Below are 144,179 nucleotides of genomic sequence, written 5' to 3' on the forward strand. Positions count from 1 at the left end.
TAAGTGGATGGATTCATTTCACTGCAGTTGGAACTATTTTCTCAAAGGCAATTCTTTGTTAGCAACATGCATGCATGCAGATTTGAAGAAACGGAAAACGTTTCCTCACCAGAAGTTATGGTTCCAGGATGTGTAACTTGGCATATTTCTATGGATTTCATCAGAATAACTTTGTTTATAGTAACAATCAATTTCTACATAGTCAAAGCTATGAATGTTTTTGTATTTTACTTCTCGCTAGAATAATTACAGAGCAATGGATTTCTCATTCCCTCCTACAATGAAAGAATGGAGAATAGATTTTGTAAAAAAAAGTAGTATTTATTGATCTATGGAGAAAGATAGTACTGTAATAAGTCTAAATTCTCCTTCCCTTAACTGTGTTGCATATTCTCATCCCTACTGTTGAAGAATAACGCTGGAAGACAGGCTGGCACTGTTGTGGAGCAGAGCCTCCTTGGTAGTTGACCACATCAGTAATTTCCCCTCCCTGGGAGGATCATCTAGTGAGAAAGACCTGGTATGAATCCCTAACGCAACAAGGTGGGCAGGGAGGCCATGCACTGGGATAGGAATGAAAAGTGAAGCTCCCTGCTCCTCAGCTGACTGGCGTGGATCCCTTGAAGGTCCAGTTTTGATCCCTACTGTGGTGCACTGAGGAGGTTTTACCCTTCCTGTTCAGTGTGCCACAATGGGGATGAACCATCACTCATCAGATGATTCATGTAAATATGGGGGGGGGGTCTTCCCAATTGTTGTGTGTGAGGCACGGAGGTTAAAACTTCACCATCCAGCATACCACAATCGAGATGAAAGTCAGACCATCCCTGCCCTTCAACAGATCAACACTGCTGAAATGGGTAGGCACCGATTTCATCCTTGTTCCAGTCCATGGCAAATGCTGGGAAACAGATTGAGAGACCTAGCAACCAAACTAGGCCCACAGACCAAAGGGTCCTCCATCCCTGACCTAGTCCAATAGTCTGAACCATCTGACAAAAACTTTTTTGGAGTACTATAAGAAAAAAGTGTCAATGGTTTAATGTTAAAGGTTTGAGAATATTAATCCACGTTGTGTGCATAGTTACTCGCCTTAGGTTAATTCTTAATTGGTAAAAGGTGGGATATGAAAATCATGGGCAACCCAAAGATTACGGTATATTCTAACAGCTGTGCATCACTGAAGATAACACATTCATCAAATATCTTTTATTTTAGGGTATCAGTTAAAAACTGGTCCCTGCTACCTGGCAGCAAAGGTTATAGTCGAAAACCCTCATTTCAGAACATTCTTCCATAAAACTCCACTGAAGAAGCATCACTAATTTGCAATATATGATAGCCATCTTCAAATATTGAAAGGGCTGTCACATGGAAGATGGAGCAAGCGGTTTTCTCCTGCTCTGAAGGGTAGGACTCAATCCATTGGATTCAAGATACAAGAAAGGAGATTCCAACACCAGGAAGAACTTTCTGACAGTGACAGCACTTCAAGAGTGGAATGGACTCCCTTGGGCGGTGGTGGACTCTCCTTCCTAGGAGGTTTTTAAGCACAGGTTGGATGGCCATCTGTCATGGATGCTTTAGTTGAGATTCCTGCACTGCAGGGGGTTGGACTAGATGACTCTCAGAGTCCCCGCCAACTCTACAATTCTATGATTATTTATTCTTAATTACAGTGTTGGCAGGAAGCACTGTGTATTGTCAGCCTTAACTGACTCTGCTTTTAAATGAAGAAGTCATTGCAGTTGTTTATTTCCCCCCAAAGGTACAGTGGTAATAATAATAATAATTTATTATTTATACCCCGCCCATCTGGCTGGGCCTCCCCAGCCACTCTGGGCGGCTTCCATAGAAACCAAAAATACAGTAAAATATCACACGTTAAAAACTTCCCTGAACAGGGCTGCCTTAAGATGTCTTCTGAATGTCAGGTAGTTGTTTATCGCTTTGACATCTGCTGGAAGGGCGTTCCACAGGGCGGGCGCCACTACCGAGAAGGCCCTCTGCCTGGTTCCCTGTAGCTTTGCTTCTCGCAATGAGGGAACCGCCAGAAGGCCCTCGGCGCTGGACCTCAGCGTCCGGGCAGAACGATGGGGGTGGAGACGCTCCTTCAGGTATACTGGACCGAGGCCGTTTAGGGCTTTAAAGGTCAGCACCAACACTCAGGTACCTCAGGTTAAGTACTTAATTCATTCCAGAGGTCTGTTCTTAACCTGAAACTGTTCTTAACCTGAAGCACCAGCTAATGGGGCCTCCTTCTGCCGCCGTGCCACCGGAGCACGATTTCTGTTCTCATCCTGAAGCAACGTTCTTAACCCAAAGTACTATTTCTGGGTTAGTGAAGTCTGTAATATGAAGCGTATGTAACCCAAGGTACCACTATATACAAGCTTTGGTGGCATCATCACAGTGGTGATAATTTGTTTTTTTGGGGGGAGGGAAAACCTGGATTCAGCCCAAAGTATCCTATCCCATCCCAAGATAACTGATGCCATACTTCCTCTTGGAGGTGTGCAATATTTTGAGGACTATCAGTTTGAGGCATTAAATAGAAACGAGAGCCAATTAGATAAAAGGCAGAAGATGGCACTGCATCCTCTTTGTGTGGGCTACAAAACTGCTTCCCACAACTCTGTCTCGCAGACTCCTGGAACGATGGCTGTGGCTTCTGAGCCAATGCCACACAACTTACAGATATCAGGACACCACTGAATCCAGGCCCCAGCACCTTGTGTTTTTTTAAAAATAAAAAATCCAGTAGCAGACAAGCATCAACCTAGAGTGCAGCCCCCTCTCGTCCCTAAGCATCTTTGCCCAGTCCAGTGAGACTAACCACCTTACTTTGGGGATTTGTTCTGGCTGCCTTCTATGGGTTTAGGACTGCCATACGTCTGGACACTACTGGGATTTCAATGGCGCAATTGACATTGGAGGGAATTTCCCCAAAGTGGTGCTTTGTCCTGGAGTTCAGGAAAGTCAATCGAAAAATCATGTTTTTTTTCCACGTCTTTCCCTTTTCAAAAGCTCAATGATTTAGGTGGTTTCCTTTAAAAAAAAAAAAAGCGTCCAGCAATTTGGGGTCTTCCTAAGAAGTTTCGGGGTGCCCTGGTTTTTTACTTTTCGAAATCTGGCAACCCTAGAACCCAACTGGCATTCGATTTCTCGTGCTTTCTTCCCCAGAACTTTTAAGGTGGGTTTTTGCAACGGGTCCCCTTTCTATTGTCCCGAGGCTACCTATAAGCAGGAATAAAGAACCGCACGCCTTGCTTCCAGGGCCGGTTCCTTTCCGCCACCCGCCTCTGGCAAGCCAGCCGCGCAACCTCGAGCCTGCTCCGTGGGCGAGAGCCAGCCGGGCGCGAGCGAGTCGGTAGCGCCGCAGCCGCTGCCGCGACTCCTCCAATCGCTGGCCAGGTCCCTGCCCCAAGGGGGCGGGCAGAGTCTTTGATGTCGGGGGTCCCGGGGTGGCCGGAGAGTCCGCGAAGCTGGCACCCTTCCCTCCTTGCGCGGCAGGAAAGAGCCAGGCGGCGGCGGCGGCAGCAGCTCTGGAGGGAGCGAACGTGGAGGGGAGGCGGCGGCAGCGGCGGCAGCAAGAGGCAGCGGCAGCAGCAGCAGCAGCAGCAGCAGCAGCAGGGCGCGCCGAGCCGGCAGCGTCGCCTTTCGCGAAGAAGTCCCAGGCGAGCGGGGACGCCGGGGCGGAGAGGAAGAGGCGGCGGCGGCGGAGGAGTAAGAGGAGACGCGGCGGCGGCGGGCGCAGCGCGGGCGCCGCGGGAACATGAGGGAGCCGCGCCGTCCGAGGTCGGCCCAGCCGGCGAGCGGCTGCAGTAGCTGCCGCGGCCGCCGCTGAGGCAGCAAGGAGCAGCGCCTGAGGCGTTTGAGGCAGGCGGAACCATGCGGGGTCCGGAGGGGTTGGCGCGGCTGCTGTACCTCGCCGCCCTGCTCGCCGCCACGACGTGGGAAGCCCGCCTGCACCCCAAGCAAGGTAAAAGAGCCGGCCGGTTCGAAGAGCGCGCCCGCCCGCCCGGGCTCGGGCACCCGCGCGAAAAGCCCCGGCCACTCGCCTCACGCCCCTCTCCGCCAGCAGCCGCTTTCTAGGAAGCCGAGGTTTTGGCGCTGCGCTGGCGGAGGAGGAGGGAGGGCGGCGTGAGGCGAGCGCGCGTGCGCAAGGAGCCTCGCACGTGCTCGAAGAGCGCGCGGCGCGCGCTGAGGCGAAGGCAGAGCCCGGGGTTCGCGGCTGGGACTGGGCGCTGGTCTCTTTCAGGTGCATTGGCGCCTGGAAGGCTTTTTTCTCCCCGTCCTCGTACATGGTTACACTGTGGCAGATAGGCCAGAGCAAATAACATTTCAGACACCCATAAGAAAGACATTTGTCCTGGGTTGTGTTTGGAGATAGTTATTCAGTGGGCAAAGAGGAGCAGTGCCTGTTTCCGCTGGCCTTCTGTTATTCTTGCATGGAAGTCGGATTTATAAGCTCCTGGGGAAATAACATTTTCTCAGTTTCATATCATAGGATGTGTTTTGGAATATGCCAGACTTTCAGTGTTAAGTTTTACTCAGGGTCAGCCCACTGAATTAGCATGATTAACTTAGGCTCGTTAATTTTTAGTATGTGTACTCTGAGCAAATTTTAATCAGTTAGCACCCAATGAATGCTAGAAAGAGCCCTGAGATTTTGGACTGGTTTTATTCATCTGGTGACTTAACACCATCATTATTCAAGTTTTAAAATGGTGTGTAGGAGCGTAGCCAGAAAATAGCCTGTACTGTATTGTTAGGAAGGTCAGGTATGAGTGAAGCAAAAGCCATTGTTTTTGCCCTTTGTATATTGATGATGCATGTATTGCACCATTGTTAGTTTCTACATCTTTTTCAAACCATGACGACCGAAAGATTGAGTCAGAGAATTGGGCCAACTTAGCTTATTGCTGGTAGGGACGCAGGTGGCGCTGTGGGTTAAAGCCTCAGCGCCTAGGGCTTGCCGATCGAAAGGTCGGCAGTTCGAATCCCTGCGGCGGGGTGCGCTCCCGCTGCTCGGTCCCAGCGCCTGCCAACCTAGCAGTTCGAAAGCACCTCCGGGTGCAAGTAGATAAATAGGGACCGCTTACCAGCGGGAAGGTAAATGGCGTTTCCGTGTGCGGCTCTGGCTCTGGCCAGAGCAGCGATGTCACGCTGGCCACGTGACCCGGAAGTGTCTCCGGACAGCGCTGGCCCCTGGCCTCTTAAGTGAGATGGGCGCACAACCCCAGAGTCTGTCAAGACTGGCCCGTACGGGCAGGGGTACCTTTACCTTTACCTTTACTAGCTTATTGCTGTCTGCACCAGGCATGGCCAAACTTGGCCCTCCAGCTGTTTTGGGACTACAACTCCCATCATCCCTAGCTAACAGGACCAGTGGTCAGGGATGATAGGAATTGTAGTACCAAAACAGCTGGAGGGCCAAGTTTGGCCATGCCTGGTCTACACTGACTGGCAATGGATTGCCAAAGTGCTTTACCAGGGCTTTTACCCCAATCCTATCTGGAGTTGGTGCATGTGCAGATTATTTGCTCAACCTCTCTGCTTTCAAAATGGCAGATTGTATTGCACTGGTTTCCCCAAAGAATAGGAAGTCTAGCCTTGTCTCTTCTGGTAGGCAGTAGCCTGTGATGGAGCCCATGCCTGTATCAGGAATCTGCACCGTATTCAAAGTGTGTACCTTTGCTGTTTTGTTGCAGAGACTTTGGTGAAACATCTGCCGTCCTATGAAATAGTGACACCCACGCGGGTGAATGAATTTGGAGAAACTTTTCCTTATACTCACCACTTCAAAAGGAGGAAAAGGAGCATGGAGACAGGTGTGGAACCCATCCCTTTCAGGACTCACTACCGTCTCAGTGCCTATGGACAGGTTTTCCAGCTGAATCTGAGTGCTGACACCAGCTTCATCGCTCCTCACTATATTGAAGTACATGTGGGGGCCACTGAAAGGCAGCCCCCCTCAGATTTGCGCCACTGCTTCTACCGTGGGCATGTTAATGCACAGGAAATGCACACAGCAATCTTCAGCATTTGTGGTGGCTTGGTAAGTACTGTGTTTCTTTCATTCAGGTTTGTTCTGTCTGAATGGGAGAGTGGACTTGTTGGACAGCTGGCTGTTGAAGTGGAGATTTTATGGGTTGCTGACCATAAAGGAAAGAGATTCTGAAGTGCTGTTGGCTTCAAACAGAGATGATACTCTTTGGGATACATATATGGCGCTTATATATAATATCTACATTTACCTTAATGGCATTCTGTCTGATATCATGAACTTTGTAAAATGCAACAAAACTGTGTTGCGGTTTGGGATTCTGGCAGTCTCTTTTCTCTGTCCAAAGTACAGTATGATGCTGGAATTCAGTAGAGTATACCTTTTCCAGTGGCACTATATAGGGTTGCCATATGGCCTTTTTAAACAGCGTCTGGGCGGAAATCGGTTAAATGTTGGAAATCGCATAAATGTAGGAAGTGTAGATTTTGGTTAATTTCATTAAAAACAGCTGAAAAACTTGTGTTTTGTTTTGTGAGATTTTGCAAACTCAGAAGGGATTATAAAGAACCGTTGCAACATACACAGTGTGTCACTTCATTTCAAGTTTTGTCCGCCCTACTCACTAGGGAAAGTGCTCCCCACCACTAGCAAATTGCAAGGCTTTATTCACGTATTTTTTTTTACAGATTGGAAATTAAGGCTGAGAAGTGATGTATCCAAGACCATGCAACAGCCTGTGCTAGGGCTTGGAAGCAGAACTCTCAGGTCCCATGTGCTATCTGCTATCTAAAAAGTTACTGTGTTGCCTATGGGTGTGATATTTGAGCACTTTCTACAGCCAGCTAGCCCTTCTGAGCCTAGATTCGTGTCAAAAAAATGGATTCATCATCTGCTGCTGGAATAACTCAGGTCTTTTGAATTTCAGCCCATGTTTCATATTTCCAGCTATGACTTAATTTATGTCCAGATCTACTTTTAGCAATGTCAACAGATTAACTAACATTTTAAGTTCTTTTTAAGGAAGTTGTTTGAGATCTGAGCTATGGAAGACTGAAACTCTTTGAGTGCTGGAATCTTGAAAAGAATGGGGGAATCTAGCTATTGCACTTTTGTACACTTTTTGACATAAGGCTTTACTGGTACATGGATGAATGGAGTTAAATAGACTATATTCTGCAAGCCATTTAAACCTACAAAGGCATTTCCACTGTGAGTTCCAGCTGTGTTTCGCTGCGATGGTACTTAAGGCGAACAGAGGGTTATGGAAAGGTCCATTGAGCATGTGTCCATTGAGGTCCATTTAGCATATGCCATTGAGCATGTATAAATGTCCTGTGAGTCCAGTTTTTGGCCACAGGAGGGCTGATGAGAGGGGATGGGTCAGTGGCAAGAAATCCCCATGCATGAAAAGTGATGGGGTAAATGCAAAGGGTGAATGGATTGTATCCTGTGTAATTTCTGTTGAAATGATTAGCTTTCTAGTGTTTTAACTGTTCCCTGAGAACCATTTGGCTCTTTTATTGAAAGCTATTTATATTATTTCAGGGACGGGGGTGGCGCTGTGGTCCAAACCACAGAGCCTAGGGCTTGCTGATTGGAAGGTCGGCAGTTCAAATCCCCACGACAGGTTGAGCTTCTGTTGTTCAGCCCCAGCTCCTGCCCACCTAGTAGTTCGAAAGCACGTCAAGTGCAAGTAGATAAATAGGTACTGCTCTGGTGGGAAGGTAAATGGCATTTCCGTGCATTGCTCTGGTTCGCCAGAAGCTGCTTAGTCATGCTGGCCACATGACCCGGAAGCTGTCTGTGGACAAACTCCGGCTCCCTCGGCCTATAGAGCGAGATGAGTGCACAACCCCAGAGTCGTCCGTGACTGGACCTAACAGTCAGGGGTACCTTTACCTTTACCTTTGTTTATATTATTTACAAAAAACCCCTTTATTTATTATTGGTATTAATCACATTAGGATTTCATTTTATTTACTATTATTTCCTAGGAAGTAGAATTGATGGTGCAATTGGTGCTTAATCTTTACACATGTTTCAGTAGTTGTTCTAGTATCTCTTCCGGCCCTTTGCTGAAGTGCATTTATGGCTCAAAGTGTGTTGAGATTTATGATCTAGAGTTATGCATATTTAAGATGTGAAAATTTGTGGCTTGCCGTTTTGGTTTGTTTCCTGAGGACTATTCCAGCCCCTATTTCTCAATTTCGTTTTGGCAAACCTGCATACTATATTTGTTATAATTTAACAGTGTTGTATCTTCTAGCTTCACTGTTGCCTATTATCAGTCAACAAAAAGAGATTTCATAGAAACATAGAATTAATAGTTGGAGGGGACCTGGAGAGTCATTTAGTCCAATCCTCTGCAGTGCAGGAATCTCAGCTAAAGAATCCATTACTTCCAGCACATTTCTGAGCACAATCCAAAGTGTTGCAGCTGACTTAAAGCCCCAAAGGGCTTCGGCCCTGTATACCTGAAGGAGCATCCCCACCCCCCATCATTCAGCCTGGATATTGAGATCCAGCTCCGGGGGCTTTCTGGCAGTTCCGTCATTGTGGAAAGTGAGATTACAGGGAACCAGACAGAGGACCTTCTTGGTAGTTTTGCCCACTCTGTGGAAATAAACAACTACAGTGGTACCTCAGGTTAAGTACTTAATTCGTTCTGGAGGTCCATACTTAACCTGAAACTGTTCTTAACCTGAAGCACCACTTTAGCTAATGGGGCCTCCTGCTGCCACTGCACTGCTGGAGCACGATTTCTGTTCTCATCGTGAAGCACTATTTCTGGGTTAGTGGAGTCTGTAACCTGAAGCGTATGTAACGTGAAGCGTATATAACCTGAGGTACCACTGTATCTGACTTCTAGAAAACATCTGAAAGCAGCCCTGTTTAGGGAATTTTTAATGTTTGATGTTTTCTGTACTTTTATGATTTGTTGTAAGCCTCCCAGAGTGGCTGGGACAAATAACATAATCATTACCATTATCATTTCATTTTGGGTGAAGAGAGAGGCAGCTCCGCCTTCTTTCTGTCACCCAATAGCATTTCTCCATCTTCTTCACTCAAGGGACCTATTGCTTACTTGTTCTTCCTCTTTCTTTGAACGTAGTCAAAGAAGCCCTTTTTATTTGACAAATCTGGGTCTGCTACACAGAAAATCTATAATTATCAACCTACTTGTAACCTCCCTTCCATGCTTCTTAATACAGAAGTTGAGAAATCGGGGTGGGAGAAATGCTAAAGGGTTGGTAATGGTCTCTACCCATGACAGACACCCCCCTCACCCTTGTTCTTCTTTCACAAGGCAGCAGAAAGCTTCTCAGCATACTTTAAAGCTGCAAGAAAAACCTAGGACACAGGTGTGGTCCTTGGCAGCCAGGACTCTAACTCTGGCTATGTGGAATCAAACTGTATCTTTATTGCCTATTCCCACCCCAGGGCCAGAGGTGATGTGATTTGTAGTCTAGCCACACATTTCCCACATTTGCTCTAAAGGCCTCTCAATCTACTGGTACCCTCCAGGCAAAGGTAGTCTTGAATTGGCTCAGCACTTAATATCTAATGTTTAGTGGAAATGGTCCAAGCTTTTGAATGATCTAACTTTGGGGCGGGGAATATGTATCTTTTTCTACCCTATCTCTCTTCCTGTGAGTTCCTCGTGAGTACCCATGTTTATGCTTTTGTTACCTAATGAGTGTTCTGCATTCTGTTTTCATTCTACACCATATGAGGAAGTATTTCCAAACCAGACAAACCAGGATTGCAAGAGCGCCAAACCATAGTTTGATATTAAATCCAAACCAATCCATGTCTTCAGCATTTGTAAATCATTCAAAATATCAATAACCAAGTGTGTCATTATCAAGTGGCATCATTTTTTTGGAGTTATGGGGATGCAATCTTATTTTGTAGAAGGCTAGTTATATTAATATCAATAATTATATAATAAGCAGTGTGAAAATGATTCCAGATGAAAAAATCTTTCCTCGTTTTGTGCCAAACTCTGATACATTAGAGAACAGTTCCTTTCATTGCGTGGACAGGCGGAGTCCCCAGATCCCGAGTGGTCCCCCCCGTCATGTGGAATAACGACTCTAGACAACGTGCTATGGGATTAAATTGGCCACAACTTTATTAAATTTCAAATGTGGGTAGACCTTGGCTCAGGCATTGGGCGTTCTCCCTCCCTAGTCCCCAGCCGGGGACCTAGGGAGCATCAGGGTTATCCAGTGTGTGTGTGGGGGATGGGCCGGCTCTGGAGAACATATGTTCAAGCAGAGATAGCCGCCCCCGTTACGCCGCCGCAGGGGAGAGCAATGACGACCTTTCGGCGTACGGCCAAAGCCTCCCTTCAAAAACCCCTTTAACGGGGAACCCTGGTATCGCCGCCGCAAAGAGGAAGATGGACTAAAGGATTCCGCCCAAGGCCTGATACCGCCAAAGTTGTGACGTTTTGCTACGGGAAAGGCGAAACCTGCCAATGCAGGGAAATTCCTTTCCGGCCCTTTAACAGCGACCTTATCGTAGCAGCGCCCGCATACCTGTGGAGAAAGGTTAACCTGCAAAACCTATGAAGAAAAGATAACCTGCAAAAGAAAGCATTAACTGAGGGTGGGTAGGGTGGGAGAAGCTCTGGAGCCAAGTGAGGATTAACAATTAAGATCCACCCTCTATTGTGTGGGCAGGTAATCCCTCCCCCTACCTGGCCTGGTTTCCCTGGCAACGCTTCCCCCAGGTGGGATTGGACAACTCGCTGGGGTAGGCGGGGACCTCCAGGTATCCCACCTGAGGGAAGGCAAAGCCTATGCTGATGGGGCCACTCCAGATCCAGGGCTGCACGCGTCCCCGCAAAGGGCGCCCCCCGTTTTAAGTGGGGAGCGGTCATTATTGCAATTGAAGTATGAGAAGTTCCTTTGATTGATTTGATGACAATTATGTCACACACTTTCACATATTTGTGAGGAACTGCAATGGATCATTGCTGTAAATGTCAGAGGAAGAAAAAAATAGGACTTAAAAAAGCCTACAAGAAATTTACAAGCTAAGATTTCAAACATATACTGAATGTGCATGCAATTTGCCTGAATATAATCAGATATATAGTTACTTGAGTAGAGTATATTATCATAATTCTGCATTTGTCCAAGCCTGTTTAAATAAACAGAGTTTATAGCAGTGGCAGGACTGAAGGTCTAGGTGCAGTGACTACAGTCCTTCATTCAAATATATGTACTCAACACTGAAATAAATGAGATACATTCATTACTGTTCACTGCAGATTCCAGTGTGCAATATTACACGTACTTATCTGGGAGTGGGCCCCTTTTAACAAAAAGTCATTTACTTCTGAGTAGTCATGTTTAGGGGTGTACTATTAAGAGGGCACTTCTACAAGCACTGCTTCAGATATGACAAAATTCCTGTGTGGAAAGCACATCTAATGAAAATCTATGTGTAGGTTGCCAGTTGTAAACATACCATAGTACAGTGGTGCCCCGCAAGACGAACGCCTCGCAAGATGGAAAACCCGCTAGACGAAAGGGTTTTCCGTTTTGGAGGCGCTTCGTAAAACGAATTTCCCTATGGGCTTCCTTCGCAAGACGAAAGCCCATAGGGAAATCTCCGGGACAGCGGGGAAGCGCAGCGCGTCTTCCCCACTGTCCTCGGACCTCCTCCGAAGGCTGGCGGCGGGAGGAGGTCTCTCCGCCCCACCGGCAGCCTTCGGAAGGCTGCTCCGAAGGCTGGCGGTGGGGTGGAGAGCCCTCCTCCCGCCGCCAGCCTTGGGATGGCGGTGGGGCGGAGAGACCTCCTCCTGACACCAGCCTTCGGATGGCTGTCCTGAAGACTTGCGGTGGGAGGAGGGTTTTCCTTCCCACCGCCAACTTTCAGAATGCTGTTCTGAATGTTGGCGTGGGGAGGAAAAACCCTCCTCCCACCGCAAGCCCCGGGAACAGAGGAGAAGCGCTGCGCGCCTTCCCCTCTGTTCCCGTACCTGTCCTGAAGGCTTGCGGTGGGGAGAAAAGCCCTTCTCCGCACCGCCAGCCTGGCAAGCGGTCTCCATAGGAACGCATTAATTGATTTTCAATGCATTCCTATGGGAAACCGTGCTTCGCAAGACGAAAAACTCGCAAGAAGAAAAAACTTGCGGAACGAATTAATTTTGTCTTGCGAGGCACCACTGTATATAACATTTTCTTCATAGAATCATAGAATAGTTGGAAGGGACCCCAAGGGTCATCAAGTCCAACCCTCTGTATTGCAGGAATCTCAGCTACAGCATCCATGACAGATGGCCATCCAACCTCTGCTTAGAAACCTCCAAGGAAGGAGAGACCACAACCTCCTGAAGGAGACCATTCCACTGTTGAACAGCTTACATGGAAGTGTTTTTGCTGTGTGCGCACGTACACACAAACACACTGAAGGGGTCCTAAGCATATGATAAGTACTTCTTGAATAAATGCTGTGGGCTAACTAGAAACATTTCTTAAAGATGTGATTCAGTCATGCAATGTGCATACGTTCTGGCATGCAGATGTTAGAAGGGAATGATTGAGAAGGGGAGCTAAGGGAAAAAATGGAAATATGTATCAGTGCTGTAACCAAAGGACACAGGAGTTGTGTGCAATGGCATGAGTGTCTGATCATTTGCAGGCAGGCAGACATAATTTAGAATTCATTCTAGACGCCACAAGCTAACTACATTTTTCTAAGTTCTATATTTTTTTTTACTTTCACTTCATTGGTCAGTTTTAGCTTCCTACAGAAATGGGCAACCAGATCTGCTGAGAATTTCAGTGGCTGCAGGTGGATCAAAATGGCCTCTTAAACATAGTCCAGAGAGGAAACAAAGAGGTAAAATATATTAATTCTTATTAAACTTAGTTGTCACCAAAGTCTGTTAAGAAATGCAGGGTGAAGTATATAATTGACCACAATGCAGTCTTTCTTCAATAGGACAGTCACTATTTAGAGGGGAGGGGGGAGAGTCCTTTCCTAATGTAAAAGGCCTGGCTTCTTGGAGAATCTGGTGTTACTCTTGGCAGACACAATAAATTTGGTGAATCATCTTACCTGTAATTAAACCAGTTTTATGGTCAAATATTACCTCACTTTTCCATAGTTCCAGATGTTGTGGATCTAATTCTGCTATATGTGGTTAAGATATCAGCTTTCCATCTCTAAATGGTCCTAGGGTATTGCTAGTTGCTTGAAAGATACAGGGCACAGACCTGTAGACACAAATCTGCAGTGGCGTAGCGTGGGTTGTCAGCACCCGGGGCAAGGCAAGTAATTTGCGCCCCCTAACTCGTGGCTTTGCGCCCCCTAACCCTAACCCCCAGATGTTGCGCTCGGTGCGGCCGGCCCCCCCTGCACCCCCACGCTACGCCACTGCAAATCTGCGTAATATCTGCATATGCCAAGTTATATCTGTGTATGCAAATGTATAATTTAAATGTTACAGAAGGCAAACTCACTAATTTTCGATCAGGATAATCCCTATATATTCAGTTAATTCATAGTAAGTTCATTTGCATCCCACCCTAGTTCACCTGAAATCCGTTCATCTTTTAATTCATTTACCCAAAACTAATTTCCTCACAGGTCCTGCTCCAAATAACTCTTAATTCCATTTGACCAATGCTTCTCCATCACTCCCAAATCATCTAGGAAAAGCCATCTTAAATGTATTCCCCCCAATTTATCTCCTCCAAAATTCATTATCCGCCCAGAAACACTTGGTTCACTCATTATGGGTCCACCCTTACTTGATCTATATAGGTCTGGGTCTCATTTGTGTCATCATGATATACTCTGCGAACCTTAAGGAAGGGTTACTGCACGGCGAATGGTCCATTTTGTTATATAGGGTCAAAATGACTATAGTGCTGCTACTACCACCGCTGCTGCTGCTAAATAATTATTTGATACTCATAGTCTGCTAGGTGCCTGTGGTCTGTAAGATCATGTTCTAAACATAGAAATGACACAGCCCTACTGAAAATGCCTTTAGACATTCTAGTAGGTGGAAAATGTGGTATTAGAATCAGGTGGAATAGTATTTGTGGCACGCCCAAGTCAAAAATTGGATATTTCTCCTGCAGGAGCTGTTATTCTGTTCAGTTTTGACAAAACAGTATGAGCTATTTCTTTATTTCTTTATTAAACAACCTTCATGAAAAGCAGTGAGCATACAATCTTCAGCATTAATGAGAGTCTGATGACTGAGTTACTTTTCTACAATAAAACACATTTCCAGTGATGTGGCTTCATACTTTAAAATCTAGGAGGTGCCACTTTAGTTAAAGATTCAATATTTATTGTTTGCGAGGTCTGCTAGGAGGTTTGGCTCTGTGGTGTCATTGTAGTTTTCCATTACAGAAAATGTTAGGGCTCAAGATTTATGTCTAACTGGTGTTTGTGATACCATAGGCCAGGATCACATTGTTAGTAATCATTGCAATTTTCAGTTGAGTCCATAATTTTGAATTAGAAAATTTTCCTAAGTAAATTTGCATATAGTAATTTGTATTGTAGATTTTCCGTTTTCATTGGAAAAAGTTCTGAGACCCTAGAAGTTTATTTATTTCAGCATGTTTGTTTTACTTGTATTTCATAAATAAAGCTAACTACTTGGTAACTAACCATATTGCATAATATTTATTTGCAATTCGTACCCATTCATTGTTACTGAGGAACTTCAAAAATGAAGAATTTACCTTGGAAAAATAAAGCATTGGGAAATTTTCTGCTACACAACTGAGTGTTGTTCTCTCCCCCCCCCCCCCAAGTATTAGCAGTTATTTTATGGTAATGTGTTATCCTTATCTACAGAAAAAAGTCAGTCACAGGTATTCTTTTTCTCATTTAATACAAATATGGAGTTCATCACTGGAGTAATTCCCACCAGTGCCTTTATTCTTATTAAGTGGGTTTTTGTCCATGAAAGCTTATACCCCAATAAAGCTGTTAGTCTTTAAGACACCATAAAACTCTTTGCTGTTTTTGCTAGAACACAATTATTGCTCTAGAATTAAGAATTTTACAAACATTTTCACACTAATCTTTACTGCATGGTATGTTTTGCTTGAATCCATTTGTTTATTTTGTTTCAGTTTTGAATCGGTGGGCTGTGCATCAGAATTTTATAACCGCTTGATTGTAAAAACCCTCAAAGTATTAAGAATTGCTTTAAAAACTATTTGTGAAGTTGCTTTCAACTTCACAACTTTTGTTGTTGAAGCTGTTAGCCACAATAGTATTAGATAATGCACACTATAATGTAACAAGCTACATATTTTCACTTTATACGGTACAATTAGTGTTGGAGTTATGTGAGACTTCATTAAAGTAGTAGTAGTTGTAGACAGAAAGCTGCTGTAACAAACTAGTTGATGTAAGAATTTTACATGAATATATGTGGGTAACAACTTGCTTGTCATTTAGTATTTGAGTTAGTGATTGCGCCTAACTGGTGCTTACATATAGAACCAATTATATAGTAATAGTTTAGGGATATACTCAGTAAATAGTGTAATTATATGTCCCTAGGTGGCACTGAACTTTGCGGTATCTGAGCGGACTCAGGAATTTCCTGTTGCTGTTTTGATATTGTTGAGGAGAGATGATACATTTCTTATGTAGCTTATTGACTGGTCTAAGCCTTACATGACATGCATTGCAAGGCAGTAAGAATACCAGTATTACTGGGCATAATGGGAACTAGTTTAACCAGTGAAGCTCTTGGCAATAAGTTGTGAAGTGTCTGGGGATGGGGCTTCTCTGTGTGACCTGGGAATATATGCATGACAAGATATGTGCAATTTGACTGATGTGATTAAATGAGTCATCAAGAAAGCAAGAAGTGGAAGAAAGACTTATCAAATAAATTTAGTTCTTTATTTAAGAGTTTTGTGTACCACCCTTTGGCAGTAGCCCCAGTGCGGTAAATGGTGTCAAAAGTCACCAAGATGTCAAAGAGGATCAACATTTTTATTGCCTCTTCCTCTCCCAGCACAGGTCACTAAGCAGTTTGAGTACCCCAAACCAGACTTGAAACCAGATTGAAAATCATTTTCATCCAAGCTGAAGCTGCCCTATCATTACCTTTTGGGTGTAGGTGAAAGTGGCTTTGGGGAAATGACCTCATGGGTCTATTAGGGTCCCATGCCCAGCTACATTTGGCTCATAGACAAGAAGTTCGCCACCCCTTCCCTAGGCAAACAAGTAAAACTGTCCTGAAATGTGACATTCTTCTTCCAAGGAGTGTTGTTCTGCCATTTTGTATTCTCCTGTTTTAAGTCTTGTTTATTTAAGATAGCCTTCAGCAACTGTTCCCCTTTTGGTAATATTTAAAGAGCTCACATTCATTCCATTCATAGAATTTTGAACTGATTATATTAACAGATAGTAAAGTTAGAAGGGTAACAGTATTACTGCATACATGAGTACATGCACAAAATTTCACACACATTTCGCAAAAGCATAATGGCTTGGAAAGCCCTGGTATATATGCATTAATCCTATTATGTGACCTGGTTAGTAAAACTTGCTTTGCTGTCCAATGCTAAATGTTTCTTAACCCAAATTTTAGGCTAGTGGCTAGGTCCAGAACATGATCCAGGGTAAAATCTACACATTGTTCTTTTTGTGCCTGCCATGTTTCAGTTGATTGCCTCCATGTTTCCTTTTGTGTATGTGTTTAATATTGTTTTTGTTAAGCAATGAGCACAGGTTATTGTTTTCAGAGTCAGCACACCTTATTGCCAAACTGTAAAATGTTTTCAACACACCATTTTTCTATCTCTTTAACTTGGAGACTGAGAAGATCCTTCCAACATGCCTTCTATCATTTAGTATGCACAAATGAAAGGGCTTTTGTCCTCTTCATGCATGTACAATTCCTATTGAAGTAAAAGAGGTTTAAACTTGTAGATGGAAAGGCAGAATTTGACCTCATGGCTATGTAGTGGGCTTTAAAGCAGCCTTTGATAGAGTTGTGGTCTGTTGCTCTACAAAGGAGTATTTGACTTGATTCAACTGATGATTTATCCTGGAGTGCTAAGCTTGTTTGTTATGTGCTTTTGTTTACAGCACATTGCATTCACCGTTTTATCACATAGTGCAGTGATATTAAAATTCTATTTGAAGTGAATGCATTTAAGAAATGCAGCCTCCCTGCCCCATCATGTATAATTCTTTATAAACAGCAGGGGTAAGAAACCCTTGGTCCTCTCTCAATAGGCAAATTGAGACCTTCGCTCACTTGCCATGTGGGTTCTTGCAAGGTCACCATAGCCTTTATTAATCTGATCCTGCCTTTTCTCTCTCCGCTGATTCCCATGCATGTCCTAGTAGGCTGTGTCAGTCAGGAATGGGAGTTTCTGGGGGACATGAACAAAGCTTGGTTTATTAATGTTTTCTGATGGGAGAACCTGGCTGCATAAGCAGCTGTGTGGGCCAGAGTGTATTGAGCCATAATTCACCAAAATCCAAAACCTATTTAAAAGAGTTACTGCTAAAAACAGATAGAAAAAAGATATCTCTTTTTTGTATGGGGAAGAGGAATGCAGGAGTCTTTGTTTTGCCTCATTCTAGGAAGAAAAAGAGGCAACTTGTCTATTTTGTTCCATTCTTAAATTATAACTTACAGATAGATCAGTCAATAAAGTAGGCATCTCCACCTTGCCTTTGTGCATACCTGGGATTTTTATTTTGAAAATAGCAAGATAGTTTGTGCAAGTGTATGTTTATTTGTGCGTGTGCTAGTGCAGAAGTGTGTAACCATCTTTCTACAAGTGGTCTTTAGCCATTCGAAGATGTTTTTCCTGTCTTCATATAATCCATAATACTGTAAAGCCATTTCAAAATTAGTGTCAGGTTTTTTGGTCATTATGTCTGAATTGGGATGTCATAGTTCCCCTGCTGCAGACTTGCCAGTTGTGTGTGTGTGTGTGTGTGTGTGTGTGTGTATGCCATCTTGAGCAAACACTCTTTGCCTCTGTAGATGATGACAAAACACTTATCTGAAATAGCTGTTCATGTCTTCATCATGTTTAGAGTTACATGGCCTTGGAACTTGTTTATGTTTTTTTTTTTTTTTATAATAATTTTTATTAATTTCCACACATATAATAAAGAACAATATAAAACAGTATCACATCATACTCATCGGTTCTTACCCTTCTTTCTTTGACTTCCCCATACCTCCCCATCCCTGCATCCTTGTTTAATAATTCTTTAGCAACCCTTAAGTCCATTGTCTTAGTTCCCTTTCGTAAAAGTTTCTTAAGTTTTTTTGTTTACTGCTGCAATTCTTTACTTCTTACCCCCTGACATCCTAACATTCCTCAATTTTGCAATTATTTTTAAGATATATTTTGAAGTTCTTCCAGTCCTCTTCCATTGTCTCTTTCCCCTGGTCCCGGATTCTGCCCGTCATCTCGGCCAGTCCCATAAAGTCAATCACCTTTGTTTGCCATTCTTCCAGAGTAGGTAGTTCTTGCGTCTTCCAATACTTTGCCAGTAGAATTCTTGCTGCTGTAGTGGCATACATAAAGAAAGTCCTATCCTTCCTTGACACCGCTTGGCCCACCATGCCCAAGAGGAAAGCCTCTGGTTTCTTAGGAAAAGTCCACTTAAGGACCTTCTTAATTTCATTATAGATCATTTCCCAGAAAGCTTTAACCTTTGGGCAGGTCCACCAAAGGTGGTAGAAAGTGCCTTCAGTCTCATTACATTTCCAACACTTATTATTAGGCAAATGATAAATTTTTGCAAGCTTGACTGGGGTCATGTACCACCGGTAGATCATTTTCATAATATTTTCTCTTAATGCATTACATGCAGTAAATTTAATACCGGTGGTCCATAACTGTTCCCAGTCAGCAAACATAATATCATGACCGATATCTTGTGCCCATTTAATCATAGCTGATTTCACCGTTTCATCCTGTGTATTCCATTTTAGCAGCAAGTTATACATTTTTGATAAGTTCTTAGTACTGGGTTCCAACAATTCTGTTTCTAATTTTGACTTCTCTTTCTGGAATCCTATTTTCCTGTCCTGTTTAAACGTCTCATTTATTTGATGGTAATGCAACCAATCTCGGACCTTAGGCTTTAGTTTCTCATAACTCTGAAGTTTCACCCTTTCACCATCGTATTCTAAGATCTCATGATATTTTGGCCATTTAGAATCCATATTAAGCTTTTTTACTTCCCTAGCTTCCATTGGTGACACCCACCTAGGGGTTTTACTTTCCAGCAAATCTTTGTATCTAATCCAAACGTTATACAATGCTTTCCTTACAATATGGTTTTTAAAGCTTTTATACACCTTTACCTTGTCGTACCATAAGTATGCATGCCAACCAAAACTATTATCGTACCCTTCCAGATCCAAAATGTCAGTATTCTCAAGAAGTAGCCAGTGTTTCAACCAGCAGAAAGCTGCTGATTCATAATAAAGTCTTAAGTCCGGCAGGGCAAACCCCCCTCTATCCTTTGCGTCAGTTAAAATCTTAAATTTAATTCTGGGCTTTTTGCCCTGCCAGACAAATTTTGATATATCTTTCTGCCACTTCTTGAAGCATTCCATCTTGTCCACAATCTGCAACGTCTGGAATAAAAACAACATTCTAGGCAGTACATTCATCTTAATAGTAGCGATTCGGCCTAGCAAGGAAAGTTTCAGCCTTGACCATATTTCCAGATCTTTTTTAACTTCTGACCAACATTTTTCATAATTGTCCTTAAATAAGTTCACATTCTTGGATGTTAAGTTTACCCCCAGGTATTTTACCCTTTTTGTTATCTCCAAGCCTGTTTCATTCTGAAAACTCTCTCTTTCTTCCATTGTTAAATTTTTTTCCAACACTTTCGTTTTTTGTCTATTCAATTTAAAACCTGCTACTCGACCAAATATATCAATTAATTCTAATACTCTTTTAGTACTAGTATCTGGCTGTTGCAAAGTCAATACTAGATCATCTGCAAATGCTCTTAATTTATAATGTCTAACTCCGACCTGAACTCCTTTAACCAACTGGTCCTTTCTAATCATGTTTAACAATACCTCCAGGACTGATATAAAAAGCAAAGGGGATATTGGGCAACCCTGTCGTGTACCTTTTTCTATAGATATTTCTTCTGTTACCACATTATTTACAATTAATTTGGCCTTTTGTTGAGAATATATTGCACCTATACCGTTTTCAAAACCTTGGCCTACCCCCATCCCTTGGAGATTCTTTTTCATAAAAGTCCAACAAATGTTGTCAAAGGCTTTCTCCGCATCCACAAAAATCAAAACTGCTTTCCTATTAATGTCAACATCCAGCAGCTCCAAAATATCTATAATGTTTCTCACATTGTCTGACATATGTCTACCTGGGAGAAAGCCTGTTTGGTCCTTATGAATCTCTTCTGCTAAAACTCTTTTCAATCTTTTTGCCAAAATGTCTGCAAAAATTTTGTAATCCACATTGAGTAAAGATATAGGGCGGTAGTTTTTAACCTGGTTCTTCTCAGTCTCTGTTTTCGGTATAAGTGAGATGAAAGCCTCTTTCCACGATTCAGGTGCCTTTTTCCCCTTCAAAATTTCATTGCAAACTTCCTTCAATGGTTGTGTCAGCCATTCTTTCAACATTTTGTAGTATTTGGCCGTCAGGCCATCTGGTCCTGGTGATTTTCCCAATTTCATATTTTGAATGGCACCCTCTATTTCTTGTTCTGTTATTTCCTCATTTAAGATCCTTTTACTTTGTTCTGAGATTTTTGGTAAACCGTATTTTCTGATGAATTCTTCTATTTCTTGCTCGTTGATTGGCCCTTGTGCGTACAATTTCTTGAAAAAGCTTTGAAAACAATTGTTGATCTCATTGGGTTTATGGATAATTTCCCCATCCATTTCTAAACTTGTTACAGTGTTCATTTTCTGCCTTTTTTTCAATTGCCATGACAGAAGTTTCCCACATTTATCCGCTGATTCAAAAGTTCTTTGTCTCATTTGCCTTATCTTCCATTCTATTTGTTGGTTCATAAGCTCCATGTACTGCATCTGATAGAACTTTATTTCTCTCAAAATCTCATGGGATTTAGGTTTAGACCTCAACTTCTTCTCTCCTTCTTTTATTTTTTCTAAAATTTTTTCCTTCTTCTCATTTTGTTGCTTCCTCTTAATAGAATTTTGTTGAATTAGGAAACCTCGCATCACGGCTTTACTTGCGTCCCAAATTATTCTTTTTTCCACATCTGTTTTCCTGTTGATCTCAAAGTAATCTTTTAATGTTTTAAGGGCCTTCTTGTGGATCTCTTCATCCTTAAATAGGGTGTCATTCATTCTCCATGGAACTTGTTTATGTTCACTGGTTATAATGTTTTAATTGTAGAAATGCCATGCTGAATTTACTGGATGGCCAAAACTAACATATTATTTATTGCAAGCATTTATAGTCTGTTCTTCACCCAATGTTTCCAGGGGGGAAAATACAAATACAATAATACAACAACAAGATAAACAAAAATCAACATCATCAAGAAACAATTGATAGTAAACATCTGCGATAAAACCGCAGCAACAAAATCAGAAATCAGGACAGTGTGACAGAAGGTGCTATCGGTACCTAATGCACTTTATCCCTCCTGAAAGGCCTGAAAGGTGTATTTTCACCTGTCAGCAAAGAAAGAGTGAAGTCAGAGCACGATGCACCTCAGAGGGGTGACCTCATTCTATCAGCACCGAACCATCATCTTGGACTCAGCTACATTAGTCGAAAAACAGCATTTCAAATGTGTTATAAGTATGCAACACCAGTTGACACTGTAGAGCACAAAACTTTTCTATGTAATTTTACATAGTGGGTTTTTTTTTTTTTTCTTTTGTTATAACGATTTAAATTATAGCTTATTTATAGTGGTTTCCGCCCCCCGCCCCCCCGTGTGTAGATCCATCCCTCATTGAAGTACATATTTTCAAAGGAAAACCTTTACCTATAAGTTCATACACTTGGATTTATAACCTTCAAAAATGCTTCCTGATTCTCTGGATGCATTAATTTTCCAGTTCTTGCTTCCAGAATAAGATTTCATTTACTGGACAACCCTTTATTCAGCTTTATATTTTTTGTTCAATAATCCTGATCAGAGACCACCAGACTCTCTAACATCCTCTTCAAGCTTGCTCTGGCTGAAGATTTGTTATTGTTAATCAGCCCCATCTTCCTCTCACCTGGGGCTCATTATACAGTGACTGACAATTCCCCAAGAACCATCTTTCAATTACTTACAGCTGTCCTTGGAGGCCCAAGTCTAGGCAGGGCAGCCTGCCATAGCTACTTTTCTGAGTTTTGTTTCACATAAATCTCACAGTATTACAAAATGAGCAGCCAGCAATTGCTGTTACATAAACTGCAGTTTTCCAAGTTCTTGGAAGAATTAAGGCTGAAGAACTGGACTCAGTGGGATATCCTCTTGCTTGGGAAAATAACAGGAAAGTCAAAAAGTGGAAGCAGCAAGAAGGCAAGAGAAGAAGCCTTGCTGGATATAAGCAAAGAAGTAAACAGGACGCTTCCATACCATCAAATGAAATAATTTTCTCTGCTGATGAAAATAAAAGAACAAATACCTGATGTCCAAGATGGAAATGATGGACGTTATGAATTGACTTTAGGAAAACCAAGTAAACCTTCCACTTCTAATAAAAAGGCAGAGTACAACATCATTAGAAATACATAATGTTGCTATGCAGAGCATCGGATTGGGTGTTAGCCTGCGTGCCACAGCTGCTATCACCACAACCACCTTTATGGATGCTGGCTTGATCACTGAGAGGACAAGAGACTTGGAGTTTATCACAATAAAGTCAAGGGACCCCAATAAAAAGTTATGTAGTCTCTGGATCAGGAATTGGATTATCTTTGTCAGAAGGGTGAAATTGACTGCATCTCCTCTGATGGTCATGAAGATACAACTAAAGTTATGCTGAAAGCAGACAATTCACAATGGCAGTTCCCCAGTTACCCAGCATCAGAAAAGTATTATTCTGTGTACAGTGAGCCAGGTGAAATATATCTCTACTACTTCACTCTGGAAAAAGGCTCAAAGAGAGAAAAAACAGCTGATGTTATTGCTAATTATCTTGTAGATGTCATGAAGATGAAGGGCATTGGTAAGAGCCTTCAGGCCATTGAAAGTGATTATACAAATGCTAACACTGGCTGGGAGCATGTTACCATGCAGTGGGTACAGGTCAAGATTGGTCGCAAGATTGCACCAATGACTTACCCTTGCAACACTTGATCACAACACTTGATGGGAACACCTTATCTAACAACAAGTGGACAGGTAACATTGGCAAGATACTAGACACTTCTACATAACTTGAAATTGAGCTTTCATTCACAAAACTCTCAATTGGAGAGCCTCTTACTTCACTGATTGACAATGTTGTAAAGGATCTATCTACTGATCAAGCATACAGGTATCAGATCACACATGCAATAAGGATAGGAAAACTTCCCACAGATCTGGCCCTTCTTGAAATTGGTTGAATGAGCCATTCAAGGTGGTTAACAACAGCAAACAAGCTTTCTTGCATATGAGTTTCAAAACATGGCCTTAAAGGCAAAACCCTCAACAACTTAAGACTGATACTGGAATACGTGGTTTGCCTGGTTCAACATCAAAGTAAAATATTATTTGGTGGAAGGCCCACACCACATTGTGTTTCAGCTGCTGCAATTTAGCCTGCAAAACCAGACTGTAGTGGATGCTGTTTTGCCAACCATCCAGTGCTCAGCATGGTATGCATTCAGCATAATAATAAATCAGACACTCTTGTGCTCAGGTGACATGAATTCTCACTGACCACAGTTTCTAGAGAAAATGAAAAGGTTCATAAAGCAAAACTATAATACCTTAATACACATTTCAGTGCTGTTATAAAATAAGAACGTAGATCTGTAATTGTACTACTACAGATTTCCAGGCAGGAGTAAATTGTGCAACTGTTTCTAGAATTTTGTGCCTGGTACATCAGAAACATTTTGTTCAGTTTCCAAAAATGCTGTAAATGAGAGCGATTAATTTAATATACATTCTTAGTATACAATAATTGATTTTAAAAGTTAGATATGGCACTCAGATAAAGGCTCTTGTAGATGACTGACGTAACTATCTGCAGTACAGTCACTTGTAAATTAGTAGAATTTGCAACTCACTTATTCTGATGATAATTTAAATTGTTAATTGATGTGTTTAACCCAGATCCCACTAAATATGCAATACTTCTAGAATTGTAAGCTTTGGTCTCTAATTTACATTTATCTTTGCTTTCTTGAAACTACCTACAAGTATAATAATGAAATCCTGGGCATGTCTTCTGGCTGCCATGCATTTGGAAGTTCCTGGACATAGATGGGATTCGTTCATCGAAGAGATTTCCTTCCTCCCCCACCCAAAAAAGAGAAAGCTCAACAACTTTGCAAGCAGAAAAAAAAAAAGCGTTCGACAACTTTTGTGTCTGGATTTTCACTTTTTGAAATATGGCAATCCTATAATAAGTTTGTTGGCATTTATTAGCTCTAGAATTACTACAGTTATCCAAGGAACGGTGGGAGTGAACAAAGGAACCGTAACTGATTGGTCACCATGGTAGGCACAGAAAGTACCATCAAAAGTTGATAGGGCAAACATTTTAATGTGTTGCTGCCACCACGGGGTGTGTGTCTGTGTCTGTGTCTGTGTGCGTGATTGACCAAATGTTATCTAGAATCATCAAAGCAGCTGGGCAAGCCTGGGTTGATTTTGGTCTGATAAATGCACATATCCCTGGAGCTCAGCATGAATTTCCCCCAAAATAGCTCAAAAACATCTCCTTTTTTTATTTAGATTTTGCCCCCCCCCGCCTTTTGTGTCCAGATTTTCACTTTTTGAAATACGCCAACCCTATATTGTTCATTCTGACATACTCCCAGGTAAGTGCATATAGGATTGCAACATCAGTGTTTCAGCATCATCAAAAAGCTTGAAATCCCAGTTTTGCCTGTAAGCTTTAAAGGTAAAGATAAAGGGACCCCTGACCATTAGGACCAGTTGTGACCGACTCTGGGGTTGCGGTGCTCATCTCGCTTTATTGGCCGAGGGAGCCGCCATACAGCTTCCAGGTGATGTGGCCAGCATAACTAAGCCACTTCTGGCGAACCAGAGCAGCGCACAGAAACGCCGTTTACCTTCCCGCCAGAGTGTTACCTATTTATCTACTTGCACTTTGATGTGCTTTCGAACTGCTAGGTTGGCAGGAGCAGGGACTGAGCAACAGGAGCTCACCCTGTTGCGGGGATTCAAACCGCCGACCTTCTGATCTGCAAGTCCTAGGCTCTGTGGTTTAACCCACAGCGCCACCCGCGTCCCTCCTGTAAGGTTTAAGGACCATTAATTCATATAATAAATAATGCAACTGTGATTACTTTTTTAAAGGTATTAACCTACTCACATTTGGGTTGCTGCAGCTTCTCCAGTGACACCTTCTCTTTCGTTTTCAGATGGGCACATTTAAGTCCCATGACGGTGAATACTTTTTGGAACCTTTGATGACAGCAGCTGAAGATGAACAAGAAGATGACCATAATAAACCACATCTAATATATAAACATGAAGAATTTAAGAAAGATTCTTATCAGAATTCCTATAAACCTTGTGAAACTTCAGGTACAACTAAATCTTAAACAGTGATGGACAATATATTTATTATCTTGTTAGAATCACCAGTGGTTTGTTGATATTATCCCATGGTGATATTAGTCTTCATCGAGATATGCTTGTGTTTCTCTGTCATGTTGGTGGTGTTGGGTAAGATGCTGAAAGTCAGATGTGGGGAACCTTTAGCCCTGCAGATGCTGGTCATTGGTCATGCTTACAGGGGCTGATGGGAGTTGTAGTTCAGCAACAACTTAGGGTCAAAGGTTCCCTATACCTGCTGTACATGATTGTTGAAGATGAAGGGTGTATCTAAGTAATAAATTCACATTTAACAGACTTGTTACCACATAGAATTCTAGGAATTGGTATCAGACAGAGAATTATGTTAGAGAGCCTCAGCTTTTTTCACAAAACTGCATTTCCCATTTCCTGTGGAGCAGGGAAAGACGGTTAAACTAGTTGAAGTCTGCAGTGTAGCTGTCCCCTCAGTATCTGTGCTGAAGTGACATGATCTGCTACTGCTGGCATCTAAGAAAGGTTGGCTGGTTAGTAAAATACGGCTGCTCTGATCTGTACTCAAGAGACCTGGCCAGCATTTTCTTCCATGTTCTTTATTAGATGCTCCATCTTAAAGGCTGCAGTGTCCTTTGGTATGATTGGACTAGAACTGTTTTTAAAAATTGTATTGTGTATTTTAGTTCCAGAGGAGAATGGCGCTTGTATGGAGAATACCAAGCAGGGTTTAATTGCAGAATCAGGTTGGATAAAGTTCTTGTTTAGCTTTAGAAATTTAATTGGAAGATGTGAACAGGCCATTTTCTTCCTTCGTTTAGTCTTACATGGCTTCCTTTCATTAAAAGGCTTTGCAGTCTGGAGGTGTGTCGTGACACTTGGCTGATCAGGCATCAAATAATGCCAAAATACTCTCTCCCTCCCCCCACCCCCGCCATGTTTGGTTGGCTACTGAACAGTGTCCATTCCTTTTCCAGGAATTGGACCTAGCATTTCCAGTAATTCCTGTGTAGTGGAAATTCGTATGATTTTCAATTAGATAACTTGGGACTGTTATTAAAAATGGATAAGCGTTTGTTTGCTTTTTGAAGGAAAAGGCTTATGTTTATAAGTTTGGAAAGAGCAAAAATGGTAGATACGTGCTGTTGTTTTAACATATGCTGTCTGAGCAGCATTTCTCTTAACTAGATCACATGTGTTTTTGAGAGTTGGCACCATTGCCAAGTGCTCAGCCTAGGGCTTGCATACAGATTAAGAATATTCTGACAATTGTGAATAATGCAGAATGCCCCTTAAACAGTATTTTGTGAAGTAGGGTGGTAGAGAGAAATGAAGGCAGAATGCTTTAGGATATACTTTAGCCTTTCAATTTTGGTTTGATGAAGCAAGACTGGCAATTTTCTGCAATTCATCATGTGCAGAATTGTTTCTTAATTTGATACATAGGAATTCACTGAACTTGCTGTTCAGTGCATTTTGTTTAAAAAGGCATTTCTTGTATACCGTGATTCCTCTTATGGTTAGGGAAAGAGGCAGCATTGTACCGGGAGTGGAGTTTCTGTGTCCAACATAACTATACGCCAACACTACCTCCCAACATCACCTGCCAATCAGACTTTTCCATTGCTTCCTCAAATTACTTCTCCATTTTTTACTCACCCTGCTGCTAGAAAATGGAAAAATCCAAATCCCACAAAATCACAACTACTGAGTTCAAAATAAAGCATAATAAATTCTGGGAGTTTATGCAGACCTAAGCCTAAGAGGGACGCAGGTGGCGCTGTGGGTTAAAGCCTCAGCGCCTAGGACTTGCCGATCGAAAGGTCGGCGGTTCGAATCCCTGCGGCGGGGTGCGCTCCCGCTGCTCGGTCCCAGCGCCTGCCAACCTAGCAGTTCGAAAGCACCTCCGGGTGCAAGTAGATAAATAGGGACCGCTTACCAGCGGGAAGGTAAACGGCGTTTCCGTGTGCGGCTCTGGCTCGCCAGAGCAGCGATGTCACGCTGGCCACGTGACCCGGAAGTGTCTCCGGACAGCGCTGGCCCCCGGCCTCTTAAGTGAGATGGGCGCACAACCCCAGAGTCTGTCAAGACTGGCCCGTACGGGCAGGGGTACCTTTACCTTTACTTTAAGCCTAAGATTTGGCTTAATGTTGCATCTCCTTTCAGGATCTTGGTTTATCTCTCTCCAAACAAAGCAGGAGTCGTACAAGGGCTTACTAGGGTTTGCAAGGGCTGTGCAGTATGTAGCCTATTGAGATTTTTGGTGGTTATGTCATATTTGTGACTAATCAAACTCAGATTGCATTAAATTAAATCTATGACACCCCCTTCTGTTTGTGGTGTCACTCTTCTCCACCTGCATCAGAGCAACATCTGCTTCTCTATCCTTTACATTTGTCACCCCCTGGTGTCCACCCTGCAGTATAGCTGTTTAAAAAATGATGGCTGCAATCTGATACACATTTACGGTAACTGGAAATCTGTTCCATTGAACTTTGTGGGATTTAGACAGTGCGAGTAGAAATCTATTGGAATTTTTATTGTGTATATAATGGTATCATAGGTGGTCAAGACATATAATACCAGTTTTGCAAAGTGAGTCTTCAGATATAACATGTTCATTCATGGAAAACTAGGTAGGGAAATGTATGTTTAGCAAGAAGATTGTGTCACCTTAGGAAGGTCTGTGTGGTGCAATCCCGTATTTTTGTGTAGATTAGGCAGTGTTATTAGTTCTTCGCTGTTTCATATGAGAGCAACTGTTTCTTCTTATAAGAGTAATTATTTCTTCTTGTGGAGTATTTTCAGCATCTTAATTTCCAAGCCATGTTCATCACTGTGCATTACTGCCATTTCTTTATGAAAGTCTCCCCCCCCCCCATATAGCTAGGTAGGAAGGCAGTTTTATAAGTATGTAATACTTGTAGCTTATTACTTTATAATTCACAGTTTATCAGTCTGCCATTTTTGTGACTCATTCCTGTATTTTGAATTTTGCGTATCTTTAATTTCACTGGCCAGTTGTTTTTCTATCACTGCATCTCAACCATTTTTTTTGTTTGTTCCCTAATGCTGTGATTGATAACTCACATTGTGTATAAATGGGTTGTATCTTCTCAACCTCTTTTTCTGTGAAAAGAAACCTTTTTGCTAAGCCATTGAACTAAGCAGAAAAAGATTCACAGTACATAAAACATTGGTAGTGGGTACAATAGCACCAAGAGGGGTACTCTTGTTAAAGTTTGTTTTGAGGGAAATTGAAACTTGGAAAAAAGAAAGGTGGTAGACAATATTCCATAAGCATTACACACTCGAAGAAGCACACTATGTACTGGATAACAGCCAGCAGTGAAGAGGCCTCTTTAAGGGTTGCTGTCTCCACGCACAGGTGTTGCCATATGGTGTCTGGATTTCTAACCAATGGGTTTTGGAATAACACTTTTGTTCTTATTGTGCATGCGTTATGTAGCAAATGCCAAGTTTCAGAGTTGCTTTATCCACCGAGAACAACAGAAGTAGAGCGTTATAGGAAAGCCTTCAGGCAAACTAGCAAGTTTAGGACACATTTTCTTTTGGTATTCAGCATCCCCATCTTTGTTTGGAATGGGATGAAGAATATGAGCAAGACTGATTCAGGCTTCTTTTTCAGTGCTGGGGATTGTTGGCCTTGTTCCCATGCGTCCTGGATCTTTATAAGGTGCCTGTGGGCAATTATTGACTGGCAGAGAAAGAGCTTGTGTTGCCTAAATAGCCCAAGCTGAAATCTTAGCTATTGAATGTAGTAATGACATTGAATGTAAACAAATTTCTATGCTAGCCTGACTCTGCTTATTGGCATACATAGAGAAGTGAGCATAGATTAGTTTCTGTTCTCTTTTGGGCAGATTGGTAACATTCCAATCTTCTTTTCTATCTGTTCCCTTGTTTGTACAATGGTGCCCAAAGCAAGAAAAGCAAAAAGGGCAGAACTGAGTTCCTGTGCATGCAAAGGGTCCTCTTAACTATGCAAGCAAATCCCATTTCTGTTTTTTATATTAAAAAAACTATCCCCCAAAACAACCTGAAAGAGATAAGGACTGAGCAGTGTGCATGTGAAGCAACAGAGAACTCAGGTGTGAGCCCGCACATGCCAGAATTCGGAGTTAACACCTAAACAAAGGAAGTAACTTGTTTCTTCAGCCTAGCACATAAAGGGCAGAGGGAGGAATTGAAATCCAAACAGACAAAAACTTAGCTTCATTCTTCAAGCCGATTCCCCCACTTTCTGTGTGATCCTTTAAGCTGCAAGGGGACTGCAAGAAATATGTTTAGCATTAGGGTGTTAGCCTTGCAAATTGTATGTGCAATAGTAATTGTTTGTTTTGTTTTGCAGAAGAGCCAAAGAAAAGCACTTTACTATTTCCATATGAGAGCAGCTTAATGAAAGACATCAATGTACTTCAGGAGCACACTGTTGTAGAATATGCTTCTAAAAACCTTTCTGTCAAGAGTGATAGAAACAACCCACATTCCCGGAGGAAACGTTTCCTTTCCTATCCAAGATATGTAGAGGTGATGGTTACGGCTGATGCCAGAATGGTTCAGCACCATGGACGGAACTTGCAACATTATGTATTAACGCTAATGTCAATAGTAAGTAAGCCTATATTATTACAGATGTATTCCAACAGGTACTTGAGGAGAATTAATGTTGTATCCCTGCCAGCCTGCAGGGACCAAAGTAGAGCCCAGACAACTGTTCCTGGCTTCCCTGTCATTGTTTTAAGCAACGTACCATTTAGACTGCAACCTCCAGGATTGTGATCAAAGGCTTTTTGTGTCGTCGTCCCCCAAATGGCAACCTTCCCCTACCTGATGACATGTTGCAGTGTATCTGTGAGCCTATGAGTGCAATTTCCCTGGTCTTCCTCCAGAAGGAGAGTTGGAGAATTAGCCAAACATGCTCCCCAGCTTAAACAGCCTTGTGAGATAGGGGATTTCACAGTTACAGAGCAAAAGATTTGCACCTGCACTCCAGCCTCTTGCTGCCAGGATTCCATAATGCAAACATTTTTAATTTGGAGAAAAATTGACTCACTTTTGCAGGAAGGGGTTATAGAGAGGAAAGAAGTAGGCTTCTGTATACCTCAGGGTTCCCCTGCGTATGCAGAAAAGACCTTGTTTGTGAATGTCCAGTTTTGCTTCCAAGCTGATTGGCATAGGGTCACACATTTTGCTTTTAGAAGGAATGATATGGCTATTCAAGAAAAAAAAAACCATTCATTTGGGCTAGCATAGTAACCTGGCACAAGCCCAGGCAGCTCTTTGGATCCAGGCCCAAATTACTTGGTCGGCTGTATCCAGTGACAAATTCTTTTTGACAGTAAATTTGGTTCTAAAAATGATGTCAGGGGAATGTTGAGCCCCAGATATCCGCAAACAATGCTGTGAATACATATAATGTCAGATTTGCTTCTACTAATCGGTTATGTACAGTACAGGACAATATGGATTAAAATAAACCTATTTCATTTCATTTAATTAAAGAACTTTGGCTTAACTGGGCTGTGGATGAGGTCTACATCTAAGACAGTTATGGAACTTGTGTGTGTGTGTGTGTGTGTGTATAAGCATAGATATGATCTCATAAGAATTATTTTTGCCTTTATTAAATAGAAAAATAGGAACTTAACCCAGTATACAGGCTTATTAAAATACTTGCTGCACCTAGAAAATAACTAGAATTTATGGAAGGGGAGAGATTTGAATACTATGCTAGAGTTTGCCATAATACATGACCTTTTCCTGGTATGGCAAGAATGTACAAGTAGTTTCTCAAGTTTGATGGGTTTATCCCTTTGGAGACAACAGGACAATAAACTAATTTTCATATTACATTTGCCCTAAATAACTGTCTTGCTGATTCTGACTGGGAATTGGCATTCAACTGGCATTTGTTAGTTTCTCTGCTTGTGTATATATTGCAGTTAGAGAAAATGTGACATGAAAATTGGTTCAGACAGTGCAATCCTATGCTTCATTATTCCTAAGTAAGACCCACAGTATTCAGTGGGGTTTGGTGCCTGGAAAATATGGATAGGATTGCATGCTAAATCAAATAGGGCAGAGGAGTTGAATGAATGTTCAATGCAATGTTGGAATCCACTGAATGTACAGTACCATAGAATTTTAATACTCTGGCTTTTATTTATCTAGGTTGCTACAATCTACAAAGATTCAAGTATAGGAAATCAAATAAATATTATGATTGTAAAATTAATTGTAGTTCACAATGAACAGGTAAGAAAATGCATTCATTTCGCCATTCAGAGTAACTTGCTGTAAATTTCAGTTTTAACGTGTACTTTCAGAAGTTAATGCTTTTAAAAGTATTGAAATGAAATGCTTGAAATGAGATTTGCTAGCTGCTCTGCCAAGTATTTTGCACATACATTGCAGGCAGGCAGGCTGGTGCAAATGTTTAGAATTGGGATCTAGCTATTAATACTGATTAACATGGCCAGGCTTATTATTTATCGGGCAGGCTATTGGGTTGTTGATTTTATTTTGATTATATATTTTGTGGTTTTATATTTTGATTTTATTCTGTGAACCGCCCTGAGACCTCGGGGTATAGGGTGGCATATAAATAATAATAAATAATAATAATAATAATAATAATATTTTAATGCTAACCAGGCTCAGCCTTGACTCTGCCAACTAGTCTTTCTGGTCATCTACTTGCTCAAAATTCATACAGATATGTACCATTGAGATATCTTTTCCAGAGCTGGTCTTACATTATAATATAACTGCAATGGATTTAAACTTGCCTTCCTTGTTTTGTCTTGGCAACTTATGCACAGGAAGGACCAGCTATCAGTTTTAACGCAGCTACCACTCTTCGCAACTTCTGTTTATGGCAGCAGACACAAAACATTATGGATGATGCCCATCCTTCTCACCACGATACTGCAGTTCTTATCACTAGGTACAGTATCTGAGAAAACTCATTTTTCGTTACTATCCCTGTTCCATAAAATTACTGCATAGAAGTACCATTGGGCCCTCTTAAGCTTTGTGTGAACAATCAGGATTAAGAAGAAGAGGAGGAGGAATTTGCAAATAAGAGGGGAAGGGATATTGAGAAGGAATGCATAAGCCCCTGATCTGCTTCCAGTTTTCATCTGATTGAGGAGTGGCTGATAATACACCTGTAACCATGTGGGGCATGTTCTTTTGGAATTTAGTGCCATTGATCTTAATAAAAAATATGTATGCATAGGGTCACAACTAGGCGCCTTGATCCCAAGGTGCTGCTTTACTCCAAGTACATCTTTGAGAACCACTCAAATGGGGCACCTGCCCATTAAAACCATTGAAATTTTAATGAAAGAATTCCAATGGGGGGGTGGGGGTGGATTCAGAAAACTATGTATAGGTATCTGGAATATTTTCCCCCTGTTGTTTTTAAGACTGAAATTTTCATAGAAAACCTTTGTTTCTTTAAGGGAAGATATCTGCAGAGCCAGAGAAAAATGTGACACCTTAGGTAAGTTAAAGCAAAAAGATGACCATGCAATTTTTCTGCAAATAAGAAAAAATGTTATTTTAAATTGTAAATGAGTATTTAATGTAATTTATCTTGTTTTGGAACATATTTTGAACCTTTTTAAGCATATGGTTACATGATGATAAATATTTGGATCACAGTCCTAGGCCTGTATTTGTCTGTGAAGACAACACTGCTGCTATATAACCTGTTTCGCATTCAGGTAACAAATTCCATTTTATAGGTTTAGCTGAATTGGGTACAATGTGTGACCCACTGCGTAGCTGTTCCATCAGTGAGGAAAATGGATTAAGTGCTGCATTCACAATAGCACATGAACTTGGACACGTGTAAGTCTGTCTTTTCTACCAAGTAAATCTTGCATTTGCCTTACATAGGGGACACAGTATTTTTATTTTTATTTTGCAGGGAAGCCTCTACATGATTGGCTGAAAAAACATGAGCTTGCAAGGAAGTGCTATAGTTACATACTAATATTTAGCATTCATATAGCAGTTTAGACTCTAAAGTTGGGAGTGTTCATAGTGGTTCATATACAGTATGTTATCTTACTGATTCCCAACAAGAACATCGTAAGATATCTCGTGTCATTACAAGTGGTGTTGCTGAGAATAGCTTTAATCTTGGCCTTCTGACATAACTCAGTATCATATCTTGGCCGCTGTGCTACTCCAGGTTAACATCGAAACCTGGCATACAGTGGTACCACAGGTTACATACACTTCAGGTTACATATGCTTCAGGTTACAGACTCCGCTAACCCAGAAATAGTGCTTCAGGTTAAGAACTTTGCTTCAGGATGAGAACAGAAATCATGCTCTGGCGGCGCGGTGGCAGTGGGAGGCCCCATTAGCTAAAGTGGTGCTTCAGGTTAAGAACAGTTTCAGGTTAAGTACGGACCTCCGGAACGAATTAAGTACTTAACCCGAGGTACCACTGTATTTTGAAATGAATTTAAGTAGCAGACAGCAGTGCTCATCTGACCATTGGTTGCATTGCTGCTGCTTACCAGGAAGTAGAGTGGGAGGGGCAAGGCTAGTGAGACGTAAATGCACTGGTGGGAGCAGTAGAGTGCTTCCGCCAGTGTGTTTGTACTATGCCAATCTTACCATTGCCTCCTCCCCACTTTTACCTCCTGATAAGCAGCAGCAACGTGACTGGCCAGAGGTCAGGTGAGCGCTGCTGCCCCACCATACTGTTGTGTAGGAATCTGCCAGAATATTATTGTGTTGAGACTCGCCTGTGTCTTTTCACTTTCTGCCCCCAAATATGCACAGCTCTTACTCTTCAATATCTTAATTCCCAGTTTCTAAAAACATTGCTGAGATTCAAATTATATATTTCCATAGGTGAGTTGTTAGAAAGGCAAATAACCCCTAAAACACCATTATATTATTCAAGTGCTGTCATAATCAATGAGGCGATGCATCGGTTTAATGTTTGCTCGTATCGTTATTGAAAAGTAAAAGGCTCTTTCTGAATTTGTTTTGTATTTGTATTAGGTTTAATGTTCCCCATGATGATAGCTTTAAATGTAAAGAAGTTGGGATTAAACATCAATACCATGTAATGGCCCCGACTTTAAACTACCATTCAAACCCATGGACTTGGTCAAAATGCAGTGAGAAGTACATTACTGAATTTCTTGAGTAAGTATGGTTCCAGTGCAGCCACCTTCTGCATATGTTTAGCACATGGACATTGTAGTGGTGGGCATTTGTGTGATTTCTCTGTCATGCAGAATTTCAACCTTTAACTTTATTAAAATAGGTGTTAAATGAGGGGCAGGGGGAGAAAGAGAAAAGCTTCAAATAAATTAACATTTTGGGGTTTCCTTACAAAAGGTAAAAACAATTCATCATAGTTTAGAACACAACTATATTACATTTGAACATGTGCTTATTTTGTGTCAGAAAATAGGTTATGCATCAACTCACAAACCCAGAGTTGATTTCTTGTAATAGCACTGCATTAATTTGAATTCTTTAATAGCAGTGCGCCATAGCAAATCAACCCCAGTCCTAAAATTTATTTACAAAGTATGTTTGAGTCAAAATCAATGGGTCGTTTAAGAGAAGTTCTGTTTGTTTATTATAGCACTGGTTATGGGGAATGCCTTCTTGACAAACCAAATGGAAGAATCTATGACTTTCAATCTCAGTTGCCTGGTTCCCTCTATGATGTGAACAAGCAGTGTGAGCTTATGTTTGGACCTGGGTCACAAGTATGTCCTTACATGGTAAGTTACGTAATGCAAAACACAATTTATAATACTTGCATAACACTTCAAAACTTTGCTGAAATTATCTTGAAATCCTGAGAAGATGGTTGAAAATGTTTTTGGCACCCCTCTTTAATTTGTAATTCCTTGTTGCCTTTGCTATCCTTGAAAACACATGTATCCTGCATTTTAGTGCCATACCACAGGATTTCTATTAGCTTTTAATTGTTTCTTTTGTTAGTGACCCAGGTAATGGAGAAGCTAGAAATAAATATTTAACAACATTTAATGAATACTTTTAATGGAAACAAAATACATCAACTCTGTTAACTCAGTAATCAGTAATAAAGGAAGGTTAGCAGGAAGATAAAATAATGATAAAATAAATAAAATAATAAAGTAGCATCTTTAAAAAATGTTGCCAAGGTAGAGGGCAATATTCAGAAGAAGTAAGATATTGCTTGAAATGCAGTATCGAAATAGAGTTTGATAGTAAAGGGGCAGCAAAGCCACAAAAGCTAATCTAAAAGCTAATCCAAAATGTATTTTGTGAATACTTCTTAATCACACTGAGCTAAGAAAGAGACGTATTATCAGATACATAGATTTGTCCCTTCCTTCCTCTTCCCCCTCCTTTGATTCCAAAATGGAATTTAAAGTTTACCTAGTGTAGTTCTTTGGATCTTAGCTCAAGACCAAAAGTTTATAATGTAAGCTTAATTAGTAACAGACCAATCCTACCAGATTGGGGGACTGAGTGGTTACTGTCATATCCAAAATAATAATAAAAAATGGACTCACTTTGCCTGACAGAATGTGGAAGAAGCATATTTCATCCCCTGCTTCTTCTGTTGAAACTCCTGTTGGTCCCACTGGGGAGGGGAAATAAGTATCCCAATCCCAAAGTGGAGTACTTCATTATTTGAGGGCATGTTAGAAATGGGAGGGCTTTGGATTAAATCCATTTACCCTCAGCACATCCCTGATATGCCCATTCTCCCTCCAACCACCATTGGAGCAGAGACAGCTGTTGTGGTTTCTGCAGCTGCAACAAACAGGTGAACCACCTGCTTTGGCCATGGAGAGAAAGATCCCCCAAACTCCTATTCACTTTAGGATAGCCATAGGATTGTACCTTTAGTGGGCTGAGTATCTTCTAACATGACCATTTAGAGATTTCTTAGCCTCACTCACCACAAGATTGTATTTGGCATGCAGATATCTAAGTACAAAATACATGTGGATCATGTTCAAGATAAATGGTCCATGTTTCAAACAGGGCTTTTCACTTTAAAATGTAAACAGAACCACAATCTTTTCTTGGTTGCTCCTTCAAAGTATTTGAAGACACATTTAAGAATGTATGCACACTTCATTTTTAATTCAATATATTTGAATATTGGTGTTCGAACTCAGGACACATGGGTGGTATCTAATGATATAGTTTTGCTAGTGCAAGGACTTCTGGCTATGGAATGGTTCTGGCTCCAGTCCCTTCTCTCCCACAACTGTTCTGAGAGTTCTCACAACCCCCCAGAGCAAATTTTGGGGACGGTGCCTTATGCTAAGGGATCTACTTTGGGATCTACCAAATATCTACCACCCAATATTCTGTAAAACATCCTTCTCCTTAGGTTGCATTCTTCCAGACACCCTTGGGGTTGTTCCCAGTTGACAACTAGGTCTGGCCTGTAGCTTAAAACCAAAACATAGTTTAAGTTGGGGATATTGCATCTATAGATTGATGAAAAATAAGTGTTACTCATGTAACAAAGTAAATCCTGTTTGTTTGGTAGAAACAATGCAAACGTTTGTGGTGCACAAGTGCAGAAGGCATTCATAAGGGTTGCCGTACGCAGCACATGCCTTTGGCCGATGGAACAGAATGTGGCCATGGAATGGTAAGATTTCTTTTCCACGCCTACCATTTCCCTTTCCTTAAATCACTGGCTTTCTGTCCACATCTAGATCTATCCTTATCTTGAAATGTCTTCATGCCCTCCCTTATCTCTCTGCTGTTACATCCTTATATATATATATATATACCAATAATACTGAAAGAAATCAATCTTGATTTTTCATTAGTGGAGTGCACTGCTGGAGGTCTCCTCTGGATGAAAACTGTGATGTAGAAGGCAATTCTGAATTAACAATTCAGAACGAATTATGCTTCCATTGGAGGGGAAAAGTATCTTATTTCCTGCTGTAATCCATTTTTCCACTAGAAGGCAGCCATTAAACCCATCAGCAGTTTAGATGCAGTGCAAAGCAATCTGGCCTAGTGTTTCCCTGTACCCAGTCCAGACAATGGTAGAGGCATGTAACATAAGAGTCCTTACACTGGGTAATCAGACCAAAGACCTATTTCGTCCAGCATCTTCTTTCTCACAGTGGCCAACCAGGTGCCAATGGGAAGCCCACAATAGCCCTCTCATTCTGTTGTTGTCCCAGTGAATGAATGTCTCTGAACACCAGTAGCCTTTGGTATGTGGAGGCATCAACTAGATTTCAGAGACATCCTATTCCTATAGCATCCTGAAGGTAGTCTACAGCCCTCACGAGTGGCAGTCGTTAGTAGCGTTATATTCCAGGGACAAGTACAGTGGTACCTTGGGTTACATACACTTCAGGTTACATACGCTTCAGGTTACACACTCCGCTAACCCAGAAATAGTGCTTCAGGTTAAGAACTTTGCTTCAGGATAAGAACAGAAATCGGGCTCCGGCGGCGTGACGACAGCAGGAGGCCCCATTAGCTGAAGTGGTGCTTCAGGTTAAGAACAGTTTCAGGTTAAGAACGGACCTCCGGAACGAATTAAGTACTTAACCCTAGGTACCACTGTACAGGGGCTAATCTCCAGCTGATCTCCTCAGCAACAAAAATGGTTGGAGTGACTGTGGAAATATTTTCTCTAAGCTCAGGCTGTCCCTATATCTTGCTGTGTTCTGAGGTGCATGGCTAGAATAGAGGGATGGTTTCTCTAAGGAGTTGCGGCAGTTGGCAGAGTGGGAAAGCAATTGCTGTGTTAAAGCCACTGACCTAATCGCCAAGGGGGGAAATCCCATTGCCCTTTCCTTGTATCCAGAACAGACAGTGGCTGATTTATGACTGGAATTTACTGTGGGAAGTACATAGTTGTTCTCACAGTAGTTAACATTTCATAAAGTATTTTCCTGTGAAATACACTAAACAAACCTAAAATCGGGGTACCCTGTAGCAAAAGGCATTATTATCACAGCTTTAATTATCAGTGGAGATGGCTCTTCTTAACCTTTAATTTGGACTCCTATCTTTGCATTTGTGCTCATGGATTACAAGTCTTGCGTGCATTGCTTGATATATAAATATTAAAATAAGTATATCTGAAGCACTGCTAGGTTGAAGAAAAACTGCATGACACGAACATCTGGGATAGGTCTGGTGTGTAATTTTTCTACTGTGACTTCATTTTGTTCCTTCTTTAGAGATGCTGCACAGCATAAAAAAACTGATACATCTTTATTGAATAAGCTGTTAAATCCCAGATGTTAACATGGGCTTATTCCAGTTCTATGGAAGTGGCCATATTAGTACAACATTTCTAGGTTTAACTTCAAACATTCCAGAATTGTCTTTCCAGGCAAATATAAAACTAGCTCCACTTTTATTTCATGTGCTACACAGTTCCCTCTCAGGTATCATGCCATATTATCCTGTCCACTCTCTTAAGATCTTAAGGTGAGGCCTATTGGTTTCTACAGCAGGCGCTGTAACTTTCTAAAGGTTTGACTTTACCCCCAATAGCACACTCTTGCATTGCCTCTCAAGACAACTTGATGCCAACAACCAAGAGTTGAAACAAGTTTGTCTGGAGTAAAGGGGGAATATTCTCAGTGGCTGCAGCTAGACTATTAGTTGGGGCCATACCAGTTGTAGTCCAGCTATAGCTGGAGGTCGTCATGTTGGCACCCCTGATTAAAGGTACCTTATTTGCCCTCTGCCTGGACTGGCATGGTTGCATAAGGCCTCCATCGTCTACTCACATGCTATGGGTAGATTGTGTGGCTGCACACCATACTGAAAATAAACCCCTTAATTTGGAATGAAAGCAGGAAATCTATCCTGTCTGAGTGGAAAATGAAAAAGTTTCTACAAGTGCTATGAAAACAGCTGGTTTTCTTATTGTCCCATGTTTCATAGGAACAAATCCATTGTGCATAAACACTAGTTTTACACACATAAACTCCTTTAGTCTGTTGCATATTGGAGGCCCATCTTATTGCACATGTTTTAGGTTTGCTTTCTATTCTGATCAGCATAAATTGGGGTTCATGCTTATTTCTTTGCACAGTGTATGTGTAAAAATATCAGCTTCCAGATTTTCTGATGTTCTGAATGAAAGATACTAGGAGCAGATTGCTTTTGAATTGCTAGACATCTCATTTAAATGCATAAAAGAAAGCTTAGATGCTGAACTTTCCAGATTCCTGAATTGTTAATAGTATTTTGAAAGTAAAGTTTGTTAAATAGTGTTTAAATGACACAGTAATCTTCTAACACCAATTTAATTTTCTTTGATATCAATTCCTGTTCTCCTATTTGATTATCAGAGTCTGTGCACACTGAATTAGTTTTTTTTTCTAATTTTGATGATTTTGTTATGTTTGTTAATTGAACAGCATTGCCGGCATGGGATTTGTGTAAGCAAAGAAAAGGAAAAGCTCCCTGTAGATGGAGAATGGGGATCCTGGGGACCCTATAGTTCATGTACCAGGACATGTGGAGGTGGCATCAAAAGCACAACCAGACTGTGCAATCGGCCAGAGTATGTGTTTTGTTCTTCATTTTAAATATATGTCCATTGAGACTTTGTTTACTCTGCTTAGTCCTCTGAAAGCAATAATAAATTAATAGCAGGTTTCCATAGCATATCAGATAATGACATACTGTTTAGCCTTTCCATTATCACTTACTTGAAACCACCTACTTTACCTGGAAGGAATTGCTACTTGCCACATGTGAACAGGTGAGTGGTGGACCGCAAAGCTTGTTTTCAACCCCTTAGGCCACACAACAGATGCTATTGATCTGGAACCCAATTTTATTGTTCTGTTTAGTTAGATGCAGGCAGGCATGGCTGTTTGCCTCTGAGTTCTTAAAAACACATGACTATACTTTGGTAAAAGGTAAAGGTGACTATGGGATGAGGCACTCATCTTAGTTTAGGCCGAGGGAGCCGGCATTTGTTCGCAGACAGCTTTTCAGGTCATGTGGCCAGCATGACTAAGCCGCTTCTGGCACAACGGGACACCGTGACGAGTGCCAGAGTGTATGAAAACACTGTTTACCTTCCCACCGCAGCGGTACCTGTTTATCTACTCGCACTGGTATGCTTTCGAACTGCTATACTTTGAATCATCTATCAAGAGTAGTATGCCTGTTCGAGCTCTTAAAGACACATTACCATACTTGGATCATAATTTCAATGTGTCTTTTGAAATTTAAAGGCAGAAATTATGAATAGTGCATTACTCAAAACCAAATGAAACATAAGCTATCTTTATTGTATATATTATAATAGTTGGTTTGTTTGAGACTCCTGAAGGGGAGTGAAAGGCGGGATATCAAATCCAAACTCTTCTTCTTCTTCTTCTTAATCCTGGCATTTTGGCAGTGGATAGTGAAGCCTTAGAATAATGTGGTGGGGTTTGTAAAAATGCATGCTTATGCAATGATGACATTTTATATTTAATTCCCATTCACTTTGCAGTTGTATTCCCACCATGATGCACATTACAGCTGTTAAGTTGTGTTAAATATTCATGCTTGCAATGTGTTTTATTACCTATTGAAAGCTGCTCTGGAGATTTTTAATTGAAAGGCTGTGTGTGTGTGTGTGTATTCAAATAAACGAAAATCACAGCAGTGTAGTTTAGTTCTGAAAATATTGTTTATAGTGTTGTGATAGAAGTCTGTTAAAGCTATGCAATGGTGGCCATCACCTTAAGAACTTAAGAAGATCCTGCTGAGTCCGGCCAATGGCCCATCTACTCCAGCATCCTGTTTTCACAGTGGCCAACCATATACCTGTAGGAAACCCACATGGAGGACCTGAGCACAAGAGCAGTCTTTCTCCCTGTCATTTCAAGGTATTCAGAAGCATCATTACCTCTGCAGGCAAATCCTAGCCATTGATAGCCTTCTCCTTCATGAATTTGTCCAATCGTCTTTTAAAGCCATCCATGTTATTTAGATTAAATCAGTAAGATCTCTTTGGAAAGTTTGTTTTGAATATGACTGACTGGCTCTGCTTAACATGCTTGCAATGCAATTTTCATTAGGCCAAAACATGGAGGACAATACTGCGTTGGCCGCAGGATGAAATTTCGATCCTGTAATACTGATTCATGTCCCAAAGGCAGAAAAGATTTTCGGGAGCAGCAGTGCTCCGAGTTTGATGGTAAACATTTCAACATCAACGGGCTAACATCTACCGTGCGTTGGCTTCCAAAATACACTGGCAGTAAGTAATGAGAAACTTCCTCTTTAAACTAAATATTCATTTGCGTAAAATTTCACATGTGACAAAAAACATACTTGGCTTTTTTTGTCCCAACAGTTTCTACGAAGGATCGCTGTAAGCTTTTTTGCCGTGTTTCTGGCACAACATCCTACTATCAACTGAAAGACAGGGTTGTTGATGGTACTCCATGTGGAACGGACACTCATGATATATGTGTGCAAGGCTTATGCAGGGTAATTGAGTTCACTAAAACAACACAAATCTTTTTGGAAACTGTTTGAGAGCAGCAAGGAGTTTTGTGGTGCCTTAAAGTCCTAACATATTTATTATGGCATAAGCTTTCATGAACTATAGCAGATGTCATATGTGTGCATTGTTGAGAGGTGGAGTTGTAAACAGCGAGAGGTCAGAGGGAAATGAAAGATAGAGAAGTACAAATAGTGCTAAAAACAGTGGTCATTAGAAAACAAACACCCAACCTAGTTGGAGTTGATAAAACTGACATCCTGAAATTGGTATTGTGAACTGTTGCCCACAAAATCAAGTTCATAGGAAGCTTCCAGATCACACACACAAACATACATGTACAGCAATGTCCATATGATGTTGTCATCATAAAAATGCCAGTCCACACACTTTTCATATTAAACCTGAATTTTCCCTGAGCATGGAAAATCTAATTAATAAACAAAAAACCATTTGCAGACAGATGAAGTGTGTGATGACACGCTGGTGGGTGTTTTTTATTGCCACACCCCCGTTTCTGATTGTTCCTCCCCTGAGCACAACCTCTCCATTTGTTTTGAACACGCTCCTAGACACAATCCAGCACACCTATGCTTTTCATATTTTGTTGTTGTAACACACTTGAATTAGAAGTATGGTTTTGGTGTGCTCGTTTGTTTGGAAATCTTCTTTTATAGACTAGTAAAGCTAGTCATTGTTGCAACACAGCACCAAATGCATTATTGATTATGAGAATTGTTAGATGAATCATTACTTGCAAGGTGTGAGGAATGAGAGGTTAAAATGAGCAATTTGAATTACCTGTAAATTGAATGCTGTTGCATGTACTTAAAAACATTTTGACATGTTTCCATAGCAAGCAGGCTGTGATCATGTGTTAAACTCTAAGGCAAGGCGAGATAAATGTGGAATCTGTGGTGGTGATGATTCTTCATGTAGAACTCTTGCAGGAACTTTCAATAGCGCTCATTATGGTATGTTTCTTGATATCCATCTATCTATTTACATATTTAATTGCATATGACACTGGCTTTCATATGCCAAACAGATTCTCAAGTTTGATTTTGTGTGTGTGCAGTCAGCTGTGTTTTTCCAGTAGCGAATTCAAACAATTCAAAATTAAAATAATAAATATTGGCATTAAATCATTTTTCTACATTCCACAATGCTGTCCACTATGCCAGACATATTTTCCTTTCAAAAAAGGCTATAATTTCAAACCCCTACATTATAATCTTTTTTATTTCTAACATCACTTTCATTTCATTCCCAAACCCAGCTACAGAAAGGAAAGCTGTTGGAGTGTTATGAGCAAGTTTAGTATAGCGCCACATATTTTAATGGTTTAAATCAGTAGTTCGAAACTTTTTTCAGACCTGGGGCCCACCTTTAACCCAAACATGCATTACCAATGCTGTGTTTTTACTTGTGAGATACATAATTTTCTTTTTCTTATTTTGTCTTTGTTGTTATGCCCTGTGATTAAGATAATTAATAAACAAAGCAATATTATATAGGGAATAAATTGTTTCTGTTGCTCCTTGGAAGTGATTATCTAGCGGTAACTTGTTATTCTGGCAGGGGACAAAAACAAACAAACCAAAAAGCTGCTTTAATTTCTCTTCAGGTTTATCACTTCTCTTGGGAAGTTTATTGTTTACAAGCATAATCTTTCATAGGATTAATTTAAGTTTAATTATATTCTAGGCTATAACATTGTAGTAAAAATTCCCAAAGGAGCAACAAACCTTGACATACATCAGCACAGCTATTCAGGGAAGCCAGAAGACGACAACTATCTTGGTAAGTGTTTCAGATAATCCATTACTGGCTTTATTCCCTATGAGAAATCCAACAGCCCCAAGACTCTCTTGAACGCCTTTGCATAATATTACTATAAGCTGACTCAGTGGTATTTTACCATGTTCAGTAGTATTTATCAGATTAATTCTTACAATTAATTGAATCTTGGAATTTGTTTTAATGTTCCATATCGTAATTCCCTAGCAATAATTAAATCATTACCAATGTGCAAGATGCATGTAAGTATGAAGGAAAGATGCACTAATGGTGATTGTTTCTGTTAATGTTGTTATAGCATTATCCAACACTCAGGGGCATTTTTTCCTGAATGGAAATTTTGTTGTGAGCTTGTCTAAAAAAGAAATCAGTATATACGGAACTAATTTTGAGTACAGTGGGTCAAACAACACAGTGGAGCGAATAAACAGCACTGGCCAGCTGGAAGAGGAGATTCTTTTGCAGGTGAATCTTCAATATGTTAAATAATAGTATGCATTTGCATTTTTTTATGCACCAGGAGTGAGGAAAAATTCATTGAAAAACAGTTTTTAAAACATCTTTGTTTAGGTGTTGTGCGTAGGGAATTTATACAACCCCGACATTCGCTACTCATTCAATGTTCCTGTAGAAGAAGGCCAGGATCTGTTTATATGGGACCCCTATGGGCTTTGGCAGGACTGCAGCAAAATGTGTCAAGGTATTGTTGTTTCCTTGGTTGATGTGATTTTTAAGATATTTCAAAATTTCTTGTTGTTAACCTGCTATAAATTATATTTATTTCTCTTTCACCTTGCTGTGGTTTGATCATGGAAATGTGTGTGAAACATAGTTTTGTGTAGGTTGCAACTTGGTAGACCGTCTTCATAATTTTCCTAAGATTCACTGTTTAAAAGCAAGGAAATTCTGATTTTAAAAACTTTGTAACAATGGAAAAATAATCGGAAATGATGCTTCTACTAGATGGGGACAAGTAAAAGAGGATGCCTTCACCCTTGTGTGGCTTCCTTTTATTACATATACAAGACAGCAACACAATCCCCCCGACAGCATGTAGACTGATATGGCTAAATTGACCCAACACCCCCCACCCCCTCTCATACACAAACAAAACACTTTGTGATTCACTGAATGCTACCAACTGTGCTCTGGGTTTCCCAGCGTCTCCACCACCAACCGAAACAAACAAACAAACAGACAGACAGACAGACAGACAGACAGACAGACAAATAAAGAACCTCCAGACACAAAAGATTGAAATAACATTATTCCCCCCTTCTTTCTCCCCCTCTCACTCACCAATTCTTTCCTCCCAACCTCACAATGCTTAACACAGCAATGTCTCACCCCAAATGTAACTGGCCTGTAGAAAAGATCTTATGAATTGAAAACAGAGATGTTGTATGTACCCTTGTTATCCATGAGAATCTTTCAATAAAAACAAATTTAAAAAAATAAAAATAAATAAATGGCATTTCTAGTTCAGTATACCAAGAAGCTTAGGGAAAAGCTCCCATCTTTATGAAATGTCCATGCAAGAAAATTTGCATTTTATGAATGCTGTCCTGTTCATAACTAAGTTGCAAATTATATGTATGATCCCTGTGTTTTGATGTTGTGCTAAACTACTAGTGTGGCAGGAATAGACCTGAGTTGAGCCTCTCACTTTCACACTTCTCCCTTCCTCCTCAAGGCAAGACTGCAAAGAGATGGGCAGCTTTCACTGGTTTTAATTAACTGCAGTTTAGTAAGTAATTCAGTCCTAAAATGTGGTTGATGTTAACCAATATTTGTTTAAACACAACAGCTTCATCACTCACAGGTTGGTGTCTGTTTCAAACAAACCATAGGTAAGATTAACCACATATTGGGCTCAAATAATATGACAGGCTGTGTTTAATTCAAATGGAGGTGAAAACTTCTGAATCGAACTCCTCATGGCTACCTCAGTTTTATCAGTGCTGAGTCTCCTCCCTGATGTTGGAGACTGTCATCTCTCTGAAGTGAACAAGGAAGGTAGATGGGGAGGGGAGCTAAAACGTTTATTGCAAATTTTGATGAGATTAAGCTTTGATGAGATTAAAGCCTGAAATAAAATCTACTTTCATCCTGTATAAATCTCATCTTTAACTTTTTCTAAACCTTTTATTTAAGGTCTTCACAGGAGGAAGGTTACATGCATACGAAGGAGTGATCATTTGGTGGTCTCTGACCAAAGATGTGAGCATATAACCCGTCCCACAGCCGTAACAGAACAGTGTAATACAGAATGTGAATTAAGGTATAAACATTTATCACATTGTATGACTAGATTAACGTGAACTCAAACTGTTACATATTCTGGATTTCCTTTTGTGACTTTGAAGTGTGTGTTCCACAAACTCATTTAATTCACTGTGTTTGGATTTTTTTAATATGATTTCCTTAAGTGTTTAAAAAATTCCTTGAGTTGTTGTTTCTTGCATTGAACGATTACAAATAATAAAAAAGTAAGCTTAATGTTTGTTTGTTTGCTCCCCATTCTATTTGAAGACCTTCATAATTTAGGTTACCTTTACACACTAAAACATATTTAGTTTTATATAATAGTTTATACTTATAGGTGGCATAACACTGGCAAAAGTGAGTGTTCAACTCGGTGTGGCCCGGGGTTTCGATCTTTAGACATCCACTGTATGAAGTACTCTGTTTCAAAGGGACTGAGTGTTCCAGTGGATGATAAATACTGTGCTGATCAACAGAAACCACCAATCCAAGAACCCTGTCATGGAGACTGTCTTCTAACAAGCTGGCATTACACAGGATGGTCCGAGGTACAGATCTAGAACCTTCCTATGATTCGCTTTAGCATTAACAAGTGTCCTGTAGCCTTACTGTATTTTCTGATAAGCAACAGAAAGCTCCATTCGTGTGTAAACCACCGGCCGTTTTCGAACATAAGAATTTTTTTAAAGCATTCAACAGTTTATAACAACCGCAGAACAAGATGCTAAATCTTTTCCAGCCCAAAGCATGCATTGATGTGCATCTGTGCTTCTATTCCTTAACACACACTTGTTTATTTTATAATAATACGTTTCTTGTCTTTTCTCGATTAAACCAGTGTTCGAGGAGTTGTGGACGAGGTGCGAGAACCAGAGAAGCTTTTTGTATGAACAACTTTGGTCGCCGGCTGGCAGATAGAGAGTGTCACGAACTTCCAAAGATTATTACGGAGAGCTGCAACGAGTTCTTGTGCCCCAGCTGGACCACTAGTGATTGGAGCGAGGTAATGTGTGCAGATTGACTTCACTGTTGTGAAGCCATTAAGCCCTTTCCACCCAGTGCTAAGGATACTCAGAATGCCAATGGGTCTCTTATTGCCAGAGATTCCTGGTGAACTGCGCTTTTAGGCTGAGTTTGGAGTTCTTATCATCCTAGGATCCCTTCTCAACTTAAATTCCTTTTGCCCAAACTCATTACTTAGCCCAGCTCCCACTCCTCATTTAAAATCAATATATTTCTTAATTCTGTGGGCTGGACACTACATTTTGGGCTGCCATGGATGGGAGCAAAGCTTGACTCACATTTAAAAGTGACAGTGGCAGGCACCCACCTCTAAAACAGCTGTCAGACACCTGGCAGGGAGTGGCATGATAGGTTTGCTGATTTTTGTGCTTTTAACATAGGTTTAACATGCTGTTAGTGTGAGGAACTTATAGCGGGTGATAATAAAAGTTAGGATTTTTCTTTTTACTTATGCAGATTTTATTACTTTGTTTGTTACTTCCAAGAGCCTTGTTGGAGGAGGAGATGTAATATAAAAGCTGCATGAATCAATCAACAAATAACACTCAAATCCTTTTACCATCTCTGATACTCTGCCTAGTGTCCTGTGACTTGTGGGAAGGGAATGAGGCATCGAGAAGTATGGTGTCAACTGAATGATGAACAACTGGAAAACGTTTTCTGCAATCCAAACTCTATGCCACATTCAGTGACAGCATGTGAACTTAATGATTGTGCAGCTTGGCAAGTGGGACCTTGGGGAGCAGTGAGTACATAGAAGTCCTTACATAATATTATTTTCAAGCATTTCATCACTAAAATGCTTCTTCTTAAACCATTTCTGTGAAGACAGGGGGACAGGTACACTGAGGTTAACGATGCTCCAAAAAATCTTTATTACAGCCTAAGTCTTTGTACATGGCCTAAGAATATTTGATGAAAGACTTTGAGGATCAGGTGGAGAACTTGACAAATAGGCAATGGAGGAACTTATGGGAAAAGAGAATATATATAGAGAGAGAGAGAACCAGGAGATAGAGAGCTCTAAAGACAAGAGCTAGAACCTTCAAATTCATTCAAAGCAGTATAGGAATCCATTGTAGAAATTTAAGAAGAGGAATACATGGTTAGCAACAGTTGGAACTGAAGAATTTTCCATTTATCTCTGTGGATCCTAAGTTTAATCTGTTCTATCTTTATGGAATTGTTTGTGTTTAGTGCTCTGTTACATGTGGGCATGGATATCAAGTGCGTGCAGTCAAATGTGTTGCTGGCATTTATGGAACTATTTTGGACGATAACAGAGAGTGCAGCGCTGCAACTCGTCCAAGAGACAGCCAAGTAAGCAAAACAAGTATTTAGAGAAAGTGCTGTGAAAAAATAACAAGTGAGTTTTATTCTACCCTTCCAGCCGTCTCATGTTTCCAAAATGTACTTTGTCACCTTTAGGAATGTGAAATGGCTTCTTGTCCAGAGACCATCAAGCTGTGGCCAACATCACTTCCTGTGATCCAGACTGATAAAGCGGCTCAGTGGAGATATGGATCATGGACTCCAGTGAGTGATGTTGCAATGGTGCAATCAAACATGCATTTTCCTTCTTTATTTCACAATTACTTAAACTTCTCCATTTCAAAATGTTATTCTATAAGTAAACTGGGATAAGGATAAGATCTTAAGAATTGTCTTCTCTTGATATGAAAAAGAGATGAAAAACTCCTGCATTGCTTTTTGGCAAATTAATTTAGCCCATTTGTTTTGCAATGTTTATAGTACAACATTATGCATTTGTTTGCTGGTCTTATCTCTTGTTTCAAATTGTGCACCATGCATAGGACACCTGTTCCCCAGGAGCAGAATAATGGGTAGGCAGACTAGTTGTGGGTTAAAAAAAAAAAAAACAGGCTGCAATTTACAGCAAGAACATGGGGTTGACTTGGCATGGGGCAAGGATCAGTAATAGAACAGCCCACCTGCTGTCCGAGTAAGATGGGCCGTTCCTGGTCAGGGTCCTTTGTTCCGGTTGGGGTTCAAGCAAGGCCACTATAAGAAGTCTTGTTGTGCAGGATGGCTTACCTTGACAGCTGCAGGGCTAGGGAGTCAAGTGCTAACAAATGGCACCATCATGAAAATAATCTAGGTAAACTGCCAACTACACAGTGACGTTCTTGACTTCATTGAATATTTGGCAGTATTTGACCATAGGCGCCCAGCTGACTAGCATGCCATCCCTAACTAAGGAACACACCCTAGCTACACTTAATATCTTATGGAAGGAGAGGTTTCTTGACTCTGGGTCCTGAGTATGTTCCTGTTTGGTTAGAATAGTACAATTCTGGGTTTGGTCTGTCTTTGCAGTGTTCCGCATCTTGTGGGAAGGGGAACCGCGCTCGTTACGTAAGCTGCCGGGATGGTCATGGCAGAGTAGCAGAAGAATCATTTTGTGCACATTTGCCACGACCCGAAGAACTTTCAAGCTGCTTTAGTCCCTGTGGTGCTTGGCAATCTGGAAGCTGGTCACCTGTAAATATTACTCTTTTTCCCATTTTGTTTTTTATTTTCCTATTTTATATTAGAACGCCAGTGTACACCTAGGTAGAAAGACTTCCTATGTTTAATTTCTGATGAGGCATGTGTAGAGTTGCTTTGGCCCTTGTTCCACAAATGTAGATAATTGTTAATTGCAATTTTTAAAAATAATTGTTAATCATTGGTTATCACTTTTTCCTGTTACGTTGTGTCACATAAATGTTGGGTTAATTTTTGGTCAGTGCACAGTTACATGTGGTAATGGAATAGTAACAAGGCAAGTTGTCTGTGTCAACCACCATCAACAAATTGATGAGAATTACTGTGATCCCGAAGGCCACCCTGCAAAAGAACAAGAATGTAACATGCCACCCTGCCAGCCAGTTTATCACCACAATCCGGATACACGTGAACATCCAAACCACCAGGATTATCCTCCAATACACAAGGTCCATGATTCACATGATAATGTAAACTCAAGGAATCACCACTCTCCTCAAGGAAACCAGTGGAGAACAGGACCATGGGGAGCAGTAAGTAAATCATTGTCTGTGTGCATTTTTTCTGCAAACATTTGATGATGATGATAATGATGATGATGATTACCCCACCCATCTGGCTGGGTTTCCCCAGCCACTCTGGGCGGCTCCCAACAGAAAAAAGGTGATAAAATATCAAACAGGGCTGCCTTCATATATCTTCTAAAAGTCAGATAGTTGTTTATTTCCTTGACATCTGATGGGAGGGTGTTCCACAGGGCAGGCACCACTACCGAGAAGGCCCTCTGCCTGGTTCCCTGTAACCCCACTTCTTACCGTGAGGGAACCACAAGAAGGCCCTCGGAGCTGGACCTCAGTGTCCAGGCTGAACAATGGGGGTGGAGACGCTCTTTCAGCTATACTGGGCCGAGGCCATTTAGGGCTTTAAAGGTGAACAGATCTTGCTGCTGTTCACTTTTTCCATCCTGTAGGTCCCTGATCCAGAGGTGTCCACATGCAAACTGTCAACACATATACTGTAATCTTCCTTACATGTTTCCCTTCCCTCACTGAACACAACTATATATAACCCTGATGTTATATTTCAGGTGCAAACAAGGTTCTCCTTCCTTGCTCTAAACTGAAGGATGGCATAGTGTGAAAATACAGTCTTCCAGAGAGGAGATTGCAGCCACTTTGCTCCTCCTCTAGACCTGCTGCTGTGGTGCAGCTGTGAGCTAAGCCATGGTTGTACTTTGTGTGCTGTCTGAACCCAAGCTTGTACTTTGTCTCCTCCATACAAACCACAAACTGTAAGCCAAGAGCAAGCCTTTGTTGCAGCTCCTGGTTTGTCTAAAGCACCACAAACCTCATGCCTGAATTCAGGTGGCACACTTAGCCAATAATAATAAGTTTTTATTTGTATCCCGCCCTCCCCTACCGGAGCTGGGCTCAGAGTGGCTCACAGCCACCACAGCAGATGCAGGACCAAAGATGGAGCAAAGGGACTGTGATCTCATTTCCTCGGCCCAACACAGCTGTGTGTTTGCACTGAGTTTTGTGCTAAGTGTTAACTGGATCATTGTATTCTTTTGGTATTCACACAACTAGGGCAGCATATTGTGTTTATTGCCTCCTAGTGCTCAAGTACTTGTGCTGGTGGATTTCACCACCGGGTCGTGGTGTGCCAAGATGAGGAAGGAAGAAGTGCTAGCTTCTGTGATGAAGCACTGAAACCACCTGACTCCAGCCATTGCGATTCTGGTCCCTGTCCAAGATGGAACTATGGGGACTGGGGAGAAGTAAGATGATTAGACTCCATTTGGTTAAAAAAGAGTATTTATTTCTATTAATGCTTTCTAAATTACTATTTGATGTTAGACAAATTCCACGCAGCATTATGAACCCAGCAATATAACATTTGTTACCAATTTAGTCCATTTTCTAGACAAACCCAGCCCTGGTTCACAAGTAGGGAATGAGAATGAGGCTGACTTGCAGATGTTTTAGCATAGTAAAGAAACGTTAATTTCACTGCTGTCTGTTGTATTTTTAACAGTGGATATTCCATCTCATTTCCAATAATCCACCCCCCTTATCTTCTTCTGTTTTCACCTGTCATTTTGTGTCATGCTTCTCAAATATCTATGTCTTCTTTATTGTACGCCTTTTCTACAGATATATAAAACAGGCTGCAACTCACTACACTTGCTGGGAGTAAACCCATTAGACCCATATAGGCTTCCTCTTTTAGCTAGTTCTTTTTTGAAAAAGCATTCTATGGTAATACTCATAGTAGTTGTTCTTAGACTGTTGGGCTAGGACCTGGGGAACCAGGGTTTACATTTCCACTCACCCATGAAGTGACCTTGGATCAATCACCTTGTATCAGCCTAACCAACGTAAACATGTAAGGACAACGCTAATATAGCTATTTTCCTTACAAAAAAAACACCAGTTCTAGTTAACCAGGCAGTATACACATTTATGTAAAAGAAATGGCTACACCAGTTTTGTTTTCCTCATATGGAAAGGATAAGCCCAATGAATGCCACACACAGCTGATTGGAATAAGGAATACCAGATGTCTTTGATAATTAAAATTATGAGCAATAAACTACAGGCTCTTCTTGATAACAGTGCCATTCATGAAAATGCTGATCTGTATTTAACTTCCAGTGTACTCAGACATGTGGCGATGGAATAAAGACACGGCTGGTGATCTGTCAGCTTGCAAATGGGCAAGTGCTGAATGATCAAAACTGTGAACTGTTAGAGAAACCACCTGAAAGAGCACAGTGCGACATACATGCGTGTCCTGTTGAAGTTTCATGGCATCGTGGACCGTGGAAATTGGTACGGTAGTATTCACTATCATATTTATTTTACTTTCTTCCTTTCCCCTTTGCCTTTTTGTTTATTAAGTAGAAGTTTTGTTTAAATACAAGAAGAACAGTGCATTCAGTATGCATTTTGTATATGTAGTTTGCTACTTGGTGTAAACCCCTGTAACTGCTGCATTGCTACAAGCCTTGGAAGTGGCTAGTCAATGGTGGCAATTTCAGTGACTCTAATAGAAGTCAAGTTGATGCTTTGTACACTCTAGGGTGTGGGAACAAACATGTAGGTTTCTGATCATCAAGAGTGACTAAGCTTTTTGTTACTAACTGGTTTTGAAGACAACGAAAAGGGGGACTTGTTTAAAAGTCAGCGTAAAAGTCTATAATGTTTTCTACATATTTATTTTTGTACATAGAAAATAATGAACACTCTTTGTTGTGTATATAGCTGGCTTGCCTTATATTCAGTAATGTATACCATGCCATCCATACAGTGTGTGATAAAGACTCATATTTGCTGGCTACAGAAATATGTATGATACTGCATTGTGTATAAAATACAACAGCTTTCATTTTATGGTTCAGATAGATTTTGATTTGAAGTTATAAGCAGTAGTCTGCACATGTCTAGGGATTGTGTCCCCGCCTCCCCCCTCCCCCGTCTCATTTGTGTGTGAGTAAGGATATTTAAAGTATCTATTCCTGGTTTGTACAGACTGCAGTTGCCTGAGTTCAGATGAAATGGGGGGGGAAATGGTTTAGAACAAACCAATGAGATTTAAGTCTCCTCCCTTCACACACAAAGGGGACAGCAACAAGGCATGTTTTATTGTTGTGTTTGAACAAGATCACACCTTGGTTATACCAAAAACATACATAGCTATTGCCATTGATGCTTTCACAAGTGCCATTTCCCCCCCAAAAATGTGAATTATCCAGCCAAAGTTAAGCAGTTTATGGGCTTATCCATGCTTCCCACACAGGTTTGCACTTTCCCAGTCTGTGCTAAAGTGCTATTTTCCCCTCAGGAAAACCCAATCTTTACCACTGAATTGGAACAAACAGCACTTCAGGTTTTCTGCAGATTGCCATTTGCTCCGATTCAATGGTAAAGAGCAGGTTTTCATGGAGAAAGTGCTGGGGCAAGAAACAAAAGCGCTCAGACACAGACTTGGAAAGTTCAGACCTGTGCGGAGCTAAGGTAAGCATGGATCAGCCCTAAGTAGGTTGTAGTTAAAGATGCTTGAGTCATGTTCTTAGTATAATCACAATACTATTATTTTGGGAGTAGAATTGGATAGTGGGAGTTACTGGATAACAGAATAACACTGATTAGTCTAGCTAAGCAGATCATGCTGGAAAACTCACTGCATTTATTAGAAGCCTCTGGTTTTATTCAGCATTCTCTTTAACTATGTCAGTATCTATCACGTTAATACTATAATATCCATTTGCAGTGATTTTTCTTCCGCTGTTTCGAAGTCAATTTTATAAACAAACATTTTATATGCCGAAAAATATTTAAGTAATTCTTAAAACCTTTTCATGCTGCAAATAGAACTTTCAATCTAGAGCATACTGAACATTCAGCACCAGAATATTTTGCGAAGCATTTCCATGCTTAAATTGCACTTATTACAATTGTAAAATTGTAAAATTAAACTCTGGCTGAATTCTCTCCATTTGAATTCAGTGGTGCTAAAGATGTGTCTGGATCATACCTCGTAATATTTATTTTCCTTAATGACTCTCTGAAATGGTAAAAACTAATGATGTTGGAACTAATGCATGAATATGCCAGTAACCCAATTAGTGAGGCATGGATTCTAGAACATAAATGAAAATAAGATCAAGACATGGCAAAGCCGCCAGTACTGGAAAGAATAATAGTTTTACTCAGTTAAACGTAAATGCAATAGAAAATTATTTAGGCTCTAAGTTTATTAGAATATGTGAAGCTACTTTTGTCTTCATTTGTAGCTCCAATACCCTCTCATGTGAATGGAAGTAACCAACCAACTTGGTGAAGCTGTGAACTTCTGTATTTACTCCTAGATGGGTTTCTGTTCTCTCTCATAAAGCTTTATAAGTGAACTGACATTTTTATCCTAAATGCATTAATTCAGCAGTACATTGGGCTGGATCCAGAGCAAGTTCATTGCATTTGGGCTCCATTGAAATCAGTGGGAAGTTAGTCATGATTGCTGAGAGTTAGTGTGGTGTAGTGGTTAAGGGCAAAAGACTCGTAATCTGCTGAACTGGGTTCGATTCCCCGCTCCTCCACATGCAGCTGCTGGGTGACCGTGGGCCAGTCACACTTCTCTGAAGTCTCTCAGCCCCACTGTTTGTTGTGGGGGAGGAAGGGAAAGGATAATGTTAGCCGCTCTGAGACTCCTTCGGGTAGTGATAAAGCGGGATATCAAATCCAAACTCCTCCTCCTGATATTTCTCATTGTTGTCAGTGGGGTCCAAGTGCAACTAACTTGCTCAGGATGCAACTAATTCTGTTTATTGAAATTATGTACAAATAAGATTTATTGTGCAGTTTTTAGCTTCCTTTTATTTTGTAGATCAAGAGGCAGTAGATATTATCAATCCTCTTCTGTGTTTATATATTTCAACCCCTTTCACCATTAAGTCAGGGGCCACCATCTGTTCTTGGCTTCAGTAGTCCTTGGAGTCAGATGAAGTATATATAAGTAAAAGAATATTTATTTGACCCGTGTTAATGTAAAGATGGAATTTTCTGTCATAAAAGTGCCTCCACTCACTTATTATAGTGCCTGAAAGTATTTATATTTTTAATAGTCTTTTATATTAAAAGGGAAGTCAGGATCTTGCTTTCAAAACCAACTACATACTTCTTCCTCTGCTGCTGAATATTGTCAAGTGTCAGAATACCTCATTGCTGATATTTGTCCAATGGTTTGTTTACTAACTTGAGTCTTACTATATGCTGATTGCTGTTTTTTTTTAATGCTTTGGGAGAAAAGAATGATCTGCCAATGTCTGACATAATTCATACAATGAAATCAAAAGACTCTAAACACTTGACACTCCATCCAGCGCATAATTGTGTTGAAAAAGGAGAACAAAATAGACATTTCTAAAATTCTCAAACAAGTTTAATGTGTTGATTGTATTGTTGTTGTTGTTATTGTTTAAAAATGTCCATGTTAATGTTCTATTACCTTGTAGTTAACAGAATAAAATAATAAATAATAATTTATGTCTGATAATTTAATTTAATTATATGGATACTACTTGGTGTCTATGCAAAATAATTGCTTTTTGATTTAATTGTTGTGTCTTTTGTCTTTCGTGGCTTCATAATTGTTAATAATTAAATGTGCTTTTATTAATTCATCCTTTGTTTTTGGATTGCTGTTTGGAATTAACCATTGATGTGGAAGTGTTTTATATGACAATAAATGTGCTATTCTTCAGTGCCAATGCTTTCATAGGGGAATAATTGTTACAACACCCTTAAATAATTAAAGATTGAAATATTGTAGAGTTTGTCATGGCCTTTATGTGTGGACTTATATTATCTATTATCAAAAATATATTCTGAACCAGAAAGACACTTAGTGCTTGGTGGAATCTAGGTACATTCCTTTCCATGTCAGAAAGAAAAATACCTCAGGTAGGAGGAAATCATTCCATAACTACTAAAGTTTCATGGCAGTTTGAATCCTTTAACCAATGTGATCTAGAACAAATACTATTTCAATATGACTGTGTCATTTCAATCAGGGCTGGTTCTACCATTAGGTGGAGTACAGTAGATGCAGGTGGCACTGTGGTCTAAACCACTGAGCCTCTTGGGCTTGCTGATCAGAAGGTTGGCGGTGCGAATCCTCGCAATGGAGTGAGCTCCCGTTGCTCTGTCCCAGCTCCTGCCAACCTAGTAGTTTGAAAGTACATCAGCGCAAGTAGATAAACAGGTACCACTGTGGTGGGAAGGTAAATGGCGTTTCTGTGCGCTCTGGTATCCATCACGGTGTTCCGTTGTGCCAGAAGCAGTTAAGTCATGCTGGCCACATGACCCAGAAAGCTGTCTGTGGACAAACGCCAGCTCCCTTGGCCTGAAGCAAGATGAGCGTCGCACCCTATAGTCACCTTTGACTGGACTTAAATGTCCAGGGGTCCTTTACCATTTAGACATCTCAAGTAGTAGGTTTTGGGTGTTATGAAAGAGAAAAAATACAAATTGTTATCAATTTAATATGCAATTGTCATTGACCACAAGGGAAGGGGAAAGGTGGTATTTTTCTGCCTTTGGCACTGAAGTAACTATATTAACAGCTAATACGGATTAAATATGCACAATAATTGTGGTGTACTTTGGCCACATTCTTATGTCACAAGTAACTAGGGTTGCTGGTGTACCATGGTTTATTGTGTGCAGACACACTATTTGCTTACTCCAGCTTCGTTCCTCCTCTGACACGATTGGGAGAACCAAACTAGGAAGCCACAATCAAGCTTGGCTTCTTGTTATAACCAAACCCAGGGTTGTGCAAGCCATGATTGCTAGCCAGCCTTAAACCGTGGTTTGTTCCTGGCTTCCAAACCTGGCTTGTTAGAGTGCAACATGCTTTGATCTTAGGTTTGGATGTAATGGGAGGTTGAGCACAATCATGTCTTACTTTGTTTCTCTACTCATTCCTGGGAAGGAATGAAGCAGGAGTGATAAACTAGGAAGTTTCTTATGCACAACAATCCACCATAAGCCAGCAGTCCTGGCTGCTTATTGTTACACGTGAACTCTGTTTTGTAGAGATGGGTGTGTGTGTACATCTATTTATTTATTTAGAGCACATTTATTTATTTAGAGCAGCCAGAAAAGGCTTCCAGAGCAGGTTACATGAAATCAAAGTAAGACACTCCCTACCTGCAGGCTTACATTCAAATAAATAATTTAAAATACAACACACAAAGGAAAAGGAACAAGGAGGATAGAGGAAAATGAAACTCGAAACTCAGGCACGAGTTTGTAGACAATTGTTCAAGCAGGCACAGTTGAGAGGCAGGAGGTCCCTGGTGGAGCTGGGGCTCCAGAAAAGTGGATGCAATGAACCCTGCTTCCTATCTTTCCCACTGAGGCAGCCTGATGAAATGGCTTCGCCCAGATGACAGCTGAAGGGAGAGGAGGCCTGATGGAGCTGGCCTGTCGCAGCAGAGCTGATGGAGTGAGCTCTGCTTCTTCAGTTTTGTTTGGTGCCTGCAGATCTTCCTGGATCCTGAGGTTGTTTCCACCAAGTTCATAATACAGGCATTGGGGGATCTGTGAAATGACATGGTTTGAGTTGTAGCTCATTCTTTTGCAGCATCCCAAACCATATTTTACCCCGTTTGGGGAAGAACGAAGAGCTAACCTGAAGAGGTATGTACAAAATGAATTGCTTAGCTATATTAAGTTGTTAAGCTGTTTTCCCTACAACAATTTTAAAAATACATTTTGCTAGATCATTCAATGGCTGCAAATACGAGCTGCCTTAGTTTGGAAAGTACTTCTGTTCATGCAGAACAATCACTATACTTCCCACAGTAGGCATTTGTGACCCCCAAACTCTGTGTATGGTACTCTTATGTACATAAATGACATGAAACCAAAGGAGTTGAACAGATTCATGGGGAATATGTCTATCAGTGGCTACCTGCATGTTCAGAGGAAGAATGCTTTTGAATACCAATTTCTGGGAGGAAGCAGCAGGGGTAGGCTTTCCCCCTCCTGTCTCGCTTGTGGTTTTGCAAAAATGTGCCTTTCCTGAGATCAGGCAGGGCTATTTTTATGTTCTTAAATCCTAAATTTCATCTACCTTAATTGGGTATTCCTCAGTGAAAACAGAATGTCTCAATCTATTTTGTTTTTGTTGTTCCTGAAACACATGAATCAGTCAATCAAACTGTACTTGTTCCAATCTGCTCCTGTAAAAGTTGCATCAGTTCCGCATGGAAATTCAATGAAACCCACTTTTTCTGCCACACACAGCTATTTGTTCTCTAGCAGGACTCTTGTCAAGCAAGAGGTGATTCAAACGTATCCTCTTCAACCATTTTATTGATATTTTTTGCTTCAATATTAACATTTCATTGTTATCATCAAATATATGTAATTACATTAAGTAATATGATGTGGTTAGAGAATATCATTAATTCTCTTAATAAGCTCCTAAAGATATATTAAATAATATGATGTAATTTACTAATGTCATCAGTCCTGTCCCTGCTGAAATGTTCTTTTTTAAAAAAAAAAAATTTAATCGTTTTTTCAATACCACAATAACACTAATAATACAATTTAACAATTCAGATTTGAGTACTGATATACCTATAACTACACCCTTTTAACAATTTCCCCACCTCTCCCCCCTACTTCCCACCACTTCCCGCCTTATTGCTTAAGTATTCCTTCCAGATTTCTTCATATTTATCCATTCTTAATTTGCGTCGATATGCAATTTGTTCGTATGTAACTAGTCTGTCCATATTGTCAATCCATGCTGAAATGTTCTTGATTTACACAGCAGATCCCTCTGCCATTCACCACGCTTAACCTAGACCCAACACACAGCAAATGGGTCCCTGCGTTCGCTCCTGTGCATGCCCAACAGTTGCAGGTACATTGTAAAAGTACATCTGTCTCAATATTGTAGGCGTAATAGTTTTCTTACATTTGAAGAGGAACATGCTGAAATATTCTTTGGTTCTTCTGTGATCTTTTAGCAAATTATTCATACTTTCATCTTTGTGTGTGAATTCTTTTGTTGCTGTTGACAGAATCATTCCAGCCATCATCTTTGTCAGTGTTCTTTCCCTAATGTGACTTTCATCTTGTGATAAATGCATGCATTCCTCATTTCTGAAGCAAGTGGGTGGAGGGATTGATAGTTACAGCTAAACATTTTGGATGGTGTTTTAGGGTGGTTCAAGATGTTCCCTGAAAATCTCATTCTCTCATGCTAGTTTAGTGTGCCTACATAGCCTCATCAGCTGTTGAACTTTTTTCTTTCTAAAAGAGAAGTAGCTTAGGTATCTTGTTAGTAATAATGGCATCATCACATGTCAGTCAGGTGTTGCTACATAGGAACATCACTGAAACCAAATGAAATCAGTTCAGAGTGAAGGCAATGCTTCCTGAACATTACTCCGAATTAGCTTGTTGGTTCTCAGTGATAATCTCATGTGACCAAATCTGGTTATGCAGGAACTCACTTGCTTCTATGGGAAAATAACTAGTTTAAAGAGAAATAGCGCTGCAGAAATAGATGAACACCAGACCATCCAACTCTACACCATCCAACTGACAGGTAATGCAGAATGAAACCTAAAGGGAAATAGGAGTACAGCTATGCAGCCATGCTAAAAACACTTTGCCCCTTTTTGAGCCTTCCAGAAGGATGTTGGAAAGGGATCCTCGTTTTTGCAGGGCTGCAAAGTCATTGTTTTGGTTTAGCCTCAATAGATACCCAATTATTATAATCGTTACTTCATAAGGTGCACTTCCGTATACTGGCAAAGGGTATATCCAGTAAAGGATTATATCTGAACAGCAATATAATGCATAGATAGGATGCGGGTGGCACTGTGGTCTAAACCACTGAGCCTCTTGGGCTTGCTGATCAGAAGGTTGGCGGCTCAAATCCCTGTGACGGGGTGAGCGCCCATTGCTCTTTCCCAGCTCCTGCCAACCTAGCAGTTCGAAAGCAGGTCAGTGCAAGTAGATAAATAGGTACCAGAGCACATAGGTAACCATGTGCTCTGGTTTCCATCACGGTATTCCGTTGCACCAGAAGCGGTTCAGTCATGCTAGCCACATGACCCGGAAAGCTGTCTGTGGACAAACGCTGGCTCCTTCGGCCTGAAAGCGAGATGAGCGCCACAACCCCATAGTCGCCTTTGACTGGACTTAACTGTCCAGGACTCCTTTACCTTTTTACGTTTCTTATAATGCACACTTGTGTATAGTGTATATGGGAAGACATTTGTGATTATGCATACAGTAACCATATGATTGATATATCAAGCGGTTTTAAAACTTTGCCATTTTACCAGCTGGTGATAACATTGTAATGGCATCTGTACTTGAAATAATGACTGGCCTTCAAATTGTGAAGTAGGGAGGAAATTTATTGACAGCTGATCCCACCACATGAGTAAATGAAAAATTAAGTGTGTGTGTGTGTGTGTGTGTGTGTGTGTGAGAGAGAGAGAGAGAGAGAGAGAGATTTTTTCTGATTCTTGGATGGTAATCAGATGCCACAGCAAAGACCCCTGTTGTAACGAGTTTGTGTGTAAGATCCTTCTGTTGTAACGAGTTTGTGTGTATGTCTTTTTATTATTTTAAAAAAGCATATTATACTGCATGAAATGATGATATATCTGTGCAGTTGGGGGAAAGCATGTATTGATAGTAAGTACTGAATAAGTAATTTTAAACTTTTATGCAGTGTGAAAATCAGTTTATATAGTGACACGCTTACATATTGTTCAATAATAATTGAATCTTAGAAGCATTATAATTTTTCCAATATGTAGTTTAATCCTGGGGAGAGGGGGACATAGCTGAGAAGAGTGGACCAACATGATTTTATTATAGAGATTTCAGTTGCAATAGAGATGTCAAACATAATGGCCTAGTGACCTCCTGAAATGCTCCTGCACAATATACTACTGAATTATCTTTATAGTTTGAAATCTGATGTTCATTTTAAAATCAGTGTATTTATTTATAAGCATCCTATACATACAAAAATATCTATATAAACAATCAGGCAATTTAAGAGCTGAAGACAGTCTATACTAAAGTCATTGTTATTCCTGGTATAAACAATTAGCAATACAATAAAGATTTTCTCTTAATATCCCACAATAATCAAATTGTTATAATATTCAGCAATTACCAAAAAACCTATACTTCATAAATAGTTGAGAACACATTCTACTGAATTGAATTGAATTCACATTCAACTCTATTCTTTACAAAGCTAATTTTTTAAGCACAAAGGTGCAAATCTATCAATGATCGCTGCATCATGATCAGTGATGCAGACAGATGAGTTATTTTCAGGTTTAAAATATGGGTGTGTTCCTTGCTTGGTGGCAAATTATTGGTCCTGCAGTCCATTTGAATTTAGCACACCTAGTCAGAATCATGATTCTGAAATTGTTGCTGCTGCTGCTGCTATATTTTACCCCAGGGTAGGTTGCAACAATTTCAAATACAACATTAAAAACAGTTTTTTTAAAAAAGTTACAATCTCAAAATAAGGTCTTAAAAATATGTATCTCAGGTATCAAAGGTCACGGTAAAGAGCTGAGACTTTAGCGTTTGCTGAAAGCCATTAAGTGACATTTTCAGATGTGTCTCTGCTTTGAAACAGAGATCTAAATGCAACCTCTTATCTGGCCACAGCACTTTTGAGCAGTTGACATTTCTGAGTCATCTTCAAAGCCAGTTGCATGTAGAGTGCATTGCAGTAGTCCAATCTGGTGGTGTCCAGAGCATGGAGTACAGTGTCCAAGTCATTTCTGTCCAAAAGGGGCCAGAGCTTGGCAAACCAGTGAGACTGGGGGGAAAGCACTCCTAGCCACTGAGGCCACCTGAGCCTCTGGTGACAGTGCTGAATTCAGGATTCACCCCTGGACCTGAGCCTTGCAAGGGAGTGCAACCCCATCCAGAATGAGCTGTCTCCCCACTTCCCAGGCATGAGAACTTGCGGCACACAACATCTTTGTCTTTTCAAAGATTCAGCTTTGAGGTATTGACTCCCCTCCACCTAATATGCCAATAACTGTCCTGATAATTAGATGGAAGTGCTTCGTTGTGCCTGAAGATGATTGATGGATTGATATAATATTTAAGCACTTCTTTGTGGAGGGTTGCAAGAGGGTGGTGTTTCGAGGAGAGAGGGTTAAATTGGGATGTGGAAAATATGAAAACAACAAGAAGAGGCAGGACTGAGATTTGGAGATATGCTTCAGAGGTCCAGACTATGGAGAGCCCCGAAAAATCAATAATTACAATTTGGATTATAATTTGGTCTTTTTTTGTTTTTGTTTTTTGTTTGATTGGATTATGATTGGATATGTTGATTGGATGTTTTTTATTGGAAAATCAATAAAAATATTTTTTTTAAAAAAAGAGGAGAGAGGGAATGTGCTGTTGTTGCCAGAGAAACTGGGCTGATACTTCTCATCTTGATCCAATCCGACACAGTTGCAGCCGAAGGAGGCTGAAGATGTGACTTTGGATGCACAGCCAAAAGCTGATGTCACTAATTCACAACACGTTGCTTTTTTTCCCATCCAAATATTTAACTTCATCCACATTCCACCACACTTAGCCACACACGGCAATGTGCCACTAGAGTTGGACTGGGGACAAAGCCTGGTTGTGCAGGGCTAAATAGGCAATGTAACCTCCTGCAGAGCACAGCAAGGTGAGAATATTAGAAGCGCATCTCCACTGTTCGAAGGGGTGGTTTCACTATCCGTTAGTGATGTAGCCTAATCTCATTGGCTGTGTCGGACTGCAGTCATGGAATCATAGAACTGTTGAGTTGGAAGGGACCCTAAGAGGTTCTCTGTGTAATCCCTAACTGGTTGGGATCATTTAGTGATGAAGAATCACTGAAGATGGATCTGAAGCAACAATATTATTTGGGCTAGGAAAACCTGAAAGGCTACTGTGATGGGTGTGGGGTTTTTTTCTCTTGCCTCTTGAAAGCTCAAGCTTGAGTGTAAAAATTCCTCGCTAAGGCAAAGGAAGGAGGAGAGAAAGATGGTGCAAAAATGAAGAAGAGGAACTATAGCTGGGGAAGGAGGGTAGGGAGAGAAATGGTGAATGGCTTCATGAAATTTCACAGGCCTTGTCACCTCAATCTCTTCCAGTACAGTTTATTGCAGAACATCCCAACTATTCAGGATTCTGCAATCAACTGTGTCTTGAAGTGTCTGAATGTGAATATTACACCTGTATCATATGAATTCATTTGTATTCCAGCGGCTGCATTTGATTGATCTCCCTTGAATGTTATTATTTAAAGGAAAAGGGGATTTAGCAGACAAAGCCCAGTTACCAGAGAAGCATACAGACTTTGAACAATACTAATCAAATCCAGCTTTTGCCCTTTGATGTGTTAATATTTTTAAAAGAATCTGCCATACAACAGATGTTAGTTTAGTCCAGTTGAGATAAGTAATAGAATCTTAGCATAAATAAGAGATCATTCAGCTTCAATTTAGTCAGTATATTTGATTCTTCAAATTATGGCGAATGGTTTCTGCATGCTGCGTCCAATGCAAGTATTTTGTATAAACCATCAAATGAATAAGATTTAAGACTGAAATCTTGTACACCCTTACCTGGCAGTAAGTCCCATTGACAATGATAAGACTTATGTTGGAGAGGTGATGTAGAGATGGTTGTGATGATTGTGCTGCATATCTTCTAACAGTATAATTGCAAAAATGTTCAAAGAGAAATAAAATGGTTAGAAAAAACAGAGCGGTGGGGGGGGGCACTTTTGTAGAAAGTGTGTGCATCTGCCCATAAGGGACTATACTATTTTTCTGAGCTTTAGCTAGGCTTATCCTTTTTAGAGTAAACCCACTGGAATCAATGGAATTTTAGTTAGCCCCATTGGTTTCAATGGGCCTTTCCTTAAGGCTGGAGCCAATTATTTCTTTTGTCTGTGTGAGATGCAGCAAGCAACTGATTACTTTGCCAAAAACTACTTATGCAATAAAGTGCCAGTGGGTGTGATAGGATGTCAGGCTTCAGGGAACTGGCTTCCTTCCTCCCCCTTTGGCAGTAGATAAGCAGAACAAAGATAAAAGAGTCTCTTACCAGTTAGAAACTTTAATGATCACAGCGAGAGAGCAAAGAATCCATTCCTAGGAATGAAGGTGCTCCCAATTAAGGGTTCCACCCACTTCCTCCCTAGTCACCCCATCACTACCGCATCTTGTAACCTGATCTTGCAACCACTGTGCTTTGTCTGCTGCCACCTTATCTGCTCTTCTTTACCTTGGACTGAGCAGATGAACACTTTCAAGTGACAGTGAGTCTGTTAACTCTCTCCCGGTTCTTCTCCTCCTAGCTGTTCCCCATCTAGTACTTCCCAGCTTCTGCCTTCTGAACTATCCCCCTCTGCAAACCACTGTTCCAAATCTATACTGTCCTGGGAAGATTCAGGATTCTGATCAGGAGCAGGGGGAGGGGGAGGCTCCCTCCATTCCTCCTCAGTGCAGCCCTCCTCAGCACGGTCCCTGACATACGATCATTTTTTAAAGGAGTCAGACAGCAGGTACCTTCCCTGGAAAAGGCGCTGAACTAGCACAAAACGAAACTTGTTAAATCCTCCAAGTGTCAGCAGTAATAACTCTATTGTGTTTCAGTTACAGATAGGTAGCCGTGTTGGTCTGCCATAGTCAAAACAAACAAAAAAAAAATTCCTTCCAGTAGCACCTTAAAGACCAATTAAGTTAGTTCTTGGTATGAGCTTTCGTGTGCATGCACACTTCTTCAGATACACTGAAACAGAAGTTTCCAGACCCTTCTATATAGTGAGAAGGTGGGGAGGGGTATTACTCAGAAGGGTGGTGGGAATGGGTGATTGGCAGATAGCTGTGATGAGCCTGTTGACGACTCTTAACGACTGCAATAGGTCTTACAGGAAAAAGCAAGGGGTGAGAAGGTGAAAAATGGCTTTGTCATGTATAATGTCATGTATACTGGCCCCAACAACATCACACATACCATCTCGGGACTATTTAATTGCTCATCGTCTAACATTGTGTATGCAATCAAATGCCAACAGTGTCCTTCAGCTCTCTATATTGGACAAACAGGCCAGACCTTACGCCAAAGAATAAACGGACATAAATCAGACATCAGGAATCACAAGACAGAGAAACCAGTAGGAGAACACTTCAATCTCCCAGGACATTCTATACAAGATCTCAAAGTAGCTGTTTTACTACAAAGGAATTTCAGAAATAGACTGGAAAGAGAAGCTGCTGAATTGCAACTTATCACCAAACTTAAAACCATGGAGAGTCCTGGTCTGAACAAAGACCTTGGATTCTTATCTCATTATACATGACAAAGCCATTTTTCACCTTCTCACCCCTTGCTTTTTCCTGTAAGACCTATTGCAGTCGTTAAGAGTCGTCAACAGGCTCATCACAGCTATCTGCCAATCACCCATTCCCACCACCCTTCTGAGTAATACCCCTCCCCACCTTCTCACTATATAGAAGGGTCTGGAAACTTCTGTTTCAGTGTATCTGAAGAAGTGTGCATGCACACAAAAGCTCATACCAAGAACTAACTTAGTTGGTCTTTAAGGTGCTACTGGAAGGAATTTTTTTTTTGTTTGTTTGTTTTGTCTATTGTGTTTATTAAGTTGGAAGGACAGAGTTCTACTCCATTGACACTAACTGGCAGCTATATAATTGCTCGCTAAATACCCATCATTTTGATGGACAGTTTGCTTGTGGAGAAAGAGTTCGTATATTGCAAGAACTCCTGAGGGAAGGGGAAACAAGTATGAAGTGACTTTTGGCATAGCCTATGCGATCCCATTATTACAGAGAAAGGTCGGTTTTGCCCTAAATTGTCCCCAAACTGCATCACTCTCCTTCCACCCACCACCCCTTGGCAACCAATAACTTAGGGAAAAGCAGAGAGGTGAAAAACCCTAAAGCCATGGTTAACCAGGCCTGTCTGCACAACCCACCCATTTGGATAACCTAGGCCTGTGATCTTAGACACAATCCAATGGATTGGAACCTGCAGAATTGACTTGGTGTATCTCCATGTTTCTACACATATGATATTATGCACTCTATATACTGTTTCTAGAGAGATGTGGCCAGCTGTTTCTTGGGCACTGGAGTTCCTTGCACAGCTGTTGTAAGCCCTGAAACAAGCAGAAATGCATAGTTAGAAACAGATATCTCAAGCAATCTTACTCCTTTCTTGTAGCTATAAAATAGTCTGCTTTTATTTGTTTCCAAATAGCCGCACAGTATTTTTTGTAAAAGGTAATGTTTTCCACTACTGAAGAGGCAGGATTGATCTAAATTGCAGTCCAAATGATGGAGGCCCCTTGGTGGCACATATGTGGGGTGTTTCTTGAAAGGAAAGATATAAAAGCTATATGAAGAGTTCCTGTCTGTACGGTTTCCTGAAAAGCGACCCTTTAAAGCGCAAGCAAAGAAGCTTTTGAACACAAACCTGAACAGACTTCTCAGTTTAGTTTTACAGATGGAATTAAGTGGCAGCAGTGAAAAAACTTTTAACTTTGCAATAAAATTCACACGATCCAGCCAAAGTTAAGCACTTTTAAGTCCTATTAATTTCAGTGGGAGATTTAAGCACATGCATAAATCTCTCCTGTTGAAACCTGTGGGAGTTTAAAGTGCTTTGGCTAGGGGGAAAATGCATTTATTAATCTATTATAGAGATTAATGCCTAGGGCAATTTACAGGAAACTACCTTTGTAACAAGGGATTATTTACTGAACCTTTAAATGCTTGTCCTAGTGCTTTTTTCTCCACTTAGAAATGGATAGCTGAATGCAAAATACACCTTGTTGATCACATGAATTTTCAGCTGATAGTTTTCTTAGTATACTACATGCTAGTGGGTGCTTTTACTGCTTCTACTCAGGAAGAAAGTGATGCAAATCTCAGAGTTTGGGACTTCCTTCATGAAATTTATGTGCCCACAAGCTGAGACACACCACAGACCCTTCCAAGTGTCCCTGTTTTCCAGGAACAGTTCCAGATTTACAGAAGCCCTCTCGGTTTCTGATTTGATCCTGGAATGTCCCACTTTTCCTTAGGACGTCCCTATTTTCATCAGAGAAATGTTGGAAGGTATGGTAGGATGACCCTATTTTTGTCAGAGAAACATTGGAAGGTATGGAGTTATGCCACCCCTGAGCCAAGGAGATATGTAACTATACAACCTTTAGAAGATATCTGAAGGCAGCCCTGTTTAGGGACGTTTCTAAATGTTTAATGTTTTGCTGTGTTTTTATATATTGGAAGCTGCCCAGAGTGGCTGGGGCAAGCCAGCTAGGTGGGCAGGGCATATATAAAATTATGATGCTGATGATGATGGAATAGGTAGGACACTCCTATTTTCATTGCAGACATGTTGGAAGGAGCGCATCCATGTTTCAAGGGGTAGTAGTAGCTCAACCACGAAACATGATCCCTGGATTTTTCTTCAGTTCAGATTTTGATCTGAGCTAGAGAAGAATTCCTTGTACTCATTGTGTCCCAAGCCCTCTCCATTCAGCTGATTCCCTCAGGCCCCTCTACCCTACCCTGCTCTCCCACACCACTAACTGGACTACAGTGAAGACCGCAGTATGGCTGTAGCAGCAAGTTGCACTGTGTCCAGGCTACAGGGAACGGTGACAGAGAGAGGCCTCCCATCTCCATGGGGTGTAGCAATATGCCAACCCAGGCAAAGTGGGCCCTGGAAAATGTGCTGCCCCTAGGCCACGGCTACAAATAGATGCAGACTACATCCCCAAAGGCTCCTTTTGGTTGGTCTGGTGCCCTACTACATATCACACAAAAGTATCAAGAGAAGAGCAATAGGAAGGAAAGGCATCCCTTCCATCAGTTTCCCTACAGCTTAATGTACATTCTGGCAGTTCCCTCGCTGCGAGAAGCCAAGTTACAGGGAACCAGGCAGACGGCCTTCTCGGTAGTGGCGCCCTCCCTGTGGAACGCCCTCCCACCAGATGTCAAAGAGAAAAACAATGACCAGACTTTTAGAAGACATCTGAAGGCAGCCCTGTTTAGGGAAACTTTTAATGTTTAATCGACTATTGTATTTTAATATTTTGTTGGAAGCCGCCCAGAGTGGCTGGGAAACCCAGCCAAATGGGTGAGGTATAAATAATAATAATAATAATAATAATAATAATAATAATAATTACTATTACTATTACTATTACTATTATTATTATTTGAACTGCCACCTGATACGTGGGGGTGGATTTTGACGTACTGGTGGAAGATAAGTTTGAGTGACTACGAGGTTGGGATTGGACCCTATTTGGGAGGAGATAACTCAATTTCTTTCCAAGCCAACCTGAAGTGAACCGAGGCAGAGGAGGCGCACCCATCACTAGTGCAAAGTTAATAATAGAGAGACACAGTCGGGCACAGTTATGTGTAAGGAACAAATCCCATAGATTTTAGTAAAATTCAGTAGAGAGCAACACTGGAGTATGAGTCTTTGGCCTTTAGCTTTTTCATCTAGAGCAAATAAGTGTCTTAACACTTAAGGGCTCTTTATATATGTAAAAACCATGAGCCGTATCCAGTGAACTCATTCCGCTGGCACAAAGATTTCCGTCTTCACAACAGAACTTTCCTCCCTCTCCTCTCCTCACACCCCATGCCTCTCCCAAATCTGCTCTGGTGTTCTTGTGCTGACAGAACAACTTTGATGGATCCTGCCCTCTGGCACCATCTGTGTAGTAGACAAAGAGATAATTTTAATTCCCAATATGTTTCAGGCATCAGCCTGTCGCAATAGACCAGTTGCTTTATCTAAGGCAGATGAATCCGCTTGCCCATTCAGTAGAGTACAATACTCTCTTGCATGTATGTTTTGAAACTTTTTATAAGCAGTGTCACATTATCAAACTAGGCCAAGGAAGACTTTTTTTAAAATCATACATTTGGTACTTTCCCCACTCCTAATATTTTTTCCACAGCTGCTGCACTTCTTGTTGCTTTTCTTCCATTACTAGTGTACAGCTAATGTTTTTTCCTTTATCCTTTCTGAATTACTAACTTCCACTCTATGCTCTGTCTGTTTTGTCATTATTTTATTGTACATTAATTGACACTTCATTGACCATTATCAAGAAATCCTCTTAAGAAGCTAAACCTACTACAGTGACTTCATAAAACACACTTGCACAAATACCATCTTCTATAGTATATATTGTCTGCATCCTGTTCTGTGTTATTCTATACAAGCACAACTTAAAATGAGCATTTTGTAAACAGCAAAATATTCCCCATATTCCTTGCAAGCAAAACTGGTGCCCATTTGATCAAAGACAGCATTGGTTTTATTTCAGAGCATTTGCATGCTGTCGTTATACATTTGAGGGATTCAGCAGGTCACAATTAAAGCATTTAGATCTTTACATTTCAAACAATACATTTATAATAAGCCGGTGTATGAATTACTAATGAGCAGCCGTCTGCTTTTTTATATTGGCACTGTAAGCATTATCCTTCTAATGCAAATCCTGTAGATTTCAAATGGGGAGAGTTCAGCACTGGCTTAATTATTCCATTGAAACTGATGGTGCTTTTAAAGCAGTGCTGTTTTTCTGGAAAAAGACGTGCCGGAACTCACGATGAATGCCTCCTTTGCTCTCTTATAATGTCAGTAGTGCCCACCTGAGAGGTGCAGGAACTGAACTCTGGTGAATTCCTGCTGAAAAAAGGACTAGCTTAGCTGTGGCTGGATTGCACCCTTAATTTTTTATTATTAATCACTGAGTAGACCAGGCATGTTTCCTTGCTATGAAAGTAAAGAACAGAACAACATTCTTACCTTAACACTGTTGCCTTCGGTGAATATTGTTTGGAAACAGCAGACCTCGGAAACAGAGGAAAAATGGAAGTAAAGTGTCTGGTGAGGAATAGCTCATACTGCTGAAATGGAAACCGCTGAGGAAGGAGGGGACAGCCTAATACACTGACACTGGATCTGTTTTCATGTTGGTACTTCAGATAAAGAAATTAAATGATTAGATCTGCCTTACAGTATAAGTGAACTTTTTTTAAAAAAAGAAAAAAGATGAGCCTTTTGAGACAATAGGAAATACGTTGTGTCTTTTTCAAACACCTGCCTTACTTAAGTGCCACCATTTGTCAAGTTCTGTTTACAGTGTAAAGGCTTTAATGTGGAGCTTATCACTGGGGTCCTTTGATACTTAATCCTTCCAGAACTGGCTCTTTGAAATGCCTTTATAATGATAAGGTTTGCAAAAGTGGCAGGTTCTCTGTCGCCTCATGCTCAAGGGCTCGGATAAGAGAAAAGAATACCTTGCAGGAAATATCAAATATCCTTCGCATGGGTCTTTCCCCCTCATTAGAATACCCTCAAAGTGTAACAGAATACAAAGCCTGTAGTGTTTGAAAATTTAGCATAAGAAAACAAATACACTGACATCCCTAGTCCTAACTGTATATACAATGAAGTAAATCCTACTTTTCAGTAAAACTATAGGCAAGTTCCACCATACAATCTATATGTGAGTTCCATAGAAATATGAGACATCCTGCTAGATACAGCGATGTAAAATGCAAGTCTCAGTCAATAGCCTTAGAAATGTTTCCATTTTCTGAAAATAAGAACTGTATAAATTTTTGCTTTGGGGAAAGTAAGGCTGCTGAAGTAGGTAAATCTTAAACACAACTACAAATGAGCAGGCAACTGCCGACTTATTTTAGCTGCCCTGAGCATTTGGGTCTAACTGCTATTTTAACTTCCCACTATGGCCCACCATGTAGTAGTGTCACTGCCAATGTGGTAAATTTAAATGTCTGCCAAGCCCAGGGCAGATCAGGGCAACAGAAAACAGAAAGATAATTGTTAGTGATAGGGCCTCGTAGGGTGCTCTGGTACTGACCAGCTCTGGTATTAACTCCACTTGACTTTCCAGTAAGATTTCCTCCCACCGCTATAAGACTGGTGAGAATCAGAGTAAAGAATCATACAGAGATGGGTGGTCACACAGAGGATAGATACATCAACATGCTATTAAGCAAGTAAGCAAAATGGAATGTTTGGGTGCCAGGCCATGGGAACAAAGAGCAGGACGTGGTCACTGTCAACATCAGTGTTGGTGCCAGGGCAGGACTTGAGGGTAGAATCAGAGGAGGACCCACTTAGCAGAGTGAGCAGGGGGACCACAAAACACTGCAGGGCTGACTTCAAAGTAAGCAAAGCAACACAGATGCTCTGTAAAACTGTTAAGTCTGGACTCCAAAATTGTGTAACTGCATCACTGGCCAACATGTCCTGTTTGAGAACTTCAAGACTTCAAGACTCACATGGCTGACCACACAGTAGAACCCTATGAGTGTTTGTTCATGAGTAAGTGCCAATAGGGCCCTCTCCCTTAAGTGGGTGTATGATTGTGGCCCAAATGGACCTGATTCAGCATAGTAGCATTTATTTGCCATGCAATATTTGCACCAATAATTGGCCATGCTTCTGCTATGAAAATGTCATTCTAAAGTCAAACAGCTGAGAACGTTTGATTCTTCTTTCTTTTACAGTGCTCTGTATCCTGTGGGAAGGGTGTAAAGGATCGCGACATATATTGCGTTAACAACTTCCAAATTAAACTAGGGGATAATATGTGCCAGCATTTAAAGAAGCCTCGAACCCACAAAGTTTGCAGAGCTGCCCGATGTCCTGAATGGAAGGCCAACAGGTGGAATGAGGTATTTTTTAGTCTTGCAGTCAAGTAACGATACAGTTCTGCAGCAGAGAGAAGGTCATACCTTCTGCAATGAAATATAGTACCTAACTTTTTTGTACTGTGGTGCACCCAGTAGAGTTTGGCTCGTATGGTCCAATCTACTGTCTAATGACAGTTGTTATTTATTTATTTACTTATTTGTTTAATCAGTTTATAGACCAATTAATATATTAAAAAGCTCTTAGAGTTTTACAAGGTAAAACAACAGCAACATAAAATAGAATACAAATTAACTGAAAATACAAACTTTCAATGAAACTCAAGGAACAAAATACAAAAAACACACCAAGCAGTGCAATCTAAAAAATAACACTTGGGAAATGTTGGGGGCGGGGGACAAATACATTCTTAATAAGAATTTAAGACACTTCCAAGTTGGGGTACCAATCCAGTTTTGCTACAGCATTTAATTTTCTTAGGCCATTATCTGGACACAATAGTCACATGGAAATAAGCCCCATTGAAGAATCCTGAGTAAACACAGGATTTGACTGGATTTTAACTCTCCCATTGAAATCAATGAGGTTTTTAAGTGCTTAGCCTTCACTAGGCATATTCTCTTGTATTGTGTGGTTCCGGTTATTCAGAAATATTTCACAAAAGTGGCAAATCTGTGAGACTAGGCTAGCCACAGGTTGATTCTGAACACATTGGACCACCGTTGCTATAATTCAGAAATGCACAATTTGCACACCACTGGGCTGAACACAGTGAGCCAACAATAGACAGTAACTTACCAGCCGCTCAATAAGGCCTCTTGAATTTGGGGGTCTGCCTGGGCTGGCATGGGTTGTCAGACACCAAGCAGGCCACAATATTTGGCTCAAGAGCTGTCGCCAGTTTGAGATGCCATAAGCTGTGCAAGCCTGCTACAATCATCCCCTTCCATCCATCTCATTTTAGTCTCTCTTAACATGTGGTGAAAGCATAATAGGACCTTAGGAAGCTACATTATACTGAATCATCACCAGGATAGTCTCAGGTCTCTCTCAGTCCTACCTTGGAGATGCCAGAGATACAAACTGGGTCCTTCTGCATGGGAAGAAGATGTTCTACTGTTGATCTACAGCCCTTCCTTTATGATTAGGACAATGCGGTCATTTGTTGTTGTTTAGTCGTTTAGTCGTGTCCGACTCTTTGTGACCCCATGGACCAGAGCACACCAGGCACTCCTGTCTCCCACTGCCTCTTGCAGTTTGATCAAACTCATCCTGGTAGCTTCGAGAACACTATCCAACCATCTCGTCCTCTGTTGTCCCCTTCTCCTTGTGCCCTCCATCTTTCCCAACGTCAAGGTCTTTTTCAGGGAGTCTTCTCTTCTCATGAGGTGGCCAAAGTATTGGAGCCTCAGCTTCAGGATCTGTCCTTCCAGTGAGCACTCAGGGCTGATTTCCTAAGAATGGATAGGTTTGATCTTCTTGCAGTCCATGGGACTCTCAAGAGTCTCCTCCAGCACCATAATTCAAAAGCATCAATTCTTTGGCGATCAGCCTTCTTTTAATTTTGTGGCTGCTGTCACCATCTGCAGTGATCATGGAGCCCAAGAAAGTAAAATCTCTCACTGCCTCCATTTCTTCCCCTTCTATTTGCCAGGAGGTGATGGGACCAGTGGCCATATATGCTGTCATATATGTGTCCTAAATTATTACACATCATTTTTCATTGTGCCGCATTGTGTCAATGCAGTTCTGAAGTTAATTAACATTCTGTGGAGGGTTGTGCCTTGCGTCAGCGAATGCAATTGATGGAGATGACTACAAAGCAAAACACGTATAGAGGATCTGCTCTCCTTTCATGCTTACATACAGATCACCATAAAGTTAATAGTTATGGTACAAATGAGTCTGGAGAATAGAAACTCCAGCTCCCCATCTGCGATTTTCAAATAAAGTTAATGGAAACAAGTTGTGGTATGTGCTTTTTTCACTCACGTACAAGAAGGCTATATATTCTGCCTTTTCAAGAGACACACATTTTAGGAAATGTGCCATGGAGAATTAACATTAAAAGGCTGCAGAGGAGAGTATGACTTTAAAAAAAAAATGAAACAAATATGCAATGAAAGGGTGGAGGCAATAATGGCTAAATATGATTCAGTCATTTTTGAAGTCTGGAAAACATTGGCAATGGTAAGATGAAGCTGCTTGAAAGCATGGGGCCTTTGATTTCTGCGTGAGAGAGAAGGCAAGTGACATCAGCATGTGAATAAATTCCCTCTTTACCAGTTACATGAATGCCATGTACGAGTGCTAAGAAATAAAGAGAACATTTGCTCAGTTGCTTTCCAGCCCTCCTTATAAGCCTGCACAGCTCATGACCGACAATACATGCTAACAACCATATATTGTGGTTTTCCAATGCCGGAACTCTCCACTTTTGCCTACACAACAAGGGATGGGAGATAATTTTGATTCAGCCTGTGTTTAAAGGTGAACTTAATCCACATTTCCCAAAATGATCTGCAAACTGAGGTTCGGCCATCCTTCACAATTCACACTTCCCTGAATTTTGCAATGCAGTTCTTCAGCCAAATAATGTGTACTAAGATGCCCAAACCAAGGTAAAATGTGCATATAGGCGCATATATTTTACTGAAAACAACATAAAATGCATTATACTAGGGAAAGCTGCTTTGAAAAAAAAAATAATGTAGATATTGGGCAAAATTGCACACAAAAAGATGGATTCTAGGAGAGACCTCAATTGATGTGGAAATCTAAACTTAAAATCAGAAAAATGGGGAACTGAGAGAAAATGACATTGATATATTTCTCCATATATGGCTTGTGGGTGCAATGGCTCACAACTGACAATTGTCTCCCACTAATAGAGCAAGATTTCCTGTGCTGTTTTACAGCAAAGATCTATACTTGCCTACTCATAAGTGTCATTCTGAGTTTAACAGGACTTATTCCAAGGTAAGTAGGTAGGCTGCAGTCCTGTTTCCACTTACCTGGGTGTAAACCCCACAGATTTATTTTAGAGTATGTATACCCTAGCAGAGTTAGTGACTATTAAAAAGTATGAATGTTGTATTCCTAACAATACATACTTGGGTTAAACACCCTTGAGCTCATCAGGGCGTTCCTCTGTGCAGATATGGTTTGGATTGCCCTGTTATGTCTCATTCACTCATTTCCCTGGTTTTTCTATGTCTGTGTGTGCACATTTATTTATTTCAGTGTTCCGTGACCTGTGGAGAAGGAGTTCAACATCGGGATGTTTACTGTAGGTTGAGAGGCATCGGGACAGTTGATGAAGTGCTGTGTAATTATCTGATGCAACCACCTAGTAAGAGGCCTTGTTGGCTGCCTGCCTGTGTACAGTATCACTGGCTGACTGACGAATGGCAAGATGTAAGTATGGCCAAGAAATAATCTTCCTGCTTGAGATTATTTAAACCAGTTACAGATGTCTACAGGCTTGGCTGCAGTTATACTACTTGTTAAAAAATATTTGCAGTGGGAAGACCATCATAGTTTTCAACGGTGACATGAAACACCGTTCCCATATGTGTATTATTTGTGCATTCTGCTGTTTGCCCACATATTTGTCTACTTCAGTCCCTGCCAATGAAGATGCCCGTAAAGTGAGGTGGGTGGTAACGCTACTGACACACATATTTTAAAGATCAAAGGCGATCTGTTGAAGAAAGATCTGAAGGTTGCTTTATGATATATGACTCTATGGCTGCATTAATAGGGTGCCCCAATAGTGTAAATGGGGAAATCAGAACAGTGATACATTTTCCTTTACAACTCTGAGTGGCTTTGAATGTCATGATGACACACAGGGAACAAGAAGTGATTTTGATGTGAACTTCCTTATTCCGTTGACTCTCGGTCTTCTGTGAAATAGACATATTTCACCCAGTGTGGAAAATCCAAATGCCTGATTGAGGAACAACTTGAACAGCTCTCCACTAGGGCAGACATGAAACATGTAGCTTCCATGAGATGCCCACCCTGAAATGCTACTCTTAGCACCAACCACTTAATATCATATATAAAGCTTTAATAAAAACGAGTAGCTACAGAATTCCACTTGCTTTCAGAGTGGCCACATTTGGGACAAGCTTCTTTTGGGGGAAAATCTCAGCTTCAGAAATGTAGTCTATCTTATAGGATTTGTTCTTGTCATCTTCAGTGTTCCTCATCATGTCAAAAAAGGGAAACATACCGCAAGGTGAGGTGTGTGGATGAAAACGGAATCCAAGTAAACGAAAGACTCTGTGATTCTGGCGCGAAACCTCCATCCAGCAAGAAATGCAAACTGGCTTCCTGTAAATATATTGTCATTACAGTTGACTCCTCACAGGTATGTATATGTGCATTTGTGACCAGGTGTCTGATTTTATACGTGACAAGAACAAATGCATTTTTTAAAAAAGCATGGGAGTACAAACAGTCTCTCCTACCAACAGTTCAAAAACATTCATTGAATTCTCTCACCAATTCAGTTTGCTTTTATTATGGTTATAGACCTTGGAGCTGCTTTTCCCAACATGAACATCTATTTATGCTGAAAAAGTTTTGTATTTTGTGGCATGTAGCCTAAAGATTTTAGGGGTTGCCACATAAAAAATGTCTTCTGCAGAGCAGCTGCCACCCTGAATTTCTGAGGGAGGTGGAACTACCAAGAGATAAAATCCTCTACCTACTTTCTTGGGAGTAAGCCCATTGAAAAAGGGACTTCCTTCTAGGAAACATGCATAGAAGAAGGTTGCAATATCTCCAGACGGGAGGAGTTGTGAGCGGGAGCCATTTCCCGTGTCAGCAGGGGGCGTTCTGGCCCCTTCGTCTGCTGTCCCAGCTGCCGTGCCGCACTCCCTGGCAACCAACCAATCAGGTGGAAGCTGAGGGGGTGGGGTTTAGCTGCTCAAATGCGGCAGTGGCAGCATTGCCCTCTCATTGCACTGCTGGGTTTCATCGGATCACCCACCCATCCTCCCTTTAGTTCATTTCCATGTTTTTGACCTTGCTATGGACCTGTGGTTGGTCGCCTTGGTTGTCCAAGGGGCCTGCTAGGAATTTTTATATACTTTGTCCTTGTGTCTTTCTTATCCTCAAGCGGGTGGCGGGTCCTCGACTCACAAGTATAATAACAATTAACTTCATGTGCCTTTTGTGACAGTAATTATATTATTTTAGTGTCCATCTAGTTGTTATCTTGAGAACCAGCAGAAGACCTCATACTGTGTAGAAGCCCACAATGCCTGGAGCAGCCATACCAACAGCCTTCGGAAAATAGCATACAGAAATTGCCCACTGGCTCAGTCACCACTGATGAATAAATGTAATGTTGTGGCGTGTCCACTTGCCGCATCATGGAATGTGGGGAAATGGAGTCAGGTGAGTATTGACTCAGCAAGGTTAAGATGCCTCAGTCCAGGAAGGAATTGTGGCCTCCATCTTGACTTGTTTGCTGTTGTCTAAATTATTTCTATGACCTCTCTTTAAGTGTTCAGCACCTTGTGGAAAGGGGACGGCAGGAAGAAGAGTAGAATGCATGACCCAAAGTGGTTCACCCAGTGACTTGTGTCTGTCACATTTGAAACCTGCAGCCAGAAGGATTTGCTATGCGAAAGACTGTAAGTAATTCAGATATGTGCAGCGGATACAATGGAATGCTTCATTCACACACACACACACACACACACACACACACACACACAAAATGACCTGACACGTCTATTTTTAGGTGAGATGATAACCAGCTGCAAAGAAATCCAGATCAGAAAAAAGATTAGAAAGGATGGGGAATATTTGCTAAACATTAAAGGAAGAAAGATAAAGGTATTGTTACTCCTTTTATCTGAGAGGGGAGATATGTGGAGGAAATCCATCTTTTTCTAAAGGAATTCTATGCTTCTGTTGTAGATTTTTTGTTCAGACATGTGGCTAGATGATCCCAAAGAATATTTAACACTTGCCAAAGGGGAAGCAGATAACTTTTCAGAAGTATATGGATATAGGTACTGTGATTTTAATTTTTTAACCTTTCTTTATTTGTAGATATACTGTATTCATATGTAAGTTGCAGAATTATATGTCTGTTCCTTGTTATGGTCTGAATTAATGTTGAAGAACCTAGGAATTGCTAAATGGTCATACCCTGCATGCTCCAAACTGAGCATGTGCAAATAGTTTCAGAATTCATCTGGAGCAAACTCCAGCTCCCATAATCCATGCTATTATTTGGCCAGCGCTCTACCAAAACTCACAACCTGAGCATGGCTTATTTCTAAGCATTGCATCTGCAGTGGCTCCATATGCTGGGCATGATCCAGCCAAAGTTAAGAATTTCTAAATCCTATTTATTTTTAATGTGAGAGTTAAGGACATGCTTACACCTCTCTCCATAATATCAACAGGACTTAAAAGATGTTTAGCGTTCCTGGATTGTTTTCACAGCTTTCAGCTGCAAATCTGTAGGCGTTTATACAACCCTCCGTGTTGCATAATGTAACCTCATTAGTTTTCACCCTCTTCAGGCTTTTAATAAGGAATAGCACTTTGCTGTGATGAAAGCAAAAACTAAAGAACGTTTATTTGTAGGCTGCAAAATCCATACGAGTGTCCTTTTAATGGAAGCAGACGGCAAGACTGCATGTGCAGAGATGACTACCCTGCAGCTGGCTACACCATTTTTAGGAAAATAAGAATTGACCTCAGTTCTTTGGAGATTAAAAGTGAGTCTTTATGTAATAATACTGTGTTTTGCAATGACTGAGTGACTGTTGAAAACACAAATTGTATTCCCAGTAGTGCCCTTTTGAAATAAAAAGTCTATCCTCCTCCCCCCGTCTTTCATTACATAATGATATATTGGAGGTGATGTGAGATTCAATGAAATATCTTCTTGGTGGGGTTTGATTTGTGATAGGTTTTCGCATGCACACATCATTATGGTGTGATGCTCCTATCAAGAGGTGAGCTTGTATGTGTAGCCTCTCCCCAAAGCAGCCGGCCATATTGTTCTCTCTTCTCATTCTGTGCAAAGGCCAAACTCAGTGCGATGCTAGAGATTTGTCATCCAATCTCTGCTCTCTCTCAACTTTTGCAAATAGCAACCACAATCCAGATTAAGGCAGAAACGAGGCTTTTATGGTTTTCCTAATGGCACTAATGTCAACATCACAAGGGGAATGACAGTGGAAAGAGCTCTCCCTTTTTGCCACCCTCCCAACCTCCCTCAGAGGGGGCAGTGGGCCTCACATGAAGATGGCAGGATCCAAGTAGGTTCATGTCAGGAGAGGCGCTCCAAATATCTATTGGGATGGACAGAGCTTTATAGGTCAAAACTGGGGGCCACTAGGGGGCGCATCAGAAGATGGCTGACAATAACATCTCTCCGACCCACACGAGGTAAATTGGAGGCTGTGATGGGAGTAAATACCCCCCTACCCCCCCCCAGGATTGTGGGGTGGGACTGCCCTTGCCTGCTGTGCCCTATACCACCCCCGAATTTGTGGGGATGGGGGCACTAGGCACAATGCCCTCCTGTGGGATTTTGGCGCTCCTGGATGCCGTCTCTGATCTGCGCCACTAGCTGCAAGAACTTCAAAAGAAACAATTTGGATGAAGCAAATGCACATATTTCAAGGAAGAAGGGGGAGTAAAGACTGCTAACAGAAGAGCTCTCTGATAAAACAAGAAGAGTCGAAGGAGCAAGTATAAATCACGAGAAGATACGCCAAGACTCGGTATGGCAAAGGGACTGATGGGGGAGGGGGAAAAAACCTTACTTTCTTTCTTATATGTGATTAAACAAGAACCCGCCCCCCCCACAAGTCAGAAATGTCGTTTTAAGGACTTAAGCTGTGGATTTATGGCTGCGTGGAGATAAACTTTCAAACCAAAGCATGTTTTGAGAAGAGCGTGGAATGTATAAGGGCTTTGGAATGACACAGTTAAAAGTGCCATCGCCATATTGGGAAGTTCTGTCGGAGGACTTAAGTCTGAGAGGAGAAATAGAGAAATAGAGCTGTTTTTATATTGTGGGTGAAACTCCTCAGTGGGACTTAAGAACAACAGTTCTGTAATTAATGATGGAAAGAGTGCTGTTATCTATGAAGGCGATGATATATGGAAACCATCTTGATTTGAGGATTGGAAGAACGGAAAAATTCACACAGGATTATTATTGGTGTTTATCGGCTTAAGGAGACTATCAGAAGAGATCATAAAGAAAAAAGAGAAAATATATGAACAAGATGTGATGTGGAAACAGCAAGATAAGACTGGATAGAATTATGAACTTTGTTTGGACTGATTTGGACATTAACGCAGTAGCAAGAAGATGATCAGAATCCCCCTTCGGATCTTGAAATATGGGTCCCCTCAACAAAATTTAAAATTCGGCTTTGTAATTCGGAATTTATGTGATGTGATTTGATTTGATAACAAAAATTATTTTTTTAAAAAAAGAGCTTTATAGGTCAAAACCAGTCCTTTGTATTGGATATGCAGAGGCAACCAGTGCAGCTTTCCCAAACAGTCTGCAAAGGCAGACCCACATAAAGCTCCTTGTAGTAATTCAGTAGAGTACTGAGCTTCCCAGGCCATAGATTACTGCAGCCAAGGCTATCCCTGCCCTGATAGGGTGAGTTACAGATAGGTAGCCGTGTTGGTCTGCCATAGTCAAAACAAAATAAAAAAATTCCTTCCAGTAGCGCCTTAAAGACCAACTAAGTTAGTTCTTGGTATGAGCTTTCGTGTGCATGCACACTTCTTCAGATACACTGAAGATACACTGAAGAAGTGTGCATGCACACGAAAGCTCATACCAAGAACTAACTTAGTTGGTCTTTAAGGTGCTACTAGAAGGAATTTTTTTATTTTGTTCTGATAGGGTGATAGCAACTTCAGAAAGGCCATTTTCAGTGGGGAAATAGCTCTTTGAAAGGGTTATATTTTCCCTCCCCTGTTGTCCTGACATGTCCTGACACACACACACACACACACAAAGAGAGAGAGAGAGAGAGAGAGAGAGAGAGAGAGAGAGAGAGAGAGAGAGAGCCCCATGGTGGTTGCTATTTGCAAAAGTTTAAAGAGACCTGAGACCTATTCAAGCACTTTCGTGGCCATGTCTGTTCCAGCCCTTAAACTAGATGCTTTAAGGGAACTGGGGTGGGGGGGAGAGAAACAGAGTGGTGTAGTTCCATGTTTGCCATGCACTTGGGCCTCCACCAACTCAGAGTTCTGAAGGCGCAGGGCAGGGCTGGTCCACCCATGAGGCAAGCTGAGGCAACTGCCTCAGACGGCAGGATCCACAGGGGCAGCGATCTGGCCTCCAGGGAATGCATTGCCTGATGTTGCTGCTACTGCTGCTGCTGAGGTAGCAGCAACAACTTTGGCACTTTCCTTAGAGACCAGGTCTGCCTCCTCCCTGGCAGCCTCCCCATGCTGCCTCTACAGCAGCGTCTTGGTGTATAAGAGGTGCTGCTGGTCTTCCACTCCCACCCTTGTTCCCATTGTAGACCTTTATTCCCCTCCTTGTTCTCAATGTAGATCTTCATCCACCCTTTCTTCCACGGGGATGCAGGTGGCACTGTGGTCTAAACCACTGAGCCTCTTGGGCTTGCTAATCAGAAGGTTGGCGGTTCAAATCCCCACAACAGAGTGAGCTCCCGTTGCTTTGTCCCATCTCCTGCCAACCTAGCAGTTCGAAAGCACACCAGTGCAAGTAGATAAATAGGTACCACTGCGGCTGGAAGATAAGCAGTGTTTCCATGCTCTCTGGCACTCATCACGGTGTCCCGTTGAGCCTGAAGCGGTTTAGTCATGCTGGCCACATGACCCGGAAAGCTGTTTGTGGATAAACGCTGGCTCCATCGGCCTGAAAGTGAGATGAGTGCTGCAACACCGCAGTCATTTTTGACTGGACTTAACTGTCCAGGGGTTCTTTACCTTACCTTCCATGGGGCGGGCACGAATCAAGAATTAAACTAGTTTTGCTGGCCATAACAAGCTTTCACTTTTGCTTGCTAGCCACCGACTTCCGTTTTGCTCACACCATACTTGGGAAGCCCGTTCCTTTTGCCACAGCTGGAGACTGTTACAGCGCTGCTAGATGCCCACAGGTATGTGTCAGGGATAGAGATGGGACTCAGTTTTCCTTTGTCATGCATTTTTTTCCAGTCCATTAAGTATTAGTAGCCTCATACCCAGTGTTGCTCAGGAACTCTAAGAAATCGAAAGAATAGTGCAGTTTTGAAATCAGTGTAGTTTTGAAAGGCTCGGCCTGCCATCTTGAGTCAAAATGGTGTCCAACTGTATCCAAACATAGACAAAAACCTTCCCCCTTGATCTTAGGAGCCATTATGCCGTATTTGGTTAATATCACGGAAGGTTTGAAAGTCAAGTTTGCCAATTTGTTTGAAAATTGTGTCCAACTGGACAACAAACAAACTCTTTGATCTCAGAACCAAATGTGATTCCAATATGTCCAGAAGTGTCCAAACAAGGGGTGAACAAACAACTTTCCAAGATACATAGTTGATTTTGTTGAAATCTTTAAATACCCAAATATCCCTCTTTTCTTGCTTGCTCCCTTTTTATTTCATTTTGGCCTCATCTTCAGCTGGTTTCTCACATTTTATCTGTTTTCAAATATTCAGTGACTCCAATGATCAGAAGAACTGTAGAATTTGGTTTGCCATTCATTGCATTTGATGGGGCACATTCCCAAGCAAGTGTGAGGGATTTTCAGCCATTGGCAAGCACTGTAGAGATGTGAGAATTTTCCTAGTGTCTGGCAGAAATCAGTACCCAAATCCCATGAGGTGTTTTGTTCCTGTTTCTTTCTCTCTTTTTTACCCTTTCCCTTCTTTTATTGAAACCCCCTCTTTCTGTTCACCTGCTCTTTCACTCTTCCTTTGTCTCGCCACTTCTTGTAGACCCCCCCTCCCTTTCGACCCGTTGCATCTGGAGTCTGCAATGCAACACTGCCCTCTTGTGATCTCACAACTTCTCTTCAGCAATTGTGCTTTAGGTTGGAGTCAAGGCAGTCTTTTTCAGAGCGTAACGACAGAGGCATTGACCTAATCCAGAAGTTTTTGAGTCCATGGCTCCCTTGACCAACTACATTCTTTCTGTGGCTCCCCTGTAGGGATATGTGCTCCAGACCTCAGAAGTCCCTTGCCTGCAGAGCTGGCAGCCCCTTTTCGAACATCCTCCCTTGCAGAGTGTTCTCTCAGCCTCCTCTCCTCTCCCCTGACCAGCCCCAGAGGCACCATTTGCCTGCTGAGCTTGTAGCCAGGGCTGCTGCAACAAACAACTGTGCAAGCCTTCGGGAGGCAGAGTCGTGAGAAGGCATCAGAGGAGGGAAGGAAGGAAGGAGGGACAGAGGCCGGTGTTGCCCACAGCACCCCTGGCCATCATTCAAGGCACCCCAGGGTGCCATGGCACACTGGTTGAAAAACACTGCCCTAATCCATGGCAGGTTCCCCAACTTTAGGGTGTTTCTAGGATGTAACTTTTAGAAGGCAGCCCTGTATAGACAAGCTTTTTAATGTGTAATGTTTTATTATGTTTTTATATGTGCTCGAAGCTACACAGAGTGCCTAGGATAACCCAGTCAGATGGGTGGGGTACATATTATTACAGTGGTCCCTCGGGTTAAGTACTTAATGCATTCCAGAGGTCCGTTCTTAACCTGAAACTGTTCTTAACCTGAAGCACCACTTTAGCTAATGGGGCCTCCTGCTGCTGCCACGCCGCGGGAGCACAATTTCTGTTCTCATCCTGAATCAAAGTTCTTAACCCGAGGTAATATTTCTGGGTTAGCGGAGTCTGTAACCTGAAGTGTATGTAACCTGAAGCACATGTAACCCGAGGTACCACTGTATTATTATTATTATTATTATTATTATTATTATTATTATTATTTCAAATATCTAACGTGGTAGCGACTGGTGCCTGTTGAAGATGGGCTGGGGGCAGGGGAGAAAAAATGTGCAATTCTGGACAGATGACCATGCATGCACACACACTCCTTGACGCACTTAACAAAAGCACACAAACATAGTTTCTGCCCATCTGAGACTCGCACATACAGCTGACTCTCTCTCTCTCTCTCTCTCTCTCTCTCTCTCTCTCACACACACACACACACACACACACACACACACACACACACACACTGAGAGAAATTAAAGGAAGGAAGGAGGAACTACTAAGGGCGTTATACACACGGTCTCGAAATTTGCCTTCTAAGTTGCTTGTTTCTTCATTTTTGGGTAGGAACCATGTGACATTTCTCCTCACTGGGTGATACGACCGCTTTTCTGGAACTAAAATCTGCTTTTCAACCAACTGGTAGTTAGAGCAGAAAGATTTTCTAAATTGATTACATGTCACTGTGCTGTTTGCTACATCACGTCCCCCCCCCCTTATCCCCCTTTCTTAACTCCTCTTTTGTGATGCCGCCCCATTCCCTCTCCACCCCACCTCAGCCCTCCTTGTCTCATCTTTCTTTTATTGTCGCTTCTGCTGTTCATTTCTGGGCACACCTGCACAAATACTAGCAATATTACTAGCCACGCTCTAAAGCCGATCTGTATGTTTTTTCTCTCTCCACTTGAAAAGGGGCAATTTGGCATCAATTTGGCAGGCACTGGGCTGAGGCTATCCCCTACGGCAAAGTGGATCGCTCAGGGAAATTACGTTACAGTTCAGATACACAAATCTCAAGTAAGTCTGTTTGCACCAATGATTATTTGCAGGGATGGAGTGTTTGCTCCAGTTGCTTCAATTAGCAGCAAAGGAACCTTGAGTCAGGTACAGTGGTACCTGCGGTTAAGTACTTAATTCGTTCCGGAGGTCCGTTCTTAACCTGAAACTGTTCTTAACCTGAAGCACCACTTTAGCTAATGGGGCCTCCTGCTGCTGCATTGCTGCCGGAGCACGATTTCTGTTCTCATCCTGCAGCAAAGTTCTTAATCCGAGGTACTATTTCTGGGTTAGCGGAGTCTGTAACCTGAAGCCTGTGTAACCTGAAGCGTATGTAAGCCAAGGTACCACTGTACTAAGGAGTTGGAAAGCATCAGGCTTTAAAAAAGAAGAAGAATAGGCTGTAAAGACTTAATCTCATAAAACTTCTTAAGCAAGAGAACAAGGAAAGTGGCAACAGACATCTGGAAGAAGCAGGCCCTGTTTTAAGGCAGGGCGGCTGGGGTGGGGGGAGCGATTTGGAGTTGCCTGCCACATGGCACAGAAGGAGAGGACGTGCAGGTCATTGCTTCATCTCCTTCCCATGATTCCTGGTTCTCAGACAACTTGCGCATCGCTGCAGCGAGGGGGTGCTGTTGCTTCCAAGGCAGCTATGAGTGCATGCTTCTCACAAAGTGATTTTCTGTTCTTTCCAGGATGATACTAAGATATATGGAAGATGTGGAGGATTCTGTGGGAAATGCATTCCTAATGGAAACACTGGTCTCCAACTTCATCTAAACTAGAGAGAGAGAAAGAGAGAGGAGGAGAAGAAGAAGAAGAAGAAGAAGAAGAAGAAGAAGAAGAAGAAGAAGAAGAAGAAGAAATCCTTAAGAATTATACTGAAGGTGCTGTTATTTCCTCAATCCTTTCAACTCTCCAGTGCTTGTTTACTCTGAATTCCTTCTCTTCCTTCTATGTTAATCTGCTTCTTGCCACACCCACAACCTCCTACGAAGCTGCCACAGGTTGCTGGGCACATTCTTAAAGCCATTTCGCCCATTTAAAAGGAAAACGGACCCCTTGGTGTTTTATGCGCACACATAAAACTGCAACGAGTGACATGAACATGGCAAACGTGATTACAAATGCACATAGCATATAAATGCATTTCTCTGAGATCCAGGGTTTCTTGCAGCTCCCTAGCACTCTGAACACACTGGCTGAATGTATAGTGAATGTACATGGGGACGTATCTGGCTCCAGCCTGGGCATGTTTCTTTCACAGTCTGTATCTTGTTCTGCTGGGCCTTGGGACCTGCAGAGAAAATGGTAACAAATAGCAGAGTCTCAGCAAGGCCACTGTGGAACTTTTTTGGGGGGGGATTGGCCCTTTCATTGCAAATTTAGGGGGGGCCAGCCCCCACTGCTTGGCGCTGATGGAAGAGCCACAACTTCAGGCCAAACAGTGTACAGAGGATTTCCCTTAAGTGTGACACTGGGGCATCATCTGAATCAGAATCCTCGGGGCAACACTGGGACTCCGAAGCAAGATCCTATATGCAAACCAACCCTGCAAAAAAATTAAGTTCCAAACTGCAGGTTCAGGCCCTCTCTGCACAGTCTGTATGCACATAGAAACCAAACAGATAGGCACGTGGCTGCATGGAGGCCAGGGGGGTAGGGCTTGGTACTACGATTCCATTAGAATCATAGAATCGTAGAGTTCAAAGGGACCCTGAGGATCATCTAGTCCAACCCCCCTGCATTGCAAGAATATGCAGCTGTCCCATATGGGGATTGAACCTGCAACCTTGGTGTTATCGGCACCACACGCTCACCAACCGAGCTACTGTACATGTGATCGACCTGTGAAGGCGCTCCCCTTGTGCACATTTCACTTGCACTAGAGCATTCTCTCCCTGGCAAAAAGAAGAAGAGAACTTGAACTGGTTTTTTGTAAAGTTGTTTATTAAATGAATATCTTAAGATCCTTGTACTGACTCCTGACCATTAGGTCCAGTCGTGGCCGACTCTGGGGTTGAGGCGCTCATCTCGCTTTATTGGCCGAGGGAGCTGGCATACAGCTTCCGGGTCCTGTGGCCAGCATGACTAAGCCGCTTCTGGCAAACCAGAGCAGCGCACGGAAACGCTGTTTACCTTCCCGCTGGAGCCGTACCTATTTATCTACTTGCACTTTGACGTGCTTTCGAACTGCTAGGTTGGCAGGAGCAGGGACCGAGCAACGGGCGCTCACCCCGTAGCGGGGATTCGAACCGCCAACCTTCTGATCGGCAAGTCCCAGGCTCTGTGGTTTAACCCACAGCACCACCCGTGTCCCTTAAGATCCTTATTACTGTACAAAACAAAGAGTTCACATTTGCTAAGCTGGCTTGATCAGTTACGTTAGAAAGCATGGAAGGTGTTAAAATATACAATGTCCAGCATAATCCTAAATATATTTGATCATCTTTAAATCCCTCTAGGTTCACTGGGACTTACTCTCTAGTAAGTTGCTTTAGGATGGCAACTGATCAACTTTGCAAAACCCTGCCAGGCATTATATTTGTCCCCAGATCTATCTCAGATAGGTGCATATCAATATACTTTCTGCTGATACAGTTCCTGTAGCTTTCTTTATTGTGCCCCTGTTCTCTTTTCACATCACATTTTTGGTACTTACACAGACGCAGCAGCTCAGCTTCAGAAATCTCCCTGGCACATGCTTAGCAAAGTTAACATCTATTGTGGCTAAAAGCAAGTAATCACATAAGGAAAACCACCATAGTTCTGAACCTAATGTTAGCGATCCTACCTCTCATCTATGTACTATGAAAACAAATTAATTTTGTATATTATAGGGGTTTTTTTATTCAGTTGTGTATATACACACATACACACATGGAAGTATACAACGATTGCCCAAATACTTCAAAATGAATGCCCATACTATATGTTAAAGGAAACCTCTGTTGCATTTTTGAAACTCTCATGCAAGAAGCTATGTAGGAAGTAGAGCTCATTAACATTAGGGAGATCTAGTTTAGATTTCTAGGGTTCCTAGTGGTCCTTGTTCAAGTGTCCTGCTTTTTCCACATCAGGAAGTCATTGCTCTGTGCCACTTTGTCTCCACATAGGTAGAGAGTTTTGTCTTTCAGAAGTGTTCTGGTTGTTGGACTTGCCAGAAACCCCAAATATTAATTAATTATAATAATATAATTAATATTACATTGAATTTAGACACTATTTCATAACAAGTTCTCAGGTATTTGGAATGTATAGCATATAGTACGATTCTATTTTCTTTGTGATGCCTACTGTTGAAGCCAAATACCAGCTAAAGGTACAATCCTCATTCCATTCAAGTCTGTGACAAACACCCCATTCATCTTAATGGATCAGCATTGCAACCTAGACAATTAAACCAAATACCGTCAACTGCCAGTAAAGCATTGGTAGAGGAAAAAATGGCAGCTATACTAATATCACCCATAAAGATATTTAAAATAAGGGCTAAGTCATACCACGGGATTTTGAGCAGTTAACTGCCTTTGAGCTAACACATATAGATAACTATTTTGTGACCTCTGTATCAGAAAAGTATTTTTTTTTTTTTGCACTATGTGCCTTATTCTACTTGTAAACATGAAAACTGTAACATTATTTTCCAAGAAATGTTTACATTTACAATACCTATGTTATAAATTATAAAAAAAACTTTATGTAATAAATATGCCATGTGATCACTGCTTAAATACACTGCTTAAATGTGTCAGCAAATCACTTATGGGATGTTTGTGCAAATCATTCAGCGTCTCTTCAACCTTTGACATTTTTCTCTACATTGGGAAGGAAGAGCCTGTGCAACTTAATTTATTAAGACTGCAGTCCTCTGTACAGTGGTACCTCGGTTTACGAACTTAATCCATTCTGGAAGTCAGTTCTTAAATTGAAACCGTTCTTAAACTGAGGGGCAGTTTCCCTACTGAGGCCTCCCGCCACCGGTGCCCTTCCACCGTTCGGCTTCCGTTTGGCTTCCAGGGCAAAGTTCGCTAACCGGAACACCTACTTCCGGTTTTGAGGAGTTTGTTGTCTGAATTGTTCGTGAACAGGGCTGTTTGTAGACCGAGGTACCACTGAGAGTAGCGATATCAGATAATTCCGATGAACACAGAAATGGGAGTAGAAATTGCTGGAGTTCACTTATTCCTCCTGCATCTGAAATGGAAATCCATCAAGGGAATATGATCAGCATTCACTTCTTTTCGTTATTGTCGGTCTGCAAATGACGCACAACTGGAAAAGAAAGCCCTGGTCTTAGGGCATTACAGTGGTACCTCAGGTTACAAACACTTTGGGTTACAAACTCCGCTAACCTGGAAGTAGTACCTCAGGTTGAGAACTTTGACCCAGGATGAGAATAAAAATCAGGCGGTGGCGGCATGGCGGCAGCGGGAGGCCCCTTTAGTGAAAGCACGCTTCAGGTTAAGAAAGGTGTCGGGTTAAGAATGGACCTCTGGAGCAAACTACAGTAACCCAAATGGAAGGGTACCAGAATGTGAGTCACAGAAGCCTGGTTACCTGGAGCCAGATAGCAGCATCACTGGGATACCAACCCATGCGGGAGAAAGGTAGTGCATGTCATGGAGGAGACTAGTGCCTCCAATGTAGGTAATGGATCAAAGAGCACCTGCAAACAGAGGCCTCCCTAGGCTCCCTTGTGCTCTTGGCAAGGAGACATTGGTCACCCAGGAGTCAGCTGCATAAGTTTAAAAACAGTGTTTTAAATATTTTATAAACATGCAACACCAGGTGGCGCTGTAGAACACAAAACTTTACTCTGCAATTTGACAGAGGCTCCCCCCTCCCTTTTGTTACTATAACAATTTAATTTATCACTTATTTATGGCAGGTTTTTCCCACCCCCAGAGCAGTGGAGCAGAATCCTTGGGGGAGCATGTGCATGGGAGGGCAGGCTCCTAGCCACTCTGAGCTAGAGCACAGAGGCATGATTTTCATGACCACCTCACCAGGCCTGAGCCCTTGGCGGAGGCCAACTTGGCCAACCCCTAGGTGTGCCCCTGTTTCCCAAGCTACAAGGCTGAACAGGTTGAACACCACTCATCCAGACAGGGGTGACCATCTACTTGACAGCATATCTGTCTTGTCTGGCTCTGAGCTCTCCTCTAGCTCATTATCACAGCCAGACATCATATCCATGTCATCGTGTTCCTTTGAGATTTCCTTGAAAGTTATTAGAAGCAGCATCCAAATTCACAGCTTTCACTCCATCTTGCTGGCGCATTGCTATGTTTAAAAAGATGCTGGTGAAACCCAGTTAAGTCTATATTGTGAAGAAATGTTTACAGTCTGGGATCTACGTTGGCTCCCAGTACGTTTCTGAGCACAATTCAAAGTGTTGGTGCTGACCTTTAAAGCCCTAAACAGCCTCGGTCCAGTATACCTGAAGGAGCGTCTCCACCCCCATCGTTCAGCCCAGACACTGAGGTCCAGCACCGAGGGCCTTCTGGCGGTTTCCTCACTGCAAGATGTGAGGTTACAGAGAACCAGGCAGAGGGCCTTCTCAGTAGTGGTGCCTGCCCTGTGGAATGCCCTCCCATCAGATGTCAAGGAAATAAACAACCAGCTGGCTTTCCGAAGACATCTGAAGGCAGCCCTGTTTAGGGAAGTTTTTAATGACTGTTGTTTTAATGTATTTTTAATCTTTTGTTGGACGCTGCCCAGAGTGGCTGGGGAAACCCAGCCAAATGGGCGGGGTAGAAATAAATTACAGTGGTACCTCAGGTTAAGAACTTAATTCATTCTGGAGGTCCGTTCTTAACCTAAAGTACCACTTTAGCTAATGGGGCCTCCTGCTGCCGCTGCACTGCCGCTCCACGATTTCTGTTCTCATCCTGAAGCAAAGTTCTTAACCCAATGTAATATTTCTGGGTTAGCAGAGTCTGTATGTATGTAACCTGAAGTGTATGTAACCCTAGGTACCACTTTATTATTATTATTATTATTATTATTATTATTATTATTATTAGTGTGGCTCAGCTGGGATTGCACCTCAGTTTTGTTGTTCACCACAGAAAAGATCTGAGGCATTAGGAAATGACTTTCTTTGTACTTGAAAGTCACAATGACATCTGCATGGAAGATGGGAAAGTGTGGGGAGGGATGTGGAGCCCAGCTGCTTTGCCAAGGTAAACCAGTGAAAATGGAAACATGCTTATCCAACCTTGGTAGGGGCTCAGGCTCAGGGGATTCATATTTTAGTGCATGTATAATATTCCGCTAGACAATTTCTTCTTCAGACTGAGATGTTAAGGTAATCAGCATTAGTTCACAGGGTGCTCATACAAAGGGAGGCATTGTTCAGCTTGAAGGCTATGTCCTGAGAAAAAAGTCAGAAATTTTCAGATGAATTTCTGAGTTCACAGCTACAGAAGGAAAGATGGAGTTTGAACAAAGCAAGAAATGAATGCCAAGTTTTTCGCCTAGATCTTTAATTTTCAGTACTTTCAAGGGAGTATATTTCACTGTTGTGACCTACTTCAGGACATCCTAAGCTTTAGGATTCAAAATGGGAAGGAGAATGTCAACACTTTTTATATTTGATTTAAAAAAAAATCAGGAGTGGTCAGCTTCTGAAGTCTGGCAAGACCATATGTCTATAACATCTATATCAAATCTGACAATCTGATATGATTAAACATACTTGCTGCTGGGTTAAAATGTGGAATATTGAAACGAAAGCTTCAGTGATATCATGTTCATGTTGAATTTCCATTCCATTACTTAAGTAAAATGACAGAAAACTTACAGAGCACTCTTTATTTTATTCTTATTTCTTTTTTTGGGTATGTGTGCGTGTAGAATAATGTGCACAGCCCCATCTAGTGGCTATGCTTAACTGTTATAAACTACACTGATTCAAAATAACCATCCTTACAATTTAATGCACAGATGTTAAGCCCAGTGACCTATAAACAAGCATAAAATGCTTTGCTGGAAAAGTGCAGTTTTGAGGCAGTTGTTGCCATTTGTCTGTCTCGGGAGATGATTGAAGACTCTGCCTTTGGGGGTAAAGTCAAGGAAAGTTACAACGCCTGCTGTGGCTGTAGAGACCAAAACAGAAGAGACATGTTTTATTGCAGGTGAGGCTGGTGAAGGCATCCATTTTTGCTGCTACAGGTGTTCCATGGTGTTTCTTCTCTCTGCTTTCCTTTGGTCACTGCTGTGGACACACAACCTGATTGTCTTCAGGCCCTGCGATTGTCTCCAAGGGATTCCCATGTGGTGGGGTGAATTTTGCTGGCCTTGAGATATACGCCAAGCTTTTCATAAGCTTCTGCGAAGATATTTAGGATGGTTTGGAGGTCATCCTCCGAGTGTGCACATGCTACGTTGTCATCAGCATATTGAAGCTCTATGATGGAAGTTATGGTAACCTTACTCTTTGCTTTCAGCCTACTCAAGTTAAAGAGCTTTCCATCTGTTCGAAATATGATTTCTACCCCAGTGGGGAGTTTCCCTTTGACAATGTGTAGAATCATGGCAGTGAAAATAATAAACAGAGTTGGGGCGATAACACAACCCTGTTTAACAGCTGATCCCACTGTGAATGGTTCATTTTGAGAGTCATTGTTATCTGCAATGGTTGCTGTCATGTTATCATGGAGGAGCCAAAGGATGTCCACGAATTTATCTGGGCAGCCAGTTTTCAGAAGGACAGTCCACAGGGCATTACAATTTACAGTGCCGAAAGCCTTAGTCAGGTCAATAAATGCTGTATACAGGGGTTGGTTTTGCTCTCTGCATTTTTATTGAGGCTGTCAAGCAGAGAAAATCATGTCCACTGTCCGCCTAGAAGGTCGAAAACTATTTTGGGATTCAGGAAGGGTAACCTTGGATATAGTTAGGAGGCGGTTTGCTCAGATCCTTGCAACAATTTTGCCAGTCGCAGCTGGTTACCTCAGCCACTCTGGGCGACTTCCATCAAATTAATGATGAGGCACACAGATCACCTTGCTGCAGTCATTCCTCCTATAGCAAAATACATTGTGTTCCTGTTTACATTAAATTCATTTGCAAGTAGGAACGTTTTAAGACAGATCTGTGCACTCTTTAGTCCTTTTCCCCTCCCCTTAGAAGAAGAGTTAGTTCTTCTACGTTATTCAGATTAAGCAAAGCAATCGTTTCTGGTTTGCTGGAGATCAGTGTGTTCGACACTAAATGTGGTTTTCACAAAATCGAATGTGATAGCGTGTGCCACCATTTGAGGCTGATACTAATTGATACTGCTAGGTAGAAGTTAGGGAGGACAACAGTAGGGGTCGCTAGAGCAAATGGCAGATGGTGCTAGAGCCAGTGGTAGGTGGAGACAACTGCTGCATTTTTATAAGGGCAACACTGGGACTAAGGATGAGCAGGTGGACAGCTGGTGTCCCCCTATGGCAGGTGGGACTGACTGAGCATGGAGTGGATTTTGTGGCCCATTGCCTCACTTGCCCTAATGAACTAGCTTCCACTGTGTGTATCATCCTAAGCGAGTGTGCTATCCTAAGCAGGAAGAATTGAGCTTTCTGACTGCTTTGTAAAGTCTCCCTTGTTCTTACATAGCCTACAGTTTAACACAAATATTAGGATTTTCTTTTTGGGGGGAAAGATGGCAATAATTTTAAGAATAGCAAGTACATAATCTCCGCATCCTTGGGCCTTTTTTATACTTAAGCCCATAGAGGATTAGTTTGTTTGGCTTCAGATCCCTTTTTAACACATAAAGGTTTTCTTTTACAGTTTGTGGCGGTTCGTTTTACAAGGCCTCAGCTTCATAGGTAGTGGGTGTGTTTATTCTGGCTGTAGGAAAAGATTCTGTGCTCTGTTTTCTGATAAGTTTCCCCTCGAGTTCAGTTATGACAGATCTCCCTTTGAATATGCTTTGCTGAAGAAAAATACCATAGCACAAGACAGGGATCTCTGGCTATATTATATTTATGTCTGTAGTCTGTCCTTAAACATCAACAGCTGTGCACACATTGATCTGGCGCACGGCCGATTCTCCACTACATCCAAGAAACCCTTTTCGAAAACGTTTCTTGGGGATTATGTCTACATTATTGCAATATGATTTCCTAGCCTACACATATTTTTCCAATATTATCTGTATTTTTATTTATTTTGTAAAGATGGATCAAGATACCAGGTTGTATCCAATGCTAACCATACTCTTTGAAATGAAGGGGGGTGTCTAACTTAGGTTCATTCATTTCAATGGGTCAACTCTGAGTAAAACCTGGTAAAACCCAAAAGCTGTAATAGGAAACATAGACAATTGTTACACATTTGTAGCTGTGATGTTTGCTGACAGATATTTCTGGCTTTTTGTTTTTAAATGTGCTTCCTCTCTGGATGGGGAGAGGTGGAAAAGTTTCCCCCATCTTGCAGTTGGTTTTCCATTCCTTTGTGGCGTGTCTGTTGTGTCACACTTACACATAGGGTTTGCAACAGAGGAATTAGGCCTTGACGTACACAGGTTCATTTAGGAGGTGGGCTGCATCCTATACACACTCATTTACCCTTTGAGTGTTCAAAACGAGCTCCTGAAGAGGACTATGCAGAAATTAGAGGCCAGTTATCCTCACTGCATGGTAACTTTTATGGCCACCTCAAGTAGAATCCTCAGTGGAAGGAGGTTGTCCGAAAATGTCTGTTCCACAATGACCTTCATGACAACCATTCTTTAAGCAAGCAAATGGCCAAAAGAACAGTTCCTGCTTAACAGTTCCAGTTTATCACATTACGTATCCCCTTACAAGTTCCTCATATAGATCTCCCCTCTTCCAATTTAATGCAGATGGCCTTGTGCAGCAGGAGAAATGCTAATCTGAAGTCATTCCAATCTGAAAAGGAACATCAATTTTGATACAGGAGCAAAACAAGTTTAATTCACGGGACATTCCATATGCCAAGAGGGATATAATGCTTTTTATACAGTTAAATAATTCAAGCTGTAATTATACGACATACAGTTGGCATGTGCACTTATTAAATAAATAAAAAAAGCTCTCTCTTTAGGATATTGAAAACTTGGAACAGGAAAGGATAGGGATTTGATGATAGAGCTAAGAGCTTTAAAAATAGTTCAAAGGAGTTTGGGAGAAAAACACAAAAAAGCAAATGGTTTTAACTTGGGCCACCAGTTAGGTATATCTCCAGCTTATCTGAAACTTGAAAGCCGTGACTTGTGAAGAAAATAATAAATTATCAATGCAATCATATACACGTCTGTCCAAAAATAAGTTCCATTGAGTTTGATCCTGTGGTTTTCCAGCCTGGACACTTCTGGACTATATCTCCCATCATCCATTTTCTGTCAGCCTTGCTCATTGGGGCTGATGGAAGTTGGAGCTGAACACCACCTGCAGGGTCACAGGTTCTGCACCCTGCCTTAGACTGTCTTTAATCAGTATTTCTCAAACATGGGTCTCCAACTGTTGTTGGACTACAACTCCCATCATTCCTGACCACTGGTCCTGCTAGCTAAGGATGATGGGAGCTGTAGTCCCAAAACATCTGGAGGGCCGAGTTTGAGAAACACTGCATAGTCTCTGCTCCCACTCCCAAATAGGACTTTATAGATCAGCAGGAGATGATAGATAGATAGATAGACAGATGATAGATAGATAGATAGATAGATAGATAGATAGATAGATGATAGATAGATAGATAGATAGATAGATAGATAGATAGATAGATGATATTGATGAGTGTTGGCCTCATAGTGCCACATTTGTAAAGCTAAGCAGAGTCTGGTATGGTTTCAAATTGGATGGGCAACCTCATGTTGGGATTTCTGCATTGCAGGCAGGGGTTTGTCCTAGATGACCCTCACGGTCCCTTACAAGTCTACAACTCTATGAGTCTATGTTCGCTTCCAGACCCAATGTGGATTTATCTTGGGATTGCTTCTGGAAGTCGGCTTCTGCACATTAGGGATGGCACAGCCTTCCATTTCAATTTCTCTCAGTAGGCAAATTTGTATTTCAGTTCTCTGAGAAGAGTGTAAGTAGATAAGCCAGTGTGGAAGTGATCATGTGCATACTTTATTGGCTGTAGGATCCAATAACATTAGTAGGAGTAATTTCCAAATAAATGCAATTAGGGGTTTACAACATGAAGTAGTGTATGGTGGTAGCTGTGGTGGTACTAATATTGTTGCATGCAATACCTTAGTCTAGCCACTCCGGGTCAGTATTCCTACATCTGAAAGGCCATTGCCAAAATGGCCAAAGAGGTTTGAAGACCCGCCAAGGAAGAATAATGTTGCTGCCTTTCCATCAGGAGACTAGAATAAATCACTCTCTCGCACACATCAATCCAGACAGTTCACGTGGATGACAGCAGTTGCACATGGGTGAATGGAATATATCTGAATATGAAGGGAGCAACAGAATAGGAAATTCTGCAAATAATAAACTGAGAGCTTACATTTTAGATTTGTAAGCACCTTTTTTAAAAAAAGATTACAAACTTCTTAGGTCAGGGGTCTTTCTTACTTACATCTCTGTTGTAGTTCTGAAGGCAGCTTTGTTTAGGGAAGTTTTTTAATATTTAATGCTTTATTGTTTTTAACACTCGATTGGGAGCCGCCCAGAGTGGCTGGGGAAACTCAGCCAGATGGGCGGGGTATAATTAATAAATTATTATTATTATATTATTACTAATATGTTTGGGATACTCTATAAATCCCACACATCTATAAATCTAAAACCAACAGGAATAATTATTCAGTTAGGCAAAGGACTGGCTCTTTTCTCTTTTTAAAAACATAATACAGCAAAGAAAGTCACCGGCAAATTGGCAGCAATGCCACTAACAGACCTACTAGCCGTTCTAGGGAAGAAAACGTCAAATTGACCTCAATTAAATACCAAACAACAGTCCTGATCATGCTCATTCAAAAGGAAGCCCTCCTGAATCAGTGAGACTTAGTGCATCGTATCCAAACTGGTTATAAAGGATATAGTTCAATTACACAGGGCAGGACTGGGGGCTGGGTGTGGAAAATGAACACCCCCCCCCCCACCAGCCCAGCTCTTGCTGCTGCTGCTGCTGGATGGGCACAGGACAAAGAGGGTTCAGCGGCCCCCAAATCAGTCTCTTAAGCCAAGAGACAGTATTCACTATAAGACTGAATATCAATATAAGTATCGAGTTTGAGATTAGACCACTCAAGAAGCCCGGAAAACTATCTTGGGAGTGTGCTACCTGCAAGCCCCAGTTAAAGGGCCCCATTGGGGGCGAACAGCGGCCTTTTGATTACTTGGACTGCCAGGACGAAACAGGTGCAAAACGCTGGCACCCTGTCGTCTACAACTTTATTAACATCTATCTACAATTCTACTAGCACCTCTCGGTATTGTGAATATCACCGAACTTATCTTTTGTTGGTATCTTCATGAACTTATCCAAAAGACTGAGCTAAGCATTTGAAAAATCTATTGAAACCAGACATTATAAGTTCATTTTAGGCTGGGTGGTTCGCAAGTCTTTGTGGCTTTGTTTAATGTTTTGTATTTTTCTCAGAAGGTTGATAAAGTATGTATAATTATTGTTCTGTGTATATTAACCACCAATGCTGGCTGGGCAGCTATTCAGTGAGGGGGCCATGGGTGCAGCAGCAAGGCAAGTCTGGGCTTCAGGGCCCAGAGACCCCTGGCAGCAGGCAGGCCAGGTCAAGGATCTCTGCATGGGGGCACCTGGTTCATTCCCCCCAAACTGTGCTCTCAGGGCTACTGCCTCCCCATGCGATGCCCCTGGGTGAGCCACTTATGATCAGAGGGAGAGGCAGGCAAAGATGTAGGTTGAGACAGTGAAGAGCAGAACCAGGTCTAGGAAAAACTTGTCCAGCTATGGACATCTGAAGGCATTTCCCCATACATGTAAATAACATATGGTTCAGTACCAGCGGCGTAGCGTGGGTTGTCAGCACCCGGGGCAAGGCAAGTAATTTGCGCCCCTAACCCCTAACCTGCTGCCGCTGCCAGCTTCTTCTTGCTGCTGCCTGGGCTGTGGTAAGGTAGCCACGGCGGCGGCGGCGGGTCCATGTCAGGTGATCTGAGGTGAGTTGCCGCTGGCACTGCCGCCCAAACGACGCCGCTTGCCCGGAGGAGGAGGGCAGAGAGGCGAGGAAAATGCAACATGGCCCAGCAGCTGCAGCAGCAGCGGCGACGGGGCTGTGAGGAGGGGCTGCCTGGTGCGCCCTCCGCAACCCTGACGTGCGGGGACCGCGGCAAGCGCTAAGAGCCGCTGGCTGCCGGACGCCTTCAGCCCGGACGCGCGCACAGCTCGTTGGTTCCGTGAGACATGGGGCTCTGCTACAGCCTGCGCCCGAGGCTCTTCGGCGACTCCGGAGGCGGTGAGCGCCCCCCCCCCAGATGTTGCACCCGGTGCGGCTGGCCCCCCCTGCACCCCCACGCTACGCCACTGTTCAGTACCAATTCCCGGCAAAAGTATATGCTAATGAATATAAAAAACTCAGGAACATCCATGTTCGATTTAGTTTGTTTTGAGTTTTGAAGTTGCTGTGTTTCTGACAGATGTACTACTTCTAGTTGCAGTTTTTCGAAGGATGTAGTATCTCTGGCAGAATTTTAAAGCAGAGGAAACTTGTGGCTTTGCATGACTTCAACTGGCGCCCACTCTTTTCTACGTTAATTCCAAGAGATGTTTTATTAACAGAGACAGAAACTCGCCTCGCAGTCCAAATGTGTACAGCCCACAACTTTCTTGTCTGGATCCAAGGCAAGATGTTTCTGCCAAGCATTCATAAACAGAAATGATGAACAGAGACCCTCGTGCAGACGTCGAAGGCTGTGGAGATTTGGCAGAAAGCACACGGAAGAGGGCTTCCTTCACCCCCAATCAGTCTGACTGCCCCAAGGATCCTAGGACGCTTTTTAAATGACACATTTAAGGATCTGAGAGTCTGTGGCCTCTTTCGGATATTTTGATGCAGCACACACATACATATCCTTGCTTCTTTAACCGTTCAGGGTGGCTTCCGAGACGTTAAAACACACGGCTGAGAAAACTCAAGCATATAGCTGAGGTTCCTGAAATGCCAATGTAATAAGAATTGTAAATGAACACTTAGAACTTAAAAGGAGTGTGAGGAGAGATTGAATTATCCCTAATGGCCTAATAGATTAAGTTGCAAATCTGGTTTCTTTTAATTTAATGGGAATTTAGCCACTGGAGTCCAAGCCACCCTAGATCCTGAAGAGAAAATCCAGAGTTCTTTTTGCTGCTTGACTATTTTTGGCTGGCAATGGTTTGTTTGTGTTAAAAAAGGTTACAGGGGTCTAGGAAACGCCCTATCCTTTGGTCTAATCTGCATGTCTCTATGTGGCCAGAATTTCCAGTTCCAGGCTGCTTGAAGCAAGCACAGGGGGTTTTTTTGTAGGGGAGAAGCATTGCAGAACCACAGTGGTTGCTTGAAGCAGCGCCCAGGTGCCAGTGTTGGGCACCCACAACCATCTTCACTAGACAGTGGTACCTCAGGTTACATACTGTCAGGGACTCAGCGGGAGCGCAGGGAGGAGAGGAGATAGAAAGCGAGGGGGAGCAATCCGAGGGCAGCGTAGGAGAAGATGACAGCAGCCCGATAGATTCCATGAGCCTCTCCAGCGAATCAGAAGATTCACAGAAGGGGGCGCCGATGGGCAGGGCAAGGGGCGAGCCAAGGGGGACACCCCAGAAGCAAGGGGCCAGCGGAGACTCCCAGAGCAGCAGTTGGAAATCAGGACCAGCTTCCCCACCAGAGCGTAGTGGGGGGGGAGGAGTCCCAGGTGTCAGAGCCCACATATGCACCACCAGCGAGAGAAGATGAGTCAGGGTTGACCACGCCTCCATCGGAGAGCGAGTTAACGGTCAAGAGGAAAGTTGCAGGCTGGGCGCGCGCGCCAAGTTCAAAGGTACAGGCGAGCGGCACAGAAGGTAGCACGGATAGGGAACCAGGTCCTAAAGCCCGCCGGAAGGAGGGGCAAGAATCGTCAGGGTCAGCGTCAGAGGAGTCCAGGAAGGATGAGACCCTAGCGGGCAGGAGGGCCCAGAGGAGAAAGGAACTTAGGAAGAGGTGGAGCAAGGCGAGGGTCTTAAACTGGTGTGGAAGGGGAGGAGACTCAGACGGGACTTCGCCGGTCTAAGGTCGAGACGTAGAGCTGCACGCTGCGGCTTTAAAATGGAAACTGAATCTCAATAAAGACTTTTGTACATAACTACAGCCTAGCGTTGGTCCTCTGTGAGCTGGGACCTGGAGGCAGCTCTGACACATACGCTTCAGGTTACAGACTCCGCTAACCCAGAAATAGTGCTTCAGGTTAAGAACTTTGCTTCAGGATGAGAACAGAAATCGTGCTCTGGCGGCGTGGCAGCAGCAGGAGGCCCCATTAGCTAAAGTGGTGCTTCAGGTTAAGAACAGTTTCAGCTTAAGAACGGACCTCCGGAACGAATTAAGTACTTAACCCGAGGTACCACTGTACATTTAAAGCACTACTATACCACTTTAAATAGTTTTCAGCCACTTTAAATTCTGAGAGCTTTCGTTTGTTAAGGGTACGGAGAGTTGTTAGGAGATCTCTGTTCCCCTCACAGATCTACGGTTCCCAGAGTTACTTGGGAAGAGGAATTGACTGTTAAACCACTCTGAGAATTATAGCGCTTGCCCCCTGTGTCCCTATCCGGCCACTTTGATCTACGGAAACAGGCACTTTTACAAGTTCCACATAATGTTTGTTCTGTACTTGCAAGAAATCAGACTTTTCGTGTGGCAGCATGTGAGGGGAATTGGGGGTAGGGGTCTCCTAACAACTCTCAGCACCCTTAACAAACTGCAGTTCCCAATATTCTTTGGAGAAACCATAACAGTTTAAAGTGATCTCATAATGCTTCAGGGGTGCCCAAACTTTTTTCAAAGAGGGCCGGATCTGATGAAGTGAACATGAGTGAGGGCCAACCAAAGTTGTTGACCTTTTTTTTTAGGATTGGAGTTGTTGAGCTTTGCATTTTTTTAGGATTGAAGTTATAGAGCTTGGGGGGGAGGGATTTTAACTGCCACAGCAACCAGATTAAATCGACCAGAGGGCCAGGTTAGGCCCCCCCCCCAAATGGACTTTGGAGATGCCTGCTAGATAGATGTACAGTGCAGATGGGACCTAGATTTCACTTGAAGGCCAATAACCTTCACCCTGAACCAATCAGAAACCCTCCAGATGTTGTGGACTGAAACTTCAACCATCCCTGTCCATTGTCTGTGTTGACTGGTGCTCACAGGATCTGTAGTCCGCAGCATTATTATTTTTTATGGGGGTGGTATCATGTTGGCTAACCCTGTATCCAATTTGATTGGTGGAAATTCAAACATACTTGCTGGATCAGAATGAGGAAGTGGCCTCAGGGATAATATCTCTAATTCTCTAAAGAAAGAAAGAAAGAAAGAAAGAAAGAAAGAAAGAAAGAAAGTCAAATAAAAATAGTTTGAAAGGTAGTGCCAGTTAAAACAAGCCAGGGGAGGGTGCAGCTTGCAATCTTGTTCCTGACCTCCTTCCCCCTTGTGGATCATTTTGACAGGTGGGCATGGCTAGCCACTTATCAGTCGCCTGGCAAGCACTATCCTTTGCCTGAAATGAAGCTACACGGGCAAAGAAACAGGTCTTTGCAAGTGTTAGCAACCAGTAGGGGTTGCAAAGTCCTCAGCTTCTGCAAGCACCAATGAGCTGTCTCAAGGACTCACCTCTTTGCTTGGTGGTGGGCATGGCTTGTGGAAAACAACTTCCCAGGTCAAACTAGGAGACCTCAGACCAGAGAGTCCCTTACACTGACTCAGAGGCAGACCAATTCTCATTAAAGCAAGAATATTATCATGGGGTGAACCCATGCGCATGTTCCCAGTGAAATAAATTCAGGAGACGACTATGAAGGCTGCTCTTATTTCATCCTGGTAGGCCTGGAATCAAGCATCTCTCCAGGAAATGTAAGTTGCAGTGGGAATGCCATTCGATTGGTCTGGGGTGAGTGTGTGTGCGCGCTTCGAAGTTTATTGATAACAATGGAAAGACAAGCTAGCTATTGGCCTTAGAGTTTAGTCCCCAAAGTACCTGCCGGGAGACCTTTCATTGCTGGTAGAACTCAGTTGTCATTTTTACACTAAACACAGCCTCTTATAAACGCAGCACATGCCTATGATACTGACAAGCTGTGCATCGGACAGCTGCTGCCTAGCAGCTATTCTAAAGGAAGTGAGGAAAATGTATCCCATTCCTAGACACACGGGCTCCTTGCCAAGGCTGCTCAAATGTACCACATGGCCAGTGAGTAAACCTCCGCCGCACCGTTTCTGCAGATTTACTTTAGTTTTTAACATGCTTTCTTGGCCTTGGGTTGAACAAAGGTGCAATATTGGCTAGGAAATTGTTTCCCACATGTTTCGAGTCACCTATAGCTCCTTGCTCTCCAGCGCCCTCCACAACACACCAAAGAGTTCAGAAACTGGTCTCTGTGGGTTGATCTTACCTTATTTGTGGCAGGGGGATTGGACTTCCAGCTTTGCTTTGTTCATTTCATTCTTTACGGTATTATAGACAGTAACCTTTTTTCTCTGAGAGGATCACAAAGATGCTGAATCTTTGGCTGTGAAATTAGGAGGAAAGCCATGCAGAAGAAGAAGAAGAAGAAGAAGAAGAAGAAGAAGAAGAGTTGTTGTAGTAGTAGTTTGGATTTGATATCCCACTTTATCACTACCCGAAGGAGTCTCAAAGCAGCTAACAATCTCCTTTTCCCTTCCGCCCCCACAACAAACACTCTGTGAGGTGAGTGAGGCTGAGAGACTTCAGATAAGTCTGACTAGCTCAAGGTCACCCAGCAGCTGCATGTGGAGGAGCAGGGAAGCGAACCCAGTTCACCAGATTACGAGTCAACTGCTCTTAACCACTACACCACAAGAACACAAGAACAGTTTGCTGGATTGGGTCAATGGCCCATCTAGGCCAGCATCCTGGCCAACCAGATGCCTGTGGGAAGCCTGAGAGTAGCACACTAGGGCATCAGCACTCTGCACACCTGCATTTCTCAGCAACTCGTATTCCAAGGCACACGGCCTTATGTGTTAGGTGAGAACATCTGATCTGATTAGATCAGTCCTTGTAAACTCGAGGATATCGAAAATCGTCTGCTGTTTTCCCCCCCTTTTCATTTTACGATGGTGACAATGGATTTACAATCCTTTTCTTTTAGTCCCTAATCTCCAATTAAAAAACAAGATGAAATCACTAATGAAGTCAACTGGAATATGTAAAAACTGCTTTTATTTCTAAAACAAATGTTTGGGGGCAGTGCCGGATTTACGTATAAACTAAACAATCTATAGCTTAGGGCCCCACTCTCTTGCCCCCCCCCCAAAAAAAAAATGAACGGGAAAAAAACTGGATGTACATTTCCAAAATATAAGATAAAAAATAAATAAAATAAAACCTACATACAGCAACAGTGTGCAAATGGCTTTAGATACCTATTAGGTTCATAAATTACCATATAGCATATATTCAACACAAAAAAGTGACAATTTATTGTTGGCAAAGGACAGCTGGACATATAAAGGGCCCCATTACTTCAGTAGCTTAGGGCCTCATCAAACCTAAATCTGGCCCTGTTTAGGGGTACTCTTATTTTGACTCAAGAAAATCACCATTTTATAGTTCAAATCAGGAAAAATAAATACAGTAAATGGTCAAAAGTACAAAGATCATGCATTGCCTCATATTACACAGCTGACAGCTCACAGTAACTTCCACATTGGCACGAGGTTAATAAATTTCCTACTCATATTGAAATACTGCTCCTCAATGAGGTCAAACTTTCATCAGTTAAACACCACACATCCACATTGCTTCACACATTAAACGCTCGCTTCCGTCTGAGACTCAGGAAACACTATGACAGAAAATGAGGCCACCATTGGGGGTAGCAATGGAACTGATGATTCACCGTGCTAGAGAAGAAACTATTTTTTTTGTTTTTTGTTTCTTCTCCCGCTAGATTCACAAAATGTTTAGGGGTATGCGTACCTCTGCATACCCCCAGGGGAAAAAGGCACACACTCTCCCTTCGGAGCATTAGGTCCTGCAATTAGCAATGAGGTGCTCAAATAGTGATACAATTCAGTGACGTCTCTAGCCATAAATAAAGAATTATAGCCACAATCATTTTCATACATGTGTTTGGCTTGTTCGCATATTGTTTCAGAAGGTGCAAATTTAGTAGGCTTGCTTTTAAATGCAAACTGTGTCAAATTTCTGCTTCATCCATACACTCTAGAATTGGCATTAGTCATCCAACAGCCCTTCCTCATTTTCACAAAATGGCGGCCCTCCCACTTTCAAAAGGTGTTTGCGCAAAAATTGCAAGACAGGAAAGACTGTTTATTGTTGCATGACTAAACCCAGTAGTCAGCTCAGTTGGGAAATGTGTTGAGATATTGTCAAGATCAACAATATATATATATGTGTGTGTGTGTGTGTGTGTGTGTGTGTGTGTGTGATTCTCCTGAGACGTTCTCTCATAAGTCTGCCTTCGATTTCTTTATTACTCTTGTGTCAGTAAAGTGATTATCAGTCTTCCATTAAAACTGCAAACCTTTCATTCTGAATTTATTAGATGATAATAGCTGACTCATTAACGCAAGCACTTGGATGGGCTCCAGTGCTCCTTATATGGAATGACAATGCTCTTTGGGAATCCATTGGTTTCACAATCCAGTGATGGATGAACATACATCCATCACTGGATTGTGATTATATATTGCATTTTTCTGGGGGGACAAAGGGGGACGCATACCTGTAAACATTTTGTGAATATAAGTTTGACCTCATTGAGGGGCAGTATTTCAATATGAGTAGGAAAATGAGAGTAGACCTAAACATTTTTTTAATAAAAGAATCCACTGTGTGTGTGTGTGTGTGTGTGTGTGTGTGTATTCCAACTGGAACAGTGAAGAGCTATGGAGTGTCTAATCAAAGCACAGTACTTCATCAGAAAGCTCTACGGCTTACATTTAACGCCAAGCGTTGATCAATAATAAATAGCGGTAATCAATGAAATAAATAATAAATAAGAATCTTCTATCAAAGTGGCCCATTGCTCAGTCACGACACAAAAGCTATTTTGTTATGCTAGGCTACATATTTGGATCTTTGTGTCAGAAGTGATAGAAGTGAAGCACCCACCAAACTCATTTTATGTCTCACTCTATGACCTTTTGGTTATCTAAAAACGTTCAGTTGAAAGCAATTAGTTTCTTAGCTAGCTTGTCAGAGACTGGTTGGGTGCATATGAATGGTGGGACAATGACAAGTGGTCAGAGGGGGAAGACTGGGAAGAGGAGGTGTCAGAAGCAGAAGGGCTAACAGGGCTAAATGAGTGGGGAGAGTCTGTGGCAGAGAGAAGTCCAGAATCAGAGGCAGAAGCTGAAGCAGGAGAGTGGGGTGAGGGAGGCCAGGAGGGAGAGATGAGTCAGGCAATACAGTGGTACCTCGGGTTAAGAACTTAATTTGTTCTGGAGGTCCGTTCTTAATCTGAAAGTGTTCTTAACCTGAGGTACTGCTTTAGCTAATGGGGCCTCCTGCTGCCGCCGCATTGCTGTAGCACAATTTCTGGTCTCATCCTGCAGCAAAGTTCTTAACCCGAGGTACTATTTCTGGGTTAGCGGAGTCTGTAACCCGAAGTGTCTGTAACCTGAAGCGTCTGTAACCCGAGGTACCACTGTAAGAACAACAACAACAATTTCCCCAGCCAACAGAGTCATTTCCAACAGAATATTAAAAACACGATAAAACATCAAGCATTAAAAACTTCCCTAAACAGGGCTGCCTTCAGATGACTTCTAAAAGTCAGATAGTTGTTTATTTCTTTGACATCTGATGGGAGGGCGTTCCACATGGCAGGTGCTACCACCAAGAAGGCCCTCTGTCTGGTTCCCTGTAACTTCGCTTCTCACAGGAAGGGAACCACCAGAACGCCCTTGGAGCTGGACCTCAGTGTCCGGGCTGAATGGGGGTGGAGATGCTCCTTCGGGTATACTGGGCCGAGACCAAATAGGGCTTTAAAGATCAGCACCAACACCAAGGTGAGGCTGGTGAAGAGTCATAGGTATCTCTCGCTCCTGCTGCAACAAGCTCCCCTCCCCACTGGTTCACCAGAACCAGAAGAGGCATAAAGAGCAAAGACAGGCATGCAGATGCAGTCTCAGATTGCTTGGGGAAAACCCTGAAGAGGCAGCTGTGGAGAAGCAGGGACCTTCAGTCTTGGCAACTACTTCATGAGAGCAAGATCTACTGGATATCAGTTGCTATGCTCATTAGGCCTCACACTCCTGTGCAGGTTTTGCTAATAAAGAGTTAACTCTACTTGCTCGGTGTGATTCACTGCTTGCTCATTACTGGCAAAGTGAGGGAGAAGAGCAGCAGGACTGGAAGAGCTTGCCAGAGTAACTGTATACAGGGCTCACCCTTCCATTGTCCCCCAGGGCTGAAGAGCCCTTTTCAGTCTCATGGCCACATTCCATTCTGGGCAACCTTCTTGAGGGGCCAGAGGCAAAAGTGGGCAATGAATATAAATTTTACCGTTCTACAGTAGCCTAGTTTCTACACATACACCTCTCTGTCCTCAAACCAGGCAGAGTTATTATCCAGGTCCAAGGATACATGTCAGCCAAGCAAGAAGATTCAAGGAGGGAGATCACTGAGAGGTGTAGCCTGCAGAAAGGGGGTTGGGAAGAAGAAGAGGAAGAGTTTGGATTTGATATCCCGCTTTATCACTCCCCGAAGGAGTCTCAAAGCGGCTAACATTCTCCTTTCCCTTCCTCCCCCACAACAAACACTCTGTGAGGTGAGTGGGGCTGAGAGACTTCAGAGAAGTGTGACTGGCCCAAGGTCACCCAGCAGCAGCATGTGGAGGAGCGGAGACACAAACCCGGTTCACCAGATTACGAGTCTACTGCTCTTAACCACTACACCACACTGGGAAGGGGATGTAGCCTGGGAAGAGTCCCAAGGAGCGGCTGAAGGAGTCTGAGGGGGACACATTTGGCCTGTTGCCATGAGGGTCACCGCCTCTGCATTAGGCAAAATGAGCCAGCTATCTCAGGCAGCTATCTCAGGCCAGCTATCTCAGGCAGCTGATTTTAAATGTCACGAAAGGCAGTGACTTGTTAATTATTCAGTCTGCTGCTGTTGTATTTTTTTTCCCCACTGCCATGAAGGGGAAGAGCTATTTTGTGGGGTTTTCTGCCTCAGGTGTCAAAATGGTTCTACACCTCGTCCAGTTTGCAGTGGGCAGGGAAGCTCACTTGCTGTTCTGCCTCATGCAGAGAACTGTCTCCCGAAATCGGCTCTGGAACCAAATCCTTTTAGGCCTTGTTTCACTATTGCACTATTTGCAGCCCAAGCTTTGTTTCCCCATTACAGTGGTACCTCAGGTTAAGTACTTAAATCGTTCCGGAGGTCCGTACTTAACCTGAAACTGTTCTTAACCTGAAGCACCACTTTAGCTAATGGGGCCTCCTGCTGCTGCCGCGCCACCGGAGCATGATTTCTGTTCTCATCCTGAAGCAAAGTTCTTAACCTCAAGCACTATTTCTGGGTTAGCAGAGTCTTTAACCTGAAGTGTATGTAACCTGAGGTACAACTGTACAATATTTATTATACAAGGCTGTGCCGTGAAGCTGTATTGGTGTAGGGATTCATCCAACACTTCTAGCAAAATTTGCAAATCTTCTGGAGGAGAAGGTATCCAGAAAAGGCACCAGCTGTCAGGAGTCACAAGTGAGGAGAGTGCTGTTGAATCTGGTTGGCTATGGTGAGAACAGGAAAATGGACCAGATGGGCTTCTCGCCTGATCTAGCAGGGCTTTTCTTACATTCTTGAGGATGCCAACTTTTGAGATACTAGCTGGAGTTTGGCAATGGGCTTTATTTCACTGTTTCCTTTTATATCTCGGTAATTTCTATTTCTAGAAGTCTACCCCAGAATCGCGGAGAACTTAAAACTCCAAGCTTTGCAATTTCATACTGGTTGTTTGTTCTCCCTGTTTATGAGAACAATAAAATAAAAGATTCATTTAAAATAATGAGGAAGGCATAACAGCCCAGAAATAAAATGGGGGGCGGGGGGAGAGCAAAAAGCAGAGCAATTCTTGTGAGTTGTTGTTGTTGTTTGTGAATATCATGAACTGTACTGTGGAAACTTTTTTTCGCCGTCAGTCTGACGGATATTAGAAACATGGCGACTGCGTTAAAAATAAAGTGTTGGGCTGTCTTTTGCAGAAAGTTAATAAAAAGAAGGAAGTGAAAGGCTGCTCATTATTTTTAATGACTTTGCTTTCCAGCAGAGTGCTTGTATCTCCCTCCCCTTCCATTCTGCTTTATTTTAGTTCATTATGGTACATTAAACTGCTCAGAAGAATGATGGCTTTGTTCTAAATCACTGCATTTATCAAGAAGCCCACCATCCTGGCTGTTAATAAGGGCTTCTTTGCCAAGGCGATGATTTGGGAAGAGCTGGAGACATTGTCCACCAAACAGCAAGTGAATAGCTGAGCAGCCGAGCAGCTCTATCACTCCAAAGAATTGAAGTGTGAATGAAAATAGCCCAACACCATGGACAAAACCAAACTTTGCCCGACAAAGTGGCACAAATCATTTCATACCTTCTTAGAACAAGTGTCACTGCTTACAGTCAGCTGAGGAAGAGGAACATATCGCTTCCTGTCAAGCCATCCGTGTAACAAGACTTTTAATGAGTTGAAGCTTTACCAGAGATGGTACTAATTGTTGTTTTTACAATTTTAGCACTCAGGAAAAGAGGCTTGATCTGCCAAGTTATTGAGGCAGGATCCTGTAGTCAGCTAATGTTTACTCAGAGTAAACCTATTGAAAGTAATAACAGTGACTAACATTGATGATGATGATTAATTAAATTTACTGGTTGCTTTATCTAGCCCAAGGCAACCCAAAGCAACAACCAAACAACAAACAAACAAACAAACAAACAAACAAACAAACAAAACCACCACACAGATACATTTAAACCGGGGGGGGGGTGGAATTCATTGAAAACATCCCACTCACTTCTAAAAGGCCACAGATAGTTAAAGGCCAAAAGTATAGATACAGAAGAAAGATTTGCCTGGCACCTAAAGATATAAAATGATGGTGCCATGTGAGCCTTCCTGAGGAGAGCATTCCACAAGTGGGGAGCCACCACCAGAAAGGTCCTCAGATGACAACTGCAGAGTTCAAGGCAGTTCATCTGGGGAGAGGCTGTCCTTGAGGTGTTGCAGTCCTGAGCGGTTTAAGGCTTTATAAGTCAAAACCAACACTTTGATTTGGGCCCAGAAACTAATTGGCAGCCAGTGCAGTTGGGCTAGGATTGGTGTAATATGCTCAAAAAGTCTTGCCCTAGTGAGCAGCCTAGATGCCTTCATCTGCCCCAGTTGCAACAACACATGTCTCTCCTGTATCAATTTCCAATGGTTTGACTCCCCACTGAAGGCACATTATCTTCTGAGACAAATGGATGCCAACCAACACACAAAGTTATGAGCTTTTTTAAAAAGAGAACCTGCCATTTACCTCAGTGCTGTTCAGTGAGACCATGCCTGAGAAGAAAAAGGATGAAATATTCTTCCCTGTGTGCTGTGATCTTAATTGGCCCCTCCTGCTTTATTCCTGCTGCTTTTTTATTATTTAAAAAAGCTAAATGACATATTTCTAATGACATATTTAACATCACATCAAATTTGGCTATTTGGCTATTTTTAGAATTTGAAAAAACCCCAACAATGGATTTTTGTGCATTAAGAATGAAAGGTTGGGCAAAAAAATTAAAAAGTTACATTTGAAATCCAAACAGCTGGTAACCTTGACCTAAGTTCTCCATCTAATTTTTAATAATTGGATTCCACAGGTTTATCTATATTATCTCTAACTATAGCCCAAACTGACATCTTAATTGCAGAACTCCATGCAAAGCAAAAGTACTTCAATTTGTTCCACTTAGCAAAATCTATTTGATGCCTTTCTCATCAAGAGACATAATTATATCATTGAGCAGCTAGTTAGCAGACATTGTGGGTTTCAAAGTTTATCCCAAGAGTTTATCCCAACTGTACAGAAACTTTACCATTTCATATTCTTAACAATCAATATAGCTGACCATTCTGCTTTGTCCTTATTTAAAATATCCCGAGATTTGACCACAGAATTTCTGTACCCCTAAAACAAGGAACAATCCCCATTTATTACACCTCTTTCTGCCATGCCAGCTCTCTCCTTCGCGGCTGTGTGGCCAAAAGTTTGCTCCCGAGTTGCATAAAGGCTTTATTCAGTTGCAAACCAATATGTTTCAGTTGGTATAGCAACCGGGTACTAAGCATGCTTGTTCAGGAAATATTTAAATTTCAAAATTTGAAACATACGGCTTTGAATTAGTATTTTTTTTTTCTTAACAATTTAAGCTGAAAACAATCCACCCTGATGTACTATCAGTAGTATACCTTATGTCTATAAGGGGGTGGGGGAATTAAAGGATTCTGAAGTTAAAAATGCGCTTACTAACCCCAGCTGCTCCACTCAAGCTCTCAGCCTTATAATTTCAGTGAGATGTGCTTCCTCTTTTAACAGAGACTTCATATCACCATATTCTATTGTCAGAGGAGGGCAAGGCAACAAGCTGGGAGATTCATTAGTCAAGGAGAGGAGCAAATAACAGGATCGGGTGTGCAAGCCCATGGTGGTTAAGAGCGGTGGACTCGTAATCTGGTGAACGGGGTTCGCGTCTCCACTCCTCCACACGCAGCTGCTGGGTGACCTTGGGCTAGTCACACTTCTCTGAAGTCTCTCAGCCCCACTCACCTCACAGAGTGTTTGTTGTGAGGGAGGAAGGAAAAGGAGGTTGTTAGCTGCTTTGAGACTCCTTAAGGTAGTGATAAAGCGGGATATCAAATCCAAACTCTTCTCTTCTTCTTCTTATTTTCTTGAGCACCATTTTGAACTCTCCTATCATAGTTTAGGAACAATCCAGAGATGGGCTACATAGGAAGCAGTTGATAAAGTGTCCACCAGAAGACTAACTGAGGGAAGAAGGAACTTATTGGACTGCCAGAAAACTATTGAAGCAAACAAAAGGAAGGGGGAAGCAACCGTTCAGGGCTACCACCAGCTGGGCTCAGAGAAAGACAGTGTTTCTAGTTTCAGTCCCCAGAGGACTATTGGGACTCTATTTTGCCTTTGAAGGGGAAGACCGGTCATGGCCCATGCAGCAGCGGTGTAGCGTGAGTTGCCAGCGCCCAGGGCCATGAGAAGGGTGGGTGGGAGGGTGGGAAACAGATGAAGTATGCATGCATAATGGCATCCGCATCACCCAGGAGATCATAGCCACAGAGATCAGAAAAGAAGAATTGTTCCATTGTCTGGAGAGGTCACTTCCTGGTTCTCATGGTGAAATATACTCAGAGTTGAGAGTGGATTTCATGCTCTTTATTCAGCTCATAGTGGTGAGGAGGAATGAAAGTTTCCCCAAAGTATCTGCTTTATATACATTATTTACACAATGGGCTGCACGTGATTGGCTAATTCCGGAATTCTCCTCTAGGCCAATCAGGTTGTGGATTCACTTCCATCTGGAGCTGGATTTGGTGGCTCCTGCAGACCAATCATACTGCTGCATTTGTTCTAGGACCAATCAGACTGCTGCATTTTGGATCCTATTCAACTCAGTACATAACACATGGAGAAGCTGTTTTTAATAGAGCCCAGCGACAGAAACACGCAACTGTATTGAGGCAGCACAAGATGTTGAAATTTTGCGCCCCTAACAATTTTGCGCCCGGGGTGACCACCCTGGTGGGGTCCCCCATGCAACGCCACTGTATCAGCTGGAAGGTAAAAAAAGATGGTTGGAGGAACAGACCAGGCAATCACAGGAGGAAGAGACCCTCCTTTGCTATCACTGAGCATGTCACAGTAGTAGCCTTCTTAATACCTTGGAGGAGAAGGAGAATTCTTGAAAGAGAAGCACATATAATGTGCTTTTGTAATTCACCAAAAGTTAAATTTGTAATTCTGGCTCAAGAATGGATAAAGAAATGGAGGAGAAAGATCAGGGAGGAGCTTCTACTTTCTACTTTGAGAGCTATTTGTTAGGAGGAACCGCCAAAGAGGATGCGTGACTCTGCTGAAGCAGGCTTGCCTGCTATGGATGGGAATTGAACTAGAGGCAGACAATCTGTTCTATAGTGGTAAGAACAACATTGCTGCAATCAGCAAAGAGCCCTCACATACATAAAACATTAGTGTCTGTGTTCCGTTTTACTTATTTTTTCATTCAACTGACTTTTGTGCGCACGTGTGTTTGGAAATATACTGAAGATGTAAGATTACTAAATGAGACTATTGTGAGAACCTCTGGGATATGTTCATTTTCCAGCTGAAATGTCAAAAAAGCAGATTTAAGTAGGTGCCAAATTGAAATAAAGCCCACGTGGAATGATATGTTTCTCCCACATGAAAGCCCAGTGAGCTCATTTTCTGTTTAATATCATTTTAAGGGATTAAAGAGAATTACTCAATTCCTTTGCCGAGAAAACTAAGCAAAGCTTCCAGCAGATTCAGGATAAACCCATGGAATTATATTAATAGTTGCTGTTGCTTTTCTCAATTATATAGTGCCTCTTATCAGATAACGTTCAAATCAAATATCCGGTTAAAACCCATTTTTAATAGAGGAAAGAAGGACAAAGAAAAGGGAAATCTATTATAAAAAGAAACCAAAGTTGGATTCTCTAAAATAGGGTTGAGAAATCCGGTGGCCCTCTAGACTCCAGCTCCCATAATCCCTGACGAGGGACCTCGTTGACTGAGGCTGATGGAGTCCAACAACATCTGAAGAGCCACAGTTCCCCATAACTGCTCTAAACTAAAGTTTTGAAGATGAGTCTTTAAGAGGCTGTGATTCTAAGAGTCTTTAAGTCTTTAAGAGGCTGTGATTCTCATACCATTAATGTAGACATCTCAAGAAAGACCCAATCAATCCTCTAATTTAGGGCGCCCTCATACTTATTTATAATTACATTTATATCCCACCTTTCCTTCAGGAGCTCCAGGTAGCACAAAAGATGTTCTATTCCCCCACCTCTGATTTTTATTTTATTCATAGCCAAATAGTTATCTAGTTGCTCACTGGGGCTGATTTCTGGCCAATTTCACCAATGGCTTTAAGTTTTCCTAGTGGCTTAATTCGTTTTGTTTGCTTCTGAGTGGGACTTTGGGATCTTTTTAGCTGCTGTTCATTGTATTTTATGGAAACTATCCATTGTGGTTTTATGTATGTTTTTACTTAGGTCACCTTGGCAGTGTTGTTGTTGTTCTGACAGTTCACCTAGAAAATTATGCAAAAGTAAATTGTAAAGAAAGCATGAAAAATTCAAATGAGACTCCTCCTCCTACCTATAAGGTCTACAATAAGCTGCAAAACATTCCTGCCTATTTTGCAAGCATCCTGAAGATGACAGTACTGCCACAGTTATTATGGTGATCCACTTGCATCCAACAGTTTACTGCTAGTGTCCTTCCTTTGTGAAGCATCCAGCAACTATTTGCATCTAGAGGTCTTCATCTCAATAGCTTTGTAAGAGCAGCTGATAGTCTCTCAATATTCCAGAGGGGCTGAAACGTCTATTAATATTTATGAGTGGTTATCTAAGAAATCAGAGCTCTTAATAACACAGCAGAATCATTTTCATAATCCCCTTTCAGGGAAATATTGGATCTCGTTTATCATCATGCTGAGGGGTGTGGGGCTTTTATTTAATCTAAAAAATAATAATGAATTACTGATTAGGCATGTCTTTTTGATCAAAGAATGAGCATTTTTTTCTTGTTCTTTTACAGAGATATGAAGAAATGATGGGATTTTTACCATACTATGTGCATCTATGTTTTTCATCTGTAATCACATGCTACTTAATTTGGGCAAACTTGATTGATTTCAGCCTGGAAGCAAGTTGGGATGATTATTTTTAAAGGGATATAAGAAAACCAGTTTGGATTATTTTCCATCTTTGGTAAAATCACTAATTTGTTTTATCATGTTTTGGACTCGTGGGGGCACTCATGTATTTCCTTACATAGTTCTTCTTCAACCACCTGCAGATAAAAGTTGCAGGTTGGGGGGGGGGAGAAAGAGAGAGACCCATGAAGCCAAATTTAATCTAGAATATTTTAGAGTGGGCAGAATTAAAACCAGAATATAGAGGTGACAGGATGAGCTGATAACCCAGGCTTCCTCAACCTTGGCCCTCCAGATGTTTTTGGCCTACAACTCCCACGATCTCAAGCTAGCAGGACCAGCAGACAGGGATGATGGGAATGGTAGTCTCAAAACATCTGGAGGGCTGAGGTTGAGGAAGCCTGTGATAACCTGTTGCATGAGTGGCATGAGTGCTTTTTGAAGTTCCCTATGTTGGATTAATGAAGATGCGCACAGGAATGGATGGAAGAAGGAGGACCTTGCGAGAGGAGAAGGCTAGAGAGGATCTCCCAGGAGGCTGGTGAAAGAAGGGGAAGCTCTTAGGTGAAAGCTCATAGAATAGAAGGAATGTGGACTGTTAATTGGCAGAGTCTGTCCTCTATCCCAGGTGTGGTATCTCAGAGATTAATTGATATCTATCAAGCAACAACAACAGGCCTGGCATGTTACTATTTTCAAAATTGTCATGATGCCTCCTATGCCCCATAGCCATTGTCAGTTGTAAAAACAACAACCCACCTCACTGCTTTCATCTGCTATGCATTTAGAATGGGTTAATTTTTTTAATTGAAAAAGGCCATTTTGCGTATACAGCATGCCATATTTGCCAAAGGAATCTGCCAAGACATTTGGAACATGGTGCAAAAATTCCACTTTCATTAAGCAGAATCGCAAAAGACTTCTGGCTATTCTTGCTTTTTTCTCCAGCAACCTTGAATCACTCCATTTTAAGGTAGTTTCACAGCTGTGTGGAAATCACCATTGAAACTGTATCCCAGTGATACAAACATGTGCATCATAAATAATCACACTACTAGGCTTCCCTCCATTATTATTATTATTATTATTATTATTATTATTATTATTATTAAGTTGGGAGCAGGACCTGGTCACAGAAGAAGAGTCTGTATTCTTTGTTGGTGGGTATGTTTCACCCTCAAATCAGTTCATGACCCTCATGTGCAAGTTTACCCACAAATAAATCTGAGTTCCGTGGGCTTTTCTCCCCAATTTAGTGTGCACAAGATTGCTGTCCAATGGGCTCAAAGAATGCAGTTTCTAAAGATTTCAAGAGAGAAAAGTGCTGCAGTCGAGACCAGGTGCAAATCTGTGTTAGTTTTCCCAAGAAGAATTTATAGACCCTGTTGTAAAAGAGAGAGAGAGGGAGGAACACAAACTTGCTTTGTTGGTCTTCTAACCCATCCTATTGTTGTGGTTTTTCGAGGTTTAATTCTAACTTGCTCTGCATTCCTATGCATAGAGATTGATGATGAAGGTGTTGAAAGAAGCAACAGTAAATATGCTATGGCAGAAGATGCTATATTGGAGGCATTCGGTTAGTTCTGTGGAATTTCTCAGATGATTTGTTCATCTCCACCAGTTCGCCCCCCCCTTGTCAAAAGGTCCAGCTGGATGCACTTAAGAAATGGGAAATTCAGACACCTGTGTGTTCCCCAGGGCTGGTGGTTGAGTTGGGGAAAGCCATAAATGTTTTAAGTAGTTTTGGGAGGTGTGGGTCTGGCCCCGAGGGTGATGAGTAGAGTGTGACATGGGGGTGAGGGAATGAAAAAAATGCATACACCTATTTTGATACGCTGGAGGATTTTCCATTGGCGCAGTCACAACCAGGACCTACAACACAATAGTGCAGTATATCTTCATCCCCTACCAAGAGACCTCTTCTTCAGGGTACCAGTGACCCATGCCCATTTCTAGGGTATTATAGGATTCCAGATGGCAATCCAGCTTCTTCCAATTTTCTTTTCCAGTTTAGCGGTTGCCGTCTTTAGATAGAAAAATGTAGTCTTGCATATTTTGTTGATGTCACCCTTTGGTTTGCCGTTAGTGCTCAAACACTTGTGTTTGCTATTAGAAGGAATGACAGTTCTGCCTCCATTTCTATTGTTCCAATGTGTTACAATCCAGTGTTGAACAATTCACTGGGTGGGCATTACAACTCTGTGCAAGCCAGCAATGCTTTGATGGAAACTCGTTTGTCACTGCCAAGATACTTTGAATGAGTAGAAACGAACACAGTCTCATTTTACCCAGTTTATTGTTTTGGTGTGTGGCTAAGGGGACCATTGGAAGCTGTCTTATGCCACTCAGACTATTTATCAATCTAGCTCAGTACTGTCTGCACAGTAGCTATCCAGTATTTTCAGTTGAGTGCACATCTAATGGGAGACCTAAGTTTGCCACTTCACAAGGTGAGAAATGGGCTACATTTTTGTCGTAGAGGTAAGATGAGTCACACCAAAGAAGAGATCCTTCTTTTACCTGTCTGTTCCTGAGGTGCTGCGTGACGACCACTGGGGATGGGGAGAGAGACAATTCAGTTCACATTCCAAGCAGAGTCTATCCAATTTGTCCTTTCCAAAGCAATACAAGAACAGAAATGTAGTCATCTTTCAAAATTCGCTCTTATCTGAATTTTGTGATGCAGTTCTCCAACTGAACAGTGCTTACAAAAGCGCATATGTTAGAAAAAGCATGCATGAAAAATCAATGTATTAGTGAACATAACATTAAAAAATGTATTATAGTAGGGAAGGATGGACATGGAGCGGTGAGGGACACCCGACAAGCTAGCCAGATCAGCTGAATCAGTCCTAGTGATCAATGGAGTGACAGGTGTTGCAGGCAGATCGCCCTGACATCCATTATAGTAGGGGAAATTGCTTACACAAATATGTGCACTGATCAAAACAGGATACGGAAATGTGTTTTACAGTGAGAAATTCGAGCTAAGATGTTGATGAATTTTCACGAGGATCTGCAAAAATGTGCTGCGGAAATGTGGAAAGCTGAATTTAGGGTTGGAAAAATACCTGAAACCACTCAATGGGATCCAGAAGCTGGAATTGGTGTGGAGCCATTGCAGGGAAGATAACAAACAAAATGTGAACCAGCCCTTAGAATAGCAGAAATCAAGCACAATAAGGAAGAGTGGGAGACATTGATGAGGTAATTATCCCTCTCCCATTGAAAAGAAGTGTCACGCACAGGGCTGTGGGGTTTTGTGACAGCAGGAGACCATCCCATGATTATGATGTTCCTTCTTTCCCTTAATTTCTTTTTTTCTTTTCTTTTTCAGAAGGTTTTAAGAGGATTGGGTGCAGCTGCGCCTCATCAAGCCTCTTCTTATTTAACATTATAAGGGACCTGATTAGTTTAGAGCTTGATTCAGCTGCTGCTTATGGAAACCTTGGCCCTGCCTAGGATGCTCTTGCTACAAAATTGAAGATAGAAACTCTCTGAACCAAATATAAATGCTCTGCCCGCTGATAGATGCACATGCAGATTGCTCTCCCTCCACCTTTCTACTCCTGGCTATATTTCTGCGATTCACTGTGAATCTGTAGTTTAACATATCTCTCTATAGTGTGATTTTTCTTCCCACTTCAAGAAAGTCACAGAGTAGTAACAAATGTATCTGGCAGTATTTAGAATTCCAAAGCAAAGGCTGTTGTTTTTGCCAACAAGAAATCCCTTAATCCTAATAAAAGCAGGCAGAGCTGAGCAAATGACAGTCAATAGAGGGCAATTTGAAGTTTGACCTGAAAATAACCTGGATAGAATCCTTGAAAGGGTAAGAGAGATTTATGAAGGAATTCTGGGGCTCACACTCTAAGCGCTCCTTCTCACTTATCCTTGAAGGTTCACTCCCTTCTATAGCAGTTCATAACATAAAAACATGAGTCCTGCAGGATTAGACCAGAGGCCCATCCAGTTCAGAGCTTTCTGAGCTCTCTGGGACTTTGGGGAAGTGGAGTGGATACTCTCCAGAGACTGTGGATCTGTTAAGTCTCTCTCTTCTAGTGTTTCTTCTGCTAGCTGTTCCCCATCCAGTATTTCCCAGCTTCTGCCTTCTGAACTATGCCCCTCTGCAAACCACTGTTCCAAATCTATACTGTCCTCCTGCTCCTGGCAAGATTCAGGATCAGGAGGGGGGTGGCAGCTCCCACTATTCTTCCTCAGTGCAGCCCACCTCTGCACTGTGACTAGGAGCCATTATTTTCATTCTCCATGGAAAGCTGGGAACGGTGCTGTATTCTTTGCCACTAGTTTATGGATTGAGGTTGCAGTTGTTTTCACAATCTATCTTTCTTGAAGGCACACAATGGCTCACAACAGGCTCTGCTTATTGAATGCAGCAAGACTCTCGGTAACATGGGTGGCTGGGTAGGGAAACCATGGAAAGCGGCTATAAATTTCAGTGGGGAGAGGATGTGGGGGATCTCAAAACCCTATATACAAATTGCAGGTGTTCTTTTTGCCTTTTCCAAGATTTCTTCAAAGTAATCTATTCAGACCTTCACAATTATTCACACTTCAGAATGGCCTGAACCACTTGAGACTGCTCTAATCTGGATAGGGTTAAAGTTGGATACAACCCAATAGTTTTCTTTTTAAAAAATTCTCCAACTAAATATATTTAACATTCAAATAAGCCATCTGTAAAATAAAAAGGAAAGGGAAAATGATGTGAATAGCAAGAGATGGGAACAAGCAAAGAAGATTATTGAGGCAGATGAAATGCTATGATAGTCATTTAGAAAGTATATTCACCCACCTAATGATGTACTTTCATTACCTGGCCACAAGGTGAGCATTTTCCTGATGTTTGCCCAATTCTTTGTGAGTAAACCATTCTTCCTTACTGTTGAACTTTGGGCAGTTGCAGGGGAGCAGTATCTGATAATGCAAATAGCTTTAGAAATGAACCATTGTCTGTTGACTCCTATACAGTCATAAACATGTTTGCTGTAATTGAGGCATGGTAGGATTTGTAGCACGACTAAAAGATGAAAACAGCCCAGATTAATGACTCCTCTCAGCCCGTGTTCCGACAGTCCCCTTTTCAAAGCACCAATATTACCCACTTAAAAAATGGAAATCTGCCAACATTTGACGTACCGCTGCCGCCGCTTTCGACATTCCAGATGGTACTAAAAATTCAAAATATTTCCTATAACAGCTGTATCTTTGACAACAAAATTAATACAGGCAGAAACTTCCACTGCTGCATGTAGGCCACACTGGTCAGGTTTCTCGCTTTAAGGTCTAATGTAACAAGAGTTAATAAATAGATCTGATCAGCTCGGCGCTGGATGTCAATCATGTGTCCACGTCTGATGTTCAAAACCAGATGCAAAGCTCGGTGTCTTTATAGTTTAGCAGCTGCTCTAATAAGACTGTAAAATAGACCTTCCCCTAGAGTGACAATAAATATGTTAACACTTTCTTGCAACAAGCCCTTTCCTAAAGCTCATCAGCTTCTTGCCTCAAGCTCTGTCTTTATGTATTCGGTGACATAAATCTTACAAGCATATTTGACCAGAAAGCTACTCTTCAAAGTCTGGATAGTGCAATTTGGCGTTTTTAAATCCCTTCCTTTGATGCCAGGAAAAGAAGATCTATTGAAAAGAGAGAAACTATAAAATGCAATCCTACTATACACATCTACTCAGAGGTAAGTCCCACTGACCTCAGTGGGGTTTACTCCTAGGTAAGAGGGTATGGATTGCAGCTCAAGTACACTTCCTTCTGCATAGATATGTGCAGGATTTAGATCTGGAAATTGCTGCCTTTGTGTAAAGCATCATTTGAATGGGTTCCCGGGTTAATCAGCATAACCATGTAGCCTGACCAAAATGCTTAAATTTAAGTCAATGCATTTAAATCATCTTTATCCTGCTGAAGTCAATTGCACTAGTGTCTTGGTTCTAAGCATATTTGTAACATATTTCAGGCTCTTAACCACCCATCACAGATAAAAAGTGAATTCATTTATTTTTTTTACACTTATTCCCTATGACCATTCTTTCTGCCATTAATAAATGAATTACCATTGCTCTGTCTTCAGGAAGGACATTAGAGCTTACATAGACAAATAGCAAGACCATTGGGTCCAATATTAAATCATAGCCTGCCGGTCTTTACTTTCAGCATGTATCGATGTAATACGATATTGTTATGACTTGCAGCTGCAGAACACCCTTAAATTCCCGGGTCCAGTGGGTGATAGAAGTTAATTAAGACTAGGAGTGTCAAAACATAGCTAGACTCATGTGTATTAGGCCAAACCTGTGTGTATGTAAGCTGTGTATTGGACACTTCTAAATCCTGTAATCAACATGTGTCAAAAGCTAATTCAGCCAGGACTAGCTTCTTGCGTGAGGTGTTAGCCTGGGGGTAAGGACCCATTAGGACAACAAAACTTCAAAGGGAACTCTTTGTGAAACGGCAGAGGGATAGGGCCCCTTTTACTCCACAGATAAAGCAACATGGGTTAGAAGCTGAGAGGAGTTGTGTTCCGTGAGAAGTGGGAAGCAGGAGGCAGAGCAATGGCTGGCTGGAATACAAGGCTGTGCTTATGGATTAAGAAAGACCCTCCTGGAGTGTGACGCTAGGAACCCCTTACACATATGCTCAGGTTGTACATATGTGTAAACAAACCATATATCATAAAGACACCACAGTCTCCGCTGTGCCTCATTTTCCAAAAGGAAACATGGATCCTGGAATTCCTGGAATCTCACACCACTTGGAGATTGGAGTGGCCTGTAACAATATTGTACAATTCTATCCAGGGTGTGCAACTAGGTTTTTTCACCTAGAATGTAGGGCTATTTGTTCTAAGAGCCATTGTTGTTTAAGCCACATCCACACCATACATTTAAGGCATTATGATACCACTTTAAACAGCCAATGCTTCCCTCAAAGAATTCAGGAAGCTGCAGTTTGTTAAGGGTGCTGAAAGGTGTTACGACACTATTCTTCTCTCAGAACTACAGTTCCCAGAGTTCCCTGGGAAGTGCAATTGACTGTTAGACCACTCTGAAACTTGTGTCTCTTACTCCCTTATTTGCCTACCCACTCACTCAACCACTTTGAACTACAAAAACTGGCATTTTTACAACTTCCACATGATGTTTGTTTTGCACTTGCAAGAAACCAGTCTTTTAGTGTTGAATTATTTCAGGTGCCAGCTAAAAGCTTTCTTGTTTGAGCAAGTTCACCAGACATCATCATCATCATCATTATTACAATTAAAACACAATGTTTTGTGTATATTTGCTTTTAAAACTGCCGATTTTATCTATATTTTTATAATTTTAGTCTTTTTACTGTTTTTGTTGTCAACTATTTTGAAATATTTTACATTATTTTATGTAAACCACTTAGAGATTTTTTTTGTTTTTGTTTTATTAACTGGTACATAAATTTTGTGAAATAAAGTAAGCATTGATACTTCAGAACCAGGGTTATTCGGACTGTATTATTGTGTTTCTCCACACTCCTGAAGAGTGCGGCAATAATTTCCAGGCTGTGCTGAACTGAATCAGTATTATTGGGCTGAAAGATTATTGTAACCAACTGCAAGGTCAGGGAAAAAGACATGTCCCTTTTCCAGCATTCCGTTTCACTAGCTCAATTTAAGCACAACCCATTTCATGTTATACACATTACAATATACAGTTTCAAATGCAATTCCTTCAAGAGACTTACAAATCTTTCAACCTCTCTAGAGATACTGTGCACCATTCTGGCTGTCTCTCGCTCCAAAAAGAATATTGTACTGCAGCAGGAAAAGGTTCAGGGAAAGGCAACCAAAGTCATCAAGGGGAATGGAGGCTACAGCATTTGATTATTTTTAGTTCAGAGAAAAGGCATCATAGTAGAAGTGCACAAAATTATGTATATAGAAAGTGGACACCAAAAAGCTTTCTCCTCCCCCACATAATACTAGAACCTGGGTACATTCACTGAAAGTGAGTGTTGGAAGATAAAGGACAGACAAAAGGTAAAGGGACCCCTGACCATTAGGTCCAGTCGTGACCGACTCTGGGGTTGTGATGCTCATCTCGCTTTATTGGCCGAGGGAGCCAGCGTACAGCTTCCGGGTCATGTGGCCAGCATGACTAAGCCACTTCTGGTGAACCAGAGCAGCGCTCGGAAACGCCGTTTACCTTCCCGCCAGAGTGGTACCTATTTATCTACTTGCACTTTGACGTGCTTTCAGACTGCTAGGTTGGCAGGAGCAGGAACCGAGCAACGGGAGCTCACCCCGTCATGGAGATTCGAACCACCAACCTTCTGATCAGCAAGTCCTAGGCTCTGTGGTTTAACCCACAGCGCCACCCACGTCCCTAAAGGACAGACAAATAAAATGTTTATTCACACAGCCCATAGCAACAGCTCTAAATTCTGGATTCATCCTTCTTACCAACCAGAAACAGTGGGGGATACCCATTTGTCATCTCACACAGAACCCATTTCCTTTGTTCTCTTAATGGCCAGGCGATCACCTCATCAGGAAGCTACCCTGGCTTCTATTTTAACATTTCCTGAATCCAGGGATTAGAACAGTCTCTCATACAGCCTGCTTCTCTCCCCCCCCCCCCACAACTCATAACAGACTTTTTGGGAGCGCCTTGCTATTGCAGGAGTAGGTAAACCTTTGAGCATTTCTGGGTCATACAGCACTCCCCCCCCCCATGACGCGAGGTGCCCACGAGCCCCAAACAATCCACGTGCAATGTTTGGCAATTAAAATGCTATCTCTCCCCACCCCAACCCCCATCATATTACAAACCCTTGTAGACGTTATATACTTGGCAAGTATCTTATGCTGTTAGATTATCAAGAAATGCAGGCGACAGAAAGCTTCAGGAGGAAAAGATGGCATTAAAGCACACTGACTGAAGTTTGGTGAGACAAGTCTAGACATGTGCATAGCTTTCCTGATGCTCTGTTTGATCTTTTGCAAGTGACATAGTTCATTGGTAGAAAAGTGAAGTGGTGCTTCTCGAAAGGCTTTGGCTGGATTAAGCTGTGATATCTGGCTTTGGGTCGGGACAGAATTTATGCTGCATGGAAATGGATGGTTGTGTTGTGGGTGGGTGTGGCTGCTTCCTTAGGCCGAGAGACAAGACATATTCAACTCTAAGATAATGGAGAAATGTGGAAATGCCTTAAATGCTAAAGCCCACCCCCTGACACTCCCTGGCACAAAGCTTCTCCAGAAGTGTCTTCTTCCATTGGGAAAGACAAGTTGTGTTCTGGACAGCAGGCTCAGAGGACCATTGCTTAGAAGAGAAACAGTGTCTGAGCCTGTTTTTGAAGTAGACGCAGTATGCATCCACATCATACATTTGAGGCATATTCAATGCACTTTTAAAACACATTTGTTGTTGTTGTTTAGTCATTTAGTCGTGTCCGACTCTTCGTGACCCCATGGACCAGAGCACGCCAGGCCCTCCTGTCTTCCACTGCCTCCCGCAGTTTGGTCAAACTCATGCTGGTAGCTTTGAGAACACTATCCAACCATCTCATCCTCTGTCGTCCCCTTCTCCTTGTGCCCTCCATCATTCCCAACATCAGGGTCTTTTCCAGGGAGTCTTCTCTTCTCATGAGGTGGCCAAAGTATTGGAGCCTCAGCTTCAAGATCTGTCCTTCCAGTGAGCACTCAGGGCTGATTTCCTTAAGAATGGATAGGTTTGATCTTCTTGCAGTCCATGGGACTCTCAAGATCATTCAAAAGCATCAATTCTTTGGCGATCAGACTTCTTTATGGTCCAGCTTTCACTTCCATACATCACTACTGGGAAATATAGCTTTACTATATGGACCTTTGTTGGCAAGGTGATGTCTCTACTTTTTAAGATGTTGTCTAGGTTTGTTAAAACAGATGGCTTCTCTCAAAGTATAATGGGTATTGTGACTCCCCCCCCCCCACAGAACTACAATTCCCAGTGCCCTTAGCAAATTACAGTTCCCAGGATTCTTTGGAAGAAGTCATGTGCTTTAAATGTGCATTGGACATGCTTCAAATGTATGGTGTGGATCTGCCCAAAGTCACCTAGATTCGCTCCCATTCTGCATCTTTCCACAGTCAAGAAATGTTAGGATCAAATTGCATGTCACGTTTAACGGGTACTACACAGGTACATTTCTAGTTCCCCTCCTTTATTTAATAATAGGCAAATTTTATTAGAAATGTTATTAGGACTGGGACTGGAAGAGGAATATATCCCTTCCCTCCTCCCTTGCATCCATGTGAAAATTGTGGATATGAGGATTAGAAAAAGACTCCCATTGGCATAACCCATTTAACTATGAGGAATAGGGAGGGGTGCACATCACCTAGGAGTGAGTGGCGCTGTGGTCTAAACCACTGAGCCTCTTGGGCTTGCGAATCGGAAGGTTGGCGGTTCGAATCCCCACGGCAGAGCGAGCTCCCATTGCTCCTGCCCAGCTACTAGCAGTTCGAAAGCCTACCAGTGTGAGTAGATAAATAGGTAACACTGTGGCAGGAAGGTAAACGCCATTTCCATGCTCTCTGGCATTTGTCATGGTGCTCCGTGCGCCAGAAGCCGTTTAGCCATGCTGGCCACATGACCCAGAAAGCTGTCTGCAAACAAATGCTAGCTCCCTTGGCCTGAAGCAAGATGAATGCTGCAACTCCATAGTCAAATTTGACTGGACTTAACCGTCCAGGGGTCCTTTATTGTTACCTTTACACATCTCCTCCCTACACATTGTGACAATGATAGCAAATACCTCTGTACCTGCAATTAAAAAAAATAAATTAAGCATCATGCATTAAACATAATGTGTAGTTTGCCCCTCATGAGCCATGTCACTGAATGTCTTAACATGCCGCAAAGTAGAGTATCTGTAGCAAGAGAGAACACACAGGAGCTTCTGCGAATGCCATTTTTTGGCCCAGGAAGGATACGCAGGGATCACATGGTTGCCTAGGAATAAGCCCCATTGAACTTGGTGAGACTTGCTCTACAGTATAGATCAGGGGTCAGCAACCTTTTTCAGCCGTGGGCCAGTCCACCGTCCCTCAGACCTGTGGTGGGCGGACTATATTTTTCTGGGGGAAATGAACAAATTCCTATGCCCTACAAATAACCCAGAGATGCATTTTAAATAAAAGCACGCATTCTACTCATGTAAAAACACGCTGCTTCCCGGACTGTCCGCAGACTGGATTTCAAAGGCGATTGGGCCGCATCCAGCCCAAAAGCCTTAGGTTGCCTACCCCTGGTATAGATGCATTAGAGTTCACAAAACATCTGCCCTTAGTCAACAAGACTCTTTGTTTTTGCTGCTGCAGCAGCAGCCAACACAGCTCCCTTCTGGAGTATGTATTTCCTCAGTATGACATGAGGATTTCTGCACCCTATTACACTGCCGGGTGTTCTAAAAGCAGAACTAAAAAAGTAATACTAATTATAATGAACTGAGAGAAGTTGTGCTACAGGGTAATTTTCAACAATCTCTTGAGGGAGGGTGGTTCCCCCTCCCCTCTTTCTATCCCTGTTTGAAGTACTTCCCACTCTTGGATGCCCTTTGGAAGTATTTTTTTACTACTGGAATTCTTTTTGAAGTACTTTATCACACCATCATTCCCTACTCTTAACTTCTTCATTTTCTCTATCTCATGAATCCTTCAGAAACCCATGCCGTGAAATATTGGTAACAGTTGGGTCCTTGACACCCATGAAGTTACACTTAATGTAAAGGTAAAGTGACCCCTGACCATTAGGTCAAGTCGCAGACGACTCTGGAGTTGCGGCACTCATCTCATTTTATTGGCCGAGGGAGCCGGCATACAGCTTCCGGGTCATGTGGCCAGCATGACCAAGACGCTTCTGGCGAACCAGAGCAGCACACGGAAGCACCGTTTACCTTCCCGCTGGAGCGGTACCTATTTATCTACTTGCACTTCGTGCTTTCGAAGTACTAGGTTGGCAGGAGCTGGGACCGAGCAACGGGAGCTCACCCCATCGCAGGGATTGGAACCGCCGACCTTCTGATCGGCAAGCCCTAGGCTCTGTGGTTTTAACCCACAGCGCCACCCACATCCCAAAGTTACACTTAGGACCCATCAAAATCAATGTGGAAGCTGCTATAATATTTCAGCCTGAAATCCTAGCCACACTTACTTGGCAGTAAATGCCATTGACTTCAATAAGACCAGAAATTGCTTGGTTTGTGCTTTATGGCTCCTCATGGTTGGTTTTGTATAGTTGCCTTTTTCTGGAATAAGCAGAATGTCACATTTCATACTTGGAAATATGACGACCTTGCTAAAATTACCCAGCTTTGCCTCACAATGCGGGGTACACACAGCACACCCCTACTCCCTGTGTGAGCCTACTACCATCAGGTGTGCTGCCACACCATCGGGCACAGTCTTGTCCTTTGCCTCAGGCAGCAAAATGTATTGGGCCAGCCCTGGGACTCAGCTATACAGCTGCGGATATAATGTTTTAAGTGCATTATACAAATATGACACTAGATGGCGATGGTGAGCTAATGGCAAATTCAACATATTTTTAAAAGCATTTATTTTAAAAGCATTTTCACAGTGTTTTTTAAAATACATATGTAGATTCCACCCTGGACATTTAAGATCTACGGCAGCTGACAACTCCATTGCCACAGACACTACTGTGCTGATAAATCCTCTTCTAACTGAGCAATTCTAATTCTGAGCATGGGAATTATGCTATATTTTATAAGGGTTTGATTAACTAAGGGCCTGGACCTTCCAGGTAAATACTTAATTATTATTATTATTTATTTTTTAAAAAACAGTAAAAAAAGAAAGAAAGAAATCAGAAATTATTGCAAGTAAAGAAGACCTGCTTTACCTGATTTAGGGCAAATGGTTGGTTGTTCTACCATAAGCAAAACCAGCCTATAAGACTAGATAGCCCAGTGTTGCTGATCTTGCTAAAATGGCTTAACTTTCCATAGCACCTGAGATCAGCATCACTCGGCCATTATCTTGATAGCACTGATAACATGCAAATATGAACCCAAATCTTCCTCTGTTTTATCTTGAGCAAGTCACGCAAGGCCTATCATCTTAGCTGAGTCATTCTTGTCCTAGCCGGAAGACCGATGCTCTCATCCTTTATGTGCCTTTGTTCTGTGTGCACTTTTCATCATAGCAGTTATCTTATCGGGTTTTCGTTTGTGTAGGCTCTCGCTTCAGAGTATAATCCACTAAGCGCTAGCTGCGTGCAACTCCCGTTTCAAAACAGCTCGTGATGAGTCGGCACTTTGTGGAGTGTGCTCTAATTGTTTGCTCCACTCCACTGTATGATACTTAACATTATGATGATGGAGGCACTATGACAGCGACACAGAGAGTAGGCTTCGCATCCATCCACTCCAAGTAAATCACTAAAAAAAATGCTGTGTCAAACTGTTTCCTAAATTGACCCAAACTTGAAGAAAATAAGCACATGAGTTGCATGAAAAATAATTCCGCCCTGGACTGGAAAGTGAAATAAAATTATATGCTATACAGAGAAGGAGAATATGCTGATATAACTAATTCTAATAATTTCTGGACAAGCTAGAAAGACTGCCCCCTGTGTTCATTCATTCTACAGGTAATAATTTGAAGGGCGGGTTAAACATTCAAAGACTTCAAAGGCAAAGGTTGCTCATTTCCAGTTCCTTTATTCTAGGTAAAGGTAAAGGTACCCCTGCCCGTACGGGCCAGTCTTGACAGACTCTGGGGTTGTGCGCCCATCTCACTTAAGAGGCCAGGGGCCAGCGCTGTCCGGAGACACTTCCGGGTCACGTGGCCAGCGTGACATCGCTGCTCTGGCGAGCCAGAGCCACACACGGAAATGCCGTTTACCTTCCCGCTGGTAAGCGGTCCCTATTTATCTACTTGCACCCGGAGGTGCTTTCGAACTGCTAGGTTGGCAGGCGCTGGGACCAAGCAGCGGGAGCGCACCCCGCCGCAGGGATTCGAACCGCCAACCTTTCGATCGGCAAGCCCTAGGCGCTGAGGCTTTAACCCACAGCGCCACCTGCGTCCCTCCTTTATTCTACACACCAGCAATTTGCATAAAGAACATTCTGATACATACCTTTGTTTCCCAAAATAACCTTTGAGGGACTCCATAGTCACAACACTGCTATAGGGAAACTCTTTCCTGTGAGATGATCTAGCATTGTGTCTGGTCTAAAATGTCATTTTCATACAGGAAGCAGGAAGCATAATGTCTTGATGGCAAGCATATACCTACCAATAGGAAACTCAGGATTCGGCCAACCCAAAACAATAAACTCTTGCCACTGGGAAACAGTCTCTTTTGTGATGTCCTAACATAATATCAGGTCCAAAGCATTACTTAATGGGCCAGATGCTTTAAAGGACAACATCCTCACTCTTGCCACCATATCCACAAATAAGGACTCCGAGGCTTTGCTACTAATTTAACTTTGTGTTAGCCCGGGTCATAAATCCCTGTTTCTGGGATATTCCTCCTTTGGCATTGCAACTGGCCCAGACCTTTGCAAGGTGAAAAGGGGTATTTTGGGGGAGCAGAGAATGTACGAAGTTCTTTATTTCAGCTGCATCTGAACCTCTGGGTTGAATAAGAAAATGGGAAACAGGAAGCAATTTGAGCTTCATCAAACTTTGGCTGCTCTTCTGACTTTCCCTAAATGTGTGTGTGTGTGTGTGTGTGTGTGTGTGTGTGTGTGTGAGAGAGAGAGAGAGAGAGAGAGAGAGAGAGAGAGAGAGAGAGAGAGCAGACAGACAGAGACAGAGAGAATTTACAAACTATTATTCAATACTATTGGATAAAAGTCTGCAAGAAGATTCAAAAATTGGGGATAAATCACCCTCAGAATTATGCAGAAGGACATGATGTTTTGTCTTGCAGTCGCGCTCTGAGTAATTATCCAGAACAACTCTGATCAATGATTCAAAATTAAAGTATAAGTGCATGGTACCTATTCTATCGCAAGCACGAAAACCAGCGCCTCCATTTTAGGGAGCAATGGTGATCTGGATTATCCATGTCAGCACCTTGACAAACTCATTACTTTTTATCAGATGAATTATAAAAATGGCCAGCGCTGTAACAAGACGAAGAGTAAATCCCCCAACACTCCTTCTGCTGCTGTTTATGCTTAGCCAGATAATTTCATATGGCAGGAAACCACATTATGGTTGTTAAGTTAATGGAGAAGAAAAATGTTATTTAATGCAGCTGCATCTTTCATAGACATGAGCTCCCAGTCCTTTGCGAAAGACCCTTGTGGGTAATGATAATAAATTTCTAGTTGAAGCGTTGTTAATATGACTGGAAATCTATTGAATGACCATCCCCTTGTAAATTCAGTCTAAAGGCACAAAATGATAATATGTCTAAATAGCCACTTAAATATTATGGTCAATTATCTCTCTTCTTTTGGATTCAAGCTGGAAACAAAATGACCTGCCATATTTACTTTCTACTTCTTAAGGAAAGAGGCCTTCCAGTTACTTAATATGTGAGGAAGCATTAAGATGCTTGACATTATGACTGATAACTAGAATGAAAAATATATTTGAGGGATAAAAATAATAATACCTCGCCCATCTGACTGGGTTGCCCAGCCACTCTGGGCAGCTTCCAACATAATTTAAAAACTCAGTGAGACATCAAACATTAAAAACTTCCTGATATAGGGTTGCCTTCAGGTGTCTTCAAAAAGCTGTAGCACAGGGATGTCATTTGTTAGCTTACACTTGATTTGAGATAGAGTTGGCCTTAAAAACAAAAAACAAAAAACTCTCTGCCAATTGTGTAGAATTGATCAATGGTTCTCAAGCTTTTTTCTCTGGGCTACACAGAATAAAAAATTACTCGTGACATACTTTTTTTATTGATAAGAAATACATTGGAAAAAGAAACAACTGCTAGGAGGGCTTGATTTATAACACAGAACACCAACAACTTTATAATATGATCACAGGACAGTATAAAACAATGCAGCTACATAAAAACACAGATCATTCCCAAAATTTAATTATAAACCAACCTTCTCCAGCACTCTGTTTGAACAACAATTCTAGATCACTACTAGAATTGTCCTCCATATCTCCTGGTTCTCTTGCTCTCATTTTGAAAGGATATCCATCCATATTCTGCAAATAAAATAAAAAAAATTGATGCCATGCTATATTATACCACACAGAAATATTTAACTGTTTCTTTGATTGTTCTTGGAACTTCCCATCACACTTATCCTTTCCTGCCACACCAATGTGGCATCTCACGCCTTTTGAGAACCACTGGTCTAGATGAGTACCTTCTGTAGACAGTATTTCTCTAGATGAACAGTTTCACCTAGACAATTATCAAATCATGGTCAAGTATTTTAAACATTAATTTATTGAAACAGCAGGAATACTTTTTAACATTGGGATTACACCAGCTAAGCCACTTTGCACATAGTGAAATTAATAACTTTTAAAACAAAAAGCAATTCAGCCCCATGAGGCAAATATCCCTTCATAAATGGTTTGAATCTTTCAGCCCTTTAAATCCAGAGTTCTGTGCATACACAAGGCAGTGTTGTTATCCATCCAGACACATCTGTTTGTGGTGACTCCTCTGGACTCAAGCCAGACTAGTCATTTTTTCTAAATTTGCTGTCAAAATAATCTGAAGCGCATGCCACACTCATACCCTGTAAATATCGCCGAGGATGATCAAAATCAGGAAGAGCCAAAGTGGGACCCTCCGGATATTGGACTACAATTCCCAACACCCCTGTCCACTTGCCATGCTGGCTGAGGCTGATGGGAGTTGTAGTCCCAACAACTTTTGGAGAGCACCACAGTGGCTATCCCTGGCTTAATCGTTAACTTACCAACAACCCAAAAAGCAACTCTCAAGATTCTTACTGGAGACAGCAAAAGGAACAATACAAGGAAATTATGGAAACATAATACACAGTTTGGCAGAGTACAAATCCTTAAAAAGAGGCCATGCATTGGATTTCACGGGAGCAACTCTTGCTATGCCCTTGGGATTTCTCATATGTTTCTTGCCTTCAGCTTTGGCAAGACCAAATTCAGTGGCAAAGGACATGCTTTCTTCAGTTGCCTTTGATCACCCATACTTCAGATCAAGTGCCAAGCACCCAGTGGGTTCTTAGTAGTGCTAGAAACAGACCAATATATACTGACTGCCCGAAATCTGCAAGGTAACGCTTCTGAAATAGGCAGACCACACAAAAATATGATGACATTAAACCATTACTTGAGCAATAACGACCCACACAATGTATGGGATCAGGGGATTACAAATGTGGAACACACACTGCTTTGATTTAGCCAACCTATTGTTTCCTTTTGAGAAAATCTCCATCTAAATACACCTTGAGAGACCTACAAGTCCTGACTGGTTTTGTTATGTAAAACAGGTTGCTGACATGCTGACGTATTCCCAGAAGTTCAAAGAAGGAATGCTTCTAACAACTGATCACCACAATGTGTTTGAAAAGAGCTGATCTGTACATAAAGTGTGTGTTTGTCAGGGTGTGTATGGCGGTGGGGGCAGGTTCAAAGGGTTGGGGAAAAGGAAGAGGTGACATTGTGCCAAGAAATCTGTGTGCAATGAACACCAAGCTTTCTAAGCTTGTAAACACATTATTCTGGCTCTAGTGTGCTCCCAATGCTGGCTTTTGAATCCATGTACACATGACATTACCCACAATGCAGAGCTATTCTGTAGTTTCTTGAGAAATGCTGCTGTTTCATGCATCTTCCCTCAAACCTGCTTCAGTCCAAAAGGAAAACTTAAGCCACATTCAAATTGAGGCAAGCTAAGCATCTTAAAAAGCAGAGACATCACCTTGCCAACAGAGGTCCGTATAGTTAAAGCCATGGTTTTCCCAGTAGTGATGTATGGAAGTGAGAGCTGGACCATAAAGAAGGCTGATCGCCGAAGAATTGGTGCTTTTGAGTTATGGTCTGGAGGAGACTCTTGAGAGTCCCATGGACTGCAAGAAGATCAAACCTATTCATTTGTAAGGAAATCAGTCCTGAGTGCTCACTGGAAGGACAGATCCTGAAGCTGAGGCTCCAATACTTTGGCCACCTCATGAGAAGAGAAGACTCCCTGGAAAAGACCCTGATGTTGGGAAAGATGGAGGGCACAAGGAGAAGGGGACGACAGAGGACGAGATGGTTGGATAGTGTTCTCGAAGCTACCAGCATGAGTTTGACCAAACTGTGGGAGGCAGTGGAAGAAAGGAGTGCCTGCCGTGCTCTGGTCCATGGGGTCACGAAGAGTGGAACATGACAAAACGACTAAACAAAAACAACAACAAAGGTGTGTTATTTTGTGGGTAGGGAGACCAAACAGGTGAAAATGTGACTTGAAGTGCAGCAGGGTGGATGTGAAATGCTGTGCTTTAAGCCACCAATGTGTACATAGCCTGAGTTTCAATTATTTCCCTTAAACCGTTTGCAGTTGCTTCAAGGCCAAAGTAGCAAGAGAGCCCGGCAGAGTCAGAGAATCTCCATACTCCCTTTACAAGACTAGCACAGGAAGAAGGTGGACAATCAGGCTATGAGAGTTTGCATCGGCTGTCTATTATTATTCGTCTTTGATTTATACAGCCCTACTGGGTCTGCTGCAGACAAACTACCAAATAAAAGCCCTTAACACAAGAAAGAGAGTTTTGGACAGATGGTTTTAAAATGGCATGCTAAATTCTGTCTGGAGCATTAATATAAAACTATTTATTGAAAAAGACCTCAGAGTGCAGTGTTTCAGTATGATGACTTTAACAGCTCTTCAGATGAGGAAAAGAAGAGGAGGAGGAAATTAGCTTATCTGTAACTGTTTTACTGACTCTCAAGAAACTTTGTCACATTTGCCTATCAAGCGTGTGAAATGGGGATTTCACAGCTTGCAACCCATTTTCTCCATGCATGCATCTGATATCTTCCTTACCCAGGAAAGATAAATAAATAAAACAACATCTCTTTGAAAATCTAAAAGAGACAAATTGGCGGGTCATTTTAAGATGGAAAGTCTGTGTAAAAAGAAACTGGATCTGAAAGTTAGAGGGCTTTTTTAAATAATATCAAATAGCGGAATTAAGGATGAGTTGGCAGAAGTAACAGCGATGCTTTCGGAGGGCAAAAATGGGTGAGGTTTCTTCACAGGTTTTGGAAGAGAGACATAAGCATGACATCTAGGATCAAAGTTAGCCTGGGCATCTTCACTGTGCATTCAAAGCTCCTGGTTCTGGCAATATGCCTAATAGTGGCTACTGTAATGGGACACGGGTGGTGCTGTGGTCTAAACCACTGAGCCTCTGAGGCTTGCTGATCAAAAATTTGGGGGTTCAAATCCCTGCAACAAGGTGAGCTCCCGTTGCTTGGTCCCAGCTCCTGCCAACCTAGCAATATGAAAGCACGCCAAAAAGTGCAAGTAGATAAATAGGTACCGCTCTGGCAGGAAGGTAAACAGCATTTCCATGTGCTGCTCTGGTTTTGGTGTTCCATTGTACCAGAAGCGGCTTAGTCATGCTAGCCACATGACCTGGAAAAACTGTCTGTGGACAAATCCAGCTCCCTCGGCCTGTAAAGCGAGATGAGCGGCGCAACCCCAGAGTCATCTGTGACTGGACTTAACTGTCAGAGGTCCTTTACCTTTACCTTTTTACTGTTGTGGCATGACTTAAACTTGCCTTTGGCTGTGCACATATCATACATTTATAACACATTTAAAGCATGTGGCTTCCTCCCAAAGAATATTGGGAACTGCAACCTGTTAATAGTGCTGGGAATCCTAGTTCTGTGAGTGGCAAACTGCAGTTCCCGTGATTCTTTGGGGAAGTCATGTGCTTTAAGCATGTTTTACATGTGTGGTGTGTATGCAGTCTTACTGGGAACAGACTCTCTGAACATGCACTTGGGTGCTGAGAAAGGTTTTTGGAGACATGTTACTTGAAATAGATACCCCAAAATAGATACAGTGGTACCTCAGGTTACATACACTTCAGGTTACATACGCTTCGGGTTACAGACTCCACTAACCCAGAAATAGTACCTCGGGTTAAGAACTTTGCTTCAGGATGAGAACAGAAATCGTGCTCCGGTGGCCCGGCGGCAGCAGGAGGCCCCATTAGCTAAAGTGGTGCTTCAGGTTAAGAACAGTTTCAGGTTAATGACGGACCTTCGGAACGAATTAAGTACTTAACCCGAGGTACCACTGTACTCCAAATGCACTTTCATCTGTGGGACCACCAGGCTATAACATGTGGCATGCATACACAAAATCACACATAGCCCTGGGAAAATACATAGCCCTGGGGAAGATTGTTTCTGGCTGCTGATCTTGAAAAACTGCCGTTGTTTTCATTCAGAAAGCCAATGTCAAAAAACTTCTTATTTTGTTAGCTTTGCATTGTTTCCCATCTTATTTGTGCAAGTTTAGCATATTTTCCACCGTCCTGCAGCGGAGCACTGCACATATGCAGACGCAATTTTATAGTAATAAAGTGATCTTCCCCTAAGAGCAGATCCCAGGGTCTGTCTTCATCAGAAAAGACAGCCTAGGTTCTTATAATGCTTTTGTGATAATTTTTTTTTTTAATTTCTTTAAACAGTTGGAGTTTGTGAAAGAATGGCTGAGAGGTAGCAACTGTCAGCACAGACAATGCAAAAATCGAAAGCAGAGCAGACACGCAGGACCCACATGGAAATATCTCACCAGATTTCTCATGCTAAGCTCCTGCATGTAGCTCTTGAGACTATACCTTAACTGCATATACGCACTTGAACATAACTTGTTTCTATTTCAGAAATAGCAATTGTGTGGTGATGACAGTCATGATGGAATCAGTATCAGGAAGTGGTGCAACGTTTCCCTCCTGTAGTGTGTGCTTCTGTGCAAAATCCTCTCCCCCAGCTGATAACCATACCAGGAAGGAAGCCAAATGGAAGGAAAGAGCAGCTTGAGGCAGAAGCGACGGTCCCCTACCCCATACTCTCCCCTTGCACCCTCCCCAGTCATTATTTTTCAAAGTAAAGAACAAGACATATTAAAAACATTTAACATTTAGCTTTGCCCTTGGTCTCCAGCTGAGCTAAAAGGTACTTTAACTTTGACATAGGTGGGATGCAGCAGCGGAGCATGTCTTCCTAGCGCCCGGGGCAGGTGCGCCTGGGTGTGCTGAGGGGGCGGAGAGTGACGTGAGGAGGATGCAGCAGGGCAGGCATGCGCCCTTCCAATCAGCCCAATTGGACTGATTGGAAGGGCGCATGGTGCGATGGCACAATGGCACTTTCCTCCCTAGCGCCGTTGGGCCCACCCTCACTTAAATATAGTGCACCTACCTCACAGAACACCAATTCCACAAATTCCTACAAACTACCCCAGATTATCTTGTGGGGGACTTGTGGGAGGGGGACATAATAATTTAGAGTCTCAGGCAGGATTTGATCAAATAAACAATAAAGATTTTATTAAACAAAGGAAGTTCATGACAAAAAGTGGGTAAAACATAGGATACTTCAGATTATAATGCTATTTCACTTCAGTTCTTTCTCAGTTGTTGCACAGCTGCTGCAGCTTAATACTTTGGTTCTTAAACAAGGTGGTACTTCCTGTCAGTTACACACCCCGTTGACAACCCTACTCCTGAAGTACTCCAAGTAACAGACCCAAGGGATCTTCACACCCCTCTTAACTGGTTTGGGAGTCTTCTCTTTTGGTAGAAGAATCTCTCCCCTCCTGACTGGAATGAGTCCTAAGTAGACTGTATCCAGTGCTGGATTTATGTATAGGCTATGTAGGCTGAAGTCTAGGGCCTCTAAATCTAGGGGGCCTTGTCAGCCTTCCCGCTCCCCAGTGGGCAGTTTCCCCTCTCCCAAAATTGCAAACCCAATACTTCATGTGAGGGCAGGATAACTTGGGCCTCTAAATCTAGGGGTCCTCAGCAGCCTGCCTGCCCCCCAGTGCCACAGTCTCCCCTCTCACAAAATTGTAAACCCAAGACTTCATGCAAGGGCAGGGCAACTCAGGACCAGCAACTATTAGACTTAGGGCTAGCCAGTGGGCCCCAATTTGAAGCAGTGGGGCGCAACTTGAATTTTTTTCCCTTGTAGAGCCCCTCTTCACAGCCAAAGTCTGCAAAATCTTATAGATATAAATAAAATCCATCTACAGTGGTACCTCGCAAGACGAATGCCTCGAAAGATGAAAAACTCGCAAAACGAAAGAGTTTTTCGTTTTTTGAGTTGCTTCGCAAGACGGATTTCCCTATGGGCTTGCTTCGCAAGACGAAAACGTCTTGCAAGTTTGTTTCCTTTGTCTTGCAAGTTTGTTTCCTTTTTCTTAAAACCGTGCATTCACTTCGAGGAGCAACTCATAGCACGCGGTGTGGTAGCCTTTTTTGAGGTTTTTGAAGACTTTGGTGATTTTTGAAGCTTTTCCAAAGTCCGTGCTTCGCAAGACAAAAAAATCGCAAGACGAAAAAACTCGCGGAACGAATTAATTTCATCTTGCGAGGTACCACTGTAGATTGCCCTGGTGCAGGGGCCCCCTTAGGAGCAGCCCATGGGGCCCAATGTGGCCCAATTGCTCCAAGTGCCTTAAAGTCAGCCCTGATGAGACTGTGCAGGGGTGCTGGCAGGGAAAAAGGAAAAAGAAAACACTTGTTGACCCAACCTGCCCAGCAAAACAAACTTTTCCATCACACATGGCTGCTACGTTCTCCTGACGCCCTGCCAGCATAACACTGCTTTGTGAAGATGGGATGTGGCATCGGACTCAGAAAGCAATGCAGGGATGGCACGAGGAGCAAAATGCACCCTGGGAAAAACTGCACCTGAGGCAATGGCCCCTCCCTTGCCCCGCCCACGCTACACCTCTAGTGGGATGGTGGCCATGCATCCTCATGGCGCAGCTCCACACAGAGGCCTGATCTTCAAAGTCTGTAAATGTATATTGGCCTGATCACATGATGCATTGCACTTTCCTGTGGACCTCGTATGAATGGTTTACAGCTCTTAAGTTCCTATTTATGCTTGTTCCACCATGTGGAAGTAGTTTTGGGTAGCAAAAATATTGCCTGCAGCACATGCCATCAGGGAAGGGGGTATTTCCAGCTAAGCACCCAGTCCCTTTTCTGCCTTAGAAAGCCTTATAAGAAGCTGCCGCAGTAAAGGGACCGTGAAGAAGCCTGATGGGAGGGGTGTTTCTAGGCCCTGGGCAAAACTGTTCACACCCCCTTGTTACTTTTGCTACTGCTAGATGTCATGTTGTTACATTTGTAGCGCTGAAATGTTGGGGTTTGAGGTATGCTGTCACATTTCCTTGTTACATTGCTGTTTTATTATTCCTGGTAAAAGGTAAAGGTAAAGGGACCCCTGACCATTAGGTCCAGTTGTGACCGACTCTGGGGTTGCGGCGCTCATCTCGCTTTATTGGCCGAGGGAGCCGGCGTTTGTCCACAGACAGCTTCCGGGTCATGTGGCCAGCATGACTAAGCCGCTTCTGGCGAACCCGAGCAGTGCACGGAAACACCGTTTACCTTCCTGCCTGAGCGGTACCTATTTATCTATTTGCATTTTGATGTGCTTTCGAACTGCTAGGTTGGCAGGAGCAGGGACTGAGCAACGGGAGCTCACCCCATCGTGGGGATTCGAACCGCCATCCTTCTGATCAGCAAGTCCTAGGCTCTGTGGTTTAACCCATAGCGCCACCTGTGTCCCATATTATTCCTGGTATTGTGGAATTATTCTTGCAACTGTTGATTTTCGTGATGCATCACTCTTCTCCTTGTAAGCTATGTCTCTCTCTCCCTCCCCGCCCCCCCTTCCCATGATTATGCAAACTGGCCTTTAACTCACTACAAGTCCAATTTACAAAGATGGCATTTTTAATTTAACTGAAATAGAAATCCAATATATATCTAGGGGGATCCCTCACCTATGACATGGACTCCTTTTTGCTTTCGGAGAAATCCAAATGACATGCCACAAAGAGCAAACGCTGGCTTATTTCAAAAGAGAAAATCAAAGCGCTGACACACACTTTTGCAACATGTGCTATGCAGCTGCTAGTTCTAACCCAAGATATAATTACAGAACCAGGGATGCTTATGAGTAGCTAGCTTTCCATGTTCCCTTGGGGGCTTCTTCTTCTATGTTTGGTCCTCCACACCACACAGAGAGATGCACACGGGAAGCCCAAGGTCCCCTCACATGCCAAAGTTTGCAAGCTCAATTCCTGACATCTCCCAGTAGGGTCGGGAAGGACTCCTGCCAGAAAGTCTGGCCAGTCACTGCCAGTCAGTGCAGGCAATATTCAGCTAGACGGATCAATGGTCTTATTCAGTATAAATCAGCTTCCTGTGTCCCATAGCTGCCATTCATTGGCGCCTCTCCATGTGACAGAGAACACACTATGCAGAGGGGGAAACGAGAGCCCAAGCGAACGGGCACAGCCAACGGTCACTCATTGCGCTTTGAAAGTTAAGTGGCTTCATCTATTATAGGCAAACACTCGTTTGATTGCTTTGCTGAATCAATACCTCCATGTCGCGTCCAAGGTCATACCTGCACATCATGAACTGGAACACAAAATCTGTTCACATTGCTTGGGTAAATTCCTGCTTCCTGTCTCCCCTCATTTCCCCTGGCCGTGTTTTTATAGGATGTTTGAGTCTGCTCAAACACTCCCTGCCATTTTCTTCTCCCAGCAAAGGCAGCCTTCGCTTTTCGGCTACTCCAGCTGTGGTGTTTAATTACATCCCATTCCACTGGTGTGTGTGTGTGTGTGTGTGTTTTGGAGCTAAGCACACACATAGCCCAGGCAGAGTGTCTCTGCTATTTCGGAGGATTGACTCTGTGAGTGTGCATGTGAAATGTCTCCCCAACATACTGCACACTCCCTTTGTCTCTCCAGGGTTTCTGCTTCTGCGCTTAGTTTATGGCCTGTTGCTAAGGTGAATTTCCCAAGCTGGGAGCTGACTGGCTTTTGCTAACGTCTGGCATGTGCTGCTTAGCTTTGCCTTTATGACAAAGTTTAGCAGGAAATACCCTATTAAGATGTTATCATGTGTTCAGCAGGGCCCTAGTGAACACAGTAAGGACATAAAAAGGGATGTTGCCCTCCTACCTCATCCTCCCAGGACGATTTAAACAACCGAGACTTTTTTATTATGATGACACTGGCCTTGCTGAATACACTGAGGACATTTTACAGCTTTCAGTTACCAGACAGCTCTTCTCCCCTGGAGAGAATTCATGTGTCCTTCACTTCCACTCTGGATTATTCACTAAGCGTACTTTTTTTCTGCTATGTTTGCAGCTCACCATATCTGGGGTTGAAGATGAATGCATTGAACAAAGCTCTGGCACATATGGAATGGGGCAGTTTCATCTTCTTGTCACTGACAGTAACATTATCCAGACCCTGAGCCTCCTTATTACGGCCCATAATGTCCTCCTGCTTTACACAGCTTTCCCATCACAAACACACTGGCCTCCCCACTCCCTTTTCTTTTCTTCAAGAAAAGCCCTAGAGATAAATAGACCCAAACAGAACCTTTTTACCCAAAGAAGAATGCAAAGGAGAAGATGCTAGGAGAATCTTGCTCAGTATCTCATTTTAGCTCCTGGTTGTGTCTTGGGCAAATTAGAGGGGCATGATTAAAAACTTCCCATCTATTAAGAAACAGAAGTGTATTTTTCTTTGATGTAGCCTGCGTTGTTGGCCAAAAGAAGGAGAAGAAAAATCTGCAAACTTTCACCCTGTTACACATTGCTGATTGAAACCAATGGGGCTGATGTCCAGTCAACCGGGTATGCTTATTAGAGCCAGAAACTTCAAAGGCTGACTCAAGATTGTTGTTCACTGAGTCATTTTCCATCGTAACTGGATAATTTCTGCCGTCCTTGTGGCAGGATAGCTGGGAAGTGCTTGAATAACCACTCTTCCTTAGAAGCCTTCATAAATCATAGTTCAAACATCGAAATGCATCATCATTCAGTTGGACAAATGGCTGAGGGCAGGAATGATCCAGTGGGGGTGGGGTGGGCCCAGACTAAGCAGATTCCTAGGATTGTGATCAGCCGCATGTTGTGCAGGATCCAGGGATCTTAAAAAGCAAAAGATGCAATGCTTGGCACAGAAAGCAGTCACTTACAAACTTGAGAGCTCAGCACCTGTACTCTAGTTATTGGCTGCAGTTCATTTATTGTCCTGAGGTCTACCGTTTTGTGAATGAGGGCCATTATTCTCATCTCACTTAACAGATAGTAAGCCTTGTGGTCAGGCAAGTGGCCGGCTGCCCTTTGAATGGCTTTCACTTGGCTCTTGTTATGCTGCATTTGGAGGAGGTTCAGTTCCAGTGCAGTTCTCTGTTACATACTACATTTGTTGTTTAGTCGTTTAGTCGTGTCCGACTTTTCGTGACCCCATGGACCAGAGCACGCCAGGCACTCCTGTCTTCCACTGCCTCCCGCAGTTTGGTCAGACTCATGTTTGTAGCTTCGAGAACACTGTCCAACCATCTTGTCCTCTGTCGTCCCCTTCTCCTTGTGCCCTCCATCTTTCCCAACATCAGGGTCTTTTCCAGGGAGTCTTCTCTTCTCATGAGGTGGCCAAAGTATTGAAGCCTCAGCTTCACGATCTGTCCTTCCAGTGAGCACTCAGGGCTGATTTCCTTAAGAATGGATACGTTTGATCTTCTTGCGGTCCATGGGACTCTCAAGAGTCTCCTCCAGCACCATAATTCAAAAGCATTGATTCTTCGGCGATCAGCCTTCTTGATGGTCCAGCTCTCACTTCCATACATCACTATACATACTACATATATAATTTTATTTCTGTGCTGCCTTTCCATAGTTCAAACCATGCTCAAGGCGGCTTATGACATGAAACAAAAAACATAATTACAAATGGAGTCATAAACAATAAATAAAACAAGTCTACAAATTGAACAATTTCCACATAACTCATAATCAGATATAAAATAAATACAAAAAATAATATCAATAACAGCAGCAACACACATACACATACCTCAACAAAACCCCAGAAAAAAATACCCCAGCCCAAGAGTCCATTAGAGACTCAGAAAACTGGTGCTGATGGGAAAATACTCATAGGGCCGGTCCACTTCCCTGTGGGGCCATGTTGCAGGCAGGCCAAGTGCTCTCCCTGTGCACAGCGGAGGTGTGTCAGTGTCCCCATGTCATAAGCGAGTCCTGGCCACGTCACGCCCCCGGCCAACCAATCCGGTTGGCTGGGGTGTGTGATGTTTGGTTGGCTGATGTCATTAGGTGTTGGTGGCAGGTGTGAGGGTATTGGTGGCGAGCCATTTGGCTTGAGCGGTGGGTAGGCATTGGTAAAACCCGGTTCATGGGAGGGGAGGTTGTGGACAACCTCTTTATGGGTATTCCGTTAAAGGGATCTGGGTGTGTGGATCTTGTCATGCCACAACCCCATCGGGGACCCTGGGGGAATTCTCAGTTGATGTACATAAACAGGACTTCCCCTACTGGTGGTTGACCCTTACTGGACTACCTGCATGGTGAGCAGGAGTCAGATATAGTCGGTTCAATTCCAGTGCCCTAAGCCAATACCACTCACATTCTGTAACCAATAAAGTTGTGGCCTTAATTAGCCCATTAACCTAAAATACTGGTGTCCATTTGTTTTATTATTCAACAAATGGGGGAGGGCTCGGGGCCTTGACTTGCAATTGGAGGTTTCAGCTTCAGTTTATTATGGTCATAGACCAGCATTTTAAAAATAGCTAAAATACAAAGTTATAAAAGCAAGATACAATAAAATAAAATAAATAAAAACAAGCCAGAATAAGAGCAGGGGGGCAAGAGTCACTGACCAGCAGGTTAAAACAACTAAAATTATAACTAATATAACTATTACTAAAGCAATCCAGTTGAAGAGTCATGTGTCTGAAACACAAGATTTCATAAACGAAATAGCAATAGTCCCACTATAAGGCATTTGATTGCAATAGTTGGAAGCTTTGTGAAAGTGTCCTCATCGTTAGAAAACCTGCAACAATATTTTTCTGGGCTTCATCCTATATTTAGTGTTCTGTCTGAGATACGTTTCAGTGGTTTCAATATGAGAATGCTGACAAAGGGATTGGCCAGCCACTTATTCCTTGCTGAAAACCTAAGCATCCTTTGCTTGCCCAGCTTGGCCATTTACAGTACATCTAGCCATAGACTGACCAGGTAGCTCCAGGTGTTTATTAATGTCTCCTTAAGACAAGAAGTGGTCCCAGCCATCTCAAAGAAGTCAGGTGTGTGGGTATTCCTTGACCACCTTGACTCCTTAAGAAACTTCCTTGACATCTGACGGGAAGGTATTCCACAGAAATATTTCAAACAGTCCTTATTTTGTCACTAATACAACCTTGGAAGCCCCAGTGAAGCTGTAGAACCAGTGCTAGGATTTGTAATGGACTGGCTGAGAGCTGAAAAGCTAAAGCTGAATTCTGACAAAGTTCTAGGGTCTAGAAACAAGTTCTGCACAGACATGAGCGAGCGTCTGTGGAGGTAATACAATTATCCTTATTTGATCACAAATAAAGATAAGTCCTGGTGAATTAAATGGGGGATGAAAGGATATTAAATATGGAGCTTTAGAATGGATTTGTTTTCAGAATTCTCTTGAGTGCATCGTCTTGGCATTTGTATCAGTTCATTTGCATTTGTGTTAGTTTACTGGGTTTCTTTTAAAGCAGAATGAAAAGTCTTGAATTGGTTGTTTTTGATTATGCGTTTTGTTTTGAAGTCCTTTGGAGCTTGGTGAAATGAAATTATCCAGAGGACAATACATTTTATTCAGCTTTTCCATTGGGAAAATGTGTCAATCTTTGAAAGCCAAGTGAAACGTACAATGCTGAGATTCAGAATTCAAAACTGTAGTTCACTTCGAAGAATGTAAAGCTCGCTGGAGGATTGTATTGAAACACATAAAAATACTTTCAGAATGATACAAATATTATCATATTATGAAGTCTGCATAAGAAAACCCAAGCTGGATTGGAACAAAGACCCCTATATTCCAGCAGTCTCTTCTTATAGTGTTTAACCAGCTGCCTATGAAAAGCCCATAATCAGACAATGAGGAGAATAATACTCTGCAGTTTCTAATCTCCAGCTAATGTTGTTCAGAGACATAAATATACATCATTAGTAGCCATTGATAGCCTTATTGTCCATGAATTTGTCAAATTTGAAAGCTGTCCAGGTTGGTGGTCACTACTACACTTTGTGGTAAAGGGACCCCTGACCATTAGGTCCAGTCGTGGCCGACTCTGGGTTTGTGGCGCTCATCATGCTTTAGTGGCCGAGGGAGCCGGTGTACAGCTTCCGGGTCATGTGGCCAGCATGACTAAGCCGCTTCTGGCAAACCAGAGCAGTGCATGGAAATGCCGTTTACCTTCCCCCTGGACCGGTACCTATTTATCTACTTGCACTTTGACATGCTTTTGAACTGCTAGGTGGGCAGGAGCAGGGACCGAACAATGGGAGCTCACCCTGTCGCGGGGATTTGAAAAACAGACCTTCTGATCGGCAAACCCTAGGCTCTGTGGTTTAGACCACAGCGCCACCCGCGTCCCACACTTTGTGGTAGTGAGCTCCTATTTTTTATCATGAACTTTGTAAAGAAGAAGTTCCTTTTTGCCTTTCCTGAATCTGCTGACCTCCAGCTTCCTTGACTGACCCTGGGTGTTTGTTTGTGTTTCTGTAAGTGTATAAGGAGTACACAGCTCCAGAAATAAACTGCTATTCATACAAAAATCCACCATTTACTAGGTAAGAAAACATAATACAATTACTTAGTTTTCTTTAATGAGAAGGAAGTCTTATGTATAACTTACATGAAGCACCAGAACTTTCACACATAATAGTGTTTGGAGTGGACATTGAAATGGCAGTAACTCAGATCCTTGCTCCAAATATTCTGTTGGCCGCGTTGAAATGCACCCTGTTCTTACAGATTCCAAGAATGCAGGTTTGTGATGCTTCTCCAATGCTATCACATTATTGTTGTCTAGAGGGGCTATATTGCAACAATATAGACATTTGTGGTCTGAAAAGTTAC

At 42.2% G+C, this 144,179-nt stretch overlaps 1 protein-coding gene across 4 annotated transcripts; it reads left to right on the forward strand.

The window, feature by feature from the left end:
- The first annotated feature begins 2,361 nt into the window (after positions 1-2,361).
- Positions 2,362-85,682, forward strand: ADAMTS20 (ADAM metallopeptidase with thrombospondin type 1 motif 20). 4 transcript variants are annotated; one of them, XM_079994019.1, is made up of 40 exons: positions 2,362-2,736; positions 2,773-3,982; positions 5,715-6,061; positions 25,558-25,723; positions 30,099-30,358; positions 31,922-32,005; positions 32,572-32,696; positions 33,217-33,257; positions 33,502-33,607; positions 34,781-34,927; positions 35,376-35,517; positions 37,296-37,400; positions 40,159-40,304; positions 41,821-42,002; positions 42,099-42,235; positions 43,105-43,222; positions 43,956-44,051; positions 44,347-44,513; positions 44,619-44,748; positions 46,203-46,329; positions 46,651-46,861; positions 47,152-47,316; positions 47,917-48,081; positions 48,534-48,656; positions 48,765-48,872; positions 49,674-49,838; positions 50,087-50,377; positions 51,463-51,624; positions 52,502-52,678; positions 72,013-72,180; positions 75,401-75,574; positions 76,365-76,535; positions 77,369-77,569; positions 77,679-77,808; positions 77,919-78,013; positions 78,098-78,192; positions 78,776-78,909; positions 82,211-82,302; positions 84,809-84,913; positions 85,588-85,682. In XM_079994019.1, exons 2-40 carry the CDS (start codon positions 3,892-3,894, stop codon positions 85,675-85,677), a joined length of 5,739 nt encoding a protein of 1,912 aa, XP_079850145.1. In that variant the 5' UTR covers positions 2,362-2,736; positions 2,773-3,891; the 3' UTR covers positions 85,678-85,682. The 4 variants fall into 4 exon arrangements, with proteins under 4 accessions (XP_079850145.1, XP_079850146.1, XP_079850147.1 ...); XM_079994021.1 differs by lacking the exons at positions 2,362-2,736; positions 2,773-3,982 and adding an exon at positions 12,764-12,868 and having other exon boundaries at positions 5,945-6,061; XM_079994020.1 differs by lacking the exon at positions 82,211-82,302 and having other exon boundaries at positions 2,362-3,982.
- The last annotated feature ends 58,497 nt before the right edge of the window (positions 85,683-144,179 follow it).

Source organism: Podarcis cretensis (genome assembly GCF_951804945.1).
Source record: "Podarcis cretensis genome assembly, chromosome: 10".
NCBI lineage: Eukaryota > Metazoa > Chordata > Lepidosauria > Squamata > Lacertidae > Podarcis > Podarcis cretensis.

What these genes read in the sequence shown, in the direction of transcription:
- ADAMTS20 (XM_079994019.1), top strand. Translation starts at nt 3,892, where the DNA reads ATGCGGGGTCCGGAGGGGTTGGCGCGGCTGCTGTACCTCGCCGCCCTG. An exon ending in GCACATGAACTTGGACACGT is followed by an intron (nt 33,608 to 34,780) that starts GTAAGTCTGTCT and finishes TATTTGTATTAG; the next exon opens with GTTTAATGTTCCCCATGATG. An exon ending in GATTTGCTATGCGAAAGACT is followed by an intron (nt 77,809 to 77,918) that starts GTAAGTAATTCA and finishes GTCTATTTTTAG; the next exon opens with GTGAGATGATAACCAGCTGC.